Source organism: Artemia franciscana, chromosome 11 (assembly GCF_032884065.1).
Source record: "Artemia franciscana chromosome 11, ASM3288406v1, whole genome shotgun sequence".
Taxonomy (NCBI): domain Eukaryota; kingdom Metazoa; phylum Arthropoda; class Branchiopoda; order Anostraca; family Artemiidae; genus Artemia; species Artemia franciscana.
In genome coordinates, this window is record NC_088873.1 from 30,699,098 (window position 1) to 30,810,158 (window position 111,061).

The 111,061-nt window shown below is 36.1% G+C and overlaps 2 protein-coding genes across 2 annotated transcripts; both read right to left on the reverse strand.

The window, feature by feature from the left end:
• Window positions 1-13,153: 13,153 nt before the first annotated feature.
• On the reverse strand, window positions 13,154-95,182 carry LOC136033377 (uncharacterized). The gene is made up of 8 exons (XM_065714163.1): window positions 94,721-95,182; window positions 87,292-87,447; window positions 56,409-56,547; window positions 49,497-49,654; window positions 48,749-48,883; window positions 34,164-34,285; window positions 20,668-20,875; window positions 13,154-13,462 (listed from the first exon to the last, which is right to left on the reverse strand). The coding sequence occupies exons 1-8, from the start codon at window positions 94,833-94,835 to the stop codon at window positions 13,353-13,355; spliced, it is 1,143 nt and encodes a 380-aa protein (XP_065570235.1). The 5' UTR covers window positions 94,836-95,182; the 3' UTR covers window positions 13,154-13,352.
• Window positions 95,183-103,279: 8,097 nt separating this feature from the next.
• On the reverse strand, window positions 103,280-104,293 carry LOC136032595 (uncharacterized). Its single transcript, XM_065712862.1, has one exon. It carries the CDS (start codon window positions 104,291-104,293, stop codon window positions 103,280-103,282), a length of 1,014 nt encoding a protein of 337 aa, XP_065568934.1.
• Window positions 104,294-111,061: the final 6,768 nt, after the last annotated feature.

The window sequence follows — 111,061 nt, forward strand, 5'->3', positions numbered from 1 at the left end:
ATCTCTAGGTACTTCTCCTTTTCCAAAAATCATATTCATAATCTCTATTAACTTATCACCAACCTTATAACCACCATAAATCAAAAATTCATTTACCACACTATCAGCCCCTGCGCTTTATTACTTTTTAATCCATCTACTGCTGTCACTACCTATTCCTTACAAAAAAGATAAATAAAACAAAATAAATAAATGTCCTTGCTCTTTACGCTTAAGTTCTTCGCATCTCTTTTGCACCTTTCTGTTTTATACTAGCTAAGTAGACTTATCCCACTTGCTAATATGGGGTCAGTAAGAAAATGAATATAAGCATATTTCTTAATTGTGGATTATCACTAGGGGAACTAAAGATCATTTTACGCTGATAGACTTTGTAGTGGATTGGTAGTTTTTAACTACTATTAAAATGAGCCAATTTACAGTTGTAAGGATCACCATATAAAATTTTAGAAGAAGTGCTTGAAATCCTCCGGTTAAATTTCTCTTTTACCAAGCGCTCAAAATAACTTCATCTTTTATTTAGTCCCAGAGATACTAATGATGGAGAAACTATTTTTGCTTTTATTTTCAAAATATCAGTTGACAATCCTTACCAACTAAGATCGAAACATAGAATCATAAATGAACTTTATGCTAGGAATCAGTTTATAATATGTAACGGTAGTAACTTTTTGTAATTAAAATGGGTTTCGACAGACCTTGCTACTCATCGCAGTTCACTAGTCGTATATACAAATACATCACTGCTTTTTTGATGGACTGTTTGTGTAACCTTATTATCAAAACATTCTTTGAAAATCAATACAACTTGACTCGGAGGCCTATAGCTACAACCCTGTCCAAAAAGTTAACCGCCTGCATTCCTTTGTCTCGGTCTTTTTTTAAATATGTTTTAAAGCTGGGAGGGGGATTTCTAGGACATATGCCACAAGGAAAACCAGGGCTAGTCGAAACCTATTTCAGATAATCCTAGGTTGACTATCCCTTCTCTCATAGGCTAATAACTCTATTTACAAATGCTGAATTCGTCAGTGTGGATGGAAGTAAATAACGTTCTTAAGTTCCTCCTTTAATATCAATTCTTCACATAAACTGTATCATATGAGACATATTGTGAAACAACATTATCAGCCAAAACCACAGGGCTACAAAAAAAGTCCCTTCTATGCGAGGGATCCCATTAATTATTTTTTTATAACTAATTCCTTGCGATTTGTACCGCATCCATTAGATTTTCTAAACTTACATTCTTAAGTTTTCTCCTCCTTTTAGTTTCACCTCCATTCTCTCCTTAAGTTTTCACTCCTTTTAATATAGAACAAGAGAGCCACCACAGGACCAGGGAACTTTATGTCTGACTTTGAATCAAGACGGCAGGCTGAAAACATTTTGAAGGCTTTTGAGTCTGTGCTCGAAATTCTGTTAAAAAGTCTAACGTTAGGTCTACCACCTTCTCGCTAAACTCTAGGCCTAACTCTACCACCTTCTAAATTTTTAGCTGATGAGCAATCCAATGCATGTATCTCCCTTCTACTGTTTTCACAGGTCAGTGCAATCAAGAGTAACCTTATATCCTCCTTATACCTATAAACGAGCAACTGTGTGTATATTCATGTTTTATAAATTTATATATTAATAATTTTTTCTTGAAGACGACTCCGTACTTGTTTTGAAAAGTGGCACCCTGGGATTTTTAGCCTTATTTTTTGAAGAAACATCAGGTATGTGACCTCATATTTATATACATTTAAAAAACATAAGTTCCTTCATTTTTTCCTCAGAAGTGATAACGTTGTATAGTGTCTAATGCACATACAAATTTACACACGATGACAAACTACTCTGATCAGCTATAAAAAAGGCATTGGAACGAAATTTATGGTCAGAAAACAAAGCAAAATTACAATAGAGTGAATGAACGTGTTATTTGATCTTGCGTTAGTGATTAGTAAACAAAGAAAAATTGCAATAGAATGAAGGAACGTGTTAGTTTAGAGTGTGTGAGTCTATGATTGATTAACAGGAAGTAGGAAGTATTAATTAGTATCTATTACGCGTGCAAAGTTAGAGATAATGACAAATGACTCTGAACAGATAAACAAAAAGGCATGGAACAAGAAACAGGAACGAATCACATAAACAAAAATTTTACACAGAAAAATTTGCCATTTGTTACGAACAAAAATGTGACTTGAAACTAGAGAATGACACGATAATTATACTATTGTTGAATTTATATATTTCAAAAACTTAAAATATTTTGGAATGTTTTATTTTAGTGTTTGTAAAGGATAAGCAGCAAGGAGCAATTACATTTACTTCAGAATTTCTTAATTCAAGAGAAATTGCTGATTTGCCACCCCAAGACTTGAAAAATCAAATTGAAAAAATCAAAATTGATGATTATCAAATGATGAATCAAATGAAAAATTTGAAAAATTGAATGACGATTATAAAAATCTGTATTTTAGATAATTCAGACGGCATAGGCATTGGAACATTTTAAAGTCGGAGGCGATGATGCACGGCATTAAAGCGCAAACCAGATCTGCGAATAGAAAACATGCGACAATCAGCATTATTTTTAAGAGCTAAAAGTGAATGGGGGCAACTATCCCCCCTCTTAGACTACCCCCTTTTTCACCAACTGCATCCGATTGAAATTGTGAGATAGCCATTTTCTTCAAAATAGTCCAAGGAACATATAGCAATGCCTCCAGGGTGGACACAACCCCCAGAGCCCTGGAACAACAGTTGTAAGTTATGCCCCTGGGGTATAAAAGGTTTTTATGGAATGAGTGGTTGCATGAAGTTCAGACAGAGCCATTTGATTTGAAATTTGAAGTTATATTGTCCTTTTAAGAGACAAAAGTGAATTGAGTGTTTTTTTACATGTGTATTTTTGCATGATTTCCAGTTTAGATTCCGAGCAAATCACTCTACAAAGCATTGCGCAGCTCTCTTGAATTTCATTCATTCGGCAACACATTCTGGTCATATCTCGGCAGCTTTATTTTTGAATGTTCGTAAAGCCTTTGGTTCCTTGACTCATCGGATTCTTCTTTGAAAACTATCGCATATAGGTATAAGATCAAACACTTTTTCTTGGTTTGAATTATATCTTTCTGGTAGGCTTATTTCAATTGGTTCACTTTTCCGGAATCATTCTGAAGCGTATTATGGCGTTCCTCAGGGATCTGTTCTTGGTCCCGTTTTATTTCTGATTTATGTTAATGATCTGATTTCGGCAGTCAAAACAACAGGCCTCTAGCATGGTGCAAGCATGCAAACATTCGCTTGTGTTCCAATACTACTTCTAATGAAGATTTTCTCGTTGCTTTTGCTGATGACAACACTCTTAGGATCCTTGGAAAGACAGAATGTGATATCAAGTCTAACTTTGTGGCAATATTTCAGAGAGCTATTTCATGGTTTGATGGAAATTACTTGGCCATGAATGTTGGTAAGTCACATTCTCTTATATTTTCTAGAATTGGTATAGCTTTCCCTCAGCTTACACACCTGCAGGCGTCACAAGGCTTCTTTTGTAGACCAGAGAATTGGGTGGTCCGGTTTCTTGGTATCCTAATAAATCAGAATCTTTCATTTAGAGACCATATAGCCATGATTGGGGTTAAGGTCTCACGGAGTTTGGCCATCATTTAAAAACTTAGACTCACATTTCCCGGATTTCTTCTAAAGCTTCTTTTTTTCTGCCTTGTCGAGTCATATGTTTCTTATTGCCTCATTGTATGGATGTCTACTTTTCCATCTACACTTCGTTCACTTTCTGTCATGCAAAATAAAGCACGGCGTCTGGTTATGGACATCGACCATTCTTCACCAACACCGCTATTAAGTCTACAGTCTATTTACATTCTTTCTTGTGCGTCTTTCGTCTACCACCAGCTTCACGGGAACCTTCCAAAATCCCTTCACAAATTCCTGTGTCTACTTCTGATTCAGCTTCATATAGCCCTCCCTCTTCATATAATAACTGTATTCCTCCTACCCGTACTATTCGATTAAATTTCAATCCCCTGATTGATTGTCAACAGGTCTGGAATTCACCACTTTCTTCAGCACAAAGATGCCACTCGTTTGGGACTTTTAAAAGGATTCTTAAAGATCATTTAGTTAAGAATCAGACATAATAGCGTTTTTCTTTTATTTTCTTGTTCCTCTGAGGAGTTGATTTCCCCTGAGTATTTATTTCATGGTGTATAGTTGTCTTCTCTGCGCTTTTACTCCCAGGCCTCAGGTATTTTCAGGCCTCAGGTATCTTTTTAATATTATATTTTATTTTGGAATTGTTCTTTTTTTTTGGTTGTTTCTTATATTGCGTTTTTTTAATCCCTCTTGTATCCCTGGCCATGGAGCCTTTCGAGAGGGAATAAACGTAATCTAAACTCTGAGAGCAAGCCAACCCCCCACCCCCACGCCCATCATTTTCCTAAACACATCCGATCAAAGTTTTGAGATAATTTTTTTCTGTGTAGTTGAAGGGTCAGTAAATTATGTCTTTGAGGATTACAACCCCCTCCCCGTAGCCCTCATGGCAATAGTTGTAAATCATACCCTGGGCGCACACAAGGCTCTTATAGGAAGGGTGGTCGTATATACTTCGGAGGGTATTCTTCAGATTGGTGATCAGAGGTTCTAATGTCTTTTTAAGGGTCAAAGTGATCACAGGGGAGCTTCCCCTTCCCACACACATATGTCATGTTTTACCGAAAAGCATGAAATAGAAATTTTTATATATCCATTTTCAAATAGTCCACAGATCATATAACAAGGCATTTGGGGTTGATACAAACGACCACAGCCTGGGGGCAAGGGTTATAGCAGGTTATGCCCCGGGGTATTTAAGATTTTTATGAAAGGGATGGTTGTGTAAACTTTAGAGGTGGCTTAATTGGTTGAAGAATAGAAGTTCTAGTTCCCTTTGAAGAGTCGAAGGTGATTAGGACAATTAGCCCCTCCCCTCCCAACTATACCTCTTTTTACCAAATGCATCTGGTTGAAATTTTGAGATAATCATTTTCTTCAAATTAGTCTAAAGAACATACAGCAATCCCTACGCAGCTACACAGCCACCCAGAACACTGGGCCAAGGGCTTTAAGTTATACCCTTGGGGCATATAAGGTATTTACAGATGGGGTTAATTTGATTTGGGATTGGAAGTTATAATACCCTTTTTAAGAGTCAAAAGTGAATTAAGAGAAACCAGCCTCCCTCCCACACGCCAATCATTTCCACAAACACATCCAATCAGCATTTTGAGATAATAGTTTTGTTCTTTGTAGTTGAAGGATCAGGAAATTATATCTTTGATGATTACACCCCAACAGCCCTCCAGTCAATGGCTATAAATTATGTTTTGGGAGTATACAAGGTTTTTATAGGAAGGGTGGTCGCATATACTTCGTAGGGGTACTCTTCTGATTGAAGATCAAACGTTCTAGTGATCTTTCTAAGAGTCAAAGCAATCAAAGGGCAGATTCCCCCCGCACACACGCATTTCGAGTTTTACCGGAAAGCATAAAATACAAATTTTTGAGATGGCCATTTTAAGAATAGTCCAGAGATCATACAACAAGGCATTTGGGGTTGATACAACCCACCACAGCTTGGGGGCAAGGGTTGTAGTGAGTTATGCCCCGGGGTGTCAAAGTTTTTATGAGAGGGATGCTTGTATAGACTTTAGAGGCTGCTTATTTGGTTGACAATTGGAATTTCTAGTTCCCTTTTAAAAGTTAAAGGTGATTAGGGCAACTAGCCCCTCCTTTCCCTACTACACCTCTTTTCACCAAACGTATCTGATTGCAATTGTGCGCCATTTTCTTCAAAATAGTCTAAGGAATATACAACAATGCCAACAGGGTTAACACAACCCCCCTAGAGCCCACTCCCATGGGCTGTAGGTTATGCCCATGGGATATATAGGGTTTTTATACAATTGATCGTCGTATAAACTTCAGATGTGGTTCATTTGACTTGAAATTGGAAGTTATAATGCCCCTTTTAAGGGTCAAAAGTGATTTGAGATTAACCAGCCCCCCCCTCGCCCATAATTTCTGAAAACACACACCCAAACAAGGTTTTGAGAAACCTAGTTTTTTTCAACATTGTTGAAAGACCTAGTTATTATAAGTTTGGGGATGTCAACCCCCTCCCTCCGAAGCCTCTGGGCAAGGGCTTGAAGTTAAGCACTTTATTCATTGTTTACATATAGCATATGTTATTGAGAAAAGGTATAGGGGAGAGTCGGGTAAGACGGACCGCGGGGCAAGACGGACCATTTGTCATTGCTCGACTTGAGCGTCACCTTTTTATCACTTGTAGATCTAGAAACAACGGCCATCTAGTGGCAAGTTTCGGAGCGAAGTCTGAGAGTTGAAGCCAATCTTGTCTTCGAGAAAAATATTTTTATTCGTTTTCACATTCTCGAAACCGGCTTTTGAGGTAAATGTTTTTCTTTTCTGGTGTTTCTAATGTTCTGTTTTATACTGTGGTAATTTTTCTTACAAATATGGAGGTCTAGGAGAGTGTGTGAGACATTAATTTTTTTCATTGCAGCGCCATCTTATGTTATAATTTTTAACTATTCCGAAAAAGCAGGTTTAGGGTAAGATGGACCACAGAGACAACGGGTAAGACGGACCGGTCTGTCTTGCCCCCTATCATCTGGGATCTTTTTAAAAGTTATTATTTTTTACGTATTTTGTGAATATTGTGTTGCATTTATTGTTCCTGCATGTCAATTAGAAATATATTAAGCTGTCTCTCTTTTGCAGAATGGGAAAGTATACTAGGAAAACCACCCGCGGTCTCCACGACCAGGACTTACTGAGAGCAGCTGCTATGCGAGTTAAATCTGGTTCGCCGCTTCGCAAAGTTTCGAAAGAGGTTGGTTTGCCACGAAGCACAGTGCGAAGAGCAGTTGCAAAACTCGACGCAGCAGAAGATCCCCAATCAGTGGAGTTGGCAACTACCTTCAACTTTAAAAGTGTGTTCTCAGCAAACGAAGAGATATTTCTGAAGGACTATATGATCACGGCACAGCACATGCATCATGGACTTACGAAAAAGGAAGCAGGTCAGCTTGCATATGAATATGGCCAGGCCAAAGGGAAGAATATGCCGAAGAACTGGACTGAAAATAAGTGTGCAGGAAAAGACTGGATGAATAGCTTTATGAGTCGTGTTGGGCTTTCCCTAAGATCCTCCGAAGCGACAAGCCTTGCCAGAGCCACCAGCTTCAACAGGACGAATGTCAGCGAATTTTTCAATAATTTAGAAGAGCTGCTTATAAAGCACAAGTATCGGCCGAATAGAATATATAATCTTGACGAGACTGGAGTAACCACTGTTCAGAAGACACCAAAGGTGGTTGCAGAAAAGGGATCAAAGCAAGTCGGACGCATTACTTCGGCTGAGCGAGGGACGCTGGTAACAGTCGTAGGGTGTATCAACGCAGCTGGCCAGTCGATAGCCCCTTTCTTTGTCTTTCCACGAGTGAACTGGCTTCAAAGTTTTCTCAATGGCACGCCCCCTGGAAGCACAGGAAAATGCCAGCCGTCTGGATGGATGACAGCCGAAATCTTCCCGGATATGATACGCCATCTGATCTCCCAAACCAGTTGCTCGCCCACAAATCGACTTCTGCTGATTATGGATAACCATGATTCGCACGTCTCATTGAGCGTGGTTAATCTTTGCAGAGAAAACGGCATTGACGTCTTAACGCTTCCGCCACATTGCAGTCACAAGCTGCAGCCTCTTGATGTTGCTGTTTATGGGCCATTCAAGCGATACTACAATGAAGCAGCTAACTCGTGTATGATTTCGAACCCAAACAGGAGGATTACCATTTATGAAATCGGAATATTCGTTGGAATCGCTTTTCCAAGAGCTTTCGTCATGGAAAACGTACTAAGCGGGTTCCAAAAAACAGGAATATACCCTTTCAATAGGAACGTTTTCCAAGATCACGACTTTCTCAGCGCCTTTGTGACAGACCGACCAGCACCAGAGACGTCTCCCATGACAGGCCAGTCTGCAGTTCCATCAACCAGCCCTGGCGACGAGAGCTTGAATAACGACGTGCTGCCAACTACCAGTAGCTCAGTGATTTCTGCGACTATGCCAGTGACTCCAGAGTCGGTTCGTCCTCACCCTAAGGCGAGTTTCTATGCAAGAGACGGAAAAACGTCTAGGAAAAGAACAAAGTCCAAAATTCTGACGAACACACCTGAAAAAAAAGACTGGAAGAAGAATTAGAGTTGAAAAGAAAAAAAATCTTTAAAGAAAGCTCAAAGAAAACGGCCTGAAAAGAGAAACCTCTCCAAACAGCCTGGGAACGGGGAAGACAGCTTCGATGAACATATCGCGCTGGATGATGAAAGTGATGACAGCTTGCATTTGGAAGGGTCAGAGAAGGAGGAGTTTCTTGATGGAACCGAACCAAAAAGTGGGGATTTCTTGGTTGTGAAAGTGCCGACCAAGAAGAGCTTCAGGAATTATGTTGGAGTTGTGTGTGATTGTGAATCTGATGGTTTCCAAGTTCATTTTTGGAAGCGATTAGCTCCATCGAGCAAATTCACGGCAACTGAAGAGATGAGCTTCGTGCGAAAAGAAGAGGTCATCACGAAGCTGCCAAAACCGACCCCTTCGGGCGGAACGACGAGACAGTCGGCTCAGTTCGTTTTTCACGTAGATTTGGCCTTGTACAGTGTTTAAATATAGTTATTTGCGAACTTTTTACTTTTTTACTTACTACTAGTATTTTAAGTATTCGGAATAAAATTGTTTAGAGACAATCAATCTTTTTGAGCAATTGGGTCCGTCTTGCCCAAAGGGCTGGTCCGTCTTATCCTATGGGGTGGGCAAGATGGACCTTTTGACCAACTTCAGTTTTTTTTTATCTGGGCCCGGAAATACGGCTGATTTATGTGTGAAGAAGGTTTCTTTACGTAACTCAATGTTTTGGGGACAAGTTAGACACCTTTCGTCAGTTGTTGCTTGTTTCCAACCTCTTCCGCAGACGAAAAACCAAAATGGGGTCCGTCTTACCCGACTCTCCCCTACATGTTTGACTTCTATTTTTCCAAAATACGAAAGACACTAAGGCTCGTCTTTCACGGAATGTTGACGGCAGTGGTAGACTAAATCAAAACATGTTATGTACAAATGAGTTGTCAAAAGAGCGTAACTCTGGAATGACTAAGTAAATTTATTTAGAACTTTCAGGAAAAGATAAGAGAGATGAATAATGGACCAAAACGGCAATATTTGCATGCTACTACTACTGCAACTATGACTGCTTCTACTGCCACACTAAATCACTAAAATCTGCACATTATCACTAAAACTAGTACTTCTGTAGCGAGTGTTGCTAAGGCTCAGGGTATTGAAAAAAAATATTTGAAGAAATGTTGTGGGTAAAAATTAACTAAATCAAAACCTCCTATGTGCAGACAGATTGCTGGTGCGGGTGTATCAGCAATATTTTTGGAACGTCTTAATCCACCAAGAGGAAGCCTTAAGGGCATCATGAGTGGGATGGTCGGTTGACCATGTGGCAAAATATGCCTCCTACTACTGCTATTAATGCTGCTGCCACTGATATTACTACTTCTCATAATAATACACCGTTACTGCTACTACTGTTCCTACTACTGCCACTAGTAACATGATCCTGTACAATTAAGGCTATACATATGAAGGTGAAAATTTGACAGGATATTGAGGGGGCTGTTTGAACTAAATCAAAACGCACTATGTGCATACAATTGTCAAAACGGTTTATCTCGAAAATGGATTAGGGTATTAAATTGGAAATTTCGGAGATAACTTAAAAGAGAAGATCAATTAACAAAAAGATAATATGTACGTGTCACTGCTAACACTATTGCCACTACTACTTTTACAAATACTACTACTGCTACTAAACTACTCCAACTACTATTTTAATTGCAACAGCTTTTAAGGCGTTGACTATCAAAATGAAAAAGGGCGCCAAAAAGGGGTAAAAAGCGTATAATTGGAAATTTCGGAGATAACCTAAAGGAGAAGATCAATTAACAAAAAGATAATATATACGTGTCACTGCTAACACTATTGCCACTACTACTTTTACAAATACTACTACTGCTACTAAACTACTCCAACTACTATTTTAATTGCAACAGCTTTTAAGGCGTTGACTATCAAAATGAAAAAGGGCGCCAAAAAGGGGTAAAAAGCGTATATATTTTTGCAATATTTTTGGAACGGCTTATCGTGTCAAGGTGAAACTTCCAGGGCATCATGGAAGGACCAAAAAGGCAAGAGGCACATGCTACTACCTCTATTAATACTGCTGCTACTACTGTTACTACTGCTATTAATACAACACTTGCACTGCAACTACTTCTCCTACTACCACTGCAACAGATGTGACACTAGTACTATTAAGGCTAAGTCTATGAAGGTGAAATTTGAGAGAGTATTGGTGACAAATTCGAACTAAAAAAGACAATATGTGCCTTCAGATTATCAAAAGAGCGTATTTTAAGACCTGATTTGTGTATTAAGTTGAGATTCCCAGAGAATGCTTAAAGGGAAAGATCAATTGAAAAAAAGACGATTGTGCATACTAATACTTATACTACTACCACTAGTTCTACAACTACCGTTACTAGTGCTCAAATTATACTACTTCCATTGTAACTACATATAAAGCTATGACGATTAAGATGAAAATTTCCAGAAGTATATGAATATATAGGTTATCAAAAGGGCAAATCGACTATGACGTAGCAATGGCTGATTGTATTAAGTTGATTACGGAAACCACTGATATGACTACTATTACAGCTATACCTAAGGATATGAAGTGGCAGTTTTCAGCAAATTTTTAGGAGTGAAGGTAAATTGAATCGCAACACGCTATCCGTATGCAGGATGTCAAAAAGGCATAACAGCAATGTCTTAGGAACATTTTTGTGTGTGATTGGGGGAATGTCGAAGGGAATGAAAAAACAATATTTGTATGATATTACAACTGTTTCTACTGCTACAATTACTACTACTGCTAATATTATTATTGCTGCTACTAATACTGCTGCTACTAAAGCTAAGGCTACTACTATTAACTCTACTGCTACTACTACTGCTGCTACTACTAATATAAATGCTGGCGCTACAACTACTGCCACTAAAGCTAAGGGTATTAAGGTGAAAATTTGGGCAATATTAAAACTTATTTGAACTAAGTCGAAATACACTATGCCCTTATAGGTTGTGATGAGAACTTATCAGCAATGTCTTAGGAATTGTTGATGGTGTTAAGTTTAAACTTTCATTGTGTGTTGGAGGGGATGTTGAAAGATAAAACAAAGGTGCTATGTGCATACTACTACTACTGCTGTTGCAACTATTTCTATTACACAAGCTAAGGGTATTAAGATGAAGCTTTCGAGAAATATTTAGGCGGACGTTGAACTAAATCAAAACGAACTATGATCATATAGATTGTCAAAAGAGACCTTTCCCTTACTAAGTTATTAAGTTACACATTTCAGGGTAAGTTGTGGTGGATTTTGAACTAGCCTGAAGACACTATGTGTATACTTTTAATGCTACTTCTCTGGTTACTGTAACTAATGAAACTAAGGGCATTAAGCTGAAACTCTTAGGGAGAGTTTCAATTCAAAAAAAAACTCTATACATGCAGGTATTAAAAGGGCATATAAGCAATGTCATAAACATCGCTGCTCTATCATAGCTAGTGATATCATTGATATTTTTATGGAACTAATTTGATTGGAAATTAAAAGTACTAGTACCCTTTTTAAGAGCCAGAAGTGGTTATGCGCCCTCCTCTTTAGCCCACAATTTTCCTAACACTTCAAATCAAGATCTTAAGACAACCATTTTGTTTAGCATAGCTAAACGGTCTAGTAGCTATGTCTCTAGGGTTATTGGGCAGGTCAACCCTCCACAGTTATGCAATTTGCCCATTATGCTTCAAAACTTAATGTTGCTTTAGAACGAAATCGAAACACACTGTGTGTATGCTTTTGCCGATAAGACATAAGACATCTCAGCAGGATCCCAAGAAAAACAAAGGGTATTAAGTTAAACCTTTCAGGGCTACTTCTTTTACTACTTCCGCTCTTAAAATTTAATTCAATTAAAAGAGTTTGAGCGTATCCTTGCTAGATAGAATTTTTCGGGAATAGCTTTGAGTTTTATTTTTCAGGTTAACTAGAGGGGCTATAAAACTAAATAAAACTAAGCGCAAATTATGTCCTGGCCTTCAGAAGGCATGGGGCTTTTGAGCCCCACTCATGTTAATTTCTGATCGTTTTGAGTTTGTTTCGGTTATTTATTGTAATTTCTGTTCGTTTTGGGCTCCTTTTATTTATTTATGCTGATCTGTGGTAGTTTTACGCTTGGTAGGCTATTTGATTCTATTTTTGCTCATTTTTGGTTTAATAGAATTCTTAACTTTTCTTTGGAAAACTTATTTTGTTGTGAAAGTTTTTTTTAATTGATTACTACAAAAACCAGATTTTTTATTTACATTTGCTGCTATTATATAATCATTTTTTTTTATAGTTTCAGCTACTTATGGTACATTTTGCAATTTACTTACATTATGCAACTACGAATTGATTGGTTATATTTAGAAGTTTTGATGCGATTAAAGCTTTCCCTAGATCAGCAATAACAAAAGACAAGTTTTAACTGAGCTGGGCAATTTTATTAAAGCTGAGATAGAGTTTTAGAATAAGAATTGGTTCGAGTAAGCCAGAAATTTAAGTCGTCTTGGCTCGAAGCCATTCTTTGGCCACCTTTGAACGCATCATAACTCTTAAAGGCTTTCATCATAACGAGCTTGACACAACATTGTCTACGGTACCACAGTCCGTTGCAAAATTTTATCGTTTGGTTCTGTTTGGTCATTTTATGCATGCTTGATTATGTGATGATTGTACATAGAGTTTTTTCCGCTTTATGTACTTATTTTATTCCCACCCCAACAATGTAAAAAAAACAGCTAAAGTCCTATTACAATTACCTTCTGTTTTCGTTTTTTGCAATGCAACAAGTAAATTTACTAGGTAAACTTTATTTTCTAAGAGACATTGTGGAGTTAAACCATAAAGCAAAAATTTCAGTTTTTATTCTCTCGGAAGGGCACTAGAATACAACCGAAGTCATTTCAGCTTACCATTCTAAATATATAATGAATGCCTAAATACTATTTAAACGACAATAAAGCAAGTATATAGTTAACTAGGCTTCCTAATGAAGCGCATCAAAACTACAAAAAAAAAAAGAAAACTAAAATTGATTCCCTTCAGCGATTGCAAGGCTGTTGGTTGTAATTTACACAAAAACCAGTATCTGCATCATCTTCTGCTTCATTTTGATTTGTCCGAAAGCGAACCTCGAATGGTTTTGATGTCGCTGAAAAAATAAAATTTACATATATATTCATGTTAAAAAGGGTTAAACTGTAAGCTAGCCTTACAATTAGAATTAAAATCCAACAAAATATACCAAATTTATACCTCAAAAGACGAAACTACGTTATTTTAGATCTAAAAGTGAGCTTTCACACTAAAAAGATACACTATCATAATCATAGTTGACAATGTGAAAATATTGCCAATCCAGTCTTTACATATTTCATTAAACGAAGCGGAAAAATTTATTTTAGCAAACTAAAGACATGGATTCCTACCAAAAAGGACTGAAGAGTCTTATAATAAAAATAAACAATTTTGAAGAAGCCAATTTGACTAAGTCCAAACTAAAATGAACTTAATAATATGTCTCAAACCTCAGACTGAGTAAGTAACACAGAAGACAGTAAATGTTTTCTATCAGACAGTTGGTGCAATAAAATGACAATCAGAAATAAGTGTTATTTTGTAATTCTCTTTACGGTTTGTTTTTTATGAACTTAGTAAAATTGGCATCTGACCGATTAATATAATGATGCTGAATGGTTTACACTCAGAGAACACTGGTACATCAATTATATTTTATGCCTGAAGGTTTATATTCATAAGCCTGATAATGTCTAATTGAGAAAGAGAAAGAAAAGTTACAGTTTCAATGCTGTTAAAAGGAAAGTCAAAACCGAAGTGAGGATTTGAAATAATCCCTCTCTTAATTTTGCATGGACATGGATAGTTAACAAAAATAATAATTTTGCTGCATTTTCTGTCTCGGAAAACACAACACTCCCACCATCTCTTCTGTAAAATACTTACTGTAGGTTTTCCTCCTCTAACCACTTGGATAAATTTAACGTTGCAGTGTTTCAGTTTTATACGATACGTAATGAAAACAGAATTCTTTATGCCGTTCACTTGGCAAAAAAATTCATTTTCTTACACATTCAGTTCTCGAACACACTTATGAGTCTTGGCACATTAGGTCAGGTATAAGTTTCTGTTTAACTTGACTTTTTTTTAACTTAATTTAGAATTTACTTTCATAGGACTGAATACAAGAAACTGAACATAATTTTCTTCTGTGTTTTAGGGTTGGGACTGAAATATGTCCAGTTCTGCTTCACTTGACAGGTGAAGTCATTTTTATATTCTTCACATAAAGTTACTCATGTAGATAAACATTCTTCGACGAAAAGCAGTCTACATACATTACAGATACTATTTTAAAATGTAAACAAACAGCAATGTAGAAATATAACATAAAACCTGATGTAAATCACTATCGCATCTTAACATGAAAATGAGTGAGGAAAAAAAAATAAAGCCCTTAAAATATATATTGGCACAGAATAAACAGCGTACAGCGCATTGCCTGAATTGCTTTAGAATGAAAAAAAAATTTAACATAAGATCAGTTTTTTGTTATTTTTTACCCGATTTCATGAACAAATTGAATAGCAAGGTAAATCACAAGCATGTTCCTGCTACCCAGAAAAATTGAAAACTGTTAAGACAAAAATAAACCGTTGGGAGGTATCCTATGACTATTTGAGGACCTTTGCCAAGCCATATCCTTCAATTTGAACATGACCATTTGAACATTTTGACACATTTTGAACATTTTGATGTACATTATGACATAAATGAACATTATGACATAAATTATGAACATTATGAACATTATGTATGATAAAAATGAACATTATGTACATAAATGAACATTATGACACATGACAATTTGAACATTTTGATGTACCATTTTGCTACATCAAAATGGTCCTCAGGGAATGCTTCCGAGTTCTGTGTCAAACCTTCAATTTTTTCAGTGTTGCAGAAATAAAAATATGGTACTTGTATGATATACCCATTGCATCTCAAGAAGTGAAGTTAGGTTAATCCTAGTAAAATGTGCCTGAGTATGATACATATTTTATACTTTTAAAATAACTTTGGTCTATATATTTGCACATTAGGGGGCTGGAGGTAAAGTACAGCAGGTCTGCATGCATAATGTGTTACCTACAATTATTCTGAAATTATGAAGGCATTAGGCATTTACACTATTTTCTTAAGGCTGTATGTATATTTGTGTTTAAATTAACAATTTTTAAATTTAACTCTAACTGAGACTCCAATCTAACCCCAAAAAACACATTAACTCTGAATTTCAGAAGCAACGCTATAGCGTTGCCTACAGTACCAAAAGACTCCATTTTTTTCCAAGAGACACTTCATATGGAAGGCGAGAGCCCGGGGGAAGGGTTGTAACTTATTTCCTGGGACTACTAAAGGAAGAGGAGATCGTATAACATTCGGAGGGAACTCAAATGATTAGAAATTAAGAGTTCTAATTACCTTTTTAAGAGTCAAAAGTGATCCGATGGCAGCTAGCCCCTCCCCAACTCTCTCTTCCCCAAACCCATCCAATCAAAACTTTTTATATAAACATTTTATTAAAAATAGACCAGAGATCATAAAAAATTTCAAGGCAACACAGCCCCCCAAACACAGGGGCAATTGTTGTAAATTATACCACGGGGCATATAAGGTTTTTATGGAAGGAATGGTCGTATAAACTTCGGAGCGGGCTTATTCGATTGTAAAAGATCGAAAATCTAAAGAACGAAATATTAGCCCAAAAACAAACAAAAAATAAATTCATTGGGTTTGAATAGATTTTACAGGTTTTTTCTTAGTAAAAATTTTTATCTGTTGAAAACATATATCAGCTTGACATTGCTTGATTTTTTCTTTAACTTATGAGGTTTTTTCTTTGGAAGTACTACGTTTAATTTCTATTACCAGTATTTGCCATGGTTATTTGTACAGAAGTTGCCCTTGAGTTTTCTGGATTTTCCCAACAAACCCCATTACCATAATTACCCAACAACTCATTAATCTTATTTTTCGTGTCAAACTCAGCCAAGATCGATAGCGTGATTCAGTATCCGTCATAATGGGTCAAAAATCTGGAACTCAGTTTCAGGTAGAATCCAAAAGCATTCTGATAAAACGTTTGTTTCTGAGTTTACTTAAAAATTACCTGAAATTCAAATTTGCGGGGCAACAGTTCAAATTTTTGATAGGTTTTAGTGTTTATAAATGTTTTGCTTGACAAGTTATTTTAAGGCTGGTTTCATTTTAGTATTGGTTAACTGCCAATGCTTAAGTTTGCCACTAGGCATTTACGCTGTTTTCTTAAGGCTGTATGTATATTTGTGTTTAAATTAACAATTTATAAATTTAACTCTAATTGAGACTCCAATCTAACCCCAAAAAAACACATTAAATCTGAATTTCAGAGGTAACACTATAGCGTTGCTTACAGTAAAGGCCATAAGATTCCAATTTTTTTTCTCTAAGAGACACTTCATATGGAAGGCCCCCCAAAGCCCTGGAGAAGGGTTTTGACTTATTTCCTGGGCTAATAAGGTTTTTAAGGAAGAAGAGATCGTATAACATTCGGAAGAAACTCAAATGATTAGAAATTAAAAGTTCTAACTACCTTTTTAAGAGTCAAAAGTGATCCGATGACAGCTAGCCTCTCCCCAACCCTCTCTTCCCCAAACCCGTCCAATCGAAACTTTTTATATAAATATTTTGTTAAAAATAGACCAGAGGTCATAAAAATTCCAAGGACAACACAGCCCCCTAAACCTAGGGGCAAGTGTGGTAAATTATACCCCAGGGCATATAAAGTTCTTATGGAAGGGATGGTCGTATAAACTTCGGAGCGGGTTTGTTTGATTGTAAATCAGAATTTCTTGTGCCTTTTTAAGAGCCAAAAGTGACCATAGGGTAAGTAACCCCCCCAAGGCCTGTTTTCCCCAAAAACATTCAATCAAAATTTCGAGTTAGCAATTTTGCTCAAAATAGTTAAAAGATCAAAAACAAAAATGCCAGAGTAGACACAACCACTAGATCCCAGGGGCAAGTGTTGTAAATTATGCTCCGGGGGCATGTAAGATTTTATGTAAGGTCGTAAAAACCTCAAAGTTGACTCAATTGATTGGAAAATTGAAAGATATAGTTGCTTTTTTAAGAGTCATTAAAAGTGATCGAAGATCATCTACCTCCCCCCCCACTACACCCTCTTTCCCCCAAATGCATCCGATCGTAATTTTGAGATAGTCGTTTTGTTGAAAATAGTACAACGATCAGATAAAAGAACTTCGGGGCCCATATAACCCCTCAAACCCGGGAGAAGGGTTGTAACTTATGTCCGGGGTTCTAATAAGGTTCTTGCGGAAGAGATAGTCGTATAAACTACAAGGGGACTCAAATGATTAGAAATTGAAAGTTCTAGTTCCCGTTTTAAGAGTCAAAAGCGATCAGGGGACAGCTAGCCCCTCCCCCCCCGATAAGCCCTCTTTTTACTAGATATGTTCGAATTTGTTTTGTAGCCATTGTGTTCAAAATAGGCTAAATATCATATAACGAAAAAGTCAGGGACAATACAGCCCCCCAGATCCCTAGGGAAAGTGTTCTAAATTTTGCCCGAGGAGTATATATGGTTTTATGGAAGGGATAGTCGAATAAACTTCAGATTTGGCTCATTTTATTGAAAATCGAAAGTTATAGTTACTTTTTTAAGAGTCAAAAGTGATCGGAGGGCACTGACTCTCTCTCCCTTCTTAAACACGCCCCCTTTTCTCCAAAATGTATTTAGGCAGAATTTTGAGATAGCCATTTTGTTTTTCAAGAACAGATAACAAAACGATCATCCAACTATCAGATAACAAAACCTTCTTGGTCAACATAACCCCATAGCCCGGGGGAAGGGCTGTAATTTATGCTCCAGGGGCATAAAAGGTTTCTACGGAAGAGGTAAACTTTGGAGGGGACTAACATGACTAGAAATTGAAAGTTCTATTTCCCTTTTTGAGAGTTAAAAGTGATAGGGGGCAAAACCCTTCTGTAGATTTGTTGGTCCCACAAATTTTGGAAAATACATTATTTTACAATTTTCACAGAAAAACACCCAATTTAGTATTTTTACTTCAAAACAGCGAAAAGAGATAAAATATCCCCCCCCACAGATTTTACAAAGGATATTTTGCCTCTCTTCTAACTAGTTTATGAATCTAAAAAATGAATCCACAACCATTTCATGAAAGCTAGCCACTAATTTCGGTGCTCAAGAAAATTAAAAACTCAATTAAGATAAAACGATACGGCACAGAGGAGTATCAGTGGGGTCATTAATTTCAAAAATAATTTTAAAAGGAAAAAATAGTCAGTAATACAGGTAGAAGAAAATAGGGGGAAATATTGTTCGTTTACAACATCCTGGAAAAAGTTGTGGGGAAAAAAAGCTAGAACGGGGGAGGAGATTGAGATATTATAAGGTTAATGGTCCCACTTTGGTAATCTAATTACACAGACTGAAAATTATAACTGAATCTGGCTCAAATAAGTTGTAACCACCCTACCTTTATGACAAAACCAGTAGTAGTGTTTGGGGGGCGTTGAAGGGACCAAAACACTTCGATCCTCTAATGGCGCGGATTGAGTTTTTTGTTTATTATTATTGTGCAAAAGCCTACTTTTCTTGTAAAAGCTGGTGGGAGTCGCGTTGGTTAGGGACTATTCAAGAGACCGTAGACAATATTGTTTATTTTCGTCAGAAGATAATACATAAACAAAAGGTCATATCCATCGGATGTCAGAAAACGGGTGAAATGTTGAGTAGAAGATTTGAATCGACAAAAACGTTGAAGAAAGAAACTTATTTTAATGTTTTTAGGACTAGAATTAAGAAAAAAGAAAAGTGTAACGACTAAAGTTGCTATTTTTCTTTTCCATTTAATTCCGTGCAAAAAATGATAACATGTGCGGAGAGGGTTATCACTATCAGCTATTTGTGAATTTTATTACCATGAAATAAGAAACAGAGTGAACACGAGAAGTCACCATTTGGAAAACATGGGACAGATTTCAGTTTTCTCTAAACTTGTCAGTTTTCTTAAATTCACAGGTATGTCGTCACTACCACGCCTAAAAGTCATACCTGAAATTTTCACATTTCTGACGAAATTGCCCAAAACAGTTTGCTAAAGCATTCTGAGAAGGTCGATCAAGAGATCAATGACAATCAAAGGGATAAAATTAACCTTGACTGGGCTGCCCACTTAATTGAACAATCTGTCTTGGTTTTTTAAAGGCCATTATGCGTAGATTTTTCTGATCTTCATCACCCTGCTTGCCCTCATAGCAAAAGGTTTTTAGCAATGATCTCAGAATTGTAAAATTGTCAGATGCAACAACTTGGTGACAGTGACAATATCTCCTCTCACAAAATGCTTTGGGTTTGAAGAAAATATATATGATTGAACACGATTTACGACATTTAGAACTCGCTTTTTGTCATTAAATTCGTTAAAAACAAGATGCTTTCTTAAAGTATTCATACATGGCGAAAAGTGAAGATTCCCATAAAAAATGACATGGAAAATAAGTTGAAGCAAATAGAGTTGTGTTTATGACCCTTACTCTAATATAGGCACGTACGCAGGAATTTTTTTCGGGGGTAGGGGAGCCATAACCTTCGAAACAGCACATATAAAGTAGCACTTTTTCAATTTAGCAATGCAAAAAGCACGTATATCGGAAAATACAGACTAACTTTAATCTGTAGTATTGTAGCGGATGGGGGGATAAAGACCGAAGCCTCAAAAGTATGTTTTAGGCTCAGGTTATGTTCATAGCGATTTAGAACCAAATTAATCTATTATATCCCAATGAAAGGGAAATTTTAGGGTTAACAGTGCAATATGGGTGCTGTGGGGGGGTAGTTCTTCTATTGCAAAAACGTAGATTTTAATGAAAAATGATAGTTTCTAAAACTGATCCATTAAAAGCTGTACTTTATCCTGAAAATGGGGGGATAAACGCCCTAAAATCAAGAATAATTCTATTTTGCTGTGGAAAGCAAACTCTCCTTACAAAAAAAATAGCAGTACAATTGCTAATTACTTCAAAGACGGTAAAAAGTTGACAGAAAATGGGTTAGTAATTGGGCAGTGACTTGACCGGATAATTGCATGCTTTAAAATCCCTCAAAAAAGGCTTCACACATGTATCTAGATTCTTAATAAATGTCCTACTTTTGCCAGAAATCCCAAGAAACCATGGGGAAATTAAACATATCACACAATTTCGGGGGGTTCTGCGTACGTGCCAGCTCTAATAATTAATGAATAAGCTTACTGCATATTGGTGAAGGATTATCACCGTCAGCTGCAACGAGACCCATACCACAGAACCGGTCAGCCGATTTTGTTGTCCCTTGAGCGAAACCACCAGCAATGTTAAGCCAATCTAAATTACAGCTGGCTGCTCCTACTTTAGGATCACTTCCGTCACTTATTCCGATTGCACTATCCGAACATGCAGTATAGCAAATTCCACAGTATCCCTATAATAACAAATAGTTTAAAAAAGCTCTTGGTAACCTGTTGCAAGTAAGGAATGACTCGTGGTTTTAGTAGCCAAAACTTTAAAGAAAGGAGTTTTAATAGCAATATATTCACATTCATCAAGTTCTGAAATACTCACCGTAAGCTATGAGCCTGAGAAAATTGGTTTGGAAAGCATTCCCAAGAAGAGGTGAAATTTTTATAAAAACAATATTATCAAACACAGCATTTGAATGAACGCTTTTACAAAGTTTCCATGCCCCTATCAAACAGTTCGTGGTAACGAACTGTAGTAAGGAGCGACCCGGCTCAATAGTAACCAAAACTCTAAAAAATTGAATTTTGATATCAATAGCTACATCAAAAGAATCGCATTTTGATGCTGATTTTAAATATATAAGTTTCATCAAGTTTAGTTTTACCCATCAAAAGTTACGAGCCTGAGAAAATTTGCCTTATTTAAGAAAATAGGGGAAAACACCCCCTAAAAGTCGTAGAATCTTAACAAAAATGACACCATCAGATTCAGCGTATCAGAGAACCCTACTGTTGAAGTTTCAAGCTCCTATCTACAAAAATGTGGAATTTTGTATTTTTTGCCAGAAGACAAATCACGGGTGCGTGTTTATTTGTTTTTTTTTTTCCCCAGGAGTCCTCGTATCGACCAAGTGGTCCTAGAATGTCGCAAGAGGGCTCATTCTAACGGAAATGAAAAGTTCTAGTGCCCTTTTTAAGTGACCAAAAAAATTGGAGGGCATCTAGGCCCCCTCCAACGCTCATATTTTCCCAAAGTCAACGGATCAAAATTTTGAGATAGCCATTTTGTTCAACATAGTCGAAAACCTTAATAACTATGTCTTTGGGGATGACTTACTCCCCCACAATCCCTGGGGGAGGGGCTGCAAGTTACAAACTTTGACCAGTGTTTACATATAGTTATGGTTATTGGGAAGTGTACAGACGTTTTCAGAGGCATTTTATTTTGTTTGGTGGTGGGGCTGAGGGGAGGGGGCTATGTTGGAGGATCTTTCCTTGGAGGAATCTGTCATGGGGGAAGAAAAATTCAATGAAAAGGGCGCAGGATTTTCTAGCATTACTATAAGAAAACAATGAAAAATAAACATGAAAACGTTTTTTCAAATGAAAGGAAGGAGTAGCATTGAAACTTAAAACGAACAGAGATTATTACGCATATGAGGGTTTCTAAAAATACTTTAGCATAAAGAGCGAGGTATTTAGGAGGAGATATATACCTCGCTCTTTATGCTAAAGTATTTTTAGTAATTTCAACTATTTATTCTACGGCCTTTGTGATTCAGGGGTCATTCTTAAAGAATTGGGACAAAACTTACGATTTAGTATAAAGAGCGAGGTATTAACGAGGGTACAAACCCCCTCGTATACATAATAAAAAATAAGATTATGAAAGTTTGTTACGTAAGTTAATTCTTAAGTTACGTATATTTTTTAGTAATAAAAACGTTCGTTAAAAATTGAAAGTTCTAGTTGCCTTTTTAAGTAACCGAAAAATTGGAGGGCAGCTAGGCCTCCTTCTCCACCCCTTATTTCTCAAAATCGTCTGATCAAAACTAAGAGAAAGCCATTTAGCCAAAAAAAGAATTAATATACAAATTTCATTTTAATAATTTATGTGCGGAGAGCCAAAACCAAACATGCATTAATTCAAAAACGTTCAGAAATTAAATAAAAAAAAGTAATTTTTTTAGCTGAAAGTAAGGAGCGACATTAAAACTTAAAACGAACAGAAATTACTCCGTATATGAAATGGGTTGTCCCCTCCGCAATCCCTCGTTCTTTACGCTAAAGTTTGACTCTGCCATAATTCTACTTGTTAAAACAATTAAAAGCTTTAGCGTAAAGAGCGAGGGATTGCGGAGGGGACAACCCATTTAATATACGGAGTAATTTCTGTTCGTTTTAAGTTTTAATGTCGCTCCTTACTTTCAGCTAAAAATTTTTTTTTTTTATTTAATCTACAAAAGGGTGACATTTTTAAAGTTGTTCAGAGATGGACTGTCACAGATGCGTTTGTATTTGTTGCTTTGCTTTTTATTATCATTTTTTTCTATCAGGGGCGAATCTCGAGCATTTTTATTGGGGATGCAAGAGGGTCCTTATCCAGATTAAAAAAAACAAGGTTTTTTATAAAACAAGGTTATTAAAAAAAACAAGGTTTTTTAATTGAAAGTAAGGAGCGGCATTAAAACTTAAAACGAACAGAAATTACTCCGTATATGAAAAGGGCTTTTCCCTCCTCAACACCCTGCTCTTTGCGCTAAAGTTCGACTCTTTCTCTCAAATCTACTTTTTAAAACAGTGAAAGACTTTAGCGTAAAGAGCGGGGCGTTGACGAGGGAACAGCCCCTTTCATATACGGAGTAATTTCTGTTCGTTTTAAGTTTTAATGTCGCTCCTTACTTTCAGTTAAAAAACTTGTTTTTTTTTATTTAATTTCTGAACGTTTTTGAATTAATGCATGTTTTGATTTTGGCTCTCCGCATATGAATACTTGCTAAATGACTTTTTCTTAGTTTTGATCTGACAATTTTGAGAAAAAAGGAGTGGGGGAGGAGGCTTAGTTGCCCTTTAATCTTGTGGTTACTTAAAAGGCAACTGTAACTTTTAATTTCTTACGAACGTTTTTATTAATAAAAAATATACGTAACATCCGAATTATCTTTAATAACGAACTTCTACATTCGTATATTTTTATTACATATATGAGGGGGTTTGCTTTCTCTTTAATACCTTGCTCTTTACGCTAAGCTTAAATTTTGTCCCAATTCTTTAAAAATGACCCCTGAATCAAAAAGGCCGTAGAAGAAATAGTTGAGATTACTAAAGATACTTTAGCGTAAAGAGCAGGTATTTAGGAGGAGATGAACCCTAATATGCGTAATAATTTCCGTTCGTTTTGTTTTAATGCTGCTCCTTAATTTCAGTTGAAAAAACTTTTTCATGTTTATCTTTTCATTGTTTTTTGTTTTAAATAATATTAGAAAATCCTGCGCCCCCTTCATGGAAATTCTCTCCTCCCATGACAAATTCCTCCATGGAAAGATCTTTCAATGTAATCCCCTCCCCTCAACACCCTCCCCATCCAAGAAAAAATTCCCCTGAAAACGTCTGTACACTTCCCAATAACCATTACCATATGTAAACACTGGTCAAAGTTTGTAACTTGTAGCCCCTCCCCGGGACTTTAAGGGAGTAAGTCGTCCCCAAAGGCATAGCTATTAGAATATTTAGATAGTTTACATAGTTATTAGACTATTTAGTTATTAGACTTTTATAGTTATTTAGACATAGTCAAAATGGCTATCTCAGAACTTTGACGCGTTGACTTTAGGAAACTGATTGTGTCTCTGGGTGTCCGACTTTGTGTGGCTCTGTGTGTGTGTGTGTGTGTATTTTTCCCTCTGTTTTTTTTTGTCTCTCTTCGTGCCTTTGTGTCTGACTGTGTGTTTGCATCTGCCCTGTATTTGTGACTCTGTGTGGATATATGTGTGTGTATTATTCCTCTGTGTGTTTTTTGTCTCATTCCGAAGCTGTATCTGACTGTGTGTGCGTGTGTGTCTGACTTTGTGTGGCTATTTGTGTGTGTGTGTGTTTTTCTCGATGTGAGTTTTTCTCTCTCCATATTTGTGTGTCTGAATGTGTGTACATGTGTGTCTGACTTACTTTGGCTTTTTACTGTGTGTGTGTTTTTTCCTCTGTTTTTTCTTTCTCTCTTCGTGCCATTGTGTCTGACTGTGTGTGTGCATGTGTGTCTGGCTTCGTCTGGTTGTGTGTGTGTGTCTTTTCCCTCTGTTTGTTTTTGTTACTCCCATCGTGCCTGTGTGTCAGACAGTATATATATATATATATATATATATATATATATATATATATATATATATATATATATATATATATATATATATATATATATATATATATATATATATATATATATATATATATATATATATATATATATGTATATATATATATGTGTGTGTATGTGTGTGTGTGCATATATATATATATGTGTGTGTGTGTGTGTGTGTGTGTGTGTGTGTGTGTGTGTTTGTGTGTGTGTGTGTTTGTGTGTGCATGTTTGTTTGAATTCGTGTGGTTGTGTGTGTGTTTTTCCCTGTGTGTGTTTTGTCTCTCTCCGTGCATGTGTGTTTAACTGTGTGTGTGTGTGTGTCACTGTGTGTCTATCTTTGTGTGGTTGCGTGTGTGTGTGTGCGAGTGTGTTTGTCTTAATCCGTGATTGTGTGTCTGACTGTGTTTGTGTGTGTGCCATTATGTCTGACTCTGTCGTTGTGTATGTGTCTTTGTATGTGTTTGTTTTTTTCCTCTGTTCATTTTTGTATCTCTCTCTTAGTGTCTGTATGTCTGACTGTGTGTTTACCAGTGTGTCTGACAGTGTGGATGTGCGTGTGTGTGTTTTTCCCTCTACGTGTTATAGTCTTTCTCTAAGTGCCTGTGTGTCTGACTATGTGCCAGTGGGTCCGTCCGACTGTGTGTGTTTTCCATCTGTGTATTTTTTTCTCTCTGTCCATGTGTGTGTGTCTGAATGTGTGCATGTCTGACTATGTGTGGCTGTGTTTTCTCACTGTGCATTTCTCTCTCTCTCTCTCTCTCTCTCTCTCTCTCTCTCTCTCTCTCTCTCTCTCTCTCTCTCTCCTCTCTCTCTCTCTCTCTCTCTCTCTCTCTCTCTCTCCATATCTGTGTGTCTGACTGTGTGTGCCTGTGTGTCCGACTTTGTGTCGGACACACAAAACAGTTGCTGTGTGTGTTTTTCCCTCTGTTTGTTTTCGTCTCTCTCTCTCTCCTTACCTGTGTGTCTGACTTTGTGTGGTGGTATCTGTGTGTTTGTGGCTGTATTTTTCTCTCTCTCTCTCTCTCTCTCTCTCTCTCTCTCTTTCTATGCCTGTGTGTCTGACAGTGTGTGCCAGTGTGTCTGAATTAGCGTTGTTTTTGTGTGTGTGTCTTTTCCCTATATTTGGTTTTCTTTTTTTTTCTCTCTCTCACTCTCTCTCTCTGTGCCTTTGTGTCTGACTGCATGTGTGCCTTTGTACCTGACTTTGCGCGGGTGAGTTTGGATGTGTGTGTATGTGTGTGTGTGTGTGTGTGTGTGTGTGTGTGTATGTTTTCCCCTCTGTGTGTTCTTTTCTGTCTCTGTACCAGTGTGTCTGTGTGTGTGTGTGTGTGTGTGTGTGTGTGTGTGTGTGTGTGTGTGTACCTGACCAGTGGGTACCAGAAGGCAATTAATAGTGTGAAACTTGGCGTGAATTGACTTGGTGTATCAGGGGGTGGTTAGATTGCGACAACATGAAGCATAGGATTGAAAGGATTGACAATGTCTTAGGAATTTGTTGGGGGAGGTAGAAGGTGCCAGTGAGTCAGTAATATTGTGGCAAGGTGGTGTGAATTGACATGGTGTATCACAGAGGGTTGGGTTGCGAAAACATGAAGTAATGGATTGAATACATAATTTTTAGCACAAAATATCAGAAAAAAGTCTTAGGAATGAGGTGGGGGTGGTAGGGGGTGCCAGTGAGTCAGTAATAATTTGGCAAGGTGGTGTAAATTGACATTGTTGTATCATCAAGTTTTGGCTTACGAAAACATAAACCATTGGGTCTAATGCATGATTCTTAACGAGAAATGCCTGAAACTGTCTTACGAATGATGGTGGGAAAGTGGGAAACATGCTGGGATTTGTCCGAAAATAATAGTAAAAAAAATGTATCTATTGGAGAATTCAAGTGTCAGAAAGCAGTTAAATGAAAATTACAGTTGCTGCAGGGTGCCACCAGACAACCAATTAAAAAAACAACATTGGAATTAAGAAAAAGGCTCGTTCAAGAAATGTTTAAAATTCTAAGTGGTGTGAATTGCATTGGACTGTCACATTCTAGCAAAGAAATTTTAAGTCCCACTGTTCAGATAAAAACAGTGTTCGATTTCGGATTTTTAAGCTTGTTTTCTGAGGGAAAAAGGTTGAAAATGCCTTAGAGATGATGACACATGCCACGGGAGGCAGCCGTGTAATGCCAAGGTGGTGTGAAGTGTTTTGGGGGCACAAGGAAAGGGTTTGGCTACAAAAACACGACTCAATGGACTCAAAGCATATCTTTCATTAAGAAAATATCCAGAAAATGTCTTAGGAACGATAATGCATATCTTAGGGTTGTCACAGGGCAGCCACATATCGCCATGATGGCGTGAATTGGCGTGTGGGGCCATCACATTGGGAGGGGAGGGCAGACGGTGCCATGTGCCACCCATAGTGTGACACTGGCTGGGAATTGCCGGAAAATAATAGCAAAAAAATAGCTAGTTGGGGTTACCAAGCGTCAAAAAATCTTCAACATTGTCAAATTTAGAACTCTCAAGCTCCTGAAAATTCAACCGTTCCTGGAAAATTTCTCTCAAATTCTCATCTTGGAGTCCACCAACATAATAACTTCCCGGGAGGTAGCTACCCTTCCGAAATTTCAGCTTTCAGCTAACCCTAGACACTTCTAAATGGTGATCTTTACTTTTAACATGAATAACAGTACTCATATATACCCAAGTATCTTGGATTGATCCTGCCAGTCTTCGGTTTACTATAACATCATCAATAAGGTTTGCTGTCTTAGCATCACGTGGATACCATGTAAACATATGGGCCATTTTATAACCAAACATCGTATTGGTTATACATAGATTGTTATACCTACAAAATTGCAAAACTCCGTAGCCATTATTGTTTTCTTTTCCTACGCCAAATTTACCTAGGCTAGTATACAATCTATCCCTATTTCTACCAGCCTGGGCCTTAAAATCTTCTAGTAAAAACACTATATTTCTACCTGGGACCCTGTCTATTTGCTCCTGTAACTGTAAGTAAAATTCATCTGATTCACTAGTATATACTACTATAACTGATAACCTGAACTCTCAGTTATAAAATGAACAATCATTAAACTATTATTAATACCATCCTGGCCTAAACAAGACTTAGCAGCTTCCATATTCATCGTGAGACCCACTCCCTGCCTACATACCCCATCCTTCCTTACTGAAAAAACAAATTCTTTATCACCTAATTTCATGCTTCCTACCCCTGGGATATGAAATCTGAAACTCATAATAAGTCAAGTTCAAACTGTCTGAATTCGTCAGTCAAAATGTTTATACAATAGTCATTTTTTAACGTTATAAAGTTTTAAGTTCCATTTTTTATGTTCTTTAAATCATCGAAATTATTTGGCCTCACGAAATGCGACGATCCCGAATACCAGTGGAGAACGGAGATCAACATATCTTCTCAAGTCAACATCTGAGTGCTTGAGCCAGCTTAGGACGGAACAGCAAGAAGTTCCTGGGACCTCCAGTATGAATTGAGGCTCTGTGGATGGGTCCAATCCTGGACCCATCTTGGTCGCAACATTGTTCTCAGCACTTGGCGATGCTCTTCTATCAACAAGAGTCATAATCCTGCACAGACAGTCTCAGGCCTATTTCCTCCGACTCATTATTTAATTCAATTAATTTATAACCTGTCAAAACAATAAAATGCACAGATCCCTTAAATGACAGAGTTTATATAGTTTTTGGCACGAAGATATTTATACTTTTATTGAAAATACTTTATAACTGAGAAGTCAACCCCTCTCTTTAGAGATTCTACCCAAACCTGGGCAGAAATCTACACGAATCAAATTAGACTCAAATATTTTAAAAGAAGTGCTATAAACGGTTATATGCTGATATGATCGACACTCATCGAGATCTTTTTTCCCTTTTTTGGGCATATGTGTAATCTGGCCAATACAAAACTGTTCAGGCACAATCAAACAGTTCGTGGTAACGAACTGTAGTAAGGAGCGACCCGGCTCAATAGTAACCAAAACTCTAAAAAATTGAATTTTGATACCAATAGCTACATCAAAAGAATCGCATTTTAATGCTGGTTTTAACTATATAAGTGTCATCAAGTTTAGTCTTATCCATCAAAAGTTACGAGCCTGAGAAAATTTGCGTTATTTTAGAAAATAGGGGGAAACGCCCCCTAAAAGTCATAGAATCTTAACGAAAATCACACCATCAGATTCATTGTATCAGAGAATTCACTGTAGAAGTTTCGAGCTCCTATCTACAAAAATGTGGAATTTTGCATTTTTTGCCAGAGGGCAGATCACGGATGCGTGTTTATTTATTTTTTTGTTTTTTTTTTTCTTTTTCCCAGGGGTGATCGTATCGACCCAGTTGTCCTAGAATGTTGCAAGAGGGCTCATTCTAACGGAAATGAAAAGTTCTAGTGCCCTTTTTAAGTGACCAAAAAATTGGAGGGCACCTAGGCCCCCTCCCACGCTAATTATTTTCCCAAAGTCAACGGATCAAAATTCTGAGATAGCCATTTTATTCAGCGTAGTCGAAAAACCTTATAACTATGTCTTTGGGGACGACTTACTCCCCCACAGTCCCCGTGGGAGGGGCAACAAGTTAAAAACTTTGACCTGTGCTTACATATAGTAATGGTTATTGGGAAGTATACAGGCGTTTTCAGGAGGATTTTTTTTGGTTTGGGGGAGGGGTTGAGAAGAGGGGGATATGCTGGGGAAACTTTCCTTCGAGAATTTGTAATGGGAGATGAAAATTTCCATGAAGGGAGAGCAGGATTTCCTAGCATTATTTAAAAAAAAACAATTAAAAAATAAATGTGAAAAAGCTTTTTCAGCTGGAAGTAAGGAACAGCAATAAAACTTAAAACAAACAGAAATTATTACCCATATGAGGGGCTCACCTCCTTTTAATACCTCGCTCTTTACGCTAAAGTATTTTTAGTATTTTCAACTACTTATTCTACGGATTTTGTGATTCAGGGGGTCATTCTTAATGAATTGGGATAAAATTTAAGCTTTAGTGTAAAGAGCGAGGTACTGACGATGGGGCGAATCCCCTCATATATGTAATAAAAACATGAGAATACAAAAGTTCTTTACGTAAGCTAATTTATAAGTTACGTAAATCTTTTACCAATAAAAAGATTCGTAAAAAATTAGAAGTTCTAGTTGCCTTTTTAATTAACCAAAAAATCGGAGGGCAACTAGGTTTCGTCCCCCGCTCTTTTTTTCTCAAAATCATTCGATCAAAATTATGAGAAAGCCATTGAGCCAAAAAAAAAAAAAAAAAAAAAATATGCAAATTTTATTTTGATTATTCCTCTGCGGAGAGCCAAAATCAAAACATGCATTGATTCAAAAACGTTCAGAAATTAAATAAAAAAACAAGTTTTTTTAACTGAAAGTAAGGAGCGACATTAAAACTTAAAACGCACAGAAATTACTTCGTATATGAAAGAGGCTGCTTCCTCATCAACACCCCGCTCTTTACGCTAAAGTTTTTTACTGTTTTAAAAAGAAGAATTGAGAGAAAAAGTCAAACTTTAGCGTAAAGAGCGAGGCGTTGATGAGGAAGCAGCCTCTTTCATATACGAAGTAATTTCTGTGCGTTTTAAGTTTTAATGTCGCTCCTTACTTTCAGTTAAAAAAACTTGTTTTTTTTTATTTAATACCAGAAGAAATAGACATTTGGAAAAGTAACGAAAGACGCTGCAACAAAAGATCACTACAATATTTGAAGTTTTTAGCAGATATTAAATCAACACCAGTAGATTATTTTTCTTTTTTTTACAGGAAACTCAACATCAGATGGCGTCACTGTAAAAGCAGAGCGCATAGAGTTAGCAAGAAAACGATCAAGCTCTTTTTCATATTTACTTTCTGCAATAACGTCAGGCGAGGAAAAATCACTTTTATAATAATCAATCCAACTTTTTTCTGGAATACTACCTACAGAAGTACGATCACTGCGTTTAAAAGTTTTCTACAGAAGTGAAGGATCACTGGCTCTCTTATCGACATTTTTTTGAATCAACATTATTTGTTGTCTTTTTGGGCTCTTGTGAACTTTCTTTCTGTCTTCAAACGAAATTCATTTACTATACCGGAGCGTGATTTATCACATTCGTTCCAAATTCGGAGCCACAATTAAGCTGAATCCAAAGCTGCAACAAGACTTGGATTTTTTGACCAGTCAATGACTTCTAGTCAGTGACCACGTCTAGATGGGACTGCACACTTTTCCACGCATCGAAGCGCATGATTAATTTCAGCAAGATAACTCGTAAGCTGTGTTTTGGTCTCGCACTCATTAATATAAGACCTGCATTCAGAAATAAGTAAGTGAAAATGAACTTTAATTTTGTTGAGTAAACGAGCAACACTTGGATATAAATAACTGATGATTAAAGTGAATCCAATCTTGAACATAAAACCACTTGTCCTCTTGCGGGGTTTTGCTTTCGACGTTACACTCAATTATCACAAAATAGGTAAGTGGTCAGAGTAGTAGCCTTCACGAAGTACAGCGGCGCTAACTTCTAATTTCAAATCAAATGATCCCCATCTGAAAGTTATACGACCAGCCATTCCAGAAGATTCTTTTATCCCCCCAGTGCATAATTTACAACCCTTGCCCCTGGGCAAGAACTCTTGGAGGGGGGAGGTTATCAGACTTGGAGGCATTGTTACATTTTTTTAATATTTTGAACTAAATGGTTATATCACAATTTCAATCAGATGAGTTTGCTGAAAAAGAGTAGTTGGGAGGGGGGGCGGTAGTTGCCCTTTATCACTTTTGACTCCAAAAAGGGAAGTAGAAATTACAATTTTAAACTAACTGAGCCTGGCTTGTTGTATGGTTGTATGAACTAGGTTTATACAACCATCCTTTCCATAAGAACCTTTAAAACTCTTGGGCATAACTTATAACCCTTGTCCCCAGGTTCCGGTGGTTTGTACCAACCCCAAAAGCCTTGTTATATGATCTTTGGACTGTAATGGCTATCTAAAATGTAAGAAAAAGGTAAAGAATACGACACTGCACTTTACAGTCCCTACCGACGGTACTGATCTCCGTATCCTGGCCCTTCAGCCAGGAATGCAATAAGGGACTGGGGGCCAACCATCCTGTGCATTTGGACACCTTTCCTGTTTACCTTTCCCAGATTTCTCCAGGTATCCATTTAGAGCTGGGTCGACTCTATCTGAGCATACAGAGTCATGCCAATGACCCCTATTCCGAATCATATAAACTGTATACACTAAGATTCGAACCCTCGCCTTCTCAGACAAAAGATCATAAATCCGGCGCACCAATCCACTAGGATCTAAAATGGCTATCTCAAAATTTCCATGAACGCATTCCGGGAAAACACGAAGTGGGGGGGGGGAGGTAACTGCCCTCTGATCATTTTGACTGTTAAGAAGGGAAATAGAACTTCTGATCATAGACAGTGCAATAGCGCTGCCTAAGTAAAGAGCAATGTGGGCACAATGTATTTTTTTTTTTAGATCAGAGGACTTCGTATTGAAGGAATTGTCGTAGAAACTTCAAAAAGGGCTCATTCAATGGGAAATTGAAGAGGCTAGTGCTTAAACCAACTGAGCCTGGCGGGTTGTATGATTGTATGAACTAGGTTTATACAACCATCCTTTCCATAAAAACCTTTAATACTCCTGGGCATAACTTATAACTCTTGTCCCCAGATTCCAGTGGTTTGTACCGACCCCAAAAGCCTTGTTATCTGATCTTTGGACTATAATGGCTATCTAAAATGTGAGAAAAAGGTAAAGAATACAAATTTGCCCTTTACAGTCCCTACCGGCGGTACTGATCTCCGTTTCCAGGCCCTTCAGCCAGGAATGCAATAGGGGACTGGGGGCCAACCATCCTGTGCTTTTGCGCACCTTTCCCGTTTACCTTTACCAGCTATCTCCAGGTATCCATTTAGAGCTGGGTCGACTCTATCTGAGCATACAGAGTCACGCCACTGATCCCTGTCCCAAACCAAATAAATTGTGTATACTAGGATTCGAACCCTCGCCCTCTCAGACAAAGGATCATAAATCCGGCGCACCAATCCACTCGGATCTAAAATGGCTATCTCAAAATTTCTATGGACGCATTTTGAGAAAACACGACGTGGGGGTGGAGGTAACTGCCCTCTGATCACTTTTCCTGTTAAGAAGCGAAATAGAACTTCTGATCATAGACAGTGCAATAGCGCTGCCTAAGTAAAGAGCGATGTGGGCACAATGTATTTTTTTTTAGATCAGAGGACTTCGTATTGAAGGAATTGTCGTAGAAACTTCGAAAAGGGCTCATTCGATGGGGATTGAAGGGGCTAGTGCTCTGGCAAGGATTGTAAGCATGTACTTGGGGCAAATAAGCTTCAGAGGGGGCCCATTGCATTGCTAATCGGAAGTTTTAGTGCCCTTTTTGAGATTCAGAGTTTTTGGAGGATCAACCACCCTTCCCCCCCCCAAAAAAAACGCCTCGAATTTTCCCGAAATGCATGTGATAGAAATTTTAAGATGATTTTATATTGTCGTAGAAACTTCAAGGACAGTCTATTTGATTGAAAAAGTGAAAGAGCCAGTGCCCTTTTTGATAGCCTAAACTAGTTGGAGGGCGATAACATCCACCCCCTTGCCCACCATTTCCCCAAAACATCTAATAAAAGTTTCGAAATAGCCATTTTGTTGAACGTAATTGAAAAGTCTGGAAATTATATCTTTAAGGAGGACAGTCCCCCAATAGCCCTTAGGGCAAGGGCTGTAAATTATGCCCTGAGGGTATATAGGTTTTATGTAGAAAGGGTGATCGTATAAACTTCGAAGGGGGCTCATTGGATTTCTAGTCCTTTTTTTCAAAATTTAGAGTGATCGGAGGGTGGATACCCCCCACGCCACGTATTTTCCCGAAATGCATCTGATACAAATTTTGAGATGCCCATTTGTTGCTGTAGAAACCTTGAAAACAGCTCACTCGGTTGGAAGTTAATATTCTTCAAAAAGCTTATTTTTTATAGTACCCGTAATTTACCCCACTTGCACAATTATAATCAAACAAAGATAAAAGGAAAATAGGAAAAAAATATTGGGTGAGGGGATTTTCCTGGGTAAAGGAATAACTAATACGATTCCAGCTGAAGAAACCAAAAAAAATTCAAATATGAGTTTTTTTGCCTTAAAAAGTGCGATTTTCAAGGCCTGGGTCTAGCATACGGGAGAAATTATTATTAATTTATGAACATACTTAAAAGAAAGGTTATAAATCTTAGAAGAAAAATTTGAAAAACAAAATTAACCTTGAAAAAAAAATACTTGTTCTCATTTTTTAAGCGGAGAAGAATAGGTGGCGTAATAAAAAATATACCTCAGCCATCCGTATACAAATGGCATAATCTTGATTTGCCAAATGTGTCAGACCATCCCCATAATTGAAAGACGTTAATGTTCCTGTTGTTGAAGTATAGTATTGTAGACATTGTGCAGGAGCTAAAAAAAACAACAACAGAGGTTTCATTAAGTTTAATTCAATACAATCCCTTAACTGTCGGAGCTATTTGCGTTGGCGCATTGATTAAAATGTAGAACCTCGAAAAGTTTGAAGATCAGTTGTTTCTTTCATAGTGAACTATGTCCTGGGAAGAATAATCGACTTTTAGCACCATTTTGTATTAATTCGATCATGTCCTTGTTTAGACTATATTTTTCAGTCGATCATAGCCTGTTTATTTTTAGATAACATGACAAAATACTTCATTCCACCTGGAGAAGTCATTAGTTAAAAAACATAAAAACCCCAAATAGCTAACCAAAATAAGATTCTGCTAGTACTGAGATTTAGCTAGCGCTAAGTTAGGCAAACGAGGATTTTCAAAGAATTTTCTGATTGGTTGTCAGCCAATCGGAAGATTCTAATCAGGATTGTCAAATCGGAATCGAAAGTCTTAAAACTTGGAGCATTAACCACGTCATCAAACAGTTCGTGGCAACGAACTGTAGTAAGGAGCGACCCGGCTCAATAGTAACCGAAACTCTAAAAAATGGAATTATGATACCAATAGTCACATCAAAAGAATCGCATTTTAATGCTAATTTTAAATATATAAGTTTTATCTAGATCAGTTATACCTATCAAAACTTACGAGCCTGAGAAAATTTGCCTCATTTTAGAAAATAGGGGAAAACACCCCCCAAAAGTCATACAATCTTAACAAAAATCACACCATCAGATTCGGCGTATCAGAGAATCTTATTGTAGAAGTTTCAAGCTCCTATCTACAAAAATGTGGAATTTCGCATATTTTGCCAGAAGACAGATCACGGATGCGTGTTTATTTGTTTTTTTGTTTTTTCCCCAGGGGTGATCGTATCGACTGAGTGGTCCTAGAATGTTGCAAGAGGGCTCATTCTAACGGAAATTCCCGAAAGTCACCGAATCAAAATTATGAGATAGCCATTTTATCCACCATAGTCGAAAAACCTATAACTATGTCTTTAGGGACGAATTACTCCCCCGCAGTCCCCGTGGGAGGGGCTGCAAGTTACAAACTTTGACCTGTGTTTACATATAGTAATGGTTACTGGGAAGTGTACAGACGTTTTCAGGGGGATTTTTTTTGTTTAGGGGGAGATTTGAGGGAGGGGGGTTACGTGTGAGGATATTTCCATGGAAAAACTTGTCATGGGGGAAGAGAATTTCAATGAAAGGGGCGCAGGATTTTCTAGCATTATTTAAAAAAACAATGAAAACATAAAAATGAAAAGTTTTTTCTACTGAAAATAAGGAGCAGCATTAAAACTTAAAACAAACAAAAATTATTACGCATATGAGGGGCTTACCTCCTCGTTATACCTCACTCTTTACGCTAAAGTATTTTTAGTAATTTCAACTATTTATTCTACGGCCTTTGTGATTCAGAGCTCATTCAAGGAATTGGGACAAAGCTTTAGGGTAAGAAGTGAGGTATCGACGAGGGTTGAACCCCCTCATACACGCAACAAAAACATACGAATATAGAAGTTCGTTACGTAAATTATTTCATAAGTTACGTATATTTTTTACCAATGAAAACGTTTGTAAAAAATTAAAAGTTCTAGTTGCTTTTTTAAGTAATCAAAAAATTGGAGGGCAACTAGGCCTCCTCCCTCGCTCCTTTTTCTCAAATCTTCCGATTAATTGCATTTAATTAATATGCAAATTTCGTTTTAATTGTTTATGTGCGGAGAGCCAAGATCAAAACATGCATTAATTCAAAAACTTCCAGAAATTAAACAAAAAAAAGTTTTTTTTAAATGAAAGTAAGTAGCGACATTAAAACTTAAAACGAACAGAAATTACTCCGTATATAAAAGGGGCTTTTCATCCTCAACGCCCTACTCTTTACGCTAAAGTTTTTTACTGTTTTAAAATGTAGAGTTAAGAGAAAGAGTCAAACTTTAGCGTAAAGAGCGTGGCGTTGAGGAAGAAAAGCCCCTTCCATATACGGAGTAATTTTTGTTCGCTTTAAGTTTTAATGTCGCTCCTTACTTTCATTTAAAAAACTTGTTTTTTTTTTGTTTAATTGTTATACGGAGTGAGTCCTCTACGCAGTGAAAAACAAGAGGTTACGTGGGGCTCGTGACAATGCCCTCAAATTTTGCATTTTTAAAGAACTTTTTTATTCAAAAATGTTTTTTATGTTGCTAGATGTTCCCCCCAGAGAATTCCTCGCGCAAAAAATTCGCCTCTGTAGACCTCCATCGGATAATTCCCACAACACTAAAGCGTTGCCTGTAGTAAAGAGTCACAAGGCTTTAATATTTTATGATTTGTTTGTTTATTTAGAATTTTTTTTTCCAAGAGTTACTTCATATAAAAAGGAATGGTCGTGTAAACTTCGGGAATGGGGCTCAGTCGATTGGAAATTGGGAGTTATAGTGCACTTTTAAAGAATCATAATTGATCTGAGGCCAACCACTCATCCCCCCATGCCCTTCTTCCTTAAATTCCGGTTAAAATTGTGAGACAGGTATTTTGCATCATAAAAACAACAAACTTGGGACTGTTTTAATTTTCCTATTTCAGTTGCTATATTCAAGTTTTATGTCATTTATATACGTAGTTTGCTGAGGACGGCTCTTGGATATTGTGCCAAAATATTCTTAAGGCCTAAATAAATTTTACTATCTAAGGTAAATTTCCTCTTGTTTTGCTTGTTGTTGTCTTTGTCCATTATTATCCTTTGGTATAAAAATGCACAGTTTCAAACATTTGTAGATGAGAGCTTGAAACCTCAACAACAGGGCTCTTTGAGTCTTTTGTAGTTAGAAGGGGAGAGCAGATGCCTCAAAGGGTGCATTTTAATGCCAAAACATCCTAACTCCCATTGAACTTTCAGACAAATATAGAATTTGTTTTAAGGAAGGGGAAGGAGAGGGAGAGGCAGAATTTGCATACAATCCCTCTTGGCATCTGGAAATATGTCTGGTCTACGCTGTTATTATGAAAGTGAAGAGGAACACTAAAGCCCAAAATGAGCAAAATTTATATCTAAAATTCTTTGGTAAAAAAGCTGGAGCCAGCATTTCCCCCGGAAGATCGCACCCACGAAGAATTTCCCCAGATAATTCCCCCCCCATGGAAAGTTCCTCCGCACACACTTTCTCTGTGGCAGCCACAGAGAAAGTACAAAATAAATATCTCATATTGTCGATCAGATGTCCTAAGGGGTAACAAAAGGACCAGATATCAATAAATAGTTTTAGGACAGGGGCTGGTTAGTCTCCAATCACTTTCGACTTTAAAAAAAGTATTAGAGATCATAATTACCGATCGAATGAGCATCCTCCGAAGTTTCCACGACCGAAAGGGGGAGGATGGGAATGAGGAAGGGGCAGCCCACCTCCAATAGGGAATACATTCTGCTAATTTTGGGACTTAATGGTACACCTTACTTTCTTAATAACAGCGTAGAACAGAAATATTCCCTAAAATCAAGAGAGATGAAATATCAATGTCTAGCTCCATCCTCTACCCCTTCCTTAGAACAGATTCTGCATTTATCTGAAGGTTAAATGAGTGTAAGGATGTTTTGGTATTAAAATGCTCTTTTTTCATAATACTTCTTTACTTTCATAATAGTAATTGAATTTTTATATTGTTGTTATTTAAAGACCTCCACAGAGCATTCTCCATGATTTTATGGACCTATTTGAAGAATAGTTGATGAAAGTTCCGACTAGCTCTGTGCCATGTTTTTTAACGGGGGACTTCAATATTGACCTAATAGACCAATCGTCTGCCAGTACTGAATTTATTAATAGAAGTCTATCTAATGAGTTTCATACTTGTATAAATACCCCTACAAGAATTACGGAAACATCGGCTAGGCAACTGGATAATATTATTCTAATGTTCCTTCCAGTTTTCCTAGGGTACTCATCAATGATGTATCTGACCACTTTGGAGTTTCAGCTGGCTTCAGGGCTGCATTTAATAATACACTTTCGGATACAACAAATTCAGCTAGCTGGTAATTTTCGAGTCTCTTAGTTGCTGACTGCGTGTCAAAAACTCAGCTAGTTGTTTTTCTTTGAAAGTTTTTTTCAACTTTTTTAAACTAAGAAATTTGAACTTAAATTTGAGAAATTTGAATATAAATAGATATCAAAATATTTTTTTAATTCTACACCAATGATTCAAAAAGAGTAAGGAATGGCAAAACTACTTCAGGAGGAGATGGGTAGCAGTCTCCTGGTCATGTAGATCTGGCAGTAATGGATACTCTCTTGAGTATGATAGAGGGCACCCCGAGCCCTCAAGATTTAACCAACTCTTCCGTTGTAGTAAAAAATTGAACTTATATTCTCTCTTTTGCGCATGTGAGTGTATGTTTGTGTGTGTGTGTGTTTGTTTGTGTTATAGAAAATTACTCTACACTTGTTTTAAAATTATATTAAAATAGAGATTATTAAGCACACAATGAAAACATTCTTTTTCAGCTTAATGAAAACCTTACCATTCCTAAAGAAATATCTTCATGTCATTTTGGGTTTACTTAGTTACATTATTGCCTTCATCAGGTCAAGGGGGCATCAATTTCCTTGACGGCAAGGAGATATCAATGTTGTCACCGCCATCACCATTTCGTGACAGTTTCTGTGCCCAATTGAGACAGAACAGGCCCCCAGATTGGCTTGATAAATTATTGTTGGACTGGTTTGGAGAGGCAAGTGGTGATACTGTAACTCCCCCTAATGTTTCAACAGGAGATTTGGACGTTCGTTTGGGTCAGGCAAGTTGAACAACAAAGTGTACCAGCAACCTTTGAACAACAAAGTGTACCAGCAGCCTTTGAACAACAAAGTGTACTAGATAGTGTAAAAATTCACTCATGATATTTTTGAAATAAAAAATAAAAATGATATACGGATGTTAATCCTAATTTTTTCTATAGTATAATAATGTTTGTAGTGTCATTTTTTTGATAGTTTTTTTTTTTAAGTTAGAAACTTGAACTTTGAATTTTTCTTTAAGGTCTCAAAAAGACATTTCGTATACTTGTAACAAAAAATTCAGTTAAGTTACATTTTTTAAATTCCAGGCCAATGATTCAAACAGAACAAAGACTCGGGAACAGGTTGTTAAAGCATTTCAAAGAGACTTTGACGATACCTCTGAACCAACTCTTTGACGATACCTCCGACATACTATGTCTGAATCATCCCTCTCCAGATAAAAAGAATATTCCAATCAATTCCGCTGCAGGTTGTAACGAATATTTCAAAAAAATTATTTTTTTTAATTCATCGACTGATGTTTTATGGTAAACTAAGGAATTTTGCCTGAATAAAATCAGCTTTAGATTATCAATCCACACATTGACATCAGAAAAGCAATAAATAATGAGGGGACTGAGCCAGAGTCGTACTAATCCGGACTCCTCAATGCCAAGATTATTAGGCAATACTCTTTTTATCTGACCAGATGACCGGGGATGTCGTGGGACCCGTTATTGCATACCATCGAAAACTGCCTAGCAAGCATGTTGGAATGATGCTAAAAAAATTTCAAAAACAATTATCTCAATGAATAGCAACAAGTTCAGATGGTGACTTTTACTCTCTGTAACGTGTAGCCTATAGCAATCAGGTAATTCAGACGATCCACTGACTGCGTATAAAAAATTTAATAAAGAACTTTTGGGTACAGGAACCTCAGATAGTCGATAAGTTCTGAGTGTTCTAGTTGATGACTGACTGTAAGAATTAATAAAAAGTACGTTTTAATTCCAACAAACTCATCCAATTGATAAATTCTGAGTGTTTTAGTTGCTGACTGAGTATAACAAAATTTTTAAAAAGCAGTTTTGAATACAGCAAACTTAAGTTCTTCGCACATTGGATACCAAGGGGAATACCTGATTGTGATAAGTACATCCGACACAGCAAAAAGTATGCTATATCATAGGACCTCTGTTTGCGGATGTGTAATATTGAACTTTAACCAATAGACATCTTTAAGCTTAACCTGTCATTATTTTAGACATGTTACCCGAAGCAATTGTACTGCTAGTGTCAAACTATGCTATAATGGATGAAAATGCTAAAACGGAAATATCTTTTTACTGCCATTTTAGCATCTGTTAAGGCTGTTGTTATGATATCACCAATTCTTCTGGTTCTAATGCAACCAATTTAGTTCACGCGCTCATTGGAAAAAATGTGACGAACCAGGAAGAGATGAGGAGAAAAATATTAAATGAAATGAAATCTACTAGAATAAGGGATAAATCTGTTTTAAATTGGTCAAGTAAGAAACTAGCAGAAGGAAGGGCGCCTCTACCCCCACATGAAAGCTCAAAAATAGAGCGAAGGACTTGGACAAAGAGCTAACTTACTCTAGAATGGGATCACGAAGAGAAAAATAAAATTTCAAGAAAAGCAGAGTTCCCCGTAAGGAATTCTTCATATTCATTGAGAAATGACTGAGAAGGTTCTTATAAAAGAGACGGGGCATACAGGAATTCATCATCGTTCTGGATGAGCCCCCATTTATCAATTAATGCCAAATCTCACTACTGATGGAACTTGTAAGAAAGTTTTTGCTTTTATATTTGCAATAATTTTGTTTTCCATATAATCTTTTCTGTCTTAGATTTTCCTTAGAGCTGGGTTAAGCAGTAAAAAATTGAAAAAGACCTTTTTTAATGGTTAGAGATGCATGAACAGGATTTTTTCATCACAAATTTAAAAAGCTGGTTAAGTCCGAGTGTTTTAGTTAATGATTGAGCATACAAATTTAATGAAAATTAGTTATGAGTACAACAAATTCAGTTAGTTGGTATGTTTCGATTGTTTTAGTTGCTGACTAGATACAAAAAAATTTATAAAAGTACTTTTCAGTGCAACAAAGTAAACTAATTGGTAAATTCGGAGTGTTTCAAAAAGTTTCAAAAACTTTAATAAAAACAACTTTTCAGTACAACAAACTCTGCTAATTGGTGAATACCAGGTCTTTTAGTTGCTAACTGCATATACAAATTTAATAAAAGCACTTTTGAGTACAACACACTCAGCTAGTTCATAGATTCCTAGTGTTTTAGTTACCGACAGCGTAAAAAAAAATTAAAAACACTTTTTATAACTGTAAACTCAGCTAGTTGGTAATTACCCATTCTTTTAGTTGTTGACAGTTGAGTCAACAAGAGTCTTTTAAGTTGTACCACAAAATTTAATGAAAGCGCTTTTGAGTACAACAAACTGAGCTAGATTGTGGATTCTGAATGCTTTAGTAACCGATTGCATATCAAAAAGTTTAATAATAAAAAGCACTTTTTAGTACAAAAACTCAGCTAGTTGTTGAATTCCGAGTCTTTTAGTTGCTGACTGCGTATAAAAAATATATAAGAACACTTTAGTACAACAAATATAGCTAGTTGCTACATTCTGAGAGTTTTAGTAATTGACTGCATATTAAAATATTTAATAAAAGCACTTTTAAGTACAACAAGCTCAGCTAGTTGTTGATTTCTAAGTCTTCTATTTGGTGACTGAGTATTAAGAAATTTAATCATAGCACTTTTGAGTTCAACAAACTTAGATAATTGGTAAATTCTAAATATTTTACTTACCAACTGAGTATCAAGAAATTTCATAGAAGTACAATCATTTTTATCGACCGATTAAGATGCCGAGGACAGTGAAAATAGAAGAAAAACATTAGCTTTGGATTGTGATAAGAAAAATAAAACCCTTTCACATTTTCTTGATAAAGAAAAAGACTATTGTTTGATAATACCAAGTACATTTTGGTGATGTCAGAAAATTATTCATTTGCTTACCACGTCTCTACTGCTATCGTCTACTCATTTACAGTCATAGATGGCAATATTTTTGACTACCCCTAGTTCTACCACCTGTTCCGCTATAGTTGTAGATGGTAGCACAACTGGTTTTGTACCTAGGTTACTTTATTTTAATGTGTTTTAAGCTAGGTTTGTTTGGGTTCAGTAAGCGTGCTCTTACGCTTACTCAACCCAAATGAACCTATTTCCTCGAACTCGTTGGGTTTCATCGAAAGCAAACGAACTCTAGTTTTTCTTCAACTCCCCCTTGACGTACATTGAAATTTTCACACTTATATCACCAGACGTGGCTTATATATTGCTAATATTCTGTTTCCACAACCAGTAAGGACAAAGTGTTTTGATTGTGTTTGATGTCTTTTTCAACTTTCCATAAATTTTCACCTTAATTCTATTAGCCTTTTGGGAGATCCCGGATCAAGAAAGTTCTCTTTTTTTAATAAGAATCCTTATATGTTATTAATGATCAATTTCTATAGCTTACATCCCTTGTATCGGAAGCTACGCAAGGAGAGGGGGGCTTGTCAACTCTGGAGGCATATGGAGGTATATAAACTTTAGACTAGTTTGAATAAAATAGCTTTCGCGCAATTTTGATCAGATATATTTGGGTGGAAAAGAGCGTAGAAATGGGTGATGGGTCTCCGGTCACTTCTTCATTTCAAAAAGGGCATTGAAAGTTTCGATTTCCAATTGGATAAGCCCCCTTGAAAGTGTATATGACCAGTCTTCCCATAAAAACTAAATATCTTAATAACAAGCAACTTGCATATCTTACAGTCCACGCCTTGGCACTGGAAGGGGGATAATCGAACCCGGAGGCATTTTTGTTTGACTTTTGGACTGTTTTGAACAAAATGGCTGACTAAAAATTTTAGATTGAGTACTTCTGGAGAAAAATAGTGTGGGTAGAGCCCACACTCCTCTAATAACTAATCTAATCACTCCTCCAATCACTTTTAACTCTTAAAAGAGAGTCCTAGAACTTTTAATTTTTAATCGAATAAGCACCGTTTGACGTCTCTACGATCAACTCTTCCTTATGAAATGCCTCTAGGGAAGAATAAATAAATAAATAATATGAGTAGTAACCGTTCAATCCATCTGTCAACGACCATACCCACTAATACTTTTTTCCTTAGCGACTTAAGATCCTGAAGAAGGTTTAACAGCGGTTCCCCTAAGGCTACCATCTACCTAAATAATGTTATAGATGGCGATATTGTTTCTTTACTTATAGATGGTAAAATGTTTTCGTTTTTAACGTTATTATAGAAGTATATTTTAGCCTCTAAGCAGTTTCCATTGAAATTATGAATTATTTGTCTGGTGTAGGAATCCAACGTAATTGGTGTCTGGTGTAGGAATCCAACGTAAAACCCAAAATTTCCTATGATAAAGGTTTTCAACTGAACCAACAAGCCAATGATATTATTATGCTCTTAGAAATACATTCTAAGCATAACACAGGAATTTGACATGGCTACTAAGCATGTTATCGATGATATAATATAATCGATCCAATGACCCCGGGTAATACTTTGCATGCTGCTATACAGTTTTCACAGAGAATGATTAGCATTGATGAAATCAGGGTAAGAGTTAAGGCTAAGTAACGTAACAATTTCACTCTTCATATGCATGCATTAGGTACTGAGAGGTTTATGACTCCTTCCCGCCATTAATTTGGACGGTTTTACAACTTTATCTCACAGCGAATTCTAGGTTTTATGAATCCTCCCAGTCATAAATCCTAGACAGACTTTACAAGGACTCCAGACAGTTTTACTGTGTCTGGGAGTTTCTTGGCGTCATTTTGACAAGATACATACCACAGTTATTTGACATTTTGCTGTGCGTGTTGTTGATTATAGAGCATAACGGATTCTAAGACAGCCCTGGCCATCTGGAAAAAAATAAAGAAAGCATCGCGTATCATTTTGGACTTGAGTGTGGGTTTAAAACAAGGAAAAACAAACCTTACAATATCGTTAGTTGAACGGAGATTGAAGTATGAAATGGTTTAATTAATAAACCATGGCAATATAAATGTTTTTTTTGTATGGTTAGTGGAAGGGGCTGATTTTCATACAGTTTTATTTTACTAAAATACATTTAGCGTCCTTTTAGTTATCGAATTGTTGGTGATTATATGTCATATAGCATCCTTCATTTAAAAAAAATTCCCTCCCTGCTCGTTATTCTTAAACTGCTGGGTTCAATACATTGAAACAGTATTGCCAAAGTTCTACTAATCTAACTCTGCCTTGTGCGACGTATATATTTATAGGGCTGAGTTTTAGAATCTATTCAACTCACTTTTGGCGGGTAGTATCAAGACAGATCCAATAGACATAGTCTACTCCAATGCGGGCAATATTTGAGCCCTTCTTGAACGACATATTCAGGAGTAGAGTTTGTGGGATAACATTAAATCATCCATCGCACAAAAATTGCGTATTTAAACGAAAAGTCGGGTGATGTGTATTCGCATTATGTGGAAACTCAAATTTTATATCCTCCTTCCCTCTCCCTCCTCTTAAAATAAAATCGGTTTTAAAATTAGCCGCATTAGCATCTGAACTCTCAATTCACAACTAGTGAATTCACACTCAATCCACAACAAAATTCACAACTATTTGAAAATGGTATAGCCCTATCAATGTTCCCAAAAAGTCATGCTATCATTGTATTGGACTTGTTTGGTACTCATTATATGGGTATTGTCTGAACTGGCACTGTCCGTATAGAATGTACCTTTGCCAAGCCGTTGGAGGATATTATAGCATTAATCTTGCTAAATCAATTCGAAACCTATTGGGAAATTACACTTAACGGAAGTGTTCTATTAGACCTCGCACCATGAATACAAATCAAACAATCGTTTGATTGTTTCGATCAAATTTGATCTCTACACGTCCAAATACATTTGCATACACACGGATTTCCTTGAACATATTCATAACGCTAACAATAGCATTATCATTGTTAGTACTAGTCCATCAACTCTACAGACGGATCATTTGCTATTCATCTTTCAAACGGCGAAGAAATTTTCTGGCCCTCTTGGTTTACCATGTGCATTTTACTTTCCCAAAATCAAAAACTTTCTTGAAAGAAGTGGGAAATATACTAATCAAAATAAGAAGTGAATACAAGATTTACCAACCAAAAGCTCTGGTTTTTAATGCTCTACTATATTTGATTTTTCGATGTCTTGGCTATACTTTGAGTGAATTTTTCGACATTTATGAAGACAATCCTCGACTGAATGACTTCATAGTGGAAAAAATCCTTTAACCGAATAATATTGATTTTAGCACCCTAAGAATGCAGTGTTTTAAAAATGTTTTCAAATTTATTTTCTACAATACAATGTAACTTCATTCTTATTATATTTTTTTTATAAAGTCAATGATACAATTTCGGTTCATATTATAAAATTCACATGTTTCAAATTGTTTATTTGAAGTAATTCCATACACGATATTCGCATATGAAGAATCATTTTCTGTTGCAGCCAAATAAAAATCAGTAAGGTTATCATCCAAGTAGTCATTGTTTTCACAGCGATGACGTACAAACCACACTCGCTTGTTATTCAAGCAGCTGAAGCGTTGACCAGGTTCTTCCACAAACCACACTCGCTTGTTATTCAAGCAGCTGAAGCGTTGACCAGGTTCTTGCTCCGAAAAAATTTAAAACCACGATGATACCAGTCTCTTAAAAATAAACTGAAATCACCTTTAGGTTTTTTTCCAATCACAACGGGGTATTTTCTCATTTTCAGAGTAAATTCAAGTATTTTCCCATTGATCAGATTTACCATAGTTACAATGGTAGCATGTGAAGCTTTTAGTTTGAGATTTACAAACCTCTTCAAGACAGGAATTACAGTCTTTAATTTGTCCAGCATGCCCTCTATGCAATTTACAGGGATCGTATTATCTACTCTTTTCGTCATAGTCATGAACGCTTGTGCAGTTCTCACATGACGATCAGCTACCCAGTGTATACAAACATAGTGGACATGTGATGAACATTTTGTCACTGTTGACTCTCACACTAACAAATAGAAACTAGCTTGCTATCAGAAGGAATATTCGTTTTACTTCTAGTGACGGAGAGGAGGAGTGATCGAGTGACTTCGCACATCAAAATCAATTAAATCTGTCTAGAGAGGATTTTTTTAGATTGTCGACATGATTGTTGTTCTAATGATGAACAGAGACCGAATTATCATTCGGGTAGAATCTTATATCAACATAGAAACTTGAATATCTAGCTATTGTTCGAAAGCAAACCTACAATATCATTTTGTTTTGTTTCGGTTAGTATGTCAATAAATCGAGTAAGTGCGTTTGGCCCACGACGGATAAGCATTGTATAATGATCCAAAGCTGCTGACTCATCTTTCATAGTATCGTCAAGCATTCTTTGAGACAATATTTTCTTTTGCACCGATTACTTTTGAAACGGATCCTTTAGATTCAAACATTTTTCCAAAGTCACAAGATTCCATATGATTTTTTGTTACTCAAATCCATTTCATATTTTTGCTTTTGACACTTTCCACTGCTGATTACAAACCAACTAACAGACTCCAAGGGAAACTGAATTTATTAAGAGGGAGGATTCATAAAACCCTTAGAATTCATTGCGATGGGGAGTTGTAAAACTGTCTGAAATCATTGTGTGGAGGAGTCATAAAACCCACAAAACGTGTTGCATGCAAATGAAGTGTGGAAATTGTTATACAACTTAGGTATAACCGCACTCTGAATTCATTGATGCTATTCCCTCTCTGTGAAAGGCGTACAGTAGCACGCAATTTATTATCTAGATTCAATGGGCTTCTCACCCTCTGTGAAAGGCGTATAGCAGCAGGCGAAATATTACCCGGCGTCATTGGACCCATTATGTTACATCATTGATAACATGCTTAGCAACAATTTCAAATCACAGCGGAATCATTGACTTGTTGGTTCGGTTGACTAACGTGAGGTTCTTTTACCATACGAAATCCCGGGTGTGACGTTCGATTCCTACACCAGACAAAATAATTCCTAATTTCAATGGAAACTGTTTAGAAGCTAAAAACACAAATGGGTCTATAATGACGTTGGAACAGAAAACATGTCACCATCTGTAGCTACAGTAAAAATATTGTCATATATGACCTAAATTGGGTAGATGACAATCCATCCGACAATGGGCGTTGTCATATGGATTGACCCGTTACCAGTAATAGTACTTTGAACCCTTTTGGCCCTTTACTGTGAGCAACACTACAACCTTGCCTTTGACTTAAAAAGGTGAGCAGGACTTTCAGTTTCCCCTCTAATGGATATTCATATTATCCAGGGGTAATATGGGAGGAGTTCCCCTGAGTAAAATTTTCCACAGGAGGGGAATTCTCCCTGGAGATTTTCCGCGGAGGGGTATTTTGCGAAGGGATTTTTGTAGGGGGGATTTTCCACAGGGAGTGATCAGGGGGTTTTCTACAGGGGGAATTTTCATCGGAGGAGAATCTTCCTGGGGGGGACGCCTAGACCCAAAAAACACACAATTCCAGACATTTGTAGATGGGAGCCTTAAACCTCTACAACAGAGATTTCTGAATATTTTGTAGTTAGGGAGAGAGGCAAATGCCTCAAAGAGTGTGTTTTAACGGCAAATCAACCAAGCTTTCATCGAGCCTCCTGGTAAATACAGAATTAGTTTTATGGAAGGGACGGGGAGGATGGAGTTAAAAATTGATATTTAATCTTTCTTGATTTCTGAGAGCATTCCTGGTCTATGCTGTTGCTATGAAAGTAAAGAGTAACATGAAACCCCGAAATAAGCAGAATTTATACCATATAGGAAGGGGGCTGCCCCTTTCTCATCCTCAAATGGCCCTTCATGGTCATAGAAACCTTGGAGGATGCTCACTCGATCAGAAATTGATAGGTCTAGTCTTCTTTTTTTTTAATTTGAAAGTGAATGGAGACCAACCAGCCCCTGTCTCAAAACAGTTTTTGTGAGTTTTATCTCTTACTCCTGATTCGCTTGACTAACCCGAATGGAAGGGCATCTATTTTGATTCTATATTGTCAGGAAAGGGCTTAAAAGTACCGAAGAACGTCAAAAAAGGCTATATTTAAACATCTTTTCCGGCATTTTTAGCAGCAATCCTAATGTACTATTTTAATCGTATATGGCGTCAGTCAGCTGCATGGACATTGCCTATGCGTGAAGAGTTTCAATAAGGTTTGTATTAGAAGACACCGATTCCAGGGTCTTGTTCTTATAATCAATTTATTTAGGGTATCCATAAAGTTATTAACTGTCTCTTACACTAATAAATTGCATTGCCATTATGAGCTACGATATCATCTGAAATGGGCATAGAGGTAGACAAATATGTAACTACTATGACTAGAGTCTTATTATCAAAAATAATATTATTGTCCATAGAGGAAATTGTAAAAAAAAGTCTTGAATCAACTTCATCTCAATCTAAATCTCATCTCAATCTGAACAAAGAATACAAAAAAGCGGAAAAAGATGAAAATTGCAATCAAATCGTCCAATAAATCAAATCAAATTAAAAAGTTTCACTTACCATTAGTTATGGAACTGCAAGGGAGTTGTGTTATTTTTACATTCCATGTGCGAGCACCATTTTCTTCACCCGGCCCATTTCCTATACTAAATGTCATAGTAAATGCATTTTGTCCAGAGCTCATGTCCACATACACTAGGAGAGAAAACCTTGTTACAAAGATTAGTTTTTGCAATGCGGTCATAGATGAAGGAAGGACAGAAAAAAAATCCCCCATTAAACAAGGAGATATAATAACGTCCATTAATAATTGTCATTTACAAATATCTACAGTTAGAGCGTCATATGCTATCCATATGTCATATATGTTTGTTTATTTTTTTAAGGGGAAGATCAATTGGCATATCTCTGCATAGGGCGTTGGACAGTATGATATAACTTGATTAGTATAGAGTTGTTCACTTATGAAAGTCTTGGTTCTTGGAAGTTTACATTCATTTCATTGAAGTTTTTCTTCTCAAGAAAATGTTCAATAACTATAAAACTATAAACTTAGATTAGTTTGGTTATTATAAGTAAGCTTTTTCGGAACTGAATCATTTCAGCTTAAGATTATTGATGAAAAGACACGAAAAGCAGATATTATCCCGAAAATTGTTAAGAAAAAAAAATATCCGGACAGCACTTTTAAGCCATAAACTGAATAAGAAACAATTTAAGATTCTCTAGCATCTACTCTTCAAAGTGTAGAAATACTTTACTGATTATTTTTTCTCCTGTAATCGGCCTCAGAGATGGATTTACTTACTATGCTGACCAGTATTATTGCCACACAGAATTGGGATCGGATTTGATCCTCCACTTATAGTGAAACTGTCAGTATCACACTGTCCTTGATAGTTTGCAGCATCTTCAGAATATTCGGCAGTGTTTGGTTGAGCGATGACGAAATCCTGAAAATCCAACCTAGAAGTATAATCCCACTTAAATTTCAGCTTTGAGTCGAGTAAAATGTGACCAGCCCTTGCTAAAAAGAGCAGTTCACGTTTAATTCACTACAACTTACGAATATGTGGCTGAAAAGGGACTTTTTCTGTTAAAATCAGATTTCATTATATTTCTTAAGTGTTTTTTTTTATAATTTACGCATCAACCTTTCTTTGTACAGCTTTTTTTTGTCACCCTTTCATCCAATTAAGCTACCGAGTTCTTATTCCGATCCATCGATGTGAATCATCATTTCATGTCCTTTCTGTTTAGGGTTGATTCAACTGGCAACAAAGAAGAAGAAGAGACTAGCTGCAAATAAACAATTTAAAATTCTTGTCTATATTTTGCAACTTGATGACTTTCCATGGTTTTCAATGTGAATTCCTTGAGCATTTTTTTTTTTTATTGAGATGTTCCCCTAGACGGCATCAATAGGGCAAAATCCCACCCCCAGGTTACAAGGGGACGTTATGAGTCTATTGCAGAGAAATAAAGAAATAGAAACAAAAGACATTTCTAGAAAAGAACAATTAGCGATCCTACTCAGGTAAATATCGAATGGAAAAGTAGTGGAGGGAACAATTTGCTGCTACCACATACACAAATTAAACGCCGAGAGCTTATCCATCTCGATTTGTGAAACTAAAAAAAAAACTTAGCGTATATTTGATGCCGTGTATTGCCCAATGTTATGACTGTGCATCCGTTATGAACGGGGATTTAACGGAGTTCAAGCAAAGTTTAGGGAGAAGGTTGCTCATGCAGTTTATGTACACTGTCACTCCCACAGATTAAACTTGGTTTTGACTGACTGCCTAAAAAATATCAGCTAAAATCCCGCTATTTGTGGAGTTCCAGAGTAGTAGCGGGCAAAAGTCTTGGAGCTTCAAAGGACCGTCCAGAACCGCTGGTTTTACACATTCCACTCAATTTCGAAGGTGAAGGCAAGGTTTGATTGTATTGTTGCTGTTTCAATCCGAAAGTTTGTTCATTTATCAGGCACTTGCTCGGACATATGAGACACTCTAAAAGCTGAGAAATGATAGCAAACGGAACAACTTAAGCAAAAACATATCCGAATTCTCGGCTTTACACGATATCCAGGAGTCGAAAACTCCAAAATCTAAAACCAGTGCTCGAAGCAAGAGTTATCAAGCCATTTCCATTCATCTCAAAGACTTTTTTTTTCAAACTCAACAACCGGTAAATGCAATATTAGTCAGCCGGTTCAATCAGATTCCGGTAAACTTCTGTACTTTGAGGTAATAGACCGTTTCACGAGCGAGATATTTCATGCAAAATATGCTTCTGCTTGACGCTTGTGCCTTCGACCCCTCAAGTTCCGACTTTCTCAAACTTTCGAAAGTGGAAAGGGTTACGTGTCATTATCAATGGATTCTCAATGTCGATGATCATGCCATAGAATCCCAGGTTTCTCTTGCAAAGCTGCAATTGTCAAAAAGTGATATTCCAAAAATGGAGCTTCTTCCAGCTATCAAAACCTTATTCGACCTCCCAGTTGCCTATTCTGCAGTGCTAAAACTGATGAAGCTAGTTGCTACTTTGCCTGTGACCACTGCCAGCAATAAACAATTATTCTCAGCATAAGAGCCTGTGAAGGACTACATGCGATTGACGATGGGAAACGACAGCCATTAAAAATAGGAGGTAAAGAAACTGGATTTAGATAGATTGGTCGACGATTTTCCCAAGCAGCAAAGTTGCTACTACACCTTTTTTAGGTATGTTTGCTCAATGTTGTTTTTTTTAGCATCTTAGTTAAAAAAAATTCGATATAAACCCTTCCCCTCTCTACATTTTCCTAAATTGGCGCAACTGTTAATGAAACCTCTTTACTGAATTGATTTCGATTGCGACGACTATTTGATCTTTTTTCTTAAGAAAAGGAATATGAGTTGAATTTCTTTACACTAAACTATTGTATACAAGGTCCATAAAAAAAATTAGAAATACAAATAACGATCATTGTGACTGGACCTCTAAGGCATAGAAAATTTAAGATTTGAAAGCTCTTTAGAATTCGGACATTCAAGAAAACAAGCAATCATGAGTCTCAACCTCTAATGGAAATTGTAGGTCGGAAGCAAAATTATTCAAATATACTAAAAGCCCATTAATAAAATCATGCCCATGGTCCCCAATAGATAGAAAAAAATTAGCAAACAAGTTTAGAAGGAATACTTTAGTGAAAAACTGCCCAACGGGAAATGTTTGATAATACATATATATATATATATATATATATACTAGCTGTTGGGGTGGCGCTTCGCGCCACCCCAACACCTAGTTGGTGGGGCGCTTCGCGCCCCCCCAAGCCCCCCCGCGCGCGTAAGTCGTTACGCGCCATATTAGTTACGCGCCATTGTAGTTGTGTCCCTGTCTCCCACCTGTGAATATAGATAGATTTATATATGTGTTTCAAACTACGTAAAAATTGCGAATATACAACATTTTTGGCTTTCCCACTACTGGAAGCTTTCCGTTTCCAATTGCCAGCAATTGATCTGAAAATGTTTGACCAGAATCATCGTTTTGCAATCGGACACGCATATTTGTAGTTAATTTTAATATTTTTACGTGTGCCCATAAATTAGAACTTTTCAGGCAAGCATTCATTTCGTCTGCAGGAGTTAAACTACGTAAAAATTGCGAATATACAACATTCTTGGCTTTCCCATTGTCTGTGCATATACAAAGCCGTATGCACTAATAATGACGTCATATGCAAACGCTCTTCTTACAAACAAACAAACATGCATACACACAACTCGTTTTTATATAGATAGATAGATAGATGGATACAATACAAATTAACTGCGTAAAACTTGCGAATATACAACATTCTTCGCTGTCCAATTGTCGCTGCATATAAATAGATTGTCAGGTTTACCGACCCTCGAACATGCAACGTACAATTGTCCATGGAAAAAACAATCAGTATTAAGATCTATACCACATATTTCTAATGATTGACCTTGAGCTTTGTTAATGGTGATTGCAAATGCTAATCGAATTGGGAATTGCAATCTTTTAAATTGAAAAGGCAGATCCGTTGGAATCATGGGAATGCGAGGAATAAGAACAGCCTTACCCTCAAAATGCCCTGTCAAGATTGTCGCCTTTATTAGGCTTTCCATTGTTTTTTTTACGGCAAGTCGCGTGCCATTGCAAAGCTTTGGTGGGTCGCCCAATACTTTTTCAATCAATTCATTTTTGGACGTCACTAAACTACAGAAATCAGCAGGTAGTTGTATACGTCCTGAAATTGAGTCTATCGTATCATAAATGTCTTTTTGTTCCGACGTTAACTTGTAAATGTTATTTTGTACATACGACAATAGATCACTCGTACTGTAACTTTGTTCACGATCCAATTCTACACATGTCGAAACAGCAGCGATACGGTTAGGTGAAGGCATTCCCAAATCCTGAAGAGGTTTGTTTGCCATACGTACGCACAAATCTTCTATAATAACTAAAAGCCATTTATTATTTTTATAATTTTTTAGAATATTCGGAAATACTTTTTCAATCAATTCATTTTTGGACGTCACTAAACTACAGAAATCAGCAGGTAGTTGTATACGTCCTGAAATTGAGTCTATCGTATCATAAATGTCTTTTTGTTCCGACGTTAACTTGTAAATGTTATTTTGTACATACGACAATAGATCACTCGTACTGTAACTTTGTTCACGATCCAATTCTACACATGTCGAAACAGCAGCGATACGGTTAGGTGAAGGCATTCCCAAATCCTGAAGAGGTTTGTTTGCCATACGTACGCACAAATCTTCTATAATAACTAAAGTGTCGTTATAAATTTCTGATGTAAAAACAAAAGTCATTTCTGACGTCTCTAACTGTTTTCGATGGAGTATATCTTCGGACATTTTTGACTTATATTTTTCCCATAACTCTGTAGGAGCTGATGGAGAGCAAGTGTACGAATTTGACTTGGGGTTGACGTTTCGCACGCGTCATTGATGCAGTTATCCCAGTGTTGGTCATTCTCCAATAAATTCAGAGCTTGGCATGCACTACGGTAAGTGTCATGTATAGTACCGTTTACAGTTCTCAAATACTCAAAGGATGTCGGACCGGGTACATTCACCAAAAGCAGGCGTAGAAAGAAGCATTCATGTTGATTGGGGTGAACGGTGTAGAGTCTTCCTATCGTGGTATCTTTGAAGATGGTAGGTTGGCCGTAAACCCACTGGTTATCTACTTCGATGGTGGTACCGTTGCCATTGTAGGTTTTTCAGTCATTTTACAATTAGAAATTTCTCTTTCAACGGTCTTCTTACAATTAAAAATTTGTCTTTGAACGATATTCTTAAATACCTATGTCCTGGTCGTCATTTATATTCCCTGTGTCCCGGTCGTCATTTGTGTCCCGGTATCCCAGTCTGTCATTTCTCTTTTTTCTTTTTTCAGTTTTCTTTTTCTTCTTTATTTTTCAGCTTCACTATGAAATACATATCGCCGAACCTTTGTTTTTTTAACTAAAATCTGGTAGTCATTGATGACCTTATCCAAGTCAAAATCCCAAACCCAATCATCATCGCTATCATTTTCAGTTTTAATATGTTTTGACTCTCGCTGTCCAGGTGGATCTTCATCTAACTGCGCGGTTTTGCGTTCTTTAGCCTCAAGCCTGTTTCCTTGCTGTTCTTTTGATTCCTCGGCACGCTTTCTTTTCTGACTTTCTCTATCAGCAGCAAGTTTTTTGGCATAGACTCTTTGAGCATCTTCATCAGTCATTGTAAACTTAAACATTAATAGAATTCTACGCGAACATATGTCTTATATAACTTGAATGACGTCACCTTCAAAGCAAAAATGATGTTAACTAATTTCATGACGTCAGCCGAAACATGACGTCACCTGATCCATCCACAGATCCACACACAGACAACTTATTTTTATATATATAGATATATATATATATATATATATATATATATATATATATATATATATATATATATATATATATATATATATATATATATATATATATATATATAGAAACTTGCCAAACACGACAACAGAACTGTTCTCGTTGGTAAATCTACGGTTTGAAGAAGAAAAATTTCCCTCAACCTAAAAACAGAGATAATTTCGTTTCAGTGCAAAATACGAGTCATGATCGTATCTAATCTCTATAGTTTTTTAATCAGACAAACAGAATTTTCCTATAATTTTCTTTTAAAGCTTGCTCATATTTTTGATGTCACAGAAAACGGACATAGGAATTGCAGTGAATCTTGCAAAGGTGGTATTACCAATTATACTTTTCAACAAATTGACTTTTTAACTTTTCAACAACTTGAATTGAGCTTTTTATGTATGATTTCTGTGTCCCTAAAAGGGGTTGAAGAATGGTGGCCAAAAATTTGCATATTCGTACCTGGGGAATTATAGCCTGTTACGATAGAGTTTAAATCAATATCTTTTTTATTGATTTTGGAAAGGCCATAAAATTTAGTCGCGGAACATTATTTAGGCCAAACTTTTCTGTACATTTGAAGGGTTTTTAGTCCATCACCTTTTGTTGTTCCCAGCTCCTTTCTCGATTTGATTGTGCATTTATGTGTAAGGATTTTAGTTTTGTATATTTTTAGCACCAGGAACTTGTCGACTTCCCCGCCGGACCTTGACATGGCTACGCTGCAGGCTTATATGCATTGATTCTATTGTCACTTGTCTTCAAACAACAGACAATGTTAGCCTCTTCTTGATGTCATGGCGTCACCATAGGTTCGATACAACCACCCTTGGAAAAATACGAATTCTTCCATAAAGTTTTGATTCATTTAACTTATTTTTGTTGCTATGCCAGTTTGATGAAAAGAAAAGAACTATGTAGCCAAGACCGGGCCCCGGCTATTGGCATGCAGCAGGCTTGTGTGCATTGATTCTCGTTGTTGCTTGTCTTCTAGCTACAGATAACGTGAACTTCTCATTGGCATCATGGTTTCAGGTTAGATTCAATTCAACGAGCCTGGGAAAAATACTAAAAGGGCACACAATTCTAACAGAAAGATGTTTTAAATAAATACACAGTTGCTCCTTTAAAGAGAGTATATACATTTGTTATTCTTTTCTTTTAAGTCACAAGGTGTTAAATAGGCAACAAAAACTTAGTTGAGAAAGTTTAGCGCGTATTTAATTCCACCTTCCGGTTAATGCATCAAAGAAGTATCCATTATACAGGGTTTGTTTTCTTCTAGAACTCGTTTGATTCTTGCTGTTGCTTCACTTCTAACCACAGATTTCATTTACGATTCGATAAATTCGTTGGGACGCTGGTTTTTAGATGTCCCTTTTCCGCAGATTTCGCTTGCACTTCATTTCAGTGCATGATTACCTCAAACTTTCTTTCACGCCTTTTACTTTAGCTGTTCGGATTCATTCCAAGGCATGTATTCCAATGCCTATGCCATATGAAATATCTAAATTTGGCATAATCGTCGTTTTATTCTTAGTTTCAAGTAATACGGTTCAAATAAGCAATTTTAATTGTATAAAGAAATTCTGTCGTGAATTCACTCCCTCCTTCCTGCTTAACACGTTCCTTATTCAATCGTAATTTTCTGAAATATCTAAAATCCACAATAGCATAATTATCATTTTATATTTCATTTTTGACAAAATATAGTAAAATGGAGTAATTTCTAGTAAAAATGAGGGGAAGGTTTCTTACCTTAATTGACAAATATTTGGATTGCACTTTTGCACTGTCAAGGAGCATTGAAGCTGAGGATTCACTCCAGTTGGGTATTCAGGGTTTTGGAAATAAGTACAGTTTTTATTTGATGTAGATCCACAGGTCGACACGACAACTGTAACAAAATGACAATATCATACATAAACAATAGCAATACTAATTCTGACCCCGAAGACATATTTCCTATAAAAAAAAGCGTGGAAAATCTTTGGTCAAGGGTAACAGGCTTTAATGTGAGAAGCATAAGTTGGAGGGTTTCAAAATTTCTCAAAAACATAACTTTAAAAAGACTTTTCACTCTCTAACAGCCCAATTTCTCATACAGATCAGCCCCACACAACTCAAAGTTCACTTGTTTCAAACGACACAGTCCACATATAATTCAGATTCTCATATATATTAATTTCAAAAGAAAAAATCCAAAAAGAAAGTTTATCATAGAAATGTAAAAAGCCATTTAAAAACCCAGAACGAGCATAAATAAAATCAAATAACGATGAAAGCCTAAAGCGACCAAACATCACTGTCAATGAAGAAAGGAAACTCAAAATAAACTGAAGGTAGAATACAAGTTACATAAAACATAAACATAAGAGATGCTAATACAAATGAGGAAATAGATTCTAAAATGTGATGAAATTAAAATGAATAATCAAACTTAAAACGAAAAGAAATTACTAAAGCGGGAATAGAGCTACTGCCCCAGAAGCTTAGGAAATCTCTTGGACCAAGCCTTTGATTCTATAGCAATTTCTAGGCATTATACTCGAAAGAATTTTCCTGGGAGAATGTTCAAAACTTTATGTATAAATGAAAATAGCATAAGAGAATAATTGTACATCAGAGAGTTCCTGTGCAGCTGAATCTTCGCTTAACTCAACCCTACTTTTCCACAGCACTAAACTCCGTGATCGAATCACCAAGGATGAACTCCGCAAAATCTGCAGTCAGCAGCTTAATATGGCCACTATAATTTAACAAAAAAACTCCGATGGTTCGACCATACACTTCGCCACCCGCACCACACCTTCGTCAATAAAGCCCTCAGATATACACTTATTACGGGATGGGAAAAGCGTCATGGGGGACAGAAGAAAACATGACTCGGCTGCATCAAGGCCGACCTAGACCCAATCAGTGGCTTCAAGAAGCATGGATAAAGATGCAAAAAGTCTTGGCTCAAATTGATTGAACCACTCGTGAACGGCTGAGATTCTTGGATTACTAAAAAGATGAAGCTACTGGACGCCAGGGAGAGCTTAGATTCTTCAGTCCTGCTACAATTGCCAGTATAAGTAAGTACGTTTGAACTATTTTTTAACAAAATGGCTATCTAAAATTTTTATCGGATGCATTTGGGGGAAAATGGGCGTGGAGGGGGTTAGGTGCCCTCTAATCTCTTTTGACTCTTAATAAAGTAAACTAGAACTTTCAATTTCCAATCAAATGAGCCCTCTCCGAAATTTATACGAGCATCCCTTCCATAATAACCATGTATGCACCCAAAAAATAACTTACAACGCCTGTCCCTGGGCCCTGGGGGGTTGCGTCGACACAAAAGTTTTTCTTATCTGACCTTTCAACTATTTTTAGCAAAATAGCTTTTTCATAACTTTTATCGGATTGGTTGCGGGAAAAAGAGCGTGGGGGGCTAGTTGCCATCAGATCTCTTTTGACTATCAAAAAGTGAACTAGAACTTTCAATATCCAATCAAATGAACCCTCTCTGAAGTTTATACGAGTATCCCTTTCACAAGAACCATATACGCCCCGAAGAAATAACTTATAACCTCTGCCTTCTAGGCCCTGGGGGGCTGTGTCGACGCCATAGTTTTTGTTATCTAATTTTTGAACTATTTAAAAAAAATGGTTATCTCACAATTTGTATTGGATAGGTTTGGAGAAAAAGGTCGTGGGAGGGGCTAGTTGCCCACTGATCTGTTTTGACTCTTAAAAGTGAGCTAGAACTTTCAATTTCGTATCAAGTGAGCCCTCTCTGAAGTTTAGTCGAGCATCCCTTCTATAAGAATCATATATGCCCCCAGGGCGTAACTTAAAATTCCTGCCAACAGGCTCTGGCGGGGGGGGGGGGTGTATTGACACCGGAGTTTTTTTTATCTGATCTTTGAACTATTTTTAACAAAACGGTCACATAAAAATTTGTATCCGATGGGTTGGGGGAAAAAGTGTGGGGGCTGGTTGCCCTCCGATCTCCTTTGACTCTTAAAAAGTAAGCTAGAACTTTGAATTTCCCATGAAATGAGCTCTCTATGAAGTTTATACGAGCGTCCTTTCCATAAGAATCACATATGCCCCCAAAGCATGACTTAGAATACCTGCCACCGGACTTGGGGGTTTTTATCGATACAGAGTTTTTCTTATCTGACCTTTATAACAAGCTATTTATATACAACTATTTACCAAAATGGTTATAACAAAATGTTCATCTCAAAATTTTTATCAGGTGTGTTGAGGGAAAGGCTAGGGGGGGGGGGGCTAGTTGCCCTCGGATCTCTTTTGACTCTTAAAATGTGAACTAGAACTTTAAATTTCAAACAAATGAGCCCTCTCTGAAGTTTATAAGAGTATCCCTTTCTTAAGAACCATATATTCCCCCAGGGCATAACTTACATGTTCTGCCCTCGGACCTTAGGGGTTTTGTCGGCTCCCGAGTTTCTGTTATCTGATCTTTTAACTATTTATAACAAAATGGCTATCTCAAAATTTTATCGGCTTTATTCAGTGAAGCAGGAGCGGGAGGGGGCTAGTTGCCATCCAATCTCTTTTGACTCTCAAAAACTGAAATATCAAATGAGCCCTCTCTGATGTCTCTTCCATAAAAACCATATATGCTCCCAGGAAAAAACTTGCAACGCTTACCCCTGGGCCCTGGGGGGTTGTGTCGACCCTGGAGTTCTTTTTATAGGATCTTTGAACTATTTTTTTTTTAATGGCTATCTCAAATTTCTTATCGGATGGGTATGAGGAAAAAAGGGCAAGGATGGGGGGGCTAATTGCCCTTCGATCTATTTTGACTCTTAAAAAGTGAACTAGAACTTTCAATTTCCAATCAAATGAGCCCTCTCTGAAGTTTATACGAGCAACCCTTCCATAAGAAGCAATACACCCCAGGGCATAACTTTCAACATCTGCCCCTGGGCTCTGCGGGGTTTCGTCTACACCAGAGTTCTGTTATATGGTGTTTAAACTATTTTTAACAAAATGGCTATTTCAAAATTTTTATTGGATGCACTTGGGAAAAAAGGCGTAGAGGGGGGGGGGCTAGCTACCCTCCAATAACTTTTGACTCTGAAAAAGGGCCCTAGAACTTCTGGTTCCCAATCGAATGAGCCCCCTTCGAATTTTATGTAACATTCCCTTCCATATGAAGTGCCTCTGGGAAAAAATTAATAATAAATAATACAACACTGGAGCCGCATGGCCTTTACTATGAATTGCTTAAAATCTGAATCGTATCCAGTCAGTTGTGGTGTCGCACAGGGATCAGTTATTGGCCCGATTCTCTTCCTTTTGTTTATTAATGATATGCCTAATTGTATCCATAATTATTGTTTTAGTGTTGGCGATATGACTAAAAGTCTCCGGAATGAAACTGTGGCTGTCAGCTCTGCTTAGACGGAAGAATTACTCCTGACATCTATGAAAAATAATGTGGACAGGTTACATTCTTGGTTGAGGGTAAATAGGCTTAAATTAATCTTGGTAAATCAAATTTTGTCATTTTTTCCCGATCTCCTGTTTTTTGTCCATGGATTCATGAAATTATAACACATTGTGGAGTTTCAAAGCGTAATTTAGTGAATCAGTACCTGGAAGTTTATATTGATGAGATTTTATCGTTCAAGTACCACGCACAGTCTGTGAGTAAAATTTTGTCTCGTAACCTATGTACAATGAGAAAACTTTTTTCCCTACAAATGTGGGGCATATTTTCCCTACAAATGTCCTACGCCTCTTTTATTTTTCCCTTATGCATCCATATATTCTGTATTGTAGTAGCTGTTGGCTTGGCACATCTACTTCCGTTGTCAGGTCCGTACGAGTTCTTAAAAAAAACACTGTTCGCTTGTTGGTTGGCCTAAAACCCCAAGATTCAGTACGGAACGTCTACTAGCAAATAAGGATACTGCCAGCGTCAGGACTACGAGAGCTATATACACTTTTGTTTATTTTTGGACTAAAACTGACAAATCTTTAACGATTTGACAGTTTAATTAATTTGAGATCCATCATCCATAATTATGAAACTTGGTCTTCTGGAGAGATTAATATTCTATTGATTGTTACGTGCGGGTCGACGTTTTCTTTGCTTCATAGGGGGATTAGAAGGTGGAATTATCTAGACCAGAGTTTTGAAAATAAAAGTGATATTTCTTTTTTTTAAGAGAGAAATAAATGAAATCCTATTTACTAAGAATTAATTCTAGTTCTTTTGCTGTTGCTTTTTTGGGGACGGGGGGGGGGGGGTGGTTTTTGCGTAAATAAAAATTGAGTGCCTTATTGTGGCCTCTTGGGTATGATTTTAATAGAATTGTTGAGTTTGTTTTGTTGTAAGGTTTGTGGTGCCGATTAGGACGTATTATAGGTTTTGTATTTTTTTTTTTTAGTCCTGTATTATTTTTTTTTGTATTTTTGCCACCCTTTCGGACAACTGTTTTACCTATCGGGGTGGCTGTTATTACTGTTGCTGTTTTTGTTTTTGTTTTGGTTTAATAAATATATATATCTCTCTCAGTAGGCTGAGGTAGAGGAGGAGCGTGCGTAGCTGTGTTGGCCTCAGGCGGCTTGCTGCTGCGGTTAGTTGTTAGCAATAGTAGCAGTAGTAGTAGTTTCTAGAACTAAATTGTAAGCCCTTCTAACACACGTATTTGCCCGTTAAGGCAGGTGTACGCTCAGAAATATATTCGTAAGAAGTTTCAACAATAATAATAATAAAAATTGCGTTTGATGATTCGGACAAATCAAGAATATTTATCCAGCGTACGAGCCTTTGTCTATACTACCTCATTTTCAATGTCTTTAACCAAGTCTTTAGTGTATACTTTGACCCTTGTGAATAAATCTTATCTAAACATTCTTAGCAGCCCAGTGGAAAACAGCAAAATAAATTTTTAGTTGAGTAAAGCAGCTCCTATCGTGTATTAATTGTTCCTTAGTTTTGTGCCTGAAATATCAACCAGAGATTATTTTTACAGTTTTAGCGTAAGTAATACCTAAAAACGATAGGTGTCAAGCTTATCAGATATACATATCAAAAACTTGAAGCCTTTTGTCTTTGACCATGTTCAATGACATTTGCAAGGGTTCAACCTTCGCTCATCCTTGTAACCAACAATCAAGTTCCAGGTTTACATTATTTCCGGTTTATGGGTCTCTAATTTCAATCAGCATATGGTTTCTGAAAATATTTTAAGGACGCTGTGAGGTGGAAACGAATTTTCCTAAGGTCAAAACCTACCTAAATCGTTTTTTCATACACATTTTTGCAAACACACACTTATATATATATATATATATATATATATATATATATATATATATATATATATATATATATATATATATATATATATATATATATATATATATATATATATATATATGTATATATATATATATTATATATTATATATATATATACATATAAATATATATATATGTATGTATATATATATATATATATATATATATATATATATATATATATATATATATATATATTATATATTATATATATATATATATATATATATATATATATATATATATATATATATATATATATATATATATATATATATATATATATATATATATATATATATATATATATATATATCTATATATATAAAAATAAGTTGTCTGTGTGTGGATCTGTGGATCAGGTGACGTCACACTAAATTATTTCACACTAATACAAAAGAAGAAAAAAACTAAAAAAGCTAAAAGCTAAAAAAAACTAAAAAAAGGTAAAAATCTAATAACTAAAAAAAACTGAAAAAAATAAAAAAAGGCAAAAACTACAAAAAAAATAAAAACTAATAAAAAAACTAAAAAAGCTAAAAAACTAAAAAAACTAAAAAAAAATAAAAACTAAAAAAGAAAAAAACTAAAAAAAAGGAAAAAACTGAAAAATAAAAGAGAAAAAAAAACTAAAAAAATATGAATAAATATATATAAAAATAAGTTGTTTGTGGGTTATGTCTGTCTGTCTGTCTGTCGAGTGACGTCGTGTTTGTCCGCATATGACGTCTGAATTATTTCACACTAATACAAAAGAAGAAAAAAAACTAAAAAAGGTAAAAACTACAAAAAAAACTAAAAAGAAAAAAAACTAAAAAAGCTAAAAAACTAAAAAAAACTAAAAAAAAGGTTAAAAAACTAAAAACTAAAAAAAACTGAAAAAACTAAAAAAAGGCAAAAACTAAAAAAAAAAACTAAAAACTAATAAAAAAAACTAAAAAAGCTAAAAAACTAAAAAAACTAAAAAAACTAAAAAAAGGTAAAAAACAAAAAAAAAACTAAAAACTAAAAAAGAAAAAACTAAAAAAAGGAAAAAACTGAAAAATAAGAGAAAAAGAAAACTAAAAAAATATTAATAAATATAAAAAATATAAATATAAATATAATATAAATTAGCAATCAACAAAGCACCGAGACACAAATGACGACCGGGACACAGGGAGTATAAATGACGACCAGGACATAAGTAAAAAAAAAAACTAAAAAAACTAAAAAAATGGTAAAAACTACAAAAAAACTAAAAACTAATAAAAAAACTAAAAAATCTAAAAATCTAAATAAACTAAAAAAGAAAAAAAAGAAAAAAGGAAAAAAATAAAGGAGAAAAACAAAACTAAAAAACGAATGTATATACAGACCGGGACACCGGGATACAAATGACGACCGGGACACAGGGAATATAAATGACGACCGGGACACAGGGACACAACTACAATGGGGACGCCGGGGGGCACAGGGGGATATAAATGACGACCGGGACACCGGGACACAAGGAATATAAATGACGCCCGGGACACTCAAAGAGAAATCACAGACTGGAACACCGGGACACAAATGACGACCGGGACACAGGGAATATAAATGACGACCGGGACACAGGGACATAACTACAAAGGGGACGCCGGGGTGCACAGGGGGATATATAAATGACGATGGCGACTCAGGGAATGGTCGATTAGCAATCACCATCAACAAAGCTCAAGGGCAATCATTAGAATCATGAGGTATAGATCTGAATACGGATTGTTTTCCCATGGACCATTATATGTTGCATGTTCAAGAGTCGGTAAACCTGAAAATCTATTTATATGCACAGACAATGGGACAGCAAAGAATGTTGTATATTCGCAAGTTTTACGTAGTTAAAAACATATATATATATATATATATATATATATATATATATATATATATATATATATATATATATATATATATATATATATATATATATATATATATATATATATATATATATATATATATATATATATATATATATATATATATATATATATATATATATATATATATATATATATATATATATATATATATATATATATCTATATTCACAGGTGGGACATAGGGACACAACTACAATGGCGCGTAACTAATATGGCGCGTAACGACTTACGCGCGCGGGGGGGCTTGGGGGGGGGGGGGGCGCAAAGCGCCCCCACCAACTAGGTGTTGGGGTGGCGCGAAGCGCCACCCCAACAGCTAGTATATATATATATATATATACTACAAACAACTCACCAGAGCACCAATTCACCTGAGGCCAACACAACTACGCACACTCTTCCTCCATCCCAATCTATTCAAAGCCTCCCTCTTTACACCCTCCCAGGAAGTCTTCATTTCCTTTAAATCTTTCTTTGTGATATCCTGTCACCCCTGACGAGGACGACCTGCTTTCCGTTTCGCCCTAGACGGTTGGCCGAAAAGGAAAATTTCCGGCAATCTGTCATCCTTCATCCGCAGAATGTGCCCTAGCCATCTCAACCTTTCTTTCATTATAGCCCTATAAAGCGGGGCTGATCAAGATTTTTCATACAACCTACTGTTTGAAATAGGGTCAGTCAGCCGGGTACCCTGAACAATCCGTAGGCAATTTCTCTGGAAAATATCTAGTAAATCTTCATCCGCTTTTCGGAGTGCCCATGCTTCAGAGCTAAATTTGACCATTGTCATCGCTGTCCCTTCCAATATTCTAATCTTAGTTTGTAAGCTTATCTTCCTATTCTTCCAAACTTTTTTTTAACTATGAAAAACACCCTGAGCCTTGGTTATTCTGCTTTTAACATCTTCACTGCTTCCACTGTCCTTAATAATAGTACTACGAAGGTAATTGAAGCTCCCCACCTGATCATGGGGACCCGTGAGGGGGAGGGGAGGGGGCCATACCCCCTGGTAATTTGGAACTATAAAGTGTAAAGTATAAGGTGTGTGTTGCCCCATTGTTGGCTACCTGTCAATAGATTTCGACCCCTTTCCAGTTTTAGAAGAACATGTTTTCTATTTGATTTAGTTGGGGTAACACAATAAATCAATGTTGGCAATGTTGGTAAAAATATTCCGTCAATTTTCGCTTGCATGGCAAAATGTTGGTAATGTTGGTAAAAATATTCCGTCAATTTTCGCTTGCATGGCATGAGTACCCATGAACTGATAAATGAAGCCACTATAATCAGAAAATTTCTCCTGAACGGAATGCTGGGCATTTTTGTATTTTCTTTGTATTTAATTTTTTATTGTATTAAATTTTGTATTTAATTTTTTACAGTTATGAAGCATAAAGGTATCAAATATACTGGTTTTGGTATTGAAAATTAGATTAAAAATTTTGATTTTCTTAATTTTATTTTTCTTGTTTTACTTTGAAAGAAATACTTCGATGATGCGTTGCTTTTTATAAGTAATTGAGTCTAAACTTGAAATATTTTGGTGTTTGATAACCAAGTTCAAAACTGTCGATATTGTTAAAAAATATCCGTCCAACGCTTCCGCATTGCTCAAGAGAACTGAATGCTGAGAATTAATATCTTAGTTTTTGCAAGTAGGCTATTGCATTTGTGTATTTTTCATAATTAATTAATTCTTTTCCTTTTTATATACTTTAATTTACATACTTTTTCCATTGCCTTTAGAAAAATATTTGTCTCTAAGCTTCATTAAATAAAAAAGTATTTTTTCAACTGAAAGTAAGGAGGAACGTTAAAACTTAAAACGAATAGGAATTATTACGTTTATTAGTGGGTTACCCCCCTCTTCAACACCTCGCTCTTCACGTTACAGTTTTTCGTCGCTTAAAAACAGTTACTAATTGTTCTACTTAAACAACCCTTGTGTTTCAGGAGTTGTTTTTAAAGAATTGGGACAAAAATTAAACTATAGCATAAGAAGAAAGGTGTTGAGAAGGGAGCAACCACCTCATATACGCAATAATTTCTGTTCGTCTTAAGTTTTAATTTGCTCCTTACTTTCAGTTGAAAAAAAAACTTGTTTTATTTAAATTCAATTTCTGATCGATTTTCAAATACCGCCAGGATACCTGGCTCCAGCTCCACGGGAAAATTCCCCTTCCCACAGAAATATTCTTTCAGATGATTTTGGGGAAAAAGTGGTGTGGGAGGGGGCCTACTAGCCGTTCAATTTTTTTGGTCACTTAAAAAGGGCAACAGTACTTTTCTTTTCCGTTATAATGAGCCCTCTCTCGAAGTTTTAGGTACATCGGGTTGATACGATCACCCCTGCAAAAAAATCACGCATCCTTGATCTTTCTTCTGGCAGAAATTACAAAACTCCACATTTTTGCAGATATGAGCTTGAAACCTCTTAAGTAGGGTTCTTTGATATGTTGAATCCGGTGGTGTGATTTTATTAAAATCCTATAGCCTGAAGAGGGTCTTTCCTCCTTTTTTCAAGAATCAAACAAATTCTCTCAGGCTCAAAGCTTATGATGGGTACAATTAAACTTAATGAAACTTATATATTTGAAATCAGCATGATAAGTCAATTCTTTTGATATATCTATTGGTATAAAATCTCTGTTTTTTTAAGTTTTAATTACTATTGAGCCAGGTCACTCCTTACAGTTCGTTATGTAGGTAGGTAGGTAGGTTTTTTTTTTATCCACAACATAAGCATAAATAAAAATGACACCACTAATAAATTATTGCAGCAAAAAGAAAGTCCTAAGGACTTATACTGCAAATTCATGTTATGGTTTAGATCTTATAAATAAATATCTAAACATGACAACTCATGATTAACCACCTAGCCTATCTTATATATAAAAAAACAAAAACACATACACATAAACACAATACAAAAAATAATTCTATTGAATATTATTTATCAGTTTCAGCCCCACCCCACCCCAACAAACTGCAAAATGACCTCAAAAACGTCCCACACTTCAAAATCTATTAGTTAAATAAAAATGTTTTCAATTCATTTTTAAACCTGTATAAAGTGACAGACTCCCTGATGCTAGCCGGTAGATTACTCCAAACAGAAGGCCCCAGATTATGAACCACATTTGATGATCGAACTGTTTTTCTTTTTTCATGGCTTAAAAGTTGATAATTTCTTGTATCATAATTATGGTTCTCATGATTCACAGAAAAATAATCTAGAAAATGCTCAGGGCGTCTATGTTTCATGCTCTGGAACAAAAAAATTGATGCCCGGTAGTCAAGAATCTGACCAACATTTAAAACATTACACCGGGAAAAGCTAGCAATAGTTTTGGATTCAACCTGCTCTTTTATGTCTGCAACCAATCGAATGTTTTTATTTGCAAAATATTGATCTTTTTACAATTAGAAAAAAAATTGCTGGTCCAATGAATGCAACATGTTATTTCGTTTTTCTTTCCTTAATGTTTTTACTCTGCTTAAATTGTCAAAACAAGCGGGTAACAAATAAATTATAATTAATTATCATATAAAGATCAACAAGGGAAAAAAAATGATTTTTTAAATCTTTAATGAAATTTTTTTTTTTTTACACGTCTCGGAATTCCTAGACCCCTAGCCATTTTCTCACCAATAACAAATTTTAAATAATAAATAACAATAATAAATTTTTCCAACTATTATTATTATCTAAATAAAACCTCAAATACCTAATTTCAAAAACTTGTTTAATGGGTAAATGTCCAGAAAATATGTTATTATTATCATTAAGTAAGCTACCTGTTCTACTAAATATACTGTAATTTGTTTTAGATGTGTTAACTGCTAGGGAACTAAAAACTATAAAACTGCGCAAACGTTCAAGTGCTAAATTAGCATTATGTGTAACGTGCACCGAACAATTACTAATTACTGTTATAGTAGTGTCGTCCATTAAAAAGGTCAGTGCCTCTTATCAAACATGTGAAGCTAACGAATTAACATAAATAAGACAAAGTAGAGGTCCCATTACGGAAACTTGAGGCAATCCACACTTAACACCGACATATCTGCTTAATATATCTGATAAAGCAACTTTGACAGTGCGGCCATACAAGTACGATAAAAACCACTCTACACAAGTACTACCTAACCCAAGCCAAATTAGTCTACTTAAAAGAGCATTAAATTAACAGTGTCAAAAGCCTTACGGAAATCTACAAAAAAAGATTAAGGAACCATATTGTTTTCAAGTGCATTATCAACAAAACATAGATCTGAAACTAAACTTTTCATCATACAATATTGTATGACAATATACCAAAAAATCATGCAAAATCATCAAACAATATACCAAAAAATAATACAATCGCTCATAAATAACTTTTTCATAGATTTTACTAAATAAAGATAAAATGGAAATCGGTCGCCAGTTACAGGAGTCCGATGGGTGCCCACCTTTATGTAAAGGTATGATTTTAGACCGTTTCAGTTCCGGCGAGAAATCTCCTCTAATAATTGACAGATTAATCAAATAAACCAGTACCGGCAAAAGATGCATCCACAAAAAATTAAAACCTTTTAGGTTCAATCCATCTACTCCAGAAGAATTTGGTTTAAGGCCACAAACAATTTTTTCAACTTCTTCAACAGCACATGGTACAAATTCAAACCCACCCTGCATGCTTAAAGGATGTGTTTTTAATATTGTCGGCACCACCACCTCTAGACACTTCATTATGTATATCACTAACAATCTTCGAAAAATAATCACCCATGTAATTTGCTATTTCTAATTTATCATCAATAATTCAATTAATAGTTTTTTTTACCATGAACTGTTTGATTACCCATCAAAATCCAAACAGACATCATTGAAATATTGATCGTTTTTACTGTGTACCAAAATTGGTGTATTCATAAAACTTAACAGTTTCATTAACTGTAATTAAACAAATAGAAAATGTTTTTCAATTAAAGTAAAGAGCAAGCTTAAAACTTAAAACAAATATAAATTACTGTGTAGGTGGACCGCCCCTTTTTCAACACCTCACTCATTAAACAAAAGTTTTTTAGTGCTTTGAAAAATCTTATCTTTCCAACTGCTGCCGACTGCTGCTAGATTGTGAACCATATCCTGCCTTATACCCAGCCTGCCATATACTACTGCTCACTCTGTACCTGTCTTGTTGTTCACATTAAGTAAGTAATGAAAGGTCAAATCAAGCCACCCCGTGAACTTAGGTCAGACAGCTCACTCCAATTCTCTGGATCAGAATCTGTCTCAGAGCAAATACTCATCCTGACTAGCCACATGAATAATATAAAAATTAAACACAAAATGTTAGCAGATTCACTGCATCCTGACAGCCTTAAATCTTCAGTGAAAGGGTTACTTGATGACCTCATATTGGCCAAGATCTCTACCCAGGTAGATGAGGCTGTGACCAAAATGAAAGAGGAACAGGCATTCATTCAACATGATGCCACTATTTCTTCAGATAAGCTGGATGCAATCAAGCAGGATGTGTATGCTGGCCTCAGTCTAGATCTTAGTAGTCTAGTTGATAAGACCCTTGAAAGCTATAATAAACGCATATCTTCAATTGAATCTTCTTTGACTACTCTAGGGTCATCAATGAAAGACCTTGAGAGCTCTTTCAAGCCTATCCAGTCTAACCTGGCAAGATTAAATGATCGTTTTGAACAGCAGGCTTTGAGCAACCAAATTATTGTCTTTGGGGTGAAAGAAGATGCCCCCATTGAAAACACTGAAAGTCAGTTCATGTCACTATGTGCTGTGAAATTTCCTGGCATACCAATTACCCAGTCTGATGTTGTATCAGCCAAAAGAATTGGCAAACCATCTGCCAAACCCAGACCCATAGTTGTAGAATTTTGTAATTTACGAATTCGCCAACTGCTTCTCAGACAAAAGAAGGATTTGAAAGGATCTGGGACACTATTTTCTGAGATGCTTACAAAACCACGCTTACAGCTTCTTTCATATGCCAAGTCAAAGCTTGGTTTACGTAATGTTTGGTCCAGTAAAGGTGATATCCTGTATAAAACTCAGTCTGGAAGAGTAGTTAAGTTCAGTGATCAGGATGAAATTGATCTGTGTGCTGCAAATGCAGAGAATTGAAGTGATGGATTTTAGTTCACTTTGTTATAATATGTTGAATTGTTTTTGTATGAATTTATTTTATGTTCTTACATTTTTCCTTTTTCACTCTTCACTGTCTTCACATAATTCTGACTTGTGCTATATTATGCTTTGGGGCAATACCTTGGATGATATGTCCCTTCCCACTAATATTGCTCTATGTTTGTTTGTGATTCTACCACCTTCATGTAGTTTGCTTTCTGTTTTACTCTTGTCATGTCAGCATACTTATAGCTCACATAATTTTAACTGGTTACACATTATATTTTGTGCCAATCCTTTAATTAATATGTGCCTTTCCACTGATTTTTTATTATGTTTGTTTGTGATCCTATCACCATCATGTTGCATGGCTTCTAGAACGTTCTTGTTGTGTCTGCACACTTGCAGCTCATCGAGTTTTGACTGTTCCCATATTATATTTTGGGCCAATATTATGATTAATATATGCCATCCTACTGAATTTTTTTTATTTCTGTTTTTGACTTTCTCACCTTCATGTAGGCCAATTTCTATCATATTTTTGTCATGTCAGCACACTTACAGCTCACATAAATTTTACTGGTCCCATATTGTAAATTTAGCCTATTCTTCAAATATTATGAGCCATCCTACTAATGTCTCTTTATATTTGTTTGAGATCCTATTGCCTTTATGTAGCCTAATTTCTGTCATTGTTTGTCATGCCTTAACACTCACAGCTCATCTTTTCCTGATTGGTGCCACATTATTTGACCCCTTTCTTTGGTTAATATCTGCCATCCCACTGATATTTCTTTTTCTTTGTTTATGATTCCATTACCTTCAAGTGTACTATGGATAGTGCGTCATTTGTGAAGGTTTTATATGTCTGAGATAAATATGGGTGATTTCTCTTTCCTTATGAATTCTTCTATTCTTAATTCAGTTATATTTGATCAACCAAGTAGTGCTGGTAAACAAGAGGCACACACTTCTGACCCTCTCCTTGAATCTATGGTTAGTTCTAGCTGTAATTATCACACCACCATTGATTATTGTGATAATATTATGCCCTCACTCTCTTCAAACAGTTGCTTTAATGTTTTTTGTTTGAATGTGCGTGGGATAAGAGATAAGTGGGACACTCTTAAATCGTATCTGTGGTCTGATAATTCTTGCCCTTTTGATGTCATAGGCTTGACGGAAACATGGTTATCTGACAGTGATAATTTTACAGCTTATGACATGCATGGTTATATTGCTATTCATGTCCCTAGAATGGTAACAAAGTGTTCTGGGGGTATTTCTTTGTTCATAAAATCTAGTATTGAATTTTGTAGAAGATCTGATCTTGAATCCTTGTTTACATCGGTGGTGTCTAATAGTAGGACAGTTTATTCTCTTGTTATTGATCTGAAAAGCCAGGTTGCATGTGATACTGTTTGTTTGTTTTATAAGCCCCCTCCTTTTCCAACACATCTGTTCTGTGATTTGCTTGATCAGCTTTCTGGTGTGGGGACTTTCTCTAAAAAACGGATTTGTGTTTTGGGAGACTTTAATTGTAATATGTTAAATGTTGGATCAAATGATGAATGTGACCATCTTTTTGATGTATTTTCTTCTTCTGGGCTACTTCCTTCAATTTTTTTTCCTTCACGCGTTGACCCTTCAAGAAATTCTGCCACTTTAATAGATAATATTTTCACTTCTCTTTCTCCTAATTTGAAGTTCTCGTCTGGTCTTGTTTTCACTGATCTTTCTGATCACTTCCCTATTTATCTATCACTATCTGTGCCTAAAACAGAGATTACTGTGGATGAGAAAGGCAAGTCTTCTTTTAGAACTTTTACAGATAGAGAAATTTCTAATTTAATACATAGTCTTCAGAGTAATGATTGGTCTAGTGTTCTTGAAGCTAATGATGCTGATTGTGCAACTAGATTATTTTTGTGTCGTATGGGCACTCTGTTGGATAAGCATTTTCCTCTTAGAAAGAGGCCAAGGAATTTTACACCTAAATGCCCATGGATGTCTAGAGGTCTGATCAATGCAACCCATATGAAGGCGTCTTTGTTCAAGGCTGCATGTAAAAGTAAGACACAGGAAGATCTTATGAAGTATAAACATTACAAAAATGTGCTCACTTCTTCAGTTCGCTTAGCAAAAAAGCTGTATTTTTCACGTCGAATTAATGAGTGTAAAGGGAATTTGCGCAAGGTTTGGACTGTAATTAATGAAGCTCTCTCCCGTAAGAAACTCAAACAATCTTCCCCATCTCTTTATAGGAAAGCTGATGGATCTGTTGTGGATAAAAAATCCTTAGCAAGTGCCTTCAATTCGTATTTCACCACACTTCCCTCAGTTCTCATTCCACCCCTGAGTAGAGTAAGTTGTTTTCCCATGACAGAGAAGTCTTTTTTCCTTTCCCCATGTAGTACTACTGAGATTTCTATTATTATTTCTCAACTTCCAAGTAGTTGTTCAGTTGATAGTTTTGGTTTGAGTAATAATGTCCTTAAAAAAATCAGTCAGTTTGTTTCTCATCCCATCTCACATATAACTAACCTCTCTCTTTCTTCTGGTATTTTTCCTCATTTATTTAAAGTTGCTACCGTTGTACCCTTGCATAAAAAAGGTGATTCTTCTCTAATTTCAAATTACAGACCTATTTCTCTTCTTCCCGTCATCTCAAAGGTTGTTGAAAAAGTAGTGTATCGTCGACTCTCTTCATTTGTATTTAGTACTAATTCGACTGCTGGAAATCCTCTCATCACTAACCATCAGTATGGTTTTCGTCCCTCATTCTCTACCTTGCACGCACTTTCTGATGCAACTGAGTTTGTGCGTGTTAATCTGGACAAGGGCTTGTGTGTTTTGGGTCTATTTCTCGACTTTTCTAAGGCCTTTGATATGGTTGACCACAATGTTCTTCTGTCTAAACTATCTTTATTTGGAGTGCATGGAGTCCCACTAGAATGGTTTAGGTCCTACCTCTCAGAGAGATCTCAGTATGTTTTGGTTAACTGTACTTCTTCCTCTACTTTGCCTGTATTGAAAGGTGTCCCACAAGGCTCTGTGCTTGGTCCACTTTTATTTCTAATTTACATCAATGATCTTGTTGATGGTCTTCATCCCCTTGTTCACCCTGTTCTTTTTGCTGATGACAGTAACTTTTTCATTGCTGCGGTGGACCTGCCATCTGCCACTTCTATGGCTCAAGGTCTTCTTGATAAAATAAAGGATTGGTGCTGGTCAAATGGTATGGCTCTTAACAGCCGAAAGAGTGCCATTGTCAACTTCAGGACCCCTTACCGTATGCGAGACGTACAGGAGCCAATCACCCTGACTTTTGGGAATGATATTATACCACAAGCTACTGTGGTGAAATTTCTTGGTGTGTATCTTGACTGTTTTCTTTCTTTCAAACCGCATATAACTCACACCCGTTCCTTAATCCTCCGCCAGTCTTCAATGTTGCACCGGATTAACTCATTTCTTCCTCCTGATATTATGGTTTCTCTTTATTATGCTTTTATTTATCCTTACCTTTCTTATTGCTGCTCTGTCTGGGGTAATAATAATAAATCTCTTCTCTGCTCACTTCAAAGAGCCCAAAATAGGGCAGTGAAGGCTACTTTTCTTCTCCCTCGGCTTTACCCTTCCTCTGATCTTTATAATGATACTGGAATAGCTCCACTGGATCATATTATAGGTAAAAGTACCCTTTATTTTGCGCATTCTGCTTTTCTAGGTACTCTCCCACCGCCCCTACAGCAGTTTTTCTCACGGACAGGCTCAGGTAGGTACTTTTCTTCTTTACGTAATTCTTCTCGACGATTTATTTTACCAAAACGATCTTCTACAGCAAGCCAGAGGTCTCCAGTATATCAATCAATTCTATTATGGAACTCCATCCCTTCGGATGTCCCTCTTTTTCTTTCTGCAAAGGCATTATTTCGTCGGGTATTTCCAATTCAATAATTTTTCTCTCTTTATTAATCCTTTCCTAATTTGTATGTCTCTTCTCTTCTTTTAAAATCATTTTCAGCTATATGTTAATCTCCTTCTAAATCTTCTATCTGTTAAATATCCTATCTATTCAATGTCCTTGTCTTGTTCCAGTGTTGTTTTTTTTTTTTTTTTTTTTTTTTTTTTTTTTTTTTTTTTTTTTTTTTTTTTTGTATATATTTTATAGTAGTGTTTTATTCTTGTTCTCTGTGGTCCATTACAAGCAAAGCTTCTTGGGCCTAGTAACCACTTTACTTTTGTAATAGTTTTTTCTTTTAGTATCAATAAATTGATTGATTGATTGATTGATTAAATAGGAGACGCCCCCTTTTATAGATAACTTCGAAGACTACACTGCCTTTCCATGACGAAAGTAAAACAGTTCAAAATAGGGTTGAAACCTTTTAATTGACAGTGAACAGATATAAAATTATTTAACTGGATATTTCGAACACATATACAGCGTTCGTCATCAGCAGTAAAACAGTTTTACTGCTGACGATGAACACTATTCATCCTATTTCATCCCTATTTTGAACTGTTTTACTTTCACTCCCTTTCATATAAAGAATCACCTGTTCAAATAGATCTGTTCCTTGCTGTCATTAAAAAAATTTTCCTTTTTTTCTGATTGTTTTCTAAATCTTACCCATGCCTAACCAAGATATAATTTGAGGTATCGGTTCCTTAAATCCCTGGTTAATTGCTTTTAAAATGTGCAAATAATAATTGTACGTTCATTAGTACCGTACTATTTTTAAATATGCAATGTCAATTTTGACTAAGATTTGAATAAACTTACAAAATTAGTGGTGAATAATAACTTTGGTAAAGAGTCCTTGCTAATATTACAACTAAACAATTTTGGTTGGATGAAAAGGAGTATTATTGTTTGTAGGAATTGAAATTATGTGAGACTTTTGATCTTCTACTTAATTGAAGCCATCACAACCTCTACAATAAGATTTTCTTATCGATAAATACATTACATGTATTTCTTTAAATACATTAAAGTACTTCAAATAAATAGAAAAAGAAAATAACACTGTTTATTTTCACGGTCAACCTGCCTGAGACTCTTGGCAGGCGTGACTTGCTAAAAGATAACAAATCGTGTATTGGTCCACCCACATACTTCCGCCGTTTACCCAAGCCAAATTAATCAAACACTTGGAAAACTATAGTTTCTGTCACTATATTAGCTCTATGACTATCTATCTTGGTTCTACTGCCCTAGCAATGATACATGGACGAATAATAGATGAGACATATCTATTAACAAATGAACTTACCTCCTTTTAATATAATCCTAATAAGGGGGGAATTAATGCCAAGTTTGTTTCTCACTAAATTGGACTAACTGTCTCTGCTTTTTCTACGATTAGCCCTGACTTGATACCCACAACTATTCAATTTTAATTAAAAGTTTTAATTTTAATTCATTTAATTTAGTTGAATAGTACAATAAAAAGAATGAGGGCTAATTTGACAGCTGAGAAGTAAGTTTAAACTTTGTTTTTCTTACGCTATTCTATTTTTTGTAATGTCTGAATATATAAGAGGTTTAAGTTCGAGGGGGGCATTTTCCTGTTTTGAAAGAGATATATTTTGCATGGCCGTTATAAAAATCAAAACGTGGTATCTATGCACGTAGGATGATTTTTGTGCATCTCTACTCCTTCTGTAAATTATTGTAAGGCACAAAAAAATGCATAAAGGTAAGTCTAGATCTGTTATGATCTACGGAAGCAATAAATCTTTCCGCAATTTTGGTTTGAATTGATTTTTTTGTAAAATTGAATGCATAATAATTAGATATATTATTGATAAAATAAATTGACCCCTTTACCAGAAAACCTTGTCGTTTAAAATTCACCGTATTTTGTTTCCTAAAAGTATTTAAAAGTATTGTAAGGTTTTTTCTAAGAGTATTTAAAATAAATTTATTCCTACGAAAAAACATTCCTGAAATATGTTCCCTGTCAGCCAGCCACCACTGATATTTTGGCTTTTGCCCCCCCCCCCTCTGGAAAATTTTCTGCTGGCACCCTTGCACCTGATCAATCTTTTCGTTACCCAACGTCACCTTTTCATCTTCACTTATTTCTAGCTTTTGTAGCTTGTCTTCTGAACATTGATTTTCAAACCTATTCTGGCACCCTGAACTCGCAAAACCTCTAAAAATTCATTCATTTTGCTGACAGTTTCATCCAGGATGCTGAAATCATCAGCATAATCTAGGTCCAGGAGATTGTTTCTCCCCATTTGATTCCGTGGTCTCTCATTGCCTTTCCTGTATTCCTTAAGGTAAAGTAGATCAAAATGATGCATATAAAGTGGGATAGAACACAACCCTGCTTGACTCCTGATTTAATACAAAACCAGCTACTAAACTCATTTTCTATCTTAACCGCAGAAGTGTTATTCTGGTACATAGCACTAATCACATTAAGTGTATTTGTCTTGTATGCCATACAAGGAAAAGACCTTTGCTAAAGCTCTTCTATCAACAGAATTGAACACTTGATTATAATCTATAAAACTATGGACTAAAGGTGTTTGAAAACTAAGGCACTTCTCAATTGTTAACCTAAGAGTGAATATTTGGTCGATACATCCTCTACCTTTTCAGAAACCGCACTGTTTTTCTCTTAAAACTTTGTCTACAGCATCTCTCAGTCTAAAAAGTATCTGTTATAAAGAAATCTTTCCTCTTATCTAGTAAAAGGTTCTTAAAAATAGACATGTATAATGAAAAAGCCATATGGACAAACTGCTTTAATACTACAGTTAACTTGAGATGTTACAGCTTGGATATGATTTTTGAGTTATTGGAATTTGTTTTATACAATACTTGTATAAGATTTGGGGGTGATTTGTACAAGCAAATTATGGGAATTCCCATGGGGGGGAATGCCAGCCCATTTATAGCTGACTTGTTTTTAAGTCAACTAGAATATAAATATATGATGGATAAGAATAATCCAATTAATTTAAAACATGCTTTGTCAAATAATAAAAGATATTTAGATGATATTTTGGTCTTAAATTGTAAGGATTTCATTGATATTTATAAAAATATGTATCCATCAGAGCTTATTCTTGAGCCTAGTCATGGCGCTGGTCATGAAGATCATTTCTTAGATTTAAATATTAATATTTGTGATAATAATAAATTAAGTTTTAAAATGTATAATAAAACGGATGATTTTGATTTTGAAGTGATTAGTTTCCCATTCCCTGAAAGTAATATACACTCAAATATCACATATTCAGCGTTTTTCTCACAGTTACTTCGTTATGCAAGGATTTGTAGTAATTATATTGATTTTAAAAATAGATGTAAAATCTTAAGCCAAAAATTGATATCAAGAGGTTTTTCTGCAAATAAATTAACTTGGCAATTTAAAAAATTTAGTTTTCATTATAACGAACTTTTAAATAAATATCAAAAGAATTATCTAGAAATACTTAAAGAAATTTTTAACTAATTTCGGAGGTTCGAGAAATGTTGTCACAGCGCCATTTATTTTGAATTGTGTTTCTAATTGAGCGGATTTTCTAAAAAATTAGCCACATGGTAAAGATGAATTCTATAATTGTTTAGTTCATTCAGGTTTTTTGCAATGTGTTAATATTTGTGATTTGGTAAAATTTATAATATTTAGTTTACCTATTGTTGCTAAAGGGAGGGATATATTAACAGGATAAGCTTGTTTTGGTTTTACTTGGTTGTTTTACATTTGCTGTTTTTTTCATAGGCATGTATTTTGGGGGTGATACCTGACGCGGGGATGCCATGATATTCTGTGGTAGCCACAACACTGTCCTGGGTAGAGAATTTAGAGTGGCGAAACCCTATATAGGCCAGTGTATTCTCCTGATGAGCCCTTATGTTGGGTGTTGCCTCTGAATCATTTGTCTATATTATTTTTTCTATTGTTTGGTAAATGACGACTTATACTTATTGACGACATGACTGCCTGTCCATGGATTATTCTTTATGGTTGATTGTGTGTGGCTATGCTGTTTGACCTATGTGATTGTATGGATGAGTAGGGTTAAGGCCTCATTCAAGTGCTGGTCTATATTAATCACTAATTTAGGAAAACAGTCTTCCTTTTCTCCTTCTGTCTCTTTTTTTTTGTGTTTGTGCTGTAGCATTGGTGATTTCTCTTTTCATGATATTACTAAATAATTTGCTACCTTCAGAAACAAGACTAATGCCTCGATAATTACAACACTCACTCTTATCACCTTTCTTATTCGGTGGTTTCATTAAGGTTTTCCTAAAATCATCAGGTACTTCTCCTTTTTCAAAAATCATACTCATAATCTTCAGTAACTTATTTCTAACATCAGAGCCACCATATTTAAGAAATACATTTACTACACTATCAGCATCTGGAGCCTGATTGCTTGTAATCCTTTTAGTAATGTCGCTAATTCCTCCTCACAAAACAAATCTTCGTTCACATCCAAGGTATCACAAACTTTTTCATTTTCCTCTATATCTTTTCCTGTAACTGACTCTTGGTTTAGCAAATTCTCAAAATGTTCCGCCCATCTCCTTATCAATAATTGCTGCTCCGTTCCTATGTTTAACTGGGACAAGTTGACTCCTCCCTCTTAATTATCAACAAACATAAAGCTTTTTCACTAGTATTCCTAGCAGCAGTATTAACTTTCTTCCCTAAGACACCATCAGCAACTTCACAAATGGTTTTTCTAAAATTGTTCCAACCATCTTCTACATTGTCAAATTCTAAACTATCAAGTTTGGTATTCAACTGATCCTGGAAAGTTTCTCTCAAATTTTCATCCTGGAGTTTATCAACATCATAATTTTCCGGGGGTTGTGACCCTTCCAAAATTTCAGCTATAAATTAACCATAGACACAACTAGATTTACTTTTAACATAAATAACAGCACTTCCATATATCCTAGTATCTTGTATTGATCCTGCCAGTCTTCGGTTTATTATAACATAATCAATAAGGTTTGCTGTCTTACCATCACGTGAATATTATGTCAAATTACGGGCCATTTTATGACCAAACACCGTATTGGTTATAACTAGATTGTAATACCTACAAAATTGTAAAAGTCTGTAGCCATTACTGTTTTCTTTTTCTTTTTCTGTATATATATATATATATATATATATATATATATATATATATATATATATATATATGTATATATATATATATATATATATATATATATATATATATATATATATATATATATATATATATATATATATATATATATATATATATATATATACATATATATATATATATATATATATATATATATATATATATATATTATATATATATATATATATATATATATGTATATATATATATAATATATATATGTATATAATATATATGCGATATATATATATATGTATATATATATATATATATATATATATATATATATATATATATATATATATATATATATATATATATATATATAAATAAGTTGTCGGTGTGTGTGTGTATGTGTGTCTGTCGAGTGACGTCATGTTTGTGTGTCGACTGACGTCATGTTTTCGACTGACGAAATTACAGACCGGGACATCGGGACACAAATGACGACCGGAACACCGGCACATAGGGAATATAAATGACGACCGGGACACTCAAAGAGAAAGCGACCGGGACACAAGGAATGTTCTATTAGCAATCACCATAAACAAAGCACCGGGACACAAATGACGACCGGGACACAGGGAGTATAAATGACGACCAGGACATAAGTAAAAAAAAAAACTAAAAAAAAACTAAAAAAAAGGTAAAACCTACAAAAAAACTAAAAAAAAACTAAAACTAATAAAAAAAACTAAAAAAGCTAAAAAACTAAAAAAACTAAAAAAGAAAAAAAAAGAAAAAAAGAAAAAAATGAAAAATAAAGGAGAAAAACAAAACTAAAAAAATACAAATAAAAAAAAACTAAAAAGAAAAAAGATAAAAACTAAAAAAACTAAAATAAAAGTAAAAACTAAAAAGAAAAAAAGGGGAAAAATACAAAAATTTATTTCATCATATACCATTTCAAAAGCGAATGTATATACAGACCGGGACACCGGGATAAAAATGACGACCGGGACACAGGGAATATAAATGACGACCGGGACACTGGGACACGACTACAACGGGGACGCCGGGGGGCACAGGGGGATATATAAATGACGACGGGGACACAGGGAATGTTCGATTAGCAATCACCATCAACAAAGCTCAGGGGCAATCATTAGAATCATGAGGTATAACTAAAAAAAAAACTAAAAAAAAAGGTAAAAAACTAAAAACTAAAAAAAAGACCAATTCAAAAACGAATGTATATACAGACCGGGACACCGGGACACAAATGACGACCGGGACACCGGGACACAAGGAAATAGAGACGAAGACCACACTGCCTTTCCATAACAAACAAATACAACGTAGAAACAATAGGGAAAGTTTTTTCAAGACAATGGAAATTATTTATGTAGATATTTCGGCCCTATGTCCAAGGGCCGTCTTCAACACAATACAATACTATATATATATATATATAAAAGAACTTGCATCAAATTGTGAGAATTAAAACTGAATATAAAAACACTTATTAAAACATTTTTTTTTAAATATAGCCCTAGCATCTTTACTTCAGCGAAGTTCAACCAGGACTGGCGAAAAGAATGAAATGAAGAAATATAAACTCATTCAAACTAAAGAGAAATAAAATGATTAGATTAGGACCTTGGACATAGGGCCGAAATATCTACATAAATAATTTCCATTGTCTTGAAAAAACTTTCCCTATTGTTTCTACGTTGTATTTGTTTGACACAAGGAATATAAATGACGCCCGGGACACTCAAAGAGAAATCACAGACTGGGACACTGGGACACAAATGACGACCGGGACACAGGAAATATAAATGACGACCGGGACACAGGGACACAACTACAACGGGGACACCGGGGGGCACAGGGGGATATATAAATGACGACGGCGACACAGGGAATGGTCGATTAACAATCACCATCAACAAAGCTCAAGGGAAATCATTATAAAGCGGTATAGATATGAATACGGATTGTTTTCCCATGGACAATTATTATGTTGCATGTTCAAGAGTTGGTAAACCTGACAATCTGTTTATGTGGACAGACAATATGACTGCAAAGAATGTTGTATATTTGCAAGTTTTACGTAGTTAAATATATATATATATATATATATATATATATATATATATATATATATATATATATATATATATATATATATATATATATATATATATATATATATATATATATATATATATATATATATTATATATATATATATATATGTATATATATATAAATAAGTTGTCTGTGTGTCGAGTGACGTCATGTTTGTGTGTCGACTGACGTCATGTTTGTCGACTGACGAAATTACAGACCGGGACATCGGGACGCAAATGACGACCGGGTTATAGGGAATATAAATGACGACCGGGACACTCCAAGAGAAAGCGACCGGGACACAAGGAATGTTCGATTAGCAATCAACAAAGCACCGGGACACAAATGACGACCGGGACACGGGGGATATAAATGACGACCAGGACACTCAAAGAGAAATTACAGACCGGGACACCGGAACACAAATGACGACCGGGACAAAAATGACGACCGGGACACCAGGACACAGGGAATATAAATGACGACCGGGACACTCAAAGAGAAATTACAGACTGGGACACCGGGACACAGGGAACCAACAACAACGGGGACGCCGGGGGCACAGGGGGATATATAAATGACGACGGGGACACAGGGAATGTTCGATTAGCGATCACCATCAACAAAGCTCAAGGGCAATCATTAGAATAATGAGGTATAGATCTGAATACAGATTATTTTTCCCATAGACAATTATATGTTTCATGTTCAAGAGTCGGTAAACCTGACAATCTATTTATATACACAGAAAATGGGACAGCCAAAAATGTTGTACATTCGCAAGTTTTACGTAGTTAAAAATATATGTACATATATATATATATATATATATATATATATCTATATTCACAGGTGGGACACAGGGACACAACTACAATGGCGCGTAAATAATATGGCGCGTAACGTCTTAAGCGCGCGGGGGAATTTGGGGGGGGGGGCTCGAAGCGCCACCCCAACAGCTAGTATATATATATATATATATATATATATATATATATATATATATATATATATATATATATATATATATATATATATATATATATATATAAATATATATATATAAATAAGTTGTCTGTCTGTGTGTCTGTCTGTCAGGTGACGTCATGTTTCTGTGTCGACTGACGTCATGAAGTTAGTTGTCGTCATTTTTGCTATGACGGTGACGTCATTAAAGATATTTAAGACATATATGTTCACGTAGAAATCTATTAATGTTTAAGTTTAAAGTGACTGATAAACTTACAATGGCAAAAGCCGATGAAGATGCTCAAAGAGTCTATGCCAAAAAACTTGCTGCTGATAGAGAAAGTCAGAAAAGAAAGCGTGCCGAGGAATAAAAAAAACAGCAAGGAAACAGGCTTGAGGCTAAAGAACGTAAAACCGCGCAGTTAGATGAAGGTCCACCTGGACAGCGAGAGTCAAAACATATCAAAACTGAAAATGATAGCGATGATGATTGGGTTTGGGATTTTGACTTGGATAAGGTCATCAATGCCTACCAGATTTTAGTTAAAAAAACAAAGGTTCGGCGATATGTATTTCATAGTGAAGCTGAAAAATAAAGAAGAAAAAGAAAACTGAAAAAAGAAAAAATGTAAAAAACTAAAAAATACTAAAAAGAAAAAACACTCAAAGAGAAATTACAGACCGGGACACAAATGACGACCGGGACAGAGGGAATATAAATAACGACCGGGACACTCCAAGAGAAATTACAGACTGGGATACCGGGACACAAATGACGACCGGGACACAGGGAATATAAATGACGACCAGGACACAGGTGTTTAAGAATATCGTTCAAAGACAAATTTTTAATTGTAAGAAGACCGTTGAAAGAGAAATTTCTAATTGTAAAATGACTGAAGAACCTACAATGGCAACACCCGAGGAAGCTGCTCAAAACGAATGTATTCAAGCCGAAGTAGCTGAGTTGGTAAAGCATTATGTTTCAGGTTCTAGGTCCGAGAGGCTCCAGGTTTGAACCTTGGCTTTAGCATTAATACAAAAGAAGAAAAAAACTAAAAAAGGTAAAAACTACAAAAAAACTAAAAAGAAAAAATATATATATATATATATATATATATTTATATATATATCTATAAATATAAAAATAAGTTGTCTGTCTGTGGATCTGTCAGGTGACGTCATGTTTCTGTGTCGAATGACGTCATGTTTTCGACTGACGAAATTACAGACCGGGACATCAGGACAGAAATGACGACCGGGACACCGGCACATCTATCTATATATATAAAAATAAGTTGTCTGTCTGTGTGTCTGTCTGTCTGTCAGGTGACGTCATGGTTCTGTGTCGACTGACGTCATGAAGTTAGTTGTCGTCATTTTTGCTATGACGGTGACGTCATTAACGGTATTTAAGACATTTGTTCACGGAAAAATGTTTAATTGTAAAATGACTGAAGAACCTACAATGGCAACAGCCGAGGAAGCTGCTCAAAGAGTTTATGCCAAAAAACTTGCTGCTGATAGAGAAAGTAAGAAAAGAAAGCGTTCCGAGGAATCACAAGAACAGCAAGAAAACAGGCTTGCAGCTGATAGAGAAAGTAAGAAAAGAAAGCGTGCCGGGGAATCACAAGAACAGCAAGAAAACAGGCTTGCGGCTAAAGAATGCAAAACCGCGCAGTTAGATGAAAATCCACCTGGACAGCGAGAGTCAAAACATATCAAAACTGAAAATGATAGCAATGATGATTGGGTTTGGGATTTTGAGTTGGATAAGGTCATCAATGCCTACCAGATTTAAGTTAAAAAAAACAAAGGTTCGTCGATATGTACTTCATAGTGACGCTGAAAAATAAAGAAGTAAAAGAAAACTGAAAAATGAAAAAAGGTAAAAAACTAAAAAAAAAAACTAGAAAGAATAAACACTCAAAGAGAAATTACAGATCGAGACACAAATGACGACCGATACAGAGGGAATATAAGTGACGACCGGGAACCTCAAAGAGAAATTACAGACTGGGACACCCGGAAACAAATCACGACCGGGACACAGGGAATATAAATGACGACCGGGACACAGGGACACAACTACAACGGGGACGCCGGGGGCACAGGCGGGATATATAAATGACGACCGGGACACAGGGATTGTTCGAATAGAAATTACAGACCGGGACACCGGGACACAAATGACGACCGGGACACCGGGACACAGGGAATATAAATTACGACCGGGACACTCAAAGAGAAATAACAAGCTGGGACACCGGGACACAAATGACGACCGGGACAAAGGGAATATAAATGACGACCGGGACACAGGGACACATCATTAGAATAATGAGGTATAGATCTGAATACGGATTGTTTTTCCCATGGACAATTATATGTTGCATGTTCAAGAGTCAGTAAACCTGACAATCTATTTATATGCACAGACAATGGGACAGCGAAGAATGTTGTATATTCGCATGTTTTACGTAGTTAAAAACATATATTTATATCTATCTGTATTCACAGGTGGGACACAGGGACAAAACTACAATGGCGCGTAACTAATATGGCGCGTAACGACTTACGCGCGTGGGGGGGCTTGGGGGGGCGCGAAGCGCCCCACCAACTAGCTAGTATATATATAAAAATAAGTTGTCTGTCTGTGTGTCTGTCTGTCAGGTGACGTCATGTTTCTGTGTCGACTGACGTCATGAAGTTAGTTGTCGTCATTTTTGCTATGACGGTGACGTCATTAACGGTATTTAAGACATTTGTTCACGGAAAAATGTTTAATTATAAAATGACTGAAGAACCTACAATGGAAACAGCCGAGGAAGCTGCTCAAAGAGTTTATGCCAAAAAACTTGCTGCTGATAGAGAAAGTAAGAAAAGAAAGCGTTCCGAGGAATCACAAGAACAGCAAGAAAACAGGCTTGCAGCTGATAGAGAAAGTAAGAAAAGAAAGCGTGCCGGGGAATCACAAGAACAGCAAGAAAACAGGCTTTCGGCTAAAGAACGCAAAACCGCGCAGTTAGATGAAAATCCACCTGGACAGCGAGAGTCAAAACATATCAAAACTGAAAATGATAGCGATGATGATTGGGTTTGGGATTTTGACTTGGATAAGGTCATCAATGCCTACCAGATTTAAGTTAAAAAAACAAAGGTTCGTCTATATGTACTTCATAGTGACGCTGAAAAATAAAGAAGAAAAAGAAAACTGAAAAAAGAAAAAAGGTAAAAAACTAAAAAGAAACTAAGAAGAAAAAACACTCAAAGAGAAATTACAGACCGGGACACAAATGACGACCGAGACAGAGGGAAAATAAGTGACGACCGGGAACCTCAAAGAGAAATTACAGACTGGGACACCCGGACACAAATCACGACCGGGACACAGGGAATATAAATGACGACCGGGACACAGGGACAAAACTACAACGGGGACGCCGGGGGCACAGGCGGGATATATAAATGACGACCGGGACACAGGGATTGTTCGAATATAAATTACAGACCGGGACACCGGGACACAAATGACGACCGGGACACCGGGACACAGGGAATATACCGGGAACCTCAAAGAGAAATTACAGACTGGGACAACCGGACACAAATCACGACCGGGACACAGGGAATATAAATGACGACCGGGACACAGGGACACAACTACAACGGGGACGCCGGGGCACAGGCGGGATATATAAATGACGACCGGGATACAGGGATTGTTTGAATAGAAATTACAGACCGGGACACCGGGACACAAATGACGACCGGGACACAGGGAATATAAATGACGACCGGGACACTCAAAGAGAAATTACAAACTGGGACACCGGGACACAAATGACGACCGGGACACAAGGAATATAAATGACGACCGGGACACAGGGACACATCATTAGAATAATGAGGTATAGATCTGAATACGGATTGTTTTTCCCATGGACAATTATATGTTGCATGTTCAAGAGTCAGTAAACCTGACAATCTATTTATACGCACAGACAATGGGACAGCGAAGAATGTTGTATATTCGCATGTTTTACGTAGTTAAAAACATATATTTATATCTATCTCTATTCACAGGTGGGACACAGGGACAAAACTACAATGGCGCGTAACTAATATGGCGCGTAACGACTTACGCGCGCGGGGGGGCTTGGGGGGGCTTGGGGGGGGGGAGGCGCGAAGCGCCACCCCAACAGCCAGTATATATATATATATATATATATATATATATATATATATATATATATATATATATATATATATTGTATATACATATTATATATTTTCTCTTGTTATTTATGTATTATGGAGGATACGTATTTAGTTTCTTTTTTTTTGGTCGTTTTGTTAATTTCGTTTGCTTTTTCTTTTCTCCGTAGGGTTATCTTTGTGGGCTATTAATAAATGATGAATTAGATGAATGCGAAAGATGAGCGGCGGTCTATACTGTTTTTGTAAATATTTCTAGTTATCAATTCAGCTTTACTTCGTCTGTTCTACTGATCTGTTAGTCTATTTTATTATACTGTTTTTCTTTGTTATATTAGCTTTATGGTGCTTGCCATTGTTGAGTTACGTGTACTTTTGTTTTTGCTTTGTTTATGAATTCTTTCTCTGTACTCCACTGTTTATACTTTTGTATATTTGTGGGTAACAAATATGATTATTATATATATATATATATATATATATATATATATATATATATATATATATATATATATATATATATATATATATATATATATATATATATATATATATATATATATATATATATCATATTTTTAACAAGAACATATCTGGAAAATGTATTAGAAATGATGAGGGGTTGTTGGAGGGTGCTAGAGTGGCAGTAATAGCGTGCCATGGTGGTGAGAATTTACGAAAATATGACACTTTATATATATATATATATATATATATATATATATATATATATATATATATATATATATATATATCAAGTTCTGATTTTTCAGTGGTCGTTAAAGAGTATTTACTTATCTTGTATTTTTTTTTTTCGTTCATGCTACCAATATAGTGTACTTACAGACACAGCAAACACCAAATCCAGAAGCACATGTGCCATATGCGGTACCTCCGCCTGTCGAACACTCTGCACTGCTTAAACAAGTACCATTGTATAACGGATTAGTGGATACACATTCATTATTAGGAAACCGGATAATTGAGAAGACAGAAAGAACTGAAAAGATTAAATTTTAAGCCTCCATTGCATAATTTAGAAAGATATTCAACAGAATACTCTTTCAAATATTGTAGTTTGGATCCTTTTTTTAAATTTTTACTCGATCTTTAAAAGACATGCCATTTAAAACTCATGAACTTGCCCGAAACAAAAATCTTACACAGAATGAAAAGTATGACTTGACTAATAGATACCATATGCATAGTATAATCAAGCCCAAAACCCAGAAGTAGACAACCCTTTGTTGGTCATAATAATGCGAGAAAAATTAGATTGGGAAGCCAGTATCCCCATTTAATCTTATTCAGTATACCATAAAAACTCTGAGATGAGTTCATTAATGTTATCAGCAACAAAATTTCAATTTTCCATGCCTCAGTTTTTTTCCAGTGTCTTTTTTCAGTCTGAAAAACACATATGCAGTGAAAATATGTCCAAAAGCATGAAATAAGATCATGAACATGTAAGGAAATGTCATACAGTTCCATTCATTAGGCTATTCATTTTTATCCATTTATGAGATATACTGAAAAACATAATTTTTAGCTTTAAATGGCTTCTTTGTGCTTCTACGTTTTAAGCAGAATATAAAACTTTGTGCTTATAGATCAACCACAGTGTTTGCAAAGTGCTTTGTAGATTTTTTTTTGCGAACGTCGAGGGTATTGTAACTACAATAAAAAAACAGTAATCAATAAGGAAATAGTCCATAGCGTTTTATTTCATTTCATTATATTCAAAAACACAACACCTTTTTTTTAGAACAGATATTTTTTTAAACCCATAGTTTTTAATATTTTTTTTTAATTGTGATGTTTCAAGCAATAACCAATTATTTGCACTAGCTATTACTGATGGAAAAATTCTGATCATATTTTCAAGCTTTTTTTTAAATTTTCTTTTGTATATTTATTATTTTCGACTTCTTTTTGTCTAATCTAAGACTGAATAGTCTTTAGTTTTCACTTGAACAAAATTTGTCTTATCTAAGATTCAAACCTAAGTTACTATGATCACAAGCAAGCTTTCTAACCACTGCATAATCAGGTTTTGTGTATTGGTACTGGTTTTATACTTTTTGGTGTGTCCGATCACCCGCTTACATTTAATAATCCATAAGAGACAGTTCCCGAGAGGGGGAATTTTAATGTTATATTATTAGAATGGCATCAGAAGTACATATGCGTAAAAAATTAGAATTAACTGAACATTGGTTGAAAAATAGCTCACAAGTTTAGCGAGTCTATGAGACCAAAATAGAGACAAGTTGGTCTCAGTTGCTAACGGTCTGGTAAGTGAGTTGTTGAAACATGCTGGTTGCAATGCTAGAAACTAGAACGATATTGCAAAACCGGTGAAAATCAAGAATTTGATTCTTTTAAAGGGTAAGTACCTCGTGATCTGAGAAAAACTTTAATTAATACATATTATAAGAAAGGTGACAAGAGTAAGTGGTAAAGTCTTGAGAATTTTAAAAAAGCTTCCTATTCTTACTAAACGGCCCTTATATTTCAGGAGTCGTTCTTAAAAAATTGTGATAAAAAGCCAAAATTTAGCGTAAAGATCGAGGTATTGAGGAAGGGGCAACCCCTTCATATACGAAATAATTTCTCTTCGTTTTGAATTTTAATGTTGCTCCTTACTTTCAGCTGAAAAACTTGTTTTTTATGTAATTTCTGATCGCTTTTCAAAGAATGCTGGTGAATCTGGCTCACCCTCCATGAAAAATTCCTTCCCCTCACCAGAAAATCCTCCATGGTTAGTACCTACCACGTAAAATACCCGCCCACCATAAAACTTCTTGCGGACGTTTCAGCCTGAAAAAATTCTCTTTAGCATACTTTGGATTGCAACAGAATTTAATTTCTAATTGTTTTTCCAAATCTCTCCAAAAATTATCCCCTTCGTGGTAATTTTTCCCTGTGAACCTAAAGCCGCTGAAAAATTCCCCCGAGCAATTACCTCTTAACATATCCAAGGGAAAAATTAGTTACCAAAGAGAAAGTAAGACCTCTAAAAGAGACCTCATTGTTAATGGAATTGACGAAGTCTTTAGTTTATACTTTAACCTTTATAGTTATATCTTATCTAAACATAAAGAAAGAAAACAATCAAAAATGGAGCTTTTAAAGGCCAAATAAAAATACTGAAGAAAACACAGCAAGCGAATATTTTGAGAAAACAACCGCCTCTCTTTTTACAAAATAACATGACCAAGGGAAAAAACAAAAACCAAAAAACCAGTGCCGAAAGTGAAACAAAACCAATAAAAAAAAAAACGCCAAAAAATAAAAATTTTTTTGTTCATGCTGAAGAAGAGAGGCGGTTGTTCTCTCGAAATATTCACTTTCTGTGTTTTCTTTAGTATTTTCATTTGGCCTTTAAAAACCCCCCGTTTTTTAGCCATTAGGTTAGTTAAACATCCCCCAAAACAAGCTTCATGAATTTAATTTCACACTTGAAACTGTTCCTAAGATATTGACGATATGCCCTTTTGACAACCTGCATCGAGATGTCAGGTTGTCATCCGTACAATATAAATTTTCAGAAATATTCTCTGAAAATTTCACCTTCATAACCCTTAGGTATATCTGTAATAATAGTTACAGCAGTAATATAATTACTCGACCTAGCACAATTAGCCATTGCTATGGTATTGTCGATTTACTCTTTTGATAACCTATATATTCATATACTTCTTTAAATTTTCATCTTAATGCTCTTAACCTTACAAGTAGTTGCGATAGATGTAGTAGTTGGAGCAATAATAATAGTAGTAGCAGAACTAGTTAATGTTGCAGTAGCAGTAATATTAGTACTAGTGTTTGTATATTGCTTTTGGTCAATTGTTCTTCCCCTTTAAGTATTCTCTGAGAGTACCAACTTAATACACAAATTAATTCTCAAGAGACACTATTTTGACAAATGCTCATGGTGTCTTCTTTAGTTCAAGTTTGCCATCAATATTCTCTCAAATTTTACCTTCATAGAATTAGCCTTAATAGTACTAACATCGCAGTAGTTTCAGTGATAGTAGAAGTAGTTGCAGTGTTAGTGTTGTATTAGTAGTAGTGGTAGTAGCAATAGCAGATGTATTAATAGCGATAGTAGCATGTACATATTTCTTTTTGGTCAGTTGAACATCGCTTTCATGATGCCCCGGAAGTTTCACCTTGACAAGGTAAACCGTTCCAAAAAAAAATTGAAATGCGCTTCTAACACCCTTTTGACGCCCTTTTCACCTTAATACTCTAAGCCTTACAAGTTGTTGCAATTGAAATAGTAGTGTTAGTGTTAGTAGTAATATGCAAGTATTACCTTTTCGAAAATTGATCTTTCCCTTCAAGTATTCCCCGAAAGTTTCAACTTAATACCCAAATCAATTCTTGAGAAACGCTCTTTTGACAATGTGCATTTGCTATATGTCTTTGATTTAGTTCAAAATCTCCCTCAATATTCTATCAACTTTTCACCTTCATCCCCAGGGCATAACTTAAAGCCCTTGCCCTTGGACTCTGGAGGGTTCCCTGGAGGCATTGTTATATATTCTTTGTACTGTTTTAAACAAAATTGTAATCGCATAATTTCAATCAGATGCGTTTTACCTCTAAAGCTTATGCAACCATTCCTTCACTAAGAGCCTTTAATTCCCCAGGGGCATTACTTACAACCCTCACCCTCAGGCTCTGATGGTTTGTATCAACCCCAAAGCCTTGCTATATGATCATTGGACTATTTTGAATAAAACGACTGTCTCAAAATTCCTATTGGATGCCTTTCAGAAAAACCGGACGTGTTTGTGTGTGGGGGCTCTGAATCCTTTGACTTTTAAAAAGGGCACTAGAACTTCTGATTACCAATCTACTGAGTCCTCTCCAAAACATATACGACCACCCTTTCTATAAGAAGCTTGTATATCCCAAGGACATAACTTGAAACCCTTGTCCTGAGGGGGGGTTGTCTTCCTCACATACGTAATTTCCGGACCCTTCAACTATGATGAGCAAAATAGTTTTCTCCAAATTTTGATAGGGTTGTTAAGGGAAATGATGTGTGTGGAGAGGGGGGGGGGGCTGGTTTCTCTCAAATCGCTTTGACTCTTAAAAAGAACGCTTTAACTTCCAGTTTCAAATCAAACAATCCTGGGCACTGGGGGGGGGATGGTGTCAACCCTTGAGGTATTTGTGTTCTTAGACATATTTTGAGCAAAATCGCTGTCTCAAAGAAGCGGGGGGAATAAGCTGTCATACATCACTTTTAACTCTTAAAAGGGAACTAGAACTACCGATTTTCAACCAAGTGATTCCTCCTCTAAAGTTTATAGAGCATTCCCTTCCATAAAAACCTTAAATGCCCCCGGGATACAATTTATAATCCTTGACCCCACGCTCTGGGGGTAGGTTTCAACCCCAAAAGCCTTTTTATATCATATTTGGACTATTTCGAATAAAATTGCTATCTAAAAATTTCTATTAGATGCAATTCGGGACAATACGACGTGTGTGAGTGGGTGGGAAGGGAAGTGTAGCTATCCACCGATCACTTTGACTCTTAAAAAGGCCACTAGCGCTTCCGATTACCAATCCAATCAGCCCCCTCCAAAGTTTATACGACCAAGTTCTTTCTACAAACCCTATATTGCCCCCAAAGTATACCATGGAACCCTTGCCCTGAGGGTTGGGGGAGTTCAACTTCAAAGACATAATTTCCGGACCTTTCAACTACGTTGAACAAAATGGATATTCCAAAAATTTGATTGAAAGTGTTTGGGGAAATGACAGGCGCAGGTGGAGGCATTTATCCTCCAATAGCTTTTGACTAATAGAGAGGAAACTAGTCCTCTCAATTTCCAATCGAATGAGCCGTTTTTGAAGTTTCTACGACAACACTTTCCGTGAAAACCTTATATGCCCAAGGATATAACTTAAAACCGTTGCCCTGATAAGCAATTTATAATAAGGGGGGAGGGCTGTCATCCTCAGAGACACAATTTTTGGACCTTTCAACTGCGTTGAATAAAATGGCTATATCTAAATTTTGATTGGAAGTGTTTAGGGAAATCACGGCCGCGGGTGGGGGGCGTTAACCCTCTGATCAGTTTCGACCATTAAAAAGGGCACTAGTCCTCTCAATTTCCAGTCGAATGAGCCCTGTTTGAAGTTTCCGCGACAACACTTCCTATACAAACTTTAAATACCCATAGGGAATAACTTACAACCCTTGGCCCTGAAGTCTGTGGGGGAAGGTCATCATCAAAGACATTGTTTTCGGACCTTTCAACTACGCTGAAAAAAATGGCTTTCTCAAAGTTTCGATTGGATGTGTTTGGGGAAATGGTGGGCGTGAGAGGGGATTAGTTGCCCTTCAATTACTTTCGACTATTAAAAAGCGTAATAGTCCTTTCACTTTCAAATGGAATGAGCCCTGGTCTGAACAAAGAAAAAATAAATAAGACATTGTGCCAACATCGGTCTTTACTTAGGCAGCGCTTCTGCGCTGCCTATGAAACAATATATCTATGTTTTACAAAAATCCCATATTTTCTATTTGCCCATATTTCTATTAGATGTAATTCGGGACAATATGACGTGTTTGTGTGGGGGGGGGAGTGTAGCTGTCCTCCGATCACTTCGACTCTTAAAAAGGCCACTAGAGCTTCTGATTACCAATCTAATGAGCCCCCTCCATAGTTTTTGCGACCAGGTTCTCTCTACAAACCGATATGCCCCCAAAGCATAGCTTAGAGCCCTTGCCCTGAGGGCTGGGGGGTTCAACCTCAAAGGCATAATCTCCGGACCTTTCAACTACGTTGAACAAAATGGAAATCTCAAAATTTTGATTGGAAGTATTTGGGGAAGTGATAGGCGTAGGGGGAGGCATTTATCCTCCAATAACTTTCAACTAATAAAGAGGAAACTAGTCCTCTCAATTTCCAATTGAACGAGCCCTTTTTGAAGTTTCTACGACATCAATTTCTATAAGAACCTTATATGCCTAAGGATATAGTTTATAACCGTTGCCCTGAGACGTAATATATAATGGGGGGCGGTCATCCTCAAAGACATAAACTTCGGAACTTTCAACTACGTTGAGCAAAATGGCTATATCTAAATTTTGATCGGAAGTGTTTGGGAAAATTACGGCCGCGGGTGGGAGGGGGGTGGGTTGTTAACGCTCTGATCAGTTTCGACTATTAAAAAGGTCACTAGTCCTCTCACTTTCCAGTCGAATGGCCCTTTTTGAAGTTTCTGCGACAACACTTTCTATTAAAACTTTAAATACCCCTAGGAAATAACTTACAACCCTTGGCTAAAAAAATAATACATTGTGCCAACATCGGTCTTTACTTAGGCAGCGCTATTACGCTGCCTAAGTATTTATCCTCCAATCACTTTCGACTAATTAAGAGGAAACTAGTCCTCTTAATTTCCAATCGAATGAGCCCTTTTTGAAGTTTCTACGACAACACTTTCAATAAAAATCTTATATGTCCAAGGATATAACTTATAACCGTTTCCCTGAGACATAATTTATAACGTGGGGGGAGGGAGCTGTCATCCTCAAAGACATAAATTTTTGACCTCTCAACTACGTTGAATAAAATGGCTATATCTAAATTTTGATCGGAAGTGTTTGGGGAAATTACGCCCACGGGTGGGGGCGTTAACCCTCTGATCAGTTTTGACAATTGAAAAGGGCACTAGTAATCTCAATTTCTAGTTGAATGAGACCTTTTTGAAGTTTCTGCGAAAACACTTTCTATTAAAACCTTAAATGCCCCTAGGAAACAAATTACAACCCTTGACCATGAGGTCTCTAGGGGAAGGTCATGATCAAAGACACAATTTATGCACCTTTCAACTACGCTGAACAAAATGACTGTCTCAAAATTTTGATTGGATATGTTTGGGGAAATGGTGGGCGTGAGAGGGGATTAGTTGCCCTCCAATTACTGTCAACTATTAAAAAGCGTACTAGTCCTTTCAATTTCAAATGGAATGAGCCCTGGTCTGAACAAAAAAAAATAATAATGCACTGTGACAACATCGGTCTTTACTTAGGCAGCACTATTGCGCTGCCTATGAAACAGTATTTCTATTTTTTACAAAAAGGCCATATTTTTGACCACAGAATAGCAATAAAAAACTTATTCCCATATTGGTTTGAAATACGAATTAAGTGGACTGACTACTTTGTACGTGTTCTAAATTTCTAGTCTCCGCAATGAAATTGCGCCCTAAACTCTTTCAGCAAAAAATTAATGACTTACATTTTCCGTTTCTTCCACTTAGTGTATTCCTTTTTTCATCCGTGATTTTAAGTCCAAATGCTAAATGTAAAATTAAAAAAACAATAAACAAAGTTAAATATGTTTCTTTAATCATTTTTTGAGATATTGTATAAATGAATGTGGCATAGGTTTCTCACTGGCATAAAAATGTCACGGTTCTTGATATTATTTGCCTAATATTATTACTTATTGTCGAGTCAATTATGCGTATACAGCTCTAATCAATTAAATGATAAGATCCTAATGAAGCGTAAATAGCTCTACTACATTGAGGTCACTACCCGTTTATTAGAACTCGGTAATTTTTTTTTTCGTAGATTGTTTTTTTTTATTATTATTGTTATTTGGTGACGAGAGAAAGTATAACTCGCTTGAAAATGCCTGGTCGGTTGTATTTGGAATTTGTTATTTCCTATAACTGTCATGTTCTCCAATAGAACGTAGCATCATTAGCAGCGCAATAGCGCCGCCTAAATAAAAAGTGATGTGGACACATTGTGTTTATTATTTATTTTTTATTAGAATAAATAATTATAAATATTTTATTTATTCTTTATATTCTTTGTTTTATTTATTCTTCGTTATTTTACTCATTTTTCTCTGTCTTTTCACCAACACACTTTGTCTAGAAGGAGTTGTCATAGAAAATTCGGAAGGAGCTAAATTGAACGGAAATCGGAAGTACTAGTACAAAACTAATTGGAAGAATTGGGAGGTTCAAAACTAAATAGAGGGAACCAGCCACCATCACACGCGCATTAATTCCCCAAACACATCCAATAACAATTTTTAGATAGCCGTTTTGCTCGACATAGTTGAAAGGTCCAGAAACTGTGTCTGTGGGACTGTCAACCCTCCTCCCACAGCTTTCGGGGCAAGTGATATAAGCTATGCAATTTTCCCATTGTTTATATACATGATTTGTTATAGGGAAAGAGCGTATATTTAACCTTCAGTCTTCAAAAACACCAAGCGCATCCAGGCGAGGCTTTCAAATAATGTTTAGGGAAGTGTTGAAATATATCAAAACATTTTATGTGACATCAGATGTCAAAAAGGCATTAAGGGTATTATGCTAAAACTATCAGGGATTGCTTAGGGAAGGTCAATCGGCAAAAAAGGCAATATGTGCCTAAGAATAAGGCGTAAAAACAATATGTGCCTAAAAAAATATGTGCCTAAAAATATAATTTGTACGAAATCCTAAGAATACAGTAAACAAAATGGCTATAATTACGATCCAGATAGTAAACTACAAGTCGTGACAAAGCATTTCAGAGTAATGTTTCAGAATCGGTGACAGTTTCTGTATTAACTGATAATTAACTGAAAACTAAAGTGAAGCATCCTATCTCTGAAGCGTTAAAAAGATTTGGTAAGTACTTCTTCGTTGCATACATTTCCGCCTACGACGTTGCAAGCACCAAATAATGGTTTTAATTACTAAAAAGATTTTTAGTTTCTTTTCATGATAGTAAGACATTAAAGTCTATTCAAATTCACAGACATATTTTGGATTTTTCAGATACAGATACATTTTGGATACAGTAATAAAACGGTGATTCAAAAATAGTTTAAGAAAACAATTCGTTTTTATAACAAAAATAATTCAGTCGTGTGACGCTTAGGCCACGTTGTCATTTGGCAATTTAGGGATAAACTGGAAAGCAAATCAATCAATATGAATGCATGAAAACTGTTTGTTTTCACAAAGCAGAGAAAACCAAGGTTTTCAAATAAGTGATTTATCTGACACTTTCCCCTTAAACACGAATTGCATCAGTTTATTAAAAACACCATTATCTGGTGCAGTGCAAAAAAGTAGTTCCACCGTATATTTTTTCTTGATTAAGTTTTTCTAGTGACTCTGAAACAGCAAGTTAGAGACGGCATAGCGAGAAAACTGTTTGTTTTCACACAGCAGAGAAAACCAATGTTTTCAATTGACTGATTCGTTTGACATTTTCCCCGTAAACATGAGTTGAAGCATTTAATGAAAAACACAATTTTCCACTGCTGCGCTGAAAAAGTAGCGACACTGCATTTTGTTTGTTTGATTGAGTTCCTGATGTGACCCTGAGATGACAAATTCGAATACAGCAAGAACGCAGAAACAAAAGGTGTCAAAGAATGGAGTTTCAAAAGAGAAAAAAAAGCTAAAATTGCTAATCCTATAACTTCTATGAAATAATAACTTGAGTACCTAACTTCCTGTTCCCAAAGCACTATCTGGCTCTATCTGCCAGTGTTTAACTAGCTTATTTTAAATAGTTTTTGGCGTTCAATAAGTAATTAGGTAGTAATTATTGAATTATGTTCCAAGTAACTAATAGACTCCTATTAAATGTTTTGTTGGCTTGTTGCAGTTCAGAGCTAAATAGACTGAAAATAGTCCTTTTCTAGGTAGAAAATTCTTGTGTATTAAATTCTATCAAGTAGAAAATTCTTTCAGGATAAATTAAAAATCATTCCTGTTAGACATTTCTTAAAAGGTGCTTTGGAGCTGTGAGATCTTTCAAATAATTTTTTGTTTTCAATCCTATTTTTGGCATTACAAGAATGACATAGGCGTACAAATTGGCAGAGTTAGAGTGCTGGAATTTTGACCTTACTTTTGATTTTTCAATTAGTCTTGTAAAATCAATTTTGCTGTCCAAACAGCCTTCAAGAGAGCACACCACTTGAGTAATAAGCACATATATTATTTATTGAGGACATAACTGTGATTAATTACGATATGCTATATTGAACGCTGGTCTGAAGGTTACTTAACTTAGCTAACGGGATCTAGGAATTGCGGGTCTTGACGGTGGCGTGTATGCTGGAATTGCCGAATTGCTAGTGGTATCTAAAAAGAGCATCCGAGAATCACATAGAGGGCAATAAAAGCAAGTTATTTAAACAAGTAAAAATGTTGAAAACTAATATACTATCAATTCCTATCACCATTTTGGTGAAAAGGCAATTGAATCCTGTACAGCTCGTAGCTGACAATCTAGATTGCTGTAACCACAGATCTTGTACTGTTTTTAAAAGGAATGAGTCACGAACACCCAAGGTTGACAGTGTAAGAAATAAAAACGTCACATTTGAAACAATTCAAAGGATTATTTGTGAGTTTGAATCCAAAATACCAACTTCTGAAGGCATTCAAAGCTTAAAAAGACTGCTAACAGAGGTTTCAAGAAATAAGGATGAAACTACTTTCTTAATGCTAGTAAACTCTAGAATAAAGATAGAATGGAGGATGAACAACTTTGAAGAAGCTGTTAAAAGTCTAAAAAAGTATTATAAACCGATCAGGCCTGAGCCTTCAGATGCCAAAAGAAAAAATATTGAGAAGTCAGCATGCAGAAGCCTTCTAAAAGACCTAATGCAAATTAATCTAAGTTCAGCTACAATAGATTATTTGTACAATTTTACAGAGTGGTGTGGAAGTACAAGGTATGATTGGAAGGTAAAGATTTTGGTATTATGCTGATTTTAGTAGCTCTGCATGCAAAAATCATAGGCCTACAAGAATTCTGAAAATTATCAGGTTATTATACAAAGAAAGGTAATATATCCTAGACCTAACATCTACCAGTTCTTAGTGGTAAAATTGGTGCAAACAGTATCATTGGCTTCTATATAAAGTGAATATACCACTCGATGCCTTTTTTAATGCTGTTTACAAATATAATAATCACTTCTACTGCAAATTCAGATTTAAGCCTTTTTTGATCTCTTAAAAATGATCTATATATAGGGTCATTGCAAATCTGTAATAGTTTAGAAACAAATTTGGGCTATATATTTCCACATCAGGGGGTGGGGGTAAAGCATATCATATATTAAATATGTAAACTAACCATTGCTGTATTTTTGTATTTTTTTTTTTATGTGTTTGTGCACATTGAATTTTAATGAGAAGAGAAATCACCAGTGCAACAGCACAAACACATAAAAAAAGAAAAAAATAATACAGCAATGGTTAGTTTACATATTTAATATATGCTATGCTTTACCCCCCTGATGTGCAAATGTATAGCCAAATTTTGTTTCTAAACTATTACAGATTTGTAATGACCTTTTCATTGTAATGACTTGTCGTTTTTAAGAGGTCAAAAAGTGCTTAAATCTGAATTTGTGGTAGAAGTGATTATTATATTTGTAAACAGCATTAAAATAGGCATTGAGTGGTATATTCACTTTATATGAAAGCCAGTAATACTGTTTGCACCAATTTTACCTTCTTAGCAACATGTTTTGACTTCAAAAAAGTAGTAGACTGGTTCACAAATTACTACAATTCCAGAAGCATAGTCCCTACTAGCCTATTGTAAATAAGAAATACCAGAAATTTTGAAAATTTACAATTTTCTATATAAAAAATTGCCAAAAAATAAACCATAAGCCCTTGAACTAAAAGGAATTTTCTTATGTGCACCTGTTTTGTTTAAAGATTTTTTTTTTTAATTTGGCTTGATTCAAGTTGTCAAAGCAAGGGTTGATTTTGGCTTGCAAATTAGTCATGCATGTTGCTGATTCAAGCAAACCAACAAGGGTCAAAATTGCAAGGCTAATTCAATGTAAGACAAACTTGCATCAAGCATTTGTTTAGTAGCAGTCAACTCCCTAACTATGTATCCTGGACTGCATGCAAGCATTTGTTGTCTAACTACCCGTAGATAGATGTATTGCTCAAATGACGGCCAAAGAAAGTGTTGTGATCCAAATACCTTTTTATCAAATCTGATTTATTGATTTTTCTGATTTATCTGATTACATTTTTTGTCCAAATTTAGATAGATATTATCCTGTCATTTAAGGGAATATTCTGAGCCCTAGTAACAAGAAAGGGTAAAGATAGTAGCTTGATATTGCATTCCTGGGGTATATTTTAAGCTGTGGATTCACTCTTGAAAGTTTCATTCACTTAACTCAACTACTTTCCAAGGCAGCAAGAAGCTAATTAACTAGAACTTCAATCTTTCTTTGGTTTTGTTATAATAAACAAAAACATTAGCAATTTATTAGTGCTGGCAGATTACTACCACACCAAGCTGCATGGGGCAAATGCAACTATTTGTGCTCCTTCTTCATCCTGCTCTGTTTTGAGAATCATGTTTTGTGAGTGGCTTATGAGGTTTCCTTTTCTCTTGCATCTTTCCTTGTGATTTCTTCCCACTCCTGTGGTTCATTGTGTTTCATTTTATTCCAACTGAATTACAAAAAAAGACAATTCTTGGCAATCTTTCAAGCATTAGTCATGACTTAAACACCTTAACTTTTCCTTCCTTATAGCTGTAGAGACTTGACTCAAACCACATATTTGTAAAGCTTATTATGAGATATGCAGTCACTCAAAGAAGTTGTTAACATAACTCTTAGACAAATACTCTGGGTAACCTCTAGCATATCTTCCTCATCTCTTTGAAGCACTCATATTTATAAATCATGTTTGGAAAAGTGGTTTCCAATATCTTAATCTTATCTCCAATAGCTGGCTTGTGTCTCCCAATTTTTCCAAACTTATTTAAACTATAGAAAAACACTCTGCATTTCGCTTATTTTACAGTTGGATCTTCATGGCATCAACTTTCCTTACTAGTAATTATTGAGAGACAATGAACTGGAAACTAGTGAAATTTGAGGTTTTCCCTATAATTAAAACCAGAAAATTCTATTTTTTTCTGAAAACGATTCCATCATTTCTTCTTTTTTTAATTGTGTCTTAAGTTTTCATTTATTATCTAAACATACACTTCACTAGGAACTTGGAAAACCTGTCTGTGAAGATAAGCTGATTTCTTCTAGTATTTTTCTTCTGTCATTTGAATCAAGTCAGCCAAAATAATCATAACTCTATGTATTGGCACTTGGCTGGCCTTTGTAACTCAAAGCAAATCAGATATACTCCGTTTTTTCAGCTGTGTTTCAAGCATACACAAAATGTGTGTCATTTTTATAACGATTTAAGCCTGAATCATCATTTCAGTTTTCAAATTTTTTTGATGAAATGACATTTATTATACAGCTTTGAAAATTCTGTTTTTTTAATGAGGCCTACTAACATGACTAGAATTATGCATAACTTTATGTGGTTAGGTTCTTTTTCTTTAATTCTTTTATGATAAACAATAAAGTTCATTTCTACTGAAATTGGTGTATAATAGCTGTTTAACAATGTCATTCTGTAACACAAGATACTTGACCTAGGAATGTAGAATGGTCCATGTTTGGCCAGCTCAAAATAATTCACCAATGAGAATCAAGTGGATTTTTATGCTACAAAATTGCCCCACCTCCTTCTTTTTATAAAAAGGCATTGTTATCCCCACTCCTAATTTCCATGAATTAACACCACTTCATAGTAATAAAAACCCTAAACATTTTCAACAGCTATACATGTTCACACTTATGTAGTTATTACTAGGAGCTCTTACAATAAACATTGAAGTTCATTTCTACCGAAATTGATGTAGCCTATATGTCTTCACACTTATGTTGTTATTACTAGGGGCTCTAAGTTAATGTCAGAAGCTTGAAATCTGGGTACTGTTCCTTCTATCTCACTTTGGAATTACATCCCAGTCAGAGTTAATCAAAATCATTTTGTTGATGTTTCAAGCATTTGAAAGTTTTTTTCATCAATTTAATTGTATTTTAATGTGGTTACTGTAGTTGACTATTCTGCACTTTCTTGTGCTTCTCAGTGTGTTCCTTTTGCTTTTCTCTCTTTCTTTCTCTGTGATTTTTTTCTCACTTAAATTTTCTTTTCATCTGATTGGATGCGTGCTTTCTATATTTTTGCCCCTCATTTTCTTTGAGAGATAATTAATAATTCTTTTAAATGGTATTAAGCATGTTAGTATTAAAACAGATAAAACTAAAAAGCGCAAAAAGAGGAAACCAAAACTTTGACCAAGTACAAGGAACAAATAATATTCAGGTGTGCAAAATGTACATCGAATATATACAAATTGTCATAAATATTTTTCTGTTAAACAAATGGAATTCATTTTCCAGTATAAAAATTAGAAAGAAGCCTGAATTAATAACGTTGTAGGTTTAGAAAATAAAATTAAAGAGTTCTTAAACTTAAAACAACAAAAATTTGATTACAAAGAGAAGGGGATTATTGCAACCCTATGCCTGCCCATGAATGTAGGCAACAATGTATTGATGACACACACTCAATTTGGGTAAGAATATGAGTCAGCAATTGTATAATAGTTCAGAGGTGGGACTAAAATTGACGAACTCTTGGCCTTTTATGGCACTTGGTATTAGTATTAACCAAGTGACGTATAGCAATTGCAAATTCTGTTGGTTTGTCTGTCCTGGTTTTGCTACTTTAGGCACTTCCAGGTAAGCTAGGACGATGAAATTTGGCGGGCGTATAAGGGACCGGACCCATTAAATTAGAAATAGTCGTTTTCGCTATTTGACCATCTGGGGAGGGGGGGTCAGTTAATTTGGAAAAAATAGAAAAAATGAAGTATTTTAACTTGCGAACGGGTGATGGGATCTTTGTGAAATGTGATATTTGTAAGGATATTGTGTCTCAGAGCTCTTATTTAAATTCCGACCAGATACAGTGACATTGGGGGGAGTTGGGGAGGGGACCTAAAATCTTGGAAAACGCTTAGAATGGAGGGATCGAGATGAAACTTGGTGAGAAAAATAGGCAGAAGTCCTAGGTACGTGATTGACATAACCGCAAGGGATCTGCTCTGTTCGGGGGAGTTGAGGGGGGGGGGGGTCAATCTGAAAATTAGAAAAAATGAGGTATTTTTAAATTACAAAGGAGTGATCAAATCTTAATGAAATTTGATTTTTGGAAGGATATCGTGTCTCAGAGCTCTTATTTTAAATCCCAACCAGATCCGGTGACATTGGGGGGAGTTGGGTGGGGGCAAAAAATCTTGGAAAATGCTTAGAGTGGAGGGTCGGGATGAAACTTGTTGGTAAAAATAATCATAAGTCCTAGATACGTGATTGAAATAACCGGAACGGATCCGCTCTCTTTGGGAGAGTTGGGGGAGGAGGGTTTATTCTGAAAAATCAAAAAAAATGAGGTATTTTTAACTTACGAAGAAGTGATCGGATCTTAATGAAACTTGGTGTTTAAAAGGATTTCTTGTCGCAGAGCTCTTATTTTAAATCCCGACCGGATCCGGTGAAGGGGAAGCTGGGGGACGGAACCTAAAATCTTGGAAAACGCTTAGAGTGGGGGGATCGGGATGAAACTTGGCTGGAAAAATAAGTACGAGTCCTAGATACGAGATTGACATAACCGGAACGGATCTGCTCTCTTTGGGGGACTTGGGGGAAGGGTTGATTCTAAAAAAATAAAAAATGAGATATTTTTGACTTATGAAAGAGTGATCGTATCTTAATTGAATTGAATTGAATTTATTTATAACCCGTTATAATACACATGAAAAACGGGGTAAAATGTGAATAAAAGAAAATGACCTAAAAAACTACACAAAAAACTTTCCAACACTTCAGCTTACTTAAAAACAATTAAAACATACAAAAGCAAAACATTCATTGAATCAAAATAGCTCTCCATGGGTGCCGACCAATTCTGCTATTATAAGCTTCTATGCTTTTTCTGATAGAAGCATTGGGGTCTATGATGCCGTATCTTTTAATGACCCAGGAGTTGTTTGACCATGCTGGAAGGGCAAGCAGGTATTTGGCATACCGGAAATAGATTCGCCGAAGCTCCTTCGTCTCGGTTATCGTAAACGTACGCCAAAAAGGTGCAAGGTATAAGAAATTCGGGAGTGCAGAAGCATTGTAGAGTTTCGCTAGCAGTTTACGGTTGAGTCGAAGTTTGTTTGCTACCAAGCTTCCGTATGCAGCTGCTGTTCGATGTTGGAAATGAAGGATCAAGAGCCTTCTTGTTGCTTTGAGAGTGTCACCAATAGGAAGCCCTAAATATTTCATTTGTGATTTTGGGGAAACTGGCGCGCCGTCGAGATTAATAGTAAATCCTGCTCGAGTTTTAACCCAGTTGAACAGAACCACGTCCGATTTTTCTCTATTGAATGTAAGGTTAATCTTAGCATATTCTTTACTTAAAATAGCAAAATTTCTTTCGAACGACTGTACTGTTCGACTAGGGTTAAAAATATCATCTGCATAAGCGATAAGTGACACATCAATCCCTTTTAAAATACACGAAGGAACTGCGCTGGATTGGGCGTTCAGGATACAGTTATTAAAGGCAACTGGAGAGGTAAGGGCACCCTGTCTGACGCCTCGACGGACTGGAATAACGAAACGTGTTATGGTCCCACCAGGTAGCCTGATTACAACAGCAAGATGGTTATACATATCATACAAAGCACGAATGGCAGACGTGTCAACTCCCCGTTTATATAGCTCAAGGAGAATTTGTGCGTGAATCAGAGAGTCAAAAGCATGGCTTACATCATGACTCCCTAGGACGAGCGAATCACCAGACTTATCAGCATCTATAAGTATTGACGATAGTACAGTAAGCGCGTGGGCACACCCTAGGCCTTTTTGGAAGCCAAGCTGATATGGCGGCATGTAGCATTTATTTGTAAGTTCTGACATTACGAGTGTTTCAAAAATCTTGCAGAAAGTAGTAGCAACTGTAATAGGGCGATATGAAGAACACTCATTCAGCGATTTATTTATTTTTTTGGAACAGGAGTAAGACGACCAGAAGAGAACGAGGTTGGAACTATTCCAGTTGTGAACACCATTTGGAACATGAGATCAAGGTGACAAAGTAGTAGGGGACTTCCAAGAAGAATGTGTTTAGCACAAATATTATCTGTACCCCTCGAAAAAGGTTTCTTAATTTTTTGCGCAGAATTCATAATATCAGACAGTGAAACAATAAACGTGGGTACAGTCTTTTTTGACAGTATCCGATTGAGATCACATTTAAGGGGATATTCTACTTTGGAATCAGGTTCTGAAAACTCTTTCAAAAAATGCTGTTGCCAGGCCTCAGCAGAGATATGAGCTGACGGAGCGTTTCTTTCACTCTGGTTGCGGGTCAAACTTTTCCGCAGAAGCATCGGATTACTCATTATCTTTTCTGAAAAATCAAAACGAATAGCGGCTCTATGTTTTTGCAGTTCTTTGGAAAAATGGCGCTTTGTGGAAATCCTTATTTGTTTCACTATGCCGTCCTTGGGTCTCCCGCATTCTATCCATATGCCTAGCCAAAATCCGGCCTTCTGGCAGGCTTCAACAAGGGATGGGTTCCCAGACCAGCCCTTAACTTGTGACCCAGCACGGACTCTGGATCGAGGGACAAAGTGCGATTCCGCTTGTAGTAGCGCATGCGAAATAAGTGACGAGTACATATTTAGTTTTAGACGAATTTCAGACGTGGGAATAGGTGCTGATGTTTGGAGCAAGTCAAAAGGTATTTTTATCTTCGAAAGTAGATTATCAAGCCAGTACTGATACTGAGTCAAATCGGTTTTACCCCATTCAATGATTGTTGTCCATTTTGAAGGTCGATTTGCGCGCATTCGATAAAATGGTGCACTGATTCGGAACGATAGCAGTAAATGGTCAGAAACAAAAAATTCACGGAGCACATTTACTGTTAATGAGCTACTAAAAATACTACTAGACACAAGGACATGATCAAGGTTAGAAACTGATCCGGTAGAGTGAATGTACGTAAAGTCACCCGCTTTCGGTACAAGAGCACTTTCATTTGGAATCGGACAAAGCAAAAGAGCTGAACGCGAGCTTTCACTTTTGGATATATCACAATTAAAGTCCCCCAATAAAATCCAATGGAGATGAGAAGCACTAATTTTATTCATACATTTCCCCAGTTCTTTGCAGACTAGAGCAAACGTTCATTTCGGAGCAATCGTCTCTGTAGTCGGTGGGCAGGTACACATTTATTATAACAGTCTCGCCAACTCTAACTGCTAAGAAATGGTCGGAACTAGCGAACAATTCGGAGTTAATATGCCCACTTATTAGCGTGGCAAGTCCATCCGAGGGGCGCCCTCGTTTCTTAGGTATTTTCGCTGGTACAAAATGGACCATGTGTGAGGGTAAGGCATTGAATATATTTCTAATGTCGTTAGACAGAAAGTGTTCTTGGAGACAAATAATTTCTTCGGTGAGGCAGAGCTGTTCAAGCACGGTAATTTTTGTACTAAGACTACCATTCATATTCTAGGAGACGAAACGCTTGTCAATATAAAATTCATTCATTTTGGGCGTTTGAGGTCATTAACTTCGCTGACTTGTTAGATGGGCAGCTAGCGTGGTAGCATGTGTGTCGGGTGCTTGTACAGCTTAGGCACCGCATCGCATTCTGGCAGGGATTTTCTTTCGTTGCACCATGGTTATTTTGAGCACAATGGGCACACTTCGATACGTTTTTGCACTGGGCCGCTATGTGGCCAGATTCATGGCAGTTGTAGCAACGTTTCGGAAGAAAGACGAATTCTTGAATTCTAAAACTTTCAAAGCCCACTTTCATTGACAGTTTTGTGGCAGTATTAAGGGATTCACGACTTGGAAAATAAAGCTTGAATGCGCGTGATTTTCCACATTGTTCGGCTTTCTCACATCCAGAAACTAGACTTTGAATTACCTCTGCGTCAAGGGGTTCAGGAATCCCTTTAATCAGTCCTATGTACAAAGGGGTTTTTACTTTGGCTTCGGAAAATATGAATGAAATTTCATATTTAGAAGGACCTCAAAACTCAGATCTCTTATTTTAAATCCCGACCGGATCCAGTGTCATTTGGGGGGGGGGGGGAGGACCGGCAATCTTGGAAAATGCTTAAAGCGGAGAGATCAGGATGAAACTTGGTGGAAAGAATAAGCACAAGTCCAAGATAGGTGACTGACATGACCGGACCGGATCCGCTCTCTTTTGTGGAGTAGGGGGGGGGAGTAATTCGGAAAAATTAGAAAAAATGAGGTATTTGTAACTTACGAACGGGTGATCAGATCTTAATGAAATTTGATATCTAGAAGGATCTTGTGCTTTAGAACTCTCATTTTAAATCTCGACCAGATCCGGTGACATTGAAGGGAGTTGGAGGGGGAAACCGGAATTCTTGGAAAACGTGAAAATCGAAGTATCTTACGAATGGGTAATCGGATCTTAATGGAACTTGATAGCCTATATATTTATTTATTTATGTATTTTTCTTTATTTCCCTCAAAAAATGAGGAGTATGCTACAATATAATATAAAGAAAAGACGCTTACAATAAGTAACGCTTACAATAAAAAAATATCAAATATTGATCAAACACTTAAAAAGAGAAAAAAAGATACAAAAACACTTGCTAAATAATTTAGCCTATAAATTCATCAAGAGCCAGAACTGTCACTAAAAAACGGAAATAAATTGTGGCCTAAAAGGATAAATTTCCCCTTGTCTTCAAATGTTTTATATCTGTTCTTTATACAGACTACAGGATCCTTCACTTTAAGCTTTAAAACAATCTCAGTTCTAAAAGAAAGGGGGAAACCAAGTAAAAATTTACAAAATTTTAAATAAGAAACTTTAATGGGTGAAAGATCAGAAGGTCTTAAATTACGGAAGAGGAGGGACGGGAACAATACGTGAGGCAGAGCAACAGTGCTATATATACGACCAAGGACGTCCCGACGGTAAAGACCCCGAAAACGAATTAAAAGACCAAATGTCTTGCGTAGTTTCATCTGAACATGCTGAACCAGGACTGGTTTAAAATCTCGTTTCGAAGCAGCATAAGGTAATCCCAAATAAGTGACTATTGGCGACGACTGGAAAATAACAACATTGCCGCAATCGAGAGTCGCCCTGACATTATCCTCTAAACAATTTACAACAAAAAAATTGACATTTTCAAACTGATAGAAAGGCCCAAACCCTTTAAACAATTAATTAAAATATTAAAATTAGAAACAAGACTAGACTTGAACCGGCTTAGAAGGATAATGTCATCAGCATATGCAATGTAAGACAGATTTCAAGATAATGAAACAAAAGAGCAGGAAAGAGAATTAAGGGAAGTAGCTAAACATGAATTGAATGTATAAGGAGAAATAATTCCTCTTTGTCTAATTCCTCTACCCACTTGAATTAATTTGGACTGAGATGAAGACGAACTCGGATAAATACGGATCTTTAATCCAGAATACCAAGAGCGAGGACTGGAATGACAGCTAGGGGCAATCCAGCATGGATTAAAGCGAGCAGTGCAGATGCATGAGAAATGTGATCAAAGGCCCCTTTGATATCAACCAAGAGGGCGTATAGCGGTTGACCAGAGATTATCGCTTCTTCAGTAACTTTGCTGAAAGATGCATGGGCGTGGTCACATTCCAAACCTCTCTTGAAACCAACTTGATTAGAACCAACGTCAAGAATTTTAAGAAGATCCTTCAAACACAACTCAATCACTTTCCCAATCATAGAATTGGCCTCCAGGAACTACATGATGACAAGTCTTTATTTCCCGCTCTTAGGAATAGGCGTAACTATGCCAATATAGAATGACGATGGTACTAAACCAGTAATAAGTAAAAGGTTGAAAAATGCCAGTAGAGTAATAAGAAAAGAAGAAGGAGCAAGTTTGAGGTGATTAGAAAACACGCCATCATGATCCTTAGCCGACTGCGCCTTTAAAGTTTTGATAGCTTTACATAACATATCCTCAGATATCCTGTAATCAATTGAACAATTCTTCAATCTTTCATCTAATTGCAACACAACACTGTTAGAATCATGCGAAGTCGACAACTTAGAAAAATAATTTTCCCACTCTTTTAGCGATGGTGTGGAATTAGTACCAGGCGTGTTAGTCCGTCTATTGCTTCGGAGAACTTTTCAAAGGAGATTCTTGTCCTTGTCGTTATCAATATCTGAAGAAGCTTCTTCCGTGATCAGGCTATTATGACGTCGGAGCTCCGCTTGGAATTCGGCCTTTCTCTTTTTCATTAGCAAAAAAGCTTGATGCGTGTCTTTAGGCTTACCAAGCGCCAGCCATTCCAAATACGCTTGTTTTACCGCCTTATTAGAATTTACCAAAAAAAGGATTGATGCTCCAAAAAGGTTTCTGCGATCCCAATCTTATCCTATTAGTAGGGAAAGCTGCCGCAGCACCATACTTTAAGCAATGGATTAATTTAAAATAAAGAAAATTAATAGTCAAAGATGGATTACTGTCCATTGAATCCAAGCTATCAGGAATAAAAACTTTATCAATTAAAGTCCCAACTCTTTCTTGGTAAAGCGTTTTAAAATTTGGATTCCAATCAACCCGATAAAAAAAAAATCAGGAAGCTTATTACCTGAAAAACGAACTGGGGAAGGACGACAAGGAAAGGGGCGTAAAAGGAACTGAAGCGGCCTGTGGTCACTAACGGGGAAATCTTCGATTACAATAACCACAGGCAAAGGATCACTTGGGTTAGAAGAAAAAACATGATCCTTATTAGTTGTACTACCACTCCAATGAATATAAGTCAAATCCTGGGACTTCGGTAAAACAGAAAAATTAGGAAGACAAAATGATAGAATTGTACCCCTTTCATTCGCTATGTTTGGTTCACAGTTAAAATCACCTAAAATATAAGTACGCAAATTCAACTGTGAACTAGAGACAAAACGATTAAGATTAAAACAGCATTGAGTAGACGCATCAAAAGAAATATCATCATGGTAATCAGTCGGAAAATAACAATTAATTAAAACTACGTTTGAAAAACTACAAGCAAAAAAATTTGTATCAATAGCTAGAATAGTTGCATTAAGAGACTTGGGTAAAATAGTAGCTAAACCACCGCAAGGACGCCCACCAGTCGGCGTAGCGGGAACAGCAAAAATATCATGCCGAGTAGACAAACTAGAAAGCAGATTCAACGAATGATCAAGGAGGAGGTGTTCTTTAAGACATAATAACGATGATTTTTCATTCAAAAACTATGATGCACAGGTAATTTCCCTAACACACCATTCGAATTAAAGGACGTAACACGAAGTAATACGTTCAATTACAAAATTTCTTTAAAATAGGACACCTAAAGCTGTAAACGGGATGATCATTCGAGCCACAACTGGTGCATTTAACTGGCACTTGACATGGGGAGTCTTTAGTCGAAATATGATTACCGCTACATCGGGCACATTTGAAACATTCAGATTTACATTGATTTTGACCATAAAACTTTGACATTTAATACAACGCCTAGGCTGAATATAATGACATTCCACTCGAAAAAACTCATAACCGAATTTGATGCCATGTGTGATGTAAAAATGCAGGTATTCTTCTGTTTGAAAAATAACTCTTACAGTTTGTGCCGACTGGCACTTGACATGGGGAGTCTTTAGTCGAAATATGATTACCGCTACATCGGGCACATTTGAAACATTCAGATTTACATTGATTTTGACCATAAAACTTTGACATTTAATACAACGCCTAGGCTGAATATAATGACATTCCACTCGAAAAAACTCATAACCGAATTTGATGCCATGTGTGATGTAAAAATGCAGGTATTCTTCTGTTTGAAAAATAACTCTTACAGTTTGCGATTTTCCTTGCCGATTAAACTCAGTTATACCCGGAAAGTCCGATGCGTAGGCACTAACATCAAAATCAATGTTAACACTCCTTATAATTCCAAAAAATCGCCGAGGCTTTGAAGTTATTATGCTTTCAGGAAAATTAACCTTTAGATCGCAACTGAGCTTTGATGCATCTGGACATGGTACCAATACCATAACACTATCCTTAGTCGCTTTAACATAACGAATATTTGCACACTCTGTCTTATCAAATTCTTTCTTGCGGCAGACAGGATCCTTCAGTAGGAGAGCGGGTGGATTTTTTATCACTATGGTCTCTAATGGAATAGTCTTTAGTGGGAGAGGCGGCCATTCATGCGGGGGGCACAGTGGGGGGATTGAGATCAAGATCGTTGCCGGGTGGTATTTTTTTCTCTAAATTAGATTCGATACGATCAATAGAAGACAGTGTTTTTTCAAGCTTTCGGGAATAGTCATAAACAAGTTTATCGAGCCGGACGCTGATGCCAGGCTTTAATACTGGACATTTCCAGCCATATGAGACGATTACAGGCCATATGAACTGTTTCGAAACAAGTTCTACGATAACACGCATTATGTCCGAGGCAGTAGTCTTTTCAGCTATTTTTCTCTCCTTTCTTGCAATCTACCAGCTTTATGACACAGACATGCGAGCAGCGTTTTTGCTACATTCAACTCCTCTAAACGATAGAATCCTGCCATTGCCTTAGATATTTCATCAACGCTTATTCGGCTTTCAACGAATCAAGAAC

Coding starts and splice junctions, on each gene's coding strand:
- LOC136032595 (XM_065712862.1), bottom strand. CDS start 104,293: ATGCCGCCATATCAGCTTGGCTTCCAAAAAGGCCTAGGGTGTGCCCAC.
- LOC136033377 (XM_065714163.1), bottom strand. CDS start 94,835: ATGATTAAAGAAACATATTTAACTTTGTTTATTGTTTTTTTAATTTTA. Junction 87,448..94,720: donor AAGTGGAAGAAACGGAAAAT/GTAAGTCATTAA, acceptor TAATCTTTTCAG/TTCTTTCTGTCTTCTCAATT. Junction 49,655..56,408: donor CCAAATATTTGTCAATTAAG/GTAAGAAACCTT, acceptor TTATACTTCTAG/GTTGGATTTTCAGGATTTCG.